This window comes from Mus caroli, unplaced genomic scaffold, assembly GCF_978045245.1.
Source record: "Mus caroli unplaced genomic scaffold, Mus_caroli_1 scaffold_19, whole genome shotgun sequence".
Lineage (NCBI taxonomy): Eukaryota > Metazoa > Chordata > Mammalia > Rodentia > Muridae > Mus > Mus caroli.
In genome coordinates this window covers 40,994,697-41,123,315 of record NW_028227274.1, presented here as the reverse complement: position 1 = coordinate 41,123,315, position 128,619 = coordinate 40,994,697, and the positions used below count along the sequence as shown (strand labels likewise).

The window sequence follows — 128,619 nt, the reverse complement described above, 5'->3', positions numbered from 1 at the left end:
AGAACACCCGTGCCATGGTAGCATGGATCCCACGTTGGATCCCGGTTCTGGTGGAAACACCCTCCACCTTATCCCTGTTTCGACAAAAAAGAGATTTTGGAATTACTGCTGCCGTGATCATAGCAATTTCAGCCAGTGCAGCTGCTGCTACAGCTGCAGGGTATGCTATGGTTAGTACGGTTCAATCAGGCACAAAATTAAATCAGCTTTCAGCAGATCTGGCTGATGCCATCACCTTCCAAACTTCTGCTAGTACCAAGTTAAAGGGAGGGCTGATGATATTGAATCAGCGCCTTGACCTGGCAGAAGAACAGATAGGAGTTCTATACCAGATGGCCCAGTTGGGTTGTGAAAGAAAACTGGAAGCTCTGTGTATTACCAGTGTCCAATATGAAAATTTTACTTATGCAGCTAATCTGTCTAGACAGCTTTCCTTGTATCTTGCAGGAAATTGGTCTGAGGGATTCCATGAGACTCTTGAGGCCCTGAGGGTGGCAGTTTTAAAGATCAACTCAACGCGAGTGGACCTGTCATTGACAGAGGGCCTCTCCTCCTGGATTTCATCTGCATTTTCTTATTTTAAGGAATGGGTGGGGGTGGGTTTATTTGGCGTTGCCACCTGCTGTGGACTTGTGTTCATGCTCTGGTTGGTTTGCAAGCTCAGAACCCAACAAACACGTGACAAGGTTGTGATAGCTCAAGCACTTGCTGCCATTGAGCAAGGCGCCTCCCCCGAAATCTGGCTATCTATGCTCAAAAATTAGTTGACATTGGTGGCTGGCCTCTTTTGTAGAGTTCGCCCTAGGTCATTTAGTAGTTACTGTCACATAGCACTGCGGTATCCAGGGACGGGCAACTTTCCTCATGCACAGATCATCCTAAGACACGGGGCCCAGTGGCGATAGGGTTACCCTATGACAGGAAAAGGCTGTGACATTGGAGGAACGACCTAAGACAGAAGCCACAGCGGATGGGCATAATTACACAGACCTAGTCCAGCCTCAATTTAATAAAATAAAAAGGGGGAGATGTGGAAAGCCGTGCAGCGTGCAGCGTGCAGTGAGCAATCGCTGTGGAGAGCCGTGCGCGTGCCGCGAGCAATCACCATTATAAGATGGCGCTGGCCTCCGCTGTGACAAACTAGTAAACAAGCCTTGTGCGCAAGTGCGAGAGTGAACTCACTCCTAGTCACTGCCCATTCTCGGGGTGTAATAGTGGTGTGATGAGCGAGCAACGAATCAAGAGCTGTCACGCCACATCAGGTGCTGAAACGTCATGGCTGAGTGCTATATAAGGGACTCCATTTTCTGGGGTCGAGATCTTCCTGAGAAGTAAGCAATAAAGCTTTGCTGCAGAAGATTCCGGTTGTCCTGAGTGTGTTCTTGCCGGCGGGGACAAAAGCTCAGGATACCCCTCCTAACTGAGGACTGTTCCAAGAACATTTTTGAGATAGGGGCCTCCTGGTACTACCCCAAAATGTTCCAATAGATCGGGTACATTGCCAAAATATAGGACACGACCCCTTGGTGACGTAAAACTTGTACTTTTCCCCTGGCTTTTTCCTATAAAAGCCTGTAAAAATTTGGGCCGGGCGTCGATTCTCCTCTACACCATGCTGGGTGTATGAGTTTCGACCCCAGAGCTCTGGTTTATGTGCTTTTTATGTGCTTTCTTGCTGTTGCTTTATTAAATCTTACTCTCTACATCTTAAGTTCGGTCTCAGTGTCTTCTTGGGTGCGCGGCTGTCCCGAGGCTTGAGTGAGTGTCTGCCCTCCGGGGGTCTTTCATTTGGTGCATTGGCCGGGAATCAGCGCGACCACCCAGAAGTCCTGGACCCACTCAGAAGTAAGATTTTCTGTTTTGTTTTGGTCTGGTGTCTGTGTTCTGTTTCTGGAGGCCGGGAAGGTCTCGATCTGTGGGCCTTGGAGAGGCCATCTGAATCTGTATCTGGTGCAATTGCAGTTTTGGTTTTGCGTGACGCTCTGTGCTCAGTACGAGCACCTGAGACCGTGCTCCGGGAGAGAGCGCGGGGTGGATAGGGATAGACGTGTCCGGTGTCCACCGTCCGATCGCCCTGGGGGACGCCCCAGGAAGACAAGGGGACGATCAGGGACGCCTGGTGGTCCCCTCTGAAAGCCAAGAGACCATCACTTTGGTGGAAGGTCTAAATTGGCCGGCCTTGGAGAGGCCATCTGATTCTGTAAGTTGCCTGTGGGCGACGCGAAGTCGCCACTGTGTTTGGTTTCTTTTTGTCTCAGTCTCGTATCTGCTCTTGTTGTGTCTGCTATTATTCTAGAAATAGGACAAGCTGCCAGAGTGGGAGTAAATGTAAAATCTCACCCCTGTCAGGACAGTGTTCTTTCTGCCAGGGCGGGAGTGGATGTGGAGTCCCACCCCCGTCAGGAAAGGGAGTCAATGTGGAATCCGACCCCGTCAGAAAGTGGCGTTTGGCTGGTTGTGTTTTTGTCACGTGACAGACTGTGTGTGTGTGTTAATCCTTTGTCGACTGTAGACTTGGACTGACGTCAGGACAGAATTTGTCAGCAATGGTTTTAAAAGGGAAAAAACTCAGTGCTGGTGAGCTCCGGGCTGCTCAAAAGAGCTCTGAGATGCAGAGCTGGGCTAAAAACTTCCGGCTTTGGCGGCGCAGTTAGGGCTTTGATAGCAGCAGTGGCGCTGAGGTTCTAGGCACGGCCCCGCGAGCGAGTTGTGAGATGGTGGTGGCGAGTGCAGCGGCCTGCCGGCCCGCCTGGCACCCTGGAGTGGCCGTGAAGCCTGCCACAGCTGGGGAGGAGCCGACTGCGGCCGCCTTCCCTCCTTTGGCTTCCCCCCCAGAGTCTGCCCGCACTCCCTTGTGTCCGCCTGGCCCACCGCCGCCTCCAAGGGCTCAAGCCATGTGGCAAGACAGTGCAGAGAGCACCGGGTGTCTATTAAATGGTTAAATTGCTGCCTCTACCACCTTCCCCCCTCCCTGCCAGTGTTTGTTTGCCACTCCCAGGAGTTTACGCCACATTTCCCGCGCCGCGGCGCGCGGCGGTGATTCAGCGCTTGGCTCTTCCCTGTTCACTCGCCGTTACTGAGAAAATCCTGGTTAGTTTCTTTTCCTCCGCTGACTAATATGCTTAAATTCAGCGGGTCGCCACGTCTGATCTGAGGTCGCCACAAGGTTCCCTGGTTGCTTCTCATTCCCCTGTCCCCTGTATCCTGTCTCTTGTTAACAGAAAAAATTGCGTTCATTTTGAGATATCAGTGGTCTGGTGCAGCCCGATGTAAGAGCTGCACTCCCTTCTCTGCCCCATGTGTTTTCTCTTCTCAGGCACCGCCCTGAGCTGCTGGCAGTGAGTCTGTTCTAAGCTCCGGTGAGAGAGACATCCAAGGTAAGGAGCACCTGCGAGTCTAACTGCCAGGCTCTGATGAGGGTCTCGTCTCTGTGGGACTAAAAATTGCCCCAACAATCTGACCGAGGTAATAAAAAGTTATAGAAGTTAAGAGAAAGATAGAGGTCTGCAAAGAAGAGCTGAGAGCAAAGCTTCAGCAGACTCAGAAGAGATAGGTTAACAGTGAAAAGAGATAAAAATAGAGATGAAAAAAATTAGGTCTGAAATAAGAGAGATACTCTAAATAAAAAATATTTAAAAGAAGAACCAGTAAAATGAGGCTGACAAAGACAGAGACCAGAGTCAGAATCAGAGATGTGCTGTGAGACAGAAAGATAAACCAGGGTAGTCGAACTATGAAAAAAGATAAGTGACAGAATATAAATGTAATAATTAGATAACATTCAAAGTAAGCAAAGACAAGGAAGAGGAACAAAAAGATATATATATATATATAGAGAGAGAGAGAGGGACATTATATGAGATCTCTATTACAGTTAGGAAACAGGAGCAAAGAGAGATAAATGACAAAGACTAGAACCTAGCAAAAGTGACACTTGATAATAATGCTAGCACTTAAAAATGATCTGTAAAAAATAGGGAGCCAGAAAATTTTTTTAAAAAAAAGATAAGAAAAATAAAATGCTGGCCACAAAAGTCAGGGAAACTAGAAAACTTAGTACCTGGCAACAAAAGAAAGCTTTTGGCTAAAGATAAAAGTGTTTACTGTTAAAAAAAAAAAGAGCACTGGGGGAGAGACTGTCCTAACAAAAAGAAGAGGAGCCCCCATCATGACCAAACCCTTCAACTCTTCACCTGTTCGTGGCTAAAAGTAAAGAGATAGCAGAAGGGGTGCTAACACAGAAGATGAGTCCTTAAAAGAGACCGGTGGCCTACCTGTTGAAGCAGTTAAAAAGAGACTGTTTCATATTCCTCCACTGACCAATGCAAAGCAAGTTTAAAAGGTTCCTGGACACTGCGGGCCTTTGCAGACTGTGGATTCCAGTTTTTGCTGAATTAAAAAGATAAACAGCCCTTCGTATAAGAAATAAAGAACAACCTTGGATGGCCTTAGATGCTATTGAGACTGCCCTAATGTTGTCCCCAACTTTGGGACTCCTAGATGTGACTGAGAACAAAGGTATTGCCAAAGAGGTTCTTACTCAAAAATTGAGACCCTAGAAAAGACCGGTGGCATACTTGTAAAAATTAGACCTGGTGACTGTAAGATGGCCTGTTTGTCTGCACATAGTGGCTTCTGGTCAAGGACGCAGATAAATTGACTCTGAGACAAAACTTGGCACATGATCCAATTGTTCCCCTGACTGATAGACACATTATCAGAGCTTTTTGTTGACAGAACAAGTGACCTTCGCTTCCCCTGCTAACCCGCTGAGTCTTCACCTACTTATTACTGCTCTGACATTCTGGCAGAAGGAACTTCGGCTTAGAAGGCTGAACTCCTGGCGCTAACTCAAGCCCTGCGGTTGGCTGAAGGTAAGGCGATCAACATTTACAGCCGCTATGCTTTCGCTACAGCCCATATCCATGGGGCCATCTACCAACAGAGGGGGCTACTTACCTCGGCAGGAAGAGACATTAAAAACAAAGAAGAAATTCTGGCCCTCCTAGAGGCTATACATATGCCAAAGAAAGTGGCTATTATCCATTGTCCGGGCCACCAAAAAGAACAAGATCCTGTGGCCCGAGGGAACCAGATGGCTGATGCAGCAGCAAAGCAGGCAGCTCAGGAGGTAACAATCATGGTAAAAAAAGGCAGGCCCCTGCCAGAGCCCTCACCGGCAACCAGTCCTAATTAGCGGGCTGGAGTAGCCCGCAGGGTTTTGACTCAGACTCTGGGGCCCTAGAAGCGGCCAGTGGCCTACCTATCTAAAAAGCTTGACCCAGTCGCCAGCGGTTGGCCCTCCTGCCTGAAAGCCATTGCTACAGTAGCCCTGCTTGTTAAAGACGCTGACAAGCTTACCCTGGGTCAGCATGTGACTATAATCGCTCCCCATGCTCTGGAGAGTATTGTACGACAGCCCCCTGACCGGTAGATGACTAATGCCCGGATGACCCACGACCAGAGTTTGTTGCTAAATGATCGAGTAACTTTTGCTCCACCTGCCATCCTCAATCCTGCCACCTCCCCTTGGCGGATGACTCCACTCCTGTACATCAATGTGCTGATGTCCTGGCTGAAGAAACTGGAACGAGGAGGGATCTGACTGATCAGCCTTGGCCAGGTGTGCCTGCCTGGTACACAGATGGTAGCAGCTTTGTGGTGGAGGGAAGAAGGAAAGCAGGAGCGGCAGTGGCAGATGGAAAACAGGTAATTTGGGCGAGTGGTCTTCCAGAAGAGACTTCAGCCCAGAAAGCTAAACTTGTGGTCTACACTGACAGCAGGTATGCTTTTGCCACTGTATGGAACAATATACAGACAAAAGAAAGCTGTTGACATCTGCAGAAAAAGACCTAAGATGCTGTGAACAAAAAAAAAAATCAGATGGCAGATCTAACCGCCAAACAGGCATCCCAAAGAGCAATAATCAACTGAAAAATAGACTTTGCTGAGAAAAAAACGTTCTCAAAATAGATAAATGAGACTGCTCACATAGTCATCAAAAAGATTATTAAAAAAAATTTTTCCAAGGTTCAGAGTGCCAAAAGCAATAGTGTCAGATAATGGCCCTGCCTTTGTTGCCCAGGTAAGTCAGGGTGTGGCCAAGTATTTAGAGGTCAAATAAAAATTACATTGTGTGTCTAGACCTCAGAGCTCAGCACAGATAAAAAATTAGTTTAAAACTCTAAGACAGACCTTGACAAAATTAATCGTGGAGACTGGCACAGACTTGGTGTTCCTTCCCTATGCCCTATTCAAACGTACTAGAAATACTCCCTCTTGATTCAGTTTTACTCTTTTTAAGATCCTTTATGAGACTCCTATGCCCATCATAGTCTTAAATGATGTGTTTAAACCTATGTTGTTATAATAATAATCTGTATGCTAAGTTAAAAGGCTTGCAGGTGGTACAGAGAAAAGTCTGGTCACAACTGGCTACAGTGAACGAGATGGGTACCCCAAGGACATCTCACCAGTTCCAGCCAGAGATCTGATCTATGTGCACCTACATCATGCCCAGACCCTCAAGCCTCGCTAAAAGGGCCACTGCCTAGTTCTGTTTACTAATCCTTCTTATTCTGTTTTTGTTCCCATGTTAAAAAAAAAAAATAAATGCAACAATATCGAGTCCTCCAGGAGGCCGAAAACTCGCTCTAAGATTAGAGCTACTCACTAGAAGGAGTGGGGAATGAAAGACGAAAATTACTGGACACCTGAACTCTTCAACTCAGAGTCCTCCTACCCCTCCCATCTAGAGATTGTTCCAGGAACACACCTGAACTCTTCACCCCAGAGTCCGACCCTCTTCAACTCAGAGTCCTCCTACCCCTCCCATCTAGAGATTGTTCCCGGAACACACCTGAACTTCTCACCCCAGAGTACATTCCTGAACTCTTCACCCCAGAGTCTGACCCCCTCCCAATTGAAAACTGTTCCAAGAACATTTTTTAGATAAGGGTCTCCTGGAACAAACCTAGTCCTACCCCTCCTAACTGAGGACTGTTCCAAGAACATTTTTGAGATAGGGGCCTCCTGGTACTACCCCAAAATGTTCCAATAGATCGGGTACATTGCCAAAATATAGGACACGACCCCTTGGTGATGTAAAACTTGTACTTTTCCCCTGGCTTTTTCCTATAAAAGCCTGTAAAAATTTGGGCCGGGCATCGATTCTCCTCTACACCATGCTGGGTGTATGAGTTTCGACCCCAGAGCTCTGGTTTATGTGCTTTTTATGTGCTTTCTTGCTGTTGCTTTATTAAATCTTACTCTCTACATCTTAAGTTCGGTCTCAGTGTCTTCTTGGGTGCGCGGCTGTCCCGAGGCTTGAGTGAGTGTCTGCACTCCGGGGGTCTTTCAGCATGACAGCAGCTGGTTCAGGGAGACAGCCAGAGCAATGAAGATCAGTAACAGCGGCTTAAATTACTACTGAGAGTGTTAATCTAAGATCTAGTGTGGGCTATATATGGAAACTGTGAGTGAACCCTGGTCTCTGGTTTGCATAGGTAGGTGAAGGGACCAGTTATAGGCAGAGAGACCACTGGAAGATGCCCAAGAAATATAAAGAAATTGAGAATTATAATCTGGACACAGTGAGGTTTAGAAGGCAAAGAGTCATCCAAAGATTTTTAGGTTGAGTTAAGGAAGCCAGGCATTTGAGTTTGAGTGACCGCTATTGGATTTTCTGGATATCCTCCTAGGGTGCTTTCTTCTGTCTCACATTTTTAAGAAGGGATACCATCTCCTGTGACCAGGCAGAAGGGTAAGTTACAATTGCTGTCTCAAACATGTTCACAATTTCCTTGCTGTAAGTACTGGAGAGGATGTGATATGGTCTCTGAAGGGAAAAAAAAGGAAAGAGTCTTCATTTTTACAGGTCAAAGGGGGAAACATTGCAAGCATTTACAAGGTGAACTTTGAAACAACAACCCCTCAGCAAGAACCCCTTGGAGCTGATTGACAGGGAGACATATGGACTACTACAGAATTTAAAAGACATGTTTCTGACATTTTTCATCAAAATATCCTAAGTTTTAAGAACTTGTTACTGTACAGACCCAAACATTTCAGTGGATTAAGCCAGTTTCAGACACACTGGTTTCAAACTGTTTTGTATGTAACTTTTATGTGTGTCTATATAAAACATAAATAATAAATAGAACCTTGAATTATATAAAGTTGATTACAAGTTACACACTTACATATTTTACAAATTACAAAATCACGGATCTATAATTTTTCTGTGGTCTCCTCGTAATTTATCTGAAATAAAATGAATGCTAAGTGTTATGGCATGTGCTTGTAATGCCAGCACTCGGGAGGGGGAGGTAGGAAGATCTGGAGTTCAAGACTGGCTTCAGCTACATACCAAGTTCAAAGCCAGCCTGGGATACCAGAGAGTGATGCTCTAAAACAAAGAAACACACACACACACATGCACACACATGTACACACACACATACACACACACATACACACACACACACCAATACAAAACAGCACAAAACAAAACAAAAACACATAAAAGCTGAAAACATAATGAGAAATTTAAGGATAGAAAATTGCTCAGAAATCCCATCTCCAGTGTCTAAATACTCTGATCCAATAAAGAATGTAGTAGAGAATTTTAAATAACAACAATAAAACTGTTCTCGAACAATCAGGGTCAACTATGGCTGCCAAGGACCAACCTTGGCTTAGAGAGGGGTTCTTAGGGAAGGGGTGGCTGGGGAGCATCGAATAAAAAACTTAAAGTCAAATCATGTTTCCAAGAGGATGACCTGTTTTGCTCAAGACAGTGAGAAAATTGCTCTTTAAAAAAAAAAAAAAAAGTTTTGGTCTCTATTAAATGTTTAAATCTCTTTGGAGATTTCCAGACCGCTCTCTCTAGATACCTTCTTTTTCTTTTTTTTTTTTTAGTTTTGGTGTTTTAAAAAAAGATAAGATAACCTATCTCTTGCAAATCATAATCTGGTTCTGGTCTTTTATTTTGCATATCAGTTTAGTCATTAACTCCAGGTTTCCTTTTGATTATCCTATGAATCAGCATCCTTAAAACCCAGGCCCTTAATTCTTAGAGGACAGCAAGCACACACTTGTTTTAACATGACATTGAACTTAGAAATATGCCTGCCTATGTTCAGCACAGATACTAACTGAGCTGGTGGGACCCCATCCTGAAATTACCATTTCTACTACACCTGAGCCAAAATTTGCTCTGTCCCAGGCCAACCCAGAACTCAAAAATCTATCTGCCTTTGTAAGCGTTAACAGAAAACTTATCTGGGTTGGATCTCCTAGGATCACCACTCCCTAAATCTCTTCATCTCCTTGCTTAGTATGTTTTTGACAAGTAGGCTCACAGTACAGCTGCTTTTTGTTCCTTTAGATTCGTGAAGCCCTTCATATAATTTATAATACATCCTTGTTTTTTGAGAAATCAGATCTTTTTGGACCTATGCTTCTAGAGTTCTTTTCCACAGCCTTAAGGGCTGTCCTGAAGGTCCCAGCCAGTGTTGACCCTTTTGCTAAGACATTAGCTACCCTTGCCTCCCAGACTCATGCAGGATCTGATTATCTTGGAGTCATTAATGTTAACATTCCTTAAAGGGCATTCCTTGAAAGAAGAATGTAAAATATGTACATTATTATACAAACAAACCTTGAGTTCACAGCACATATTGACACTTGTAGAGGCCCATGACTGTTGGTCCTGTCCCAGGGGCAGAAACCATGTCATTCTGCTCCTACCAAGGCCATGTGGCATATAACTTTAGTTTGATTAGGAAAAAGGAAAAAGAAAAAGAATTAAAAGCCAAAATGAAATACATATGAAAATCTCAATTGGAAACTTGTTACTTTCTACCCTACTCCAAAAATTAAAAAAATAAAATGTGTGTCTGTGTGTGTGTCTCTGTGTGTGTGTGTGTGGTGTTGGGGTTGGTGGTGGTGATGGTGATATTGGTCGTGGTGGTAGTTTTGTTTGTTTGTTTGTTTGTTTGTTTTTATAAAAACCAAGCTAGTGATGTTGTTTTATCTGTCCACTGAAGGGCAGCCATTATAAACAGCAATTTCTCTATGTGGCTTTCCTGTGCTCTAGAGAAACTGTAAGTCACTTACAGCCAGAGTGGATACTATATGCACAAGGACAGAACTTCCACAATACATTAATCAGAGGACAGTTAATGTGTGTGTACACATTTATCATATGACTGCCCTTTTCTAGATGTTTAAGTAATGGATGATGGATGAACTAAATTGGAGGAAGGAGTAGTGTTTGTTATTCCCAGTAGTCAATTAAAAGGTTTTATAATGTAACCCTGTGCTACAGGTCTGATGTCAGAAGGATTTGGATGCTAAACTGGCTCATTCATTCTCTAACCTTCACTTCCTTCATGTGCAAGATGAAGCTAGTTCATTGGCACAATGAAGTACTGCCAAAGCTTGCTGGCAAAACCAGTGGAGATAATCCAGGGAGAGTTCATATGCCTAACAATTTGGGAACAAAGGTTTCTAAATTCAGTTTTATGAGACCAAAATTTTATTATTATATAAGAATGGCATATTCTTAAGAAAGTCTAAGATTACCTGTGGGAGGTCACTGTGCCAGGTTGTATGTTGAAGACTTTGTAGTAATACTTCATTTTAAAGAAGTTTATGGGTTGGGTGCCTATATCAATGCAGAGGGATGCTTGAATAAGGGAAAGCTGTTGTCTCAAAAACTCTTACAAACCTGGTGAAAAGGTGGGTGTCTTTGCCTTATAGAATCAGGTGAGCTTCCTTCCAGTTGTACACACTTGGCTGGCATAGTTGTACCACTTTGCCTTTTCCTGGAAATCATGGATGTACATGAGGTTTGATAGATCTGAAACAATCGTGGGAAATGCAAGCAATTAGAACTCTTGAATTCTTGGTGGAGAGTAAGGGTAATTTTGTCTTGAAAAGCTCAGGGTAAGAGTTTGAATACATGCTTTGGCTTTGACCAGGCTCTTGAGAGCTGTTGGAGCACTTATTGAAAAGAATTCTGGTACCATGTCTAAGATCAATGGAAAATTACACCATTAGATCTGGATGACTGAGAGAATGCTTCTAAGATATTGGTCTGGTTTGTATGTAATTCCTGACAAATTTTTTATAGAGACAAAGCCTCCTAAAATGTCTTTTGGACTACATTCCTCTTTGTTTTAAGCCAGTTTTAGTCCTGGCTTTAGAAACTGCCTTTTATGTCAAGCTGCTAAAGGAGCCTATGATGCTGTTCATGTGTGTTTTAGCTCTATGAGATCTTCACCTGCCTGGGAGCTGGGGGCCATTGCTCAAGTTCATGCCGAGAATGGAGATATCATTGCCCAGGTAACTGCATGGAGTGAGCATTCTGTGTGAGCATGGGTCTACATACCATCCATATCCTCTCTTTGGCATGACTTGAATACCCCCATGTGTTCATGACTCTGTTAACATAAACACATTGCTAAAGACATAATCCATACTCAAAAAAGCTTACAGCTCTGGGCTCAGAATTTAATTCCAACATTGTGGCTGCAGAGACAGGGGGATCATCAAATGTTCAAGGTAATTAGATGTGATAGCATGCTTTTTATTCTTTGCTCAAAGCACTATGCCTCAGTTCTTGAAGAATTGATCTTCAGCCAGGCAGTGGTGACAAATGCCTTTAATCACAATCCCAGCCCTCTGGGGGCAGATGCAGTAGGTTCTCTGAGTTTGAGGCTAGTCTGGCCTAAAAATCCAGTTTAAGAACATCCAGGACTACACAGAAAAGGACTGTCTCAAAATCAAAACAAAACACAAAAACAAGTCTTAATTTTCAATGTCAGGTAGTAGTGTATACCTTTAATCCCATCACTAAGGAGGCAGAAGAAAGGTAGGTACTGTGAATTCCAAGACAACTAAAGCTATATAGTAAGACCCTGTTTCAGAAAACTAAAACACATCCAAACAAAGAAAAGGAATCTTCAGATTAATGTCATCATAAATCCTGTTACTACATGTATAGCTTATGTTTATAGTTTATCTGCGGTATTTTGCACTTGTTTTTAATTTTGAGGCAGCAACTTCAACTTAGATATTTATTTAGTTATGAAGTGAAGACAGGAATGTCTAAAAGTGACCTGTTAAGTAAGTCTTCTGTCCCTAAAAGAGTTTACATCTAGAAACGTTTGAATGGAGTAGAAAGAAGAGAGTGGCTATGGTCTTGGTTGTCCTTTTAATAGCATCTGAAATCAACAAAAACAAATTCCTGAGCAAATCCATGCACAGCCCCACCCCCTCCCTCTCTGTTTTGGAACCTCCCTCCTCCCAATCCCTTTGCCTCCTCCCTTACCTCTTAATCTTCTCCTCACTGCATACCCATCCCCCTTCTGAGACAGCATCTTACTAACTAGCTCTGGCTGGTCTGGAACTTTCTATATACACTATGCTGGTCCCCATGGAACTCAAAAGAGATCCTCTTGCCCCATACCTTCGGAATGCAGGGATTAAAGGTGTGTGCTACTTTTCTGCACTCACCACCTGACATGAGACCCTCCCTAAATGTGGGCGGAGCCTTTAGGCACAACCCAGATAAAAGGCTGCTCTAGAAGGGGAATTTCGCTTTTTGGCCACTTGCCCTCAGTCTTGCTGGCAAGTTACCTTGTCTTGCTGGTCGGAGCTCCTACACAGGAAAGTAAGACCAAGATCTTTGCGAGTTCCACATAGTTGGAAGACTGCACAACATAGCACAACTGGATTCCTTTCAGCCTTCGGCGACAGATTGAACCTGTCCAGATTTGTGCACTGAACAACTCTGGGATTGCCAGCCTCTTCGGAGTAAGACAGACACTGACTGTTGGACTAAGCTAACCACCTCCTTATTCGTGAGCTCAAGCCTACTTCTACAGAGTTCAAGGAATGGAACACACAAGCCATAACTATAAGTCAAATTTCTACAACATGGAGGACCCTGTGATTGAGGTAGAAATTGAAGATGATCAAGAGGTAAGAGATGCAGAAGAGAACAGGGTTTTCGATGAATGTGCTGGAGACTTTGTGGACAACCCGAGTATCAGGGCATCCGGAACCAACCATGTGATATTTACCTCATGGACAGCTTGGAAGACCCTGTGATTCAGGTGGAAATTGAACATTATCAAGAGGTAAGTGATGCAGAAAAGAACTGCAAATTCCAGGAATGTGCTCTAGACTTCATGGACAACTCCGAGTATCAGGGCATACTGAACCAAACAGGTGATATTAACCTCATGGACAGCTTGGAAGACCCTGGGATTCAGGTGGAAACTGAAGATGATAAAGAGATAAGAGATGCAGAAGAGAACAGCTTTTTCCAGGAATGTGCTCAAGACGTCATGGACAAACCGGACTATCAGGGCATCCTGAACAACCAGGTGATATTTACCTCATGGACAGCTTGGAGATCCCTGGGATTCAGGTGGAAATTGAGGATGAGCAACCAGTAAGAGATTCAGAGGAGGACAGCGTTTTCCAGGAATGTGCTCTAGACTTCATGGACAACCATGAGTATCAGGGCATCCCTAACCATGCAGGTGATATGTACCTCATGCACAGCTTGGAGGACCCTGGGATTCAGGTGGAAATTGAGGATGAGCAAGAAGTAAGAGATGTAGAAGAGAACAGCGTTTTCCATGAATATGCTCGAGAGTTCATGGACAACCCCGAGTACCAAGGCATCTTGAACCAACCAGGTGATATGAACATCATGGTCAACTTGGAGGACCCTGGGATTCAGGTGGAAATTGAGGATGAGCAACCAGTAAGAGATTCAGTAGAGAACAGCTTTTTCCAGGAATGTGCTCAAGACTTCATGGACAAACCAGAGTATCAGGGCATCCTGAACCAACCAGGTGATATTTACCTCATGGACAGCTTGGAGGACCCTGTGATTCAGTTGAAAATTGAGGATGAGCAAGAAGTAAGAGGTGTAGAAGAGAACAGTGTTTTCCATGAATATGCTGGAGAGTTCATGGACAACCCCGAGTACCAAGGCATCCTGAACCAACCAGGTGATATGAACCTTACGGTCAGCTTGGAGGACCCTGGGATTCAGGTGGAAATTGAGGATGAGCAACCAGTAAGAGATTCAGTAGAGAACAGCGTTTTCCATGACTGTGCTTTAGACTTTGTGGACAACCCCGAGTATCAGGGCATCCTGAACCAACCAGGTGATATTTACCTCATGGACAGCTTAGAGGACCCTGGGATTCAGGTGGAAATTGAGGATGAGCAACCAGTAAGAGATTCAGAGGAGGACAGCGTTTTCCAGGAATGTGCTCTAGACTTCATGGACAAACCCGAGTATCAGGGAATCCGGAACCAAACAGGTGATATTTACCTCATGCATAGCTTGGAGGACCCTATGATTCAGGTGGAAATTGAGGATGAGCAACCAGTAAGAGATTCAGAGGAGAACAGCGTTTTCCAGGAATGTGCTCTAGACTTCATGGACAAACCCGAGTATCAGGGAATCCGGAACCAAACAGGTGATATTTACCTCATGCATAGCTTGGAGGACCCTATGATTCAGGTGGAAATTGAGGATGAGCAAGAAGTAAGAGATGTAGAAGAGAACAGCGTTTTCCATGAATATGCTCGAGAGTTCATGGACAACCCCTAGTACCAAGGCATCCTGAACCAACCAGGTGATATGAACATCATGGTCAACTTGGAGGACCCTGGGATTCAGGTGGAAATTGAGGATGAGCAACCAGTAAGAGATTCAGTAGAGAACAGCTTTTTCCAGGAATGTGCTCAAGACTTCATGGACAAACCAGAGTATCAGGGCATCCTGAACCAACCAGGTGATATTTACCTCATGGACAGCTTGGAGGACCCTGGGATTCAGGTGGAAATTGAGGATGAGCAACCAGTAAGAGATTCAGAGGAGGACAGCGTTTTCCAGGAATGTGCTCTAGACTTCATGGACAACCATGAGTATCAGGGCATCCCTAACCATGCAGGTGATATGTACCTCATGCACAGCTTGGAGGACCCTGGGATTCAGGTGGAAATTGAGGATGAGCAAGAAGTAAGAGATGTAGAAGAGAACAGCGTTTTCCATGAATATGCTCGAGAGTTCATGGACAACCCCGAGTACCAAGGCATCCTGAACCAACCAGGTGATATGAACATCATGGTCAACTTGGAGGACCCTGGGATTCAGGTGGAAATTGAGGATGAGCAACCAGTAAGAGATTCAGTAGAGAACAGCTTTTTCCAGGAATGTGCTCAAGACTTCATGGACAAACCAGAGTATCAGGGCATCCTGAACCAACCAGGTGATATTTACCTCATGGACAGCTTGGAGGACTCTGGGATTCAGGTGGAAATTGAGGATGAGCAACCAGTAAGAGATTCAGAGGAGAACAGCGTTTTCCAGGAATGTGCTCTAGACTTCATGGACAAACCCGAGTATCAGGGAATCCGGAACCAAACAGGTGATATTTACCTCATGCATAGCTTGGAGGACCCTATGATTCAGGTGGAAATTGAGGATGAGCAACCAGTAAGAGATTCAGAGGCGAACAGCGTTTTCCAGGAATGTGCTCTAGACTTCATGGACAAACCCGAGTATCAGGGAATCCGGAACCAAACAGGTGATATTTACCTCATGCATAGCTTGGAGGACCCTATGATTCAGGTGGAAATTGAGGATGAGCAAGAAGTAAGAGATGTAGAAGAGAACAGCGTTTTCCATGAATATGCTCGAGAGTTCATGGACAACCCCGAGTACCAAGGCATCCTGAACCAACCAGGTGATATGAACATCATGGTCAACTTGGAGGACCCTGGGATTCAGGTGGAAATTGAGGATGAGCAACCAGTAAGAGATTCAGTAGAGAACAGCTTTTTCCAGGAATGTGCTCAAGACTTCATGGACAAACCAGAGTATCAGGGCATCCTGAACCAACCAGGTGATATTTACCTCATGGACAGCTTGGAGGACCCTGGGATTCAGGTGGAAATTGAGGATGAGCAACCAGTAAGAGATTCAGAGGAGGACAGCGTTTTCCAGGAATGTGCTCTAGACTTCATGGACAACCATGAGTATCAGGGCATCCCTAACCATGCAGGTGATATGTACCTCATGCACAGCTTGGAGGACCCTGGGATTCAGGTGGAAATTGAGGATGAGCAAGAAGTAAGAGATGTAGAAGAGAACAGCGTTTTCCATGAATATGCTCGAGAGTTCATGGACAACCCCGAGTACCAAGGCATCCTGAACCAACCAGGTGATATAAACATCATGGTCAACTTGGAGGACCCTGGGATTCAGGTGGAAATTGAGGATGAGCAACCAGTAAGAGATTCAGTAGAGAACAGCTTTTTCCAGGAATGTGCTCAAGACTTCATGGACAAACCAGAGTATCAGGGCATCCTGAACCAACCAGGTGATATTTACCTCATGGACAGCTTGGAGGACTCTGGGATTCAGGTGGAAATTGAGGATGAGCAACCAGTAAGAGATTCAGAGGAGAACAGCGTTTTCCAGGAATGTGCTCTAGACTTCATGGACAAACCCGAGTATCAGGGAATCCGGAACCAAACAGGTGATATTTACCTCATGCATAGCTTGGAGGACCCTATGATTCAGGTGGAAATTGAGGATGAGCAAGAAGTAAGAGATGTAGAAGAGAACAGGTTTTCCATGAATATGCTCAAGAGTTCGTGGACAACCCCAAGTACCAGGGCATCCTGAACCAACCAGGTGATATGAACCTTACGGTCAGCTTGGAGGACCCTGGGATTCAGGTGGAAATTGAGGATGAGCAACCAGTAAGAGATTCAGTAGAGAACAGAGTTTTCCATGAATGTGCTCTAGACTTTGTGGACAACCCTGAGTATCAGGGCATCCTGAACCAACCAGGTGATATTTACCTCATGGACAGCTTGGAAGACCCTGGGATTCAGGTGGAAATTGAGGATGAGCAACCAGTAAGAGATTCAGAGGAGGACAGCGTTTTCCAGGAATGTGCTTTAGACTTCATGGACAACCAAGAGTATCAGGGCATCAGTAAACATGCAGGTGATATTTACCTCATGCACAGCTTGGAGGACCCTGGGATTCAGGTGGAAATTGAGGATGAGCAAGAAGTAAGAGATGTAGAAGAGAACAGCATTTTCCATGAATATGCTCAAGAGTTCATGGACAACCCCGAGTACCAAGGCATCCTGAACCAACCAGGTGATATGAACATCATGGTCAGCTTGGAGGACCCTGGGATTCAGGTGGAAATTGAGGATAAACAAGAGGTAAAAGATGCAGAAGAGAACAGCATTTTCCAGACATGTGCTCTAGACTTCATGGACAACCATGAGTATCAGGGCATCCCGAACCATGCAGGTGATATTTACTTCATGCACAGCTTGGAGTACCCTGCCATTCAGGTGGAAATTGAAGATGAGCAAGCAGTAAGAGATTCAGAAGAGAACAGCATTTTCCATGAATATGCTGGAGACTTCATGGACAACCCCGAATACCAGGGCATCCTGAACCAACCAGGTGATATGAACCTCATGGTCAGCTTGGAGAACCCTGGGATTCAGGTGGAAATTGAGGATAAACAAGAGGTAAATGATGCAGAAGGGAACAGCATTTTCCATGAAAGTGCTCTAGACTTCGTGGACAACCCCGAGAATCAGGATATCCTGAACGAACAAGGTTATATGAACCTCATGGACAGCTTGGAGGTCCCTGTGATTCAGGTGGAACTTGAGGATGAAAAAGAGGTAAGAGATGCAGAAGAGAACAGCGTTTTACATGAATGTGCTCAAGACATCCTGGACAACCCCAAGTATCAGGGCATCCTGGACCAACCAGGTGATATGAACCTCATAGACAGCTTGAATTTCTACCTTGTGGGTGATGTTGACTTCTCAAGCCAAGGGAGCTGTCAAAGTCTGAGTCAGCTACAATTGGAGGGATGGGAGACCTTAGGTGCCAGAGTTCTCCAGCCACAGCCACAGCCACAGCCACAGCCTCAGCCACAGCCACAGCCACAGCCTCAGCCTCAGCCTAGGCGCACTCGACCACGGATCCGCAGAGGTCTCACCCCCTGGCAGCTGAGCAAATTGGAGAGTGTTTTTCAAGTAATTCAGTACCCTGATGTGAAGGGCCTTGCAAGGCAACTGTATCTGGGAGAATCTGAAGTGCGCCGTTGGTTTAAGACTAGAAGATCCAAGTATAGGAGAAATCAGAGACTACAAATTCTCAAATGTACCCTTGTGAGTGCCCAAAACACCTTTGCCTAACATTTCTGGGGAAGCCCTGGAGTGCCATCCTAGTCCAGGAGTAGCCTACCCCTTTCAACAATGAATTTCTTAGTATTATGAAAGAAAAACAAGTTGTTAGTTCCAGGCCAGACATAGCTGCATAGGGACACCCTGACTTAGAAAAAAAAAAAAAAGCCGTGGAATAAACACTTGAACCTCCCCAGTCTGTGTGAAAAAGAACAACAAACACCAGAAACAACAACTGCAAAAAAAAAGCCTCCCCAGTCTGTGTGAAAAAGAACAACAAACACCAGAAACAACAACTGCAGAAAAAGGTAGAGCAAATCATGAAAACAAAAGCAAACAAGGAGAGGAATGGACAGTCTAAGGAACCAGGCTATATTAGAAAAAACAGTTTGACCTCTTCCATTTTTCACTACCTAGTTTAGACTGCCCTTGAACTCACAGAGATAGATCTGCCTGCTGATGTCTCCCATGTGCTAGGATTAAATGTGTATGCCACTCTACCTGGCTAACCTCCAAACTTTTAAAATGTCATCATCATGCCCATTTAAATTAAATAAAGAAATAAAAGCAATGTACAGCAAACCAATAGCCAACAGCAAAGTAAATGGTGAGAAGCTGGAAGCAATCCCACTAAAATCAGGGACTAGACAAGGCTATCCAATTTCTCCCTAAATATTCAACATTGTACTTGAAGTCCTAACCAGAGCAATTCAGCTACAAGAGGAGATCAGGGGATACAAATTGGAAAGGAGGAAGTCAAAACATCATTTTTTGCAGATGATATGATAGTATATATAAGTGACCCTAAAAATTCCACCAGAGAACTCTTAAGCCTGATAAACAGCTTCAGTGAAGTAGCTGGATATAAAATTAACTCAAACTAGTCAATGGCCTTGCTGTACACAAAGAATAAAGAGGCTGAGGAAGAAATTAGGGAAACAACACCCTTCTCAATAGTCACAAATAAAATAAAATACCTTGGCATGACTCTAACTAAGGAAGTGAAAGATCCGTATGATAAGAACTTCAAGTCTCTGAAGAAAGAAATTAAAGAAGATCTCAGAAGATGGAAATAACTCCCATACTCATGGATTGGCAGGATCAATATAGTAAAAATGGCTATTTTGCCAAAAGCAATCTACAGATTCAATGCAATCCCCAACAAAACTCCAATTCAATTCTTAAATGAATTAGAAAGGGCAATCAGCATATTGGTCTGGAATAACAAAAAACCTAGGATAGCAAAAACTCTTCTCAAGGATAAAAGAACCTCTGGTGGAATCACCATGCCTGACCTAAAGCTGTACTATAGAGCAATTGTGATAAAAACTGCATGGTACTGTTATAGTGACAGACAAGTAGACCAATGGAATAGAATTGAAGACCCAGAAATGAACCCACACACCTATGGTCACTTGATCTTTGACAAGGGAGCAAAAACCATCCAGTGGAAAAAAGACAGCATCTTCAACAAATGGTGCTGGCACAACTGGCCCTTATCATGTAGAAGAATGCAAATTGATCCATTCCTATCTTCTTTTACTAAGGACAAATCTAAGTGGATTAAGGAACTCCACATAAAACCAGAAACACTGAAACTTATTGAGGAGAACATAGGGAAAACCCTCAAAGATATGGGTTCAGTGGAAAAATTCCTGAGTAGAACAGCAAAGGCTTGTGCTGTAAGATCCAGAATCTACAAATGGGACCTCACAAAATTGCAAAGCTTCTGCAAGGCAAAAGACACCGTCAATAAGACAAAAAGATCACCAACAGATTGGGAAAGGATCTTTACCTATCCTAAATCAGATAAGGGACTAATATCCAATATATATAAAGAACTCAAGAAGGTTGACTCCAGAAAATCAAATAACCCCAATAAAAATGGTGCTCAGAGATAAACAAAGAATTCTCACCTGAGGAATACCGAATGGCTGAGAAGCACCTGAAAAATGTTCAACATCCTTAATCATCAGGGAAATGCACATCAAAACAACCCTGAGATTCTACCTCACACCAGTCAGAATGGTTAAGATGAAAACTCGGCAGTATCTTGAGAGTGGAGGAGTTGAGCTAAGTATGCAAATCCCTCTGCCTTATGACCAAGAAAGCCAATTAGTGCAGTGATATGCTTTCATTCCATGTCTCTCCCACCCCCAAATTTAATCAAATCTTTTCACATCGAGGTAAATCACCCTGTTTGCCTGATGAACCCATGGGTGATAGAACTATAAACCCTCCCCTCTTTCCATGTGTTCAGCCCTGCAGCCAGTGACCCCAGCTCTTCCTCTGTTGCCATGGGATCCAACCTCCTCCTTGTGTTTCAGGCCTGTAGATACTATAGGGCCTGGAGTGTCATTGCTTGGTTGGAGAATTGTCCCCTCTGTGGCTCCTCAGTGCAGATGCTCCATGGCTTCCACTTCATTCCACTTCTTTCTGATTTTGGAAAGATCTGTTCTCCATAAGGAAGAAGAATTGGGGCATTTTCCCATTTGGATGTGTTTCTAGTGTGTATTTATTAGATTAATCTTGAGCTGAAGATTATATCATGTCATCTAAATGAAGGCAGCTGCTCCGCTCAGAGTTTTCCCGCTCTGCTTCTGCAAAAAAAACAAAATGAAATATCCTTTGGGTACAAACAAGGGCAATTTTCAAGTTGCCAAGCTAGGCTGACCTTTCTTAAATGACACACTGAGAAATGTCCTTAAACCCACTGAGAAATGTATCTCCCACTCCTCATTATAGAAGTTTCCCTTTGCAGTGGACAGAGACAATCATGGAAAATTAAACTGGGTCAAACACAGAGAGGTTCTGCCTCAGTGGATACACCTACAACAGAGCTCCTCTAACCCTCAAGGACCATTAGAGGAATCAGAAAGCTTGTAAGAACCACAGGACTAGGAAGTCAGCTGTGAGCCTGTGTCTCCCAGAAACAACTGGGAAACTTCACCCATGTTAACACCACCTTATAGCTATCAAAGCAGAACCCAGGCAAGAACCCTAATTAATATGATAATCTAGAAGAACAAAATCTCATGGGGCCTCACCCCTAGGCAAAGAATTACAGGCCACAAATCACTATTGAAAACAAATGAGAATTAGCCTTTCCCAGGATGAGTCAGTGACTAGTTATCTAATACAAATTAGTTATCACTGAAATTATGTGCATACAAGCCCCTCCAAAAAGACTCCACAGGTTGCTTATATGTTTTTGCTGTTACATATATGTAACAATTATAATTTTAAAAAACCAGGCTAACAGGTCATGCTTTTGAGAGGGATTGAGGGATGGGTATATGGGAGGGGTTGGAAGGAAGAAGTAATGTAATCATATTTGAATTAAAATAAACAAAATTTAAAAACATATTTACTCTGTATTTACTATGTTCCAAGCAAAAACAAAGCAAGGGTCATTTCCTCATTGGAATATGCCACAGCTGTGTTGTGACCAGAAGAGTGACATCATTATTGTTATGATGGACTCATGGGAGCAGTGTGTTAAGAGTGACCTTGACCTTGATAAACTGGCTTCATCTGGGTAACACATGTGACCAGAAGATGGTTTATACAGGGCAGAAGATGTTTAATTATAAACTTTAACTTTTATGTGCCTTGTAAGGGAGGACTCTCACTGGAGCCTGGCAGAAAATATGTCCCGAATTCATTCAATGAGAATGGTTCATTTGTTTGGTTGGTTTGTTTTTCTGAGACAGGGTTTCTCTGTGTGGCTCTAGCTGTCCTGGAACTAGATCTACATACCAGAACAGCCTTAAACTCAGATATCTGCCTGCCTCTGCCTCAAAAGTGCTGAGCCCATGGCTTTCTGTTGATTGATTTATTTGTCTGGAACAATTTGGCCCAGCCTCAGTTAATCCCTAGACACACCCAGAAGTATGCCTCACCAATCTAGTCTCCTAGGTGATCACAAATTCAATCAATTGTGGGTAGACTGTTAGGGAAGAGGTAACTGTTACCTGTCTAGCTTGCCATTTTGTGCTATCATTAATGCCATAAGGAAACTTTCTCACATGTTGTTACTGCCATCACTAGGATGTTCTGTGCTTTGGTGTTCTTGGAAGCCAATCACATCAGAAGTCAGTTAGAACCGCTTTGTAGTGTTAGCCACAATAAGCTTGGACCTGAACCAACCACAAAGCCACACATCCTGCACCTGTGAATGAACTTTTATGGTATTTGCCTTTACAAGCTGCCCCTGGGATGGACCGCAACATAAGAGAGACACCTAAACCTATTTAGAATAAGACTTTTGAGTGGGGGTCAAATATAGTTTAAATTCTGAAGATGTCTCTGGGAACTGATACGTCATTTGACAGAAAGAGACATGTATGTGGGTAACAGACATCCTGGTTGGCATGTTGAGACATGAAGTTTAGACAAGGTCCATCCTGTTATGACATGAATGCTAGACAAGTCAAGTCCCCAGCTTCAGATGAATACCCCAAGCAAGCAGGATAAATGTAAAATAAAGGCTTGTTCCTCAGGAAATTCCCTATCTCTAAATCCTGATTGGTGGAATAATTTGACACAGATCTTTTTAGATTTCAGGCTTAAAGTGTCCAATAGGATATTGACTCAAGGTCACAGTTGCCCAGTCTGACCTGAGGCCCTGACCAATCAGTTTTGGGGCAATGTTCAATAAACTAATCCTATCTGACCAAGATCAGTGTTCTGTGATTTGTGAGGTGATACCTGGATCTCAACAGACTGACCATCAAGGTTAAACACCACATATAGGAACTTCCCTCACCATCCCCCTGAATTTGAATTACTAACAACACAAAAAAAGAGGCTTAAGAATCCTTTTAATACTAATTCTATGCTTTGTAGTTACCAGCTGAGACAGGCTTGTTTCATCTGTCAACTCTCTTGCTTTTCCAGGCTCTCCCAGGGCACAAGGCTGAGATAGGAGATAGCCTTAATAATTTCAGGGTATAACTGCAGACAACAGCAGCCGAGGGCTTCTGCCACCCCTATCTATGTTCAGCAGCCATCTCCTTCTCCATAAACCTTGTTCATTGGGATAAAAATAGTAGGAATCAGCCATGAGAAGAAGAAGTTTTTTCTGTCATACCTATACTGTAAATAGGATTTTAGCAACACAGTAACTCAGGTAATAGTATCCAGAGGTATGATTTTTAATTGTGCTTGAATTCTGAATCATTCATCTTATTCATGTATTTTAAATAGACTAACCCACAGGCAAGTCTGATATTAAAATCTGAGTTGTCAATTTTGAAGCTGTAGCGTCTGGTTAGACCAGAATAGGGTTGGAAGTCTGCACCTGGACTAACAGAGCCCAGATGAGTTTGATAGAGAAGGCAGGTGACCAGAGGCTGGGGGATCTGGCCCTAAACCTTAAGCTCCATGGCCTTAATTCAAGTACTTAAATCAGAGCACAGCATGGAGCAGATGCTCAAAACCTTTCATTGAATAGAAATAAAGGAAAGATTGAACCAGCCAGCAAGTCAGGCAAGGCAATCTACCCAGGGAGCAGTGTCTGAAATAGGTGAAGAAGAAGTGACATTTTACTGGTAATGTAGATGAAACATGGACACTCTTATCAAATGATTTGCCTTTTAATAATAATAGTAAAAAGAAACCAGTGAAAAATTTAAAGATTCGACTGTATTGCTCCAATTGGGGAGATAAATATTTGCCCAACATATAAATTTTATTCTTTTCCCCCTTGAATGCATTTTAGCCCAGAGCATACAGATATTATTTTCCCAAATGTTCGCAGCAGTCATCTAAGAAATTTCTCCACTTTGTTTCTCTTATTTTAGGAGCAGGCACGGATGCTGGAAATGGGGATGACTGGCCCAGAAGGCCACTTTTTGAGCAGACTGGAAGAGGTGAGTTTTGTTGGGTGTTGGAGGGAAGGGCATGCAGCAAAAAATCAAGATGACAGTGAGTGTTGTTTTCAACAGTGTTTTCTGGGAGACTTGTTGTTACAGTCCTAGGGTGTCACTCACTTTACAGTTGGAATATTTCTGTTTGGCCCTGCCTGAGCCATATCCACACATAGTTTAGGCACAAGTGAGGCTGGAAGAATGTGATAGAATCTATGATTCAATCTATCATTGTTGGGAGACTTCTCACAGAGACCTCTTCTGGCTAGAAGGTAGAACAAAGATGTCCATCTCTGACTTTCGGTTGCTTTACACTCAGGCTGCAGTAGGTGTTCTGTGTGTCTCAGTCTTTGCTAATCACGCCGAATTCTAGAGAAATTCTATGCACTTTTTTTCATATTGCAATGAGTCTTTTAAAACACTGACAATGTGGGAAGGAGGACTTTTCAGTCTCAATATGCCTATTGATTCTTGTCTCTTATGTCAGCAACTGCTGCTGGCACAGGGCTCAGAGCTTGGAATTAATTGCCCACCTATCTGAAAGCAGCTTTGTTCTGAACTGCCACCTTACATGATTTCAACCCCCCACCCCTACCTGCCCCCTTTGTCAATTAAGCTAATCCTGTATGGCAAATTCCACTAAAGAAGGAGAACCTAAACTTTTAGTTCTTCCCTTATCTCTTCTACAGCTTTCAAGAATTTAAATGTAACACAGGTATAGGGAAAGTTTCCTATTGCAATGGAGCTATACATTTTTGTAAGCCAAATGATACACTTGTATCAGGTGCATACAGATGGAGAAGTAGAATGTGGCCAGCTTACTAGATGCTGCCAGTTGATACTATCTGTAAATTAATGACGAACATTCCAGTTACACACCACATTCCTGAAAAAAAAAATGTTCCCTAATGATTCCAGGGTCTTTGTAAGAGATATGTATTCCTGACAGTGCTAACTCCAGGTGTTATCTCAGATATTATTCATGGTCCTCCCACTCAAGGTACTGGCATTGCATGGGTAAAGAATCTAAAAGTTAGAGGTCACTCATGGGCTGATCATGTTTGAAGGACTGAAAAATCGCTTATGTAGTGTTAGCTGGCAACAGTGGTCAACACTGTTTGTGAAACTGGAAATGCTGGTCTCTGGAGGGATAGGCTGGCTAAACAGATTCCTTTAGACACAGCCAGGGGATTTCACAGCAAAGCCTATTTTTGTTCCTTGGATTGGTTTTCAACCTTGTTCCACCCCCACCACCTCAACCTTTCCCAGTCCCTTCTCCCTTTTAGTAAGAAGGCCACTTAGCTGTAAATCTCTCCAGCTCCAGAAGCTCTTTTGAGTAAATTTGAAATGTGATGTAACCTTCTAAAGATAGTCATGTTGTTGAAGTGCATAAAACCCTTTGGTGCTGGAAGGAGCATGATCAAAGGGGCCAGGGCTAAGGTCATGGGGCTGTTGAAGTGGTCAGCAAAGGTATGAAGGGGGAGTGAGTATCAGAAAAGCCTATGCTTTTTCAGTTCAAAGCCCCCAAGCCCAGATGATATCTCAAGTGATGCTGCTCAGAAAGCATAGCAACAGGCGCTGAGCATATTCTCCAGTGTGCAGTATCTGGGTGCCTAAAGGGCTTTACCTGTACCCCAAAGCCCTCTGGAGCATACCAGTTCCTCAAGTCAACTGAACCACAGTCACCATGGTGTGACTGGTTTGCATTATGCTGCCACTAGACATCTGTAAGCCATTTGAGGCATATTTGTTTTTCAAGTATTGGTCTATGCAAGCTAACCCAGAAAGTCATATTCATATGAAAAGGAATGTCAGCTGATTCAATGAGTAATAGCCATTGAGTGTCTCTCTCTCTTCTTCAGGCTGAGCTGGTCTGGCTCAGAATTTGAGCAAGAGTAGACTTCTCATTGCTCAGAAACTGTGACCAATAGTCACGCCAACAGCCAGTGTTCCAGGCACTAATGTCTCAAAGGGATTGGTCATTTCATCCTTACAATGGCTCCAGATGTCAGGACTCTTTGGTTCTCCCTCTTTGGCAGGAAAGCAGCAGCACTGAAAGGCTGTGAGGTCTACCTGAGGTTACCTGGCTTGTATGTAAGAGAACGAGGATTCACTCTCAGTCACCCAAGGGAGCCTGGGCTCTCCCACATCTCACTTGTTTAATCAGCTAATCCGTATTCCTCGTGGTTTAAGTGCTGCTGGCTTAGCTGGCATATTTGAAAGCATGAACTCTAAAGTTGGAGTAGGCTAAATGAGATCAGTAATAAAAACAGTGGCTGTGCTCCTGTAAAGCTTGGGAATTACCATAATAAGGAATCCTACATAGAACTAACCCTTTGCTGACCCCATAGCTGCAGGAAATGTCTTGATATCCTTGCCTTTCTGATGGCCTTCAGCTGGGGTTGACAGGATTGTGCTTTCCCAGAGACTCTGCCCTGAGATTGGGAAGTAGAGTCTTTTGAGGGTGGGGGTGGGTCAGCCTTTATGCTAACTATAGGAGAGGAGAAAGGTACAATGACAGATACTGCCCTAGACACAGCACTAGGCTATTCTCCTCCTTTGATAAGGGACAGAGACACAGGGAAGTCCAGGAATGGAACAGGGTAGATGAATTCCAGAAGCAGATTCAGTCTGTGTAATTTCAGATCTTCCTGGCTTGTTCCTAGCCTCACCAAAGTACCTTATCACCACCTGTTGTAGAGGCAGGATCTGGAAAGGGTGAGGGGCTCTGCTTTACTGACTGCTGGGACTTGTTTTTGTAGCTGGAAGCTGAGGCTGTGTTCTGTGCCATCACTTTTGCCAGCCAGACCTACTGCCCCTTTTATGTCAACAATGTCATGAGCAAGAGTGTGGCTGATCTCATCTCACAAGTCAGGAAGAAAGGTGATTTGTGCTCCCAGGATGATGAATCTCCCACTGCACAATGTGGGTCCTCCCTTCCTCTCCAGGCTGCCCAATGTAGTAGAAACCGCATCTCTTCTGTTTCTTGCCATGCTCTCTAGGAAGCTCTGTCTACAACTGGAGTTCCAAGGTTTTTTCCATCTGCTAAATTGTAAAGTGAAGCTCAGGATGGTTAAGTAACTTGCCTGAAATAAAAATAACAGCACAAATTAATTTCTCCAAGATTTAATACTTCTACTCACTTTCCATCTGTTCTCTGTCAGTTCACATTATCTGAGATTCATAAATAGACACCCCAGTCAATATTATGCTAAATATGAAGTCAAAGATCCACGTCAAAACTGGCTTAAACAAGCCATCAACAATAAAGTATTGGTTGTAATTAAGGTATGGTTAGCTTGATGAGTTTTGGCAATGACATTAGCACTCTAACATTTTCATCCACTGTTAGCTTAGTTTTTTTTTATCTCCCTGGTGGTTCCTCATTCAGTATTAACCATGACTGAAATAGATGATACCAGAGGGCATCTATTGTCCTCAATTCCCATTGAAGGGAACAATTAGAAATGGCTCAAGCAAGCATCTAAGAATTTGTGATCATCTTGACTGGGAACTGTGTGCATCTCTGAACCAAAGGCTGTCCAGAGACATCATCTGGCCAGACAGCATCATCTGGCCAGTCCTGAGAGCCCATCACAGGGGTGTGGTCACTCCACCTGATCATTTAGGTCAGAACAAGTTATTTTAGAAAGGAGTGGAATGGCTTTTACACTGTGGTCTTCATGATCCAGGGCTCTATCCTCATTGCCTTTCTGCCTTCTGCTGTGCTGTCCACTGTTTTTAATTTAACCAGGGCTTGCAATATCTTGAACTCCTTGTTCAAGGATTTTTATTGTTATTTGTTTTTTATTTATTTATTTTGTTCCTTGTCCTTAATGATAGGCTCTTGGGCTTAGAGTGTTAGAGAAACTAGAGATGTGGGCTGTGCTTGATTGTGAAAGGAGATTCCCTAGGCAATCATACCTTGTTACTGACCTGTGCTGAACAATCTGGGAGCAGAGAGACCTAAGATGAGTGATTCATCAGCTAAGTGATCCCGAGGAACATCTATGTCAGAGTGACTATGGTGCTGAGGGGCAGACCATGTATTTCATGTATTTGGCCATGGTATTTCTGGCCATGTATTTCAGCACTCCGGCTTTCTGGACCCTTTTTCAATGGGAGAGGAATCTTTCTAGGTGTCCAAATGTCTTCCTAGTGGTGAGGTTCTGGAGTATGTTTATGGACAACCTGCTCTTTTATGTCTCAGCAGTTAATGATCCTACTCCCTGGCTAACAGGCAATTGGGAGAACCAGGAAAGCAGTCGGATTCTCCTTGCTAGAACTGAGGTCTGGATAGGAAGTGGGAAAAGGAGGGAGAAAGGAAGAACAGGAAAGACCACTACACTCACCCTATCCACCTGGTACCTTAATCTCACATGCCCTCTGCTGGTGTATCCCATGTGAGCTCTGTGCTCAGAATCACCTGATGATGGAGTGTTTTCAGGTGTGAAATACTTCATATTCATGACAGAAACTTCTGCCCATTAGCCTTCTGACTTGAGATTGTCTAGTAAGGAGGACTCACACAGCTGTTCTTCCAGGGATAAGGGGATGTGCAATTCTGGGACAAAATAAGGGGCTGCAGATACTGAAGCTATGAACATCTTTTGGGCAACTATTCTCAGGGAGAATTGAGAGTACTACCAACAGGGAGATGGAATGTGGCTTCCTTGTGGATTTGTTCTGGTTCAATTTCCAAAGGATCTCATCAGCTCTCACCCATGCTGCTTAAGACCTCTGGTTCTCATAATTAGTATTAAAAAATGTTATAAGTTAAGGCTGGCAGGGATGTGTGTGTGTGGGGGGTTTCCCTCTCTATAAAAGCACTTGTGTCAAAGAACAAGGACCTGGGCCAGTCTCTTCTACACACACACACACACACACACACACACTGTGTAATACAGTGAAGCACTGACATGAATATTATAAATACTGACTTCTCAAACAATTCTAAAAAGTGATGGGCATTATTATCATGCTATTTTGAATGAAGAAATTCATGCAATCAGCTGGGTGGATCAGTATCCAAATTCCCATATAATTGAGAATGTTACTTCTCCAACTTCTATTCTAAATGTTGTCCTAAGGAACAGTTGGTCCTCTCAAGGTTGCATTTCTCATAATTGTCAAGTGTTTTCCTTGAATCTTACTTCTTCATTTCTCTGTCAATCTTTTTATCACCACCCCATAAGACAGCTATGTATATGTCAATTATTGCTAGTCTCATATTTTTTTCTGTAGTAGATACCACTAACCAGTCATGGATATCTTCTAGTGAAACTAGACACATTATTAGAATTTCCTCTAGCTACTATTCCAGTGAACTGTTAACAATTGATTGAAGTTGAAACAAGGCAAAATCTCTTTATAATGCTGGCTACAAAATGTCATAGAAAGTGGTTGTGCAAACTCTGGAGACAGAATGTAGAAAAAGATGAAAGTCAAAACGTGCGTAAGGCTTGTCACCACATGTTTCTCCCAAGATGCTGATGTATAGAAATGATGGGCCAACCAAATTTAAGGAAAATCATTTCCTTCTGAATCACTATCTCTTTCTTAAAGTTTAACATAAGCCTCATACAGCACCCAAGGGCCAGTTCCATCTTAATGCATTGAATATTACTGGGTCTCCAGTTCCCAGACACTGTTTGTCAAATTGAAAAATGCATAGTCAAGGAAAACCACCATTAAAATATAAAACAGCAGTAACAAAACTATGTAAGAGGCCTGTATTCTACAGAATGGGTTTTACCCTGTAGGGTCATACCTTATCCTTGGACCAGGAGGAGCTGGCAGTCCCCAGCAAAGTGAAACACACTTGGAACTTTGGGTCTCTACAGTGGAAAAGGGTAGACAGGAAAGGAATTAGTATAGGAAAGAAGACTCAATCAGTTAAGCATCTGCCATGCAAGCATGCGAAAGCTGGGCATGGTGGCCTACTCTGATAGTCATAGCTCAAGGGATGGAGACAAGAGAACCCCTGGACCCTACTAGCAAGCTTACCTTGTCTAGTCAGTGAGCTGCCAGTTCAGTGAGAGACTGCCCCAAATAGTAAAATGGAGGACAGAGAAGGCATCCAATGTTGGCCTCTGGCCTCTAGACCCATGCACACACATGTATAAATACATTCCCAAATTATTTGTACACACACACACACACACACAATTAGTATTTATTGAGTATCTACCACGGGCCAGACCTTTCATGTATGCTAAGTCCTTTCAGAAGTTTGGGAGTGCAAACAATGTCTTCAGTTCTAGGTCATAATGCTTTGACATGTTAATGTGTCCTGTAATCACATAATCAGTAAATAGTTTTATTTTCTTCCTGTCAAACATAAAATTGCCTCAAAGTGTGAGGCTTACAGTCAGAGCTTATAACTAGTGACTTCTTATTGTGAACATTGATTCATCCAGTCATTCAAAACATTGTTCACATTTAATAGAGAAACAGACCTAAAATAAAACTGGGAATAGAAATTGAACCTCTAAGTTGCCTCACTCCAGAGACACAGTCTTGAGCAAAGTTATAGTTCTGATTAGATATGCTGGAACAGAGCACTACACATCTCTTACAAACCTGATATCCACTTCTTCCAGGAAATGTGGTCTTTGGCAAGCCCATCACTGCCAGCCTGGGAATAGATGGAACTCAATATTGGAGTAATAACTGGGCCAAAGCTGCTGCATTTGTGACATCCCCACCTCTGATACCTGACCCTACCACACCTGTCTACATCAACTCCTGGCCAGGTTGGTGTCAGAATGCCATGTATTCTGTGGGATCATCTTGGGGCCACCTCGGATGTGGGCTGTAGTAGTATTAGTCTAAGTGGAAGATGAGTGTCTACAGCATCAAATTCTCCAGCAGTTGTGAGTACAGAAAACTGTCTCTTCTACCTCACAGTTCAACTGATGACACAATTCCAGTGTGAATGATGGTTCTAGCAATTGATGCCTAACTTGGCCAAGCTTGGGCTCTCCCTTGCCCCTCATAACAATTTTATGAGTGAGGCATCATTTTATAGATTCATCGACTGATGGTCAGGGCATTTAAAAGCTCTTTTTCAGGACTCAAAGCATTGTCATGATGACACTTAGTCAGCGATTATAGGGAGATTAAAAAATCAGGCCACTGGTCATTTGAGTCCTTGCATGTTTAGTTTCTATTTGTATGTGTGTTTATATGTGTGCACACATAGGAGTGCATGCTTGCCTGAGTATCTTTATGTGTGTACCTCATGTGCAGGTGACATCAGAGGCCAGAAGAAGGTATAAGATAGCATGGAGCTGGGGTGAGGGCCAGTTGTGAGCCAGATGATATGACTGCTGAGGACCAAACCTGGATCCTCTGTAGCAAGAGCGAATGATAATAACCACTGAGCCAGTTCTCCAGCCTTCATCTGAGTCTTTGTAATTGGCCACAGAAGACATGATCTGATTCTACTTCCTCACTTTACGGATGGGTAACAGCCCAAGGAGGAGAGGAAAGTTAGCCAAGATCACACAGCTTAGTAGGAGATAGAGATATTACAAATGAAGTCATGAAGACATGATTTTTGGTTACCCAGTATTTTTCAGCCATCTCTCCTAAACATGTGCAACTTTATCTTTTTTCAGCGGGGATCTGCAGCTCTCTGGAAGTGCCCACTGACCTTTAGCACTGCTCAGAAAGCCATTGGGAAGGACAACTTCACAGCCATCCCTGAAGGCACCAATGGTGTAGAGGAGCATATGTCTGTCATCTGGGACAAGGCTGTGGTAAGGGAATGAGGGAGGGTGGCCCAGGTAGAACTATCCATGAACCAAATAAAAGGCTCAGGCACTAATCAAACTAAAACCTGTCCCTCAGGGAATCCTTGAAGAGTATGTTCGGGGTGTAGGTGAGGTCTACAACCTCAGGAGATGTCCATGGATGTTGCAGGAGGTTTGACCACACTGTGTACACCAAGACTGAGTTATTGACTGGGAAAACCTGTTTTTCCTTGTGTGTCTCAGCCCTAGCATACAACTTTAATCCAAGAGCTTTCTGTTTATTGAAAACATGGTTAAAGTCAACCATTGGTCAAAAGGCAGAACAAGCAACCAGAAAGGGAATGAACATAGAAAAAAAAAAAAACAGAGAGTAAGAGGATGAATACAGAGAGACACAGAAAGTAGAGAGGAGGGCTATTTGGTTTGCGGGTTATTGAAAAGTCATGGAGGAGAACTTAGTTTTGGGACATCAGCTGTGGATGAAGGTCATCAAAGGGTCATCTGGATGTTTTATCTGACTTCCTGAGGTAGCAGGCTCTTACCCCAGTATTTGGCTCCTGACTCTTTTTTAGCAAAATCAAATGCTTGAAATTTTGTTAAAAACAACACAGAGAGCCAGATGGCTTGTGTAACATTGGAATTCACCTACTAGGAATGACTTCTAGGGTCTAGAAACTCTAAGACAGCTTCCATACACAGCTTACTGTCATCCAATCTCATGATCTGTATTTAAAGGATAGTGAGTCCATTCCTTGTGTTAGAATAGCTTTATAATTTCTTTTCAAAATTTTGGATATGAAACTTAAAATGGCAAGCAATTCATCTGTCCCTGAAGCCACCATGTCATAACAGGAGCATCCCACATTGAAGGCTTGTGAACACCCCAGCCTATAAAAGGGATCGACTCTCAGTGTCCCTTGGTCAAGTAGCAATTTTTTCCCCCTGGTTTAATCATAAAGATTGATGAAAGAAATAGCCATATCAATAAAGACACTCCTGAAGATTTTAGTAAAAATCATATTAACTTCACTATTCAGTCTGCTCCCTATGTGCAGTGCCAGTACAGTGTCTCTAAAATAACTAATGCCTCCTTCATCTATGTGGGCAATCCAGTAAGCCCCTTGTTTGTGGAAATTTAAAGGCAGGGTTTGAAAGTTAATTCTTTCCATACTCAGGCTATTTGTTTTAAGAAAAGAGAAATTATAATCTTTTTGTCTCTTCTCTCATGTGGTTGGCTTTTTTCTATTTTTGTGAGCATTCTGTCTTTATGGATTCTTTATCTTACAGATACTATCTCAATGTATTAAAAATTAATATAAAACATACATGCTGCATACGATGCTTCTTTCAATATGAAGCCTGTAACTAGTTCCCTAAGATTAAGTCACTGGTGATAATCATAGTTGATTTACTATATAAGAGGATTCTGTTATGGCCATAGGACAACAAAATCACCACCATATACTTCTGAAAACACATCCTTATCATTTTTTTTTTTGTAAAGTAGAAATCATTCTATTTTTTTTTATTTTTTTTTTGTATATATTTTTATTATGTATTTTCCTCAATTACATTTCCAATGCTACCTGAAAAGTCCCCCATACCCTCCCCCCAACTCTCCTACCCACCCATTCCCACTTTTTGGCCCTGGCCTTCCCCTCTACTGGGGCATAAAAAGTTTGGGTGGCCAATGGGCCTCTTTCCAGTGATGGCCGTCTAGGCCATCTTTTGATTCATATGCAGCTAGAGTCAAGAGCTCTGGGGTACTGGTTAGTTTATAATGTTGTTGCACCTACAGGGTTGCAGATCTCTTTAGGTCCTTGGATACTTTCTCTAGCTCCTCCATTGGGTGTCCTGTGATCCATCCAATAGCTGACTGTGAGTATCCACTTATGTGTTAGCTAGGCCCCGGCATAGTCTCACAAGAGACAGCTATATCAGGGTCCTTTCAGCAAATGCTTGCTAGTGTATGCAATGGTGTCATCGTTTGCAGGCTAATTATGGGATGGATCCCTGGATATGGCAGTCTCAAGATGGTCCATCATTTTGGCTCAGCTCCAAACTTTGTCTCTGTAACTCCTTCCATGGGTGATTGTTTCCAATTCTAAGAAGGGGCAAAGTGTCCACACTTTGGTCTTCGTTCTTCAGTTTCATGTGTTTTACAAATTGTCTCTTATATCTTGCTATACTAAGTTTCTGGGCTAATAGCCACTTATCAGAGTACATATCATTTGAGTTCTTTTGTGATTGTGTTACCTCACTCAGGATGATGCCCTACAGGTCCAAACATTTGCCTAGGAATTTCATAAATTCATTCTTTTTAATGGCTGAGTATTACTCCATTGTGTAAATGTACCATATTTTTTGTATCCATTCCTCTGTTGAGGGGCATCTGGGTTCTTTCCAGCTTCTGGCTATTATAAATAAGGCTGCTATGAACATAGTGGAGCATGTGTCCTTCTTACCGGTTGGGACATCTTCTGGATATAGGCCCAGGAGAGGTATTGTTGGATCCTCCAGTAGTACTATGTCCAATTTTCTGAGGAACGGCCAGACTGATTTCCAGAGTTGTTGTACAAACTTGTAATCCCACCAACAATGGAGAAGTGTTGCTCTTTCTCCTCATCTTTGCCAGCATCTGCTGTCACCTGAATTTTTGATCTTAGCCATTCTGATTGGTGTGAGATGGAATCTCAGGGTTGTTTTGATTTGCATTTCCCTGATGTCTAAGGATGTTGAGCAGTTTTTCAGGTGCTTCTCAGCCATTCGGTATTCCTCAGGTGAGAAGTCTTTGTTTAGCTCTGAGCCCCATTTTTAATGGGGTTATTTGATTTTCTGAAGTCCACCTTCTTGATTTCTTTATATATATTGGATATTAGACCCCTATCTGATTTAGGATAGGTAAAGATCCTTTCCAAATCTGTTGGTGGCTTTTTTGTCTTATTGACGTTGTCTTTTGCCTTGCAGAAGCTATGCAGTTTCATGAGGTCCCATTTGTCAATCCTTGATCTTACAGAACAAGCCATTGCTGTTCTACTCAGGAATTTTTCCCCTGTGCCCATATCTTTAAGGCTTTTCCCCACTTTCTCCTCTATAAGTTTCCATGTCTCTGGTTTTATGTGGATATCCTTGATCCACTTAGATTTGATTTTAGTACAAGGAGATAGGAATGGATTGATTTGCATTCTTCTAAGTGATAATCACCAGTTGTGCCAGCACCATTTGTTGAAAATGCTGTCTTTCTTCCCCTGGACGGTTTTAGCTCCCTTGTCGAAGATCAAGTGACCATAGGTCTGTGTGTTCATTTCAGGGTCTTCAATTCTATTCCATTGGTGTACTTGTCTGTTGTTATACCAGTACCTTGCAGTTTTTATCACAATTGCTCTGTAGTACAGCTTTAGGTCAGGCATGGTGATTCCACCAGAGGTTCTTTTATCCTTGAGAAGAGTTTTTGCTATCTGAGGTTCTTTGTTATTCCAGATGTATTTTCAGATTGCTCTTTCTAATTCATTGAAGAATTGAGTTGGAATTTTGATGGGGATTGCAATGAAACTGTAGATTGCTTTTGGCATGATAGCCATTTTTACAATGTTGATCCTGCCAATCCATGAGCATGGGATATCTTTTCATCTTCTGAGATCTTCTTTAATTTCATCCTTCAGAGACTTGAGGTTCTTATCATACAGATCTTTCACTTCCTTAGTTAGAGTCAAGCCAAGATATTTTATATTATTTGTGACTATTGAGAAGGGTGTTGTTTCCCTAATTTCTTTCTGAGCCTGTTTATTCTTTGTGTAGAGAAAGGCCATTGACTTGTTTGAGTTAATTTTATATCCAGCTACTTCACTGAAGCTGTTTATCAGGCTTAGGAGTTCTCTGGTGGAATTTTTAGGGTCACTTATATATACTATCATATCATCTGCAAAAAGTGATATTTTGACTTCATCTTTTCCAATTTGTATCCCCTTGATCTTCTTTTGTTGTGGACTTGCTCTGGCTAGGACTTCAAGTACAATGTTGAAGAGGTAGGGAGAAAGTAGGCAGCCTTGTCTAGTCCCTGATTTTAGTGAGATTGCTTCAAGCTTCCCACTATTTATTTGATGTTGGCTACTGGTTTGCTATAGATTGCTTTTATCATGTTTAGGTATGGGCCTTGAATTCCTGATCTTTCCAAGACTTTTATCAGGAATGGGTGTTGGATCTTGTCGAATGTTTTTCCCCTTGTAACAAGATATTCATGTGGATTTTGTCTTTGAGTTTGTTTATATAATGGATTATGTTGATGGATTTCCATATATTAAACCATCCCTGCATCGCTGGAATAAAACCTATTTGGTCAGGGTGGATGATTGCTTTAATGTGTTCTTGGATTCTGTTAGTGAGAATTTTATTGAGTATTTTTGCATCTATATTCATAAGGGAAATTGGTCTGAAGTTCTCTATCTTTGTTTGATCTTTCTGTGGTTTAGGTATCAGAGTAATTGTGGTTTCATAGAATGAGTTGGGTAGAGTTCCTTCTACTTCTATTTTGTGGAATAGTTTGTGCAGAACTGGAATTAGATCTTCTTTGAAGGTCTGATAGACCTCTGCACTAAACCCATCTGGTCCTGGGCTTTTTTTTTTTTTTTTTTGGCTCGGAGACTATTAATGACTGCTTCTATTTCTTCAGGGGAATATGGGAATGTTTAGATCATTAACTTGATCCTGATTTAACTTTGGTACCTGGTATCTGTCTAGAAATTTGTCCTTTTCGTCCTGGTTTTCCAGTTTGTTGAGTATAGCCTTTTGTAGAAGGATCTTATGGTGTTTTGAATTTCTTCAGGATCTGTTGTTTTGTCTCCCTTTTCATTTCAATTTTGTTAATTAGGATGCTGTTCCTGTGCCCTCTAGTGAGTCTAGCTAAGGGTTTATGTATCTTGTTGATTTTCTCAAAGAACCAACTCCTAGTTTGGTTAATTCTTTGAATAGTTCTTCTTTTTTCCACTTGGTTTATTTCACCCCTGAGTTTGATAATTTCCTGCCGTCTACTCCTCTTGGGTGAATTTGATTCCTTTTTTTCAAGAGCATTTGGAGGTGTTGTCAAGATGCTAGTGTGTGCTCTCTCTAGTTTCTTTTTGGAGGCACTCAGAGCTATGAGTTTCCCTCTTAGAAATGCTTTCATTGTGTCCCATAGGTTTGGGTATGTTGTGGCTTCATTTTCATTAAACTCTAAAAAGTCTTTCATTTCTTTCTTTATTCCTTCCTTGACCAAGGTATCATTGAGGAGATTTTGTTCAGTTTCCATGTCAATGCTGGCTTTCCATTATTTATGTTGTTATTGAAGATCAGCCTTATGCCATGGTGGTCTGATAGGATGTATGGGACAATTTCAATAATTTTGTATCTGTTGAGGCCTGTTTTGTGACCAATTATTGGTCAGTTTTGGAGAAGGTGTCATGAGGTGCTGAGAAGAAGGTATATCCCTTTGTTTTAGGATAAAATGTTCTGTAGATATCTGTTAAGTCCATTTGTTTCATAACTTCTGTTAGTGTCACTGTGTCCTGATTTAGTTTCTGTTTCCACGATCTGTCCATTGATTAAAGTGGTGTGTTGAAGTCTCCCACTATTATTGTGTGAGGTACAATGTGTGCTTTGAGCTTTACTAAAGTGTCTTTAATGAATGTGGCTGCCCTTGCATTTGGAGCATAGATATTCAGAATTGAGAGTTTTTCTTGGAGGATTTTACCTTTGCTGTGTATGAAGGGTCCCTTCTTGTCTTTTTTGATAACTTTGGGTTGGAAGTTGATTTAATTTGATATTAGGATGGCAACTCTAGCTTGTTTCTTCAGACCATTTGCTTGGAAAATTGTTTTCCAGCCTTTCACTCTGAGGTAGTGTCTGACTTTTTCCCTGAGATGGGTTTCCTGTAAGCAGCAGAATGTTGGGTCCTGTTTGTGTAGCCAGTCTGTTAGTCTATGTCTTTTTATTGGGGAATTGAATCTATTGATATTAAGAGATATTAAGGAAAACTAATTGTTGCTTCCTTTTATTTTTGTTGTTAGATCCGGCATTCTGTGCTTGTGGCTGTCTTCTTTTTGGTTTGTTGAGAGATTATGTTCTTGCTTTTTCTAGGGCGTGATTTCCATCCTTGTATTGTTTTTTTTTCTGTATTATTCTTTGAAGGGCTGGATTCTTGGAAAGATAATGTGTGAATTTGGTTTTGTCGTGTAATACTTTGGTTTCTCCACCTATGGTAATTGAGAGTTTGGCCAGGTATAGTAACCTGGGCTGGCATTTGTATTTTCATAGTGTCTGTAAAACATCTGTCTAGGCTCTTCTGGCTTTCATAGTCTCTGGTGAAAAGTCTGGTGTAATTCTGATAGGCCTGCCTTTAAATGTTACTTGACCTTTCTCCCTTACTGCTTTTAATATTCTATCTTTATTTCATGCATTTGTTGTTCTGATTATTATGTGTCATGAGGAATTTCTTTTCTAGTCCAGTCTATTTGGAGTTCTGTAGGCTTCTTGTGTGTTCATGGGCATGCCATTCTTTAGCTTTGGGAAGTTTTCTTCTGTAATTTTTTTGAAGATATTTGCAGGCCCTTTAAGTTGAAAATGTTCATTCTCATCAACTCATATTATCCCTAGGTTTGGTCTTCTCATTGTGTCCTGGATTTCCTGGATGTTTTGAGTTAGGATCTTTTTGCGTTTTTTATTTTCTTTGATTGTTGTGCTGATGTTCTCTATGGAATCTTCTGCACCTGAGATTCTCTCTTCCATCTCTTGTTTTCTGTTGCTGATGCTCACATCTATGGTTCCAGATTTCTTTCCTAGGGTTTCTTTCTCCAGCGTTGCCTCACTTTGGGTTTTCTTTATTGTGTCTACTTCCCTTTTTATGTCTTGGATGATTTTATTCAATTTCATCACCTGTTTGGTCGTGTTTTCCTGCGTTCTTTAAGGGATTTTTGTGTTTCCTATTTAAGGTCTTCTGCTGTTTATCTGTGTTCTCCTGTATTCCTTTAAGAGAGTTATTAAGTCCTTCTTGATGTCCTATACCATCAGCATGAGATATGCTTTTAAATCGGGGTCTGAATTTTATGTGTGTTGGGTGCCCAGGACGAGGTGGGGTGGGAGTGCTGCGTTCTGATGATGGTGAGTGGTCTTGATTTCTGTTTGTAGGATTATTACATTTGCCTTTTGACATCTGGTAATCTCTGAAGCTAGTTGTTATAGTTGAATCTGGTTAGAGCTTGTTCCTCAGGTGACTATGTTAACCTCTATCATCAGACCTGGTAGACTAGCTCTCTCCTTAGTTTCAGTGGTCAGAGTATTCTCTGCAGGCAAGCTCTCCTCTTGCAGGGAAGGTGCCCAGATATCTGGTGTTCAAACCTGCCTCCTGGCAGAAGTTGTTTTCCACTCACCAGAGGTCTTAGGATCCTGTGGGGGATCCTGTGTGGGTCCTTGTGGGTGTCCTGAGACTCTGTGGGCAAGGCACCCCAGTGCTGGAGTGGACTAGAAGGAACTTGTGCCCCTGATCAGGCCGGGTTAATGCAGTCTCAGGTCCCTCATGATTGGATTGGAGCAGACTTTGTGTTCCCCTCACCACATGTGGGTCCTTTCTGGTGTCCGGAGACACTGCAGGCAAGGCACCCCAGTGCTGGAGTGGACTGGAAGGCTATCCTTATCATTTAGCAATAATACCTTGAATCTTTTAATTGATAACATGATACATTCTCAATAAAGGAACCTCAGACAAGTACATACATTTAAAAAAAAACCCTCATAATTCTATAATACAGGGATGTCCACTATCACCATCTAAGCAAGGTTTTGTATATGTATTCTTTCAGCCTACAAAAATACACATATACTGGAAGGAGGTGCTCACACTCACATGGTTTTTACTGTAAACTCTCTTTAATCCTTTTTGGAATTAGTACAAGTAAATGCTTAAGTAAACACGAAGATAGCTAGAAAAAGTGCATTCTTTAGGAAAAGTCTTAAGCCACACATTTCCACATTTTCCCTGTGAAGTTCATACTGCCCAGCTGGACACTGACCAGTGTCATGACCAGTTGACACTGTTTGGGGGGGTACTGTTATCTTCTTTTTGTAGTTTTGCCTAACTTCTAGAAGTGCAGAGAAAGTATAGGATTGAGTACTGGCAGTGGTACTCAAACCTAGCACCAACCAGTATCCCTTAACGTGCAATGTTGTCTTCCTGCTGAACAAGAGAAGAAGGAAGTGAGAAACCCTAATCTAGGTAGTAATGGCCATTCCTTCTAAATCAAAGGGTGTTATGGAATTGTGTACCAGCAGGGCCTGAAGGTCATGTTTCACTGAATTCACCACTAAGCCACTAAGTACAGGCACACTGTGCAATGTTGCTGGGGGTGTAGTGGCTGAGTTTGTGATAATATGACCAGCAGTGGAAGTAGAATTCCAATTAGAGAATCTTAAAAAAAGCAAGGCATTTTGCTTTGCTCGAGCCATCCCTCTCCAGGATATGTCAGTCTCCTGCTTTTTTGTTTGTTTGTTTGTTTTGTTTTGTTTTGTTTTATCAAGTTAGGCAGGTGTGTCCTGAGCTTGGATTGGCTTTACTTTGTGACTCAGTTCCTGGTAGCACCAAAGGAGGGTCTGAAACATAGATGATAACCCCATTCTTCTTTCTTCTCTTCCTACACCCATGGCATGGCTTTTTCCCCATCCCTGAACCTAGGTTACTGAATACAACATCTTTGAAGGGATGGAGCTGCGTGGGGCACCTCTGGTGCTTATCTCCAGGGCAAGATCATGCTGGAAGATGGCAATCTGCATGTGCCTCAGGGGGCTGGCCGCTTCATTCCCTGCAGCCCATTCTCTGACTATGTCTATAAGCGCATTAAAGCAAGGAGGAAGGTGTGTACCAATGAGTTATGGGGGTTAAAAAGGGAGTCTCATGCAGCCCCTGGGGTTCTGAGGACCAGGTAGACACATTGACACCCAGTCATCTCTCTTCTAGCCCACCCAAAGTTGCTCCATTGGGGAAAATGCCAACAGCTTTTAAGTACTGTGGTTCATATAAAATATCTCTCATTTCTTCCTTCCTTTCCTCCTTCCTTTCCTCCTTTCTTTCTTTCTTTCTTTCTTTCTTTCTTCCTTTCTTTCTTCCTTGCTTCCTTCCTCCTTCCTTCCTTCCTTCCTTCCTTCCTTCCTTCCTTCCTTCCTTCCAGTCTGTCTCTCTCCCTCCTCCCTCCCCCCTCCCTCACTCTCTGTCTCTCTATCTCTCTGTCTTTCTGTCTCTCTCTGTCTGTGTCTCTCTCTTTCTCTCTCTCTCTCTCTCTCTCACTCTCTCTTTCACACATACACACACACACACACACACACACACACACACACACTCAACTGAAGTAGTTGGGGGTGATTTAAAGATGGGGACTGGGGACGAGGTATTTCACTGAGTTCCTCTTCTCCCCTCTCCATCTTCCAGATGTTCTTGAAACTCTCCACAACTAAGTTATCCCAGACCCTGAGACTGGGATAGTGGTTGTGATGGTTTGTATATCCTTGGACCAGGGAGTGGCACCATCTGAAGGTGTGGCCTTGTTGGATTAGGTGTGGCCTGGTTGGAATGGGTGTGTCACTCTGGGTGTGGGTATAAGACCCTACCCTAGTTGCCTGCAAGTCAGTCTTCCACTAGCAGCCTTTGAGTGAAGACATAGAACTCTCAGCTCCTCCTGCACCATGCCTGCCTGGATACTGCCATGCATCCACCTTGATGATAATGGACTGAACCTCTGAACCTGTAAGCCAGCCCCAATTAAATGTTGTTTTTTATAAGACTTGCCTTGGTCATGGTGTCTGTTCACAGCAGTAAAACCCTAACTAAGACAGTGGTCTACTCCCTATTTCAGTTTTTGGCTTTCTAGAAAAGAAAAGAAAAGCCACACTTCCCCAGTGTAGGCATTGATTTATTGTGGTTTAGATTCTGGAACCAAAGCAATGCCATGGCTATAGTGTTGCTAGATGAGGAGTACTGATTCCTGTCACAGCCCTCATCCCATGAAGACAAGGGCACTGTGCTTGGTGGCTGCACAGAAGGCAGGGGTAGTGCTGCTCAGAAGTATCACCCTGGCTCATCCATCCCTTTCTGGTCCATAGGGATGCACACTCTCACTGCCTCACTTGTGGCCCTTGATATGCCAAGGGTTGCTTGTGGGACTGCTACTGCCTGGGTGGTCTCATCATGCTTGTCACACAGGACATAAGTGCCATGTGGGCACAGCATATTTACAAGGCTTTAAACCCCAGCCCTTGGCATAATTCCAAACCAAAACACAAAGTTGATTGATATTGCTATCTCTCTGTCTCTCTGTCTCTGTCTCTCTGTCTCTCTCTGTCTCTCTCTGTCTCTCTCTGTCTCTCTCTCTCTCTGTCTCTCTCTCTCTCTCTCTCTCTCTCACACACACACACACACACACACACACACACACACACAAACACACAAACACTCAATACCCAGTCCCTAGGCAAGTTCACAGCTAAAGGTCAATGGCTCTGGCCACAGAAACTCAGTTTCGGGCTTTGAAGCCCTAACTTGAATGAAGCTCTGAAAAGCCTTGGGTGGATCTCCTGTGGGATCTTATTGTGGCAGTGTTGTGACCTCATCTTAGACCCCTGTCCTTCCTACTGGTTACACTCCAACTATCCTAATAGTTCCGCCATGTCCCTACTTTGAGCTAGCTGTGCTTGCTGATCCCTCTGCTGCCTCTGTTGACATCCATATCAACGATTAGCATCCACTCAGCCATTTGCCTCTCCTGAGGCCAACATGGTCATTTGATGCTCAAGACCAGTTGTTCTCAACCTGTGGGTCTCAAATGCTTTGTGTGTATGTGTGTGTGTGTGTGTGTGTGTGTGTGTGTGTGTGTGTGTGTAGGAGTCTTAAATGACCCTTTCACAGGTGTCACATAAGACCATTAGGAAACACAGACATTTACATTATGATCTATAACAGGAGCAAAATTACAGTTACAAGATAGCAAAAAAATACTTTTATATTTGGAGTTCACCACAGCATGAGGAACTGTATGAAAGGGTCACAGCATTAGGAAGGTTGAGAACCACTGCTCTAGATGGAATCTCATGTCTACAGAGGCCTTCCTGGATGGCCTCTACCCTCAGTTTCTTGTGGCACTGTGTCTTCTGTCACATCCATGTCTTCTGTTTCCTCCTGGATTCCTCCCACACACACTTTTCATCAACAGGATTACACCTCCCAGATTACACATTCTACTCTGTTGGGTCCTTTGAATGGAAGAATCAATGGTGACCTGTTTCTCTGGCTGCAGATGGCAGACCTGCATGCAGTCCCAAGAGGCATGTATGATGGACCAGTGTTTGACTTGACCACCACCCCAAGGGGGGCACCCCAGGTGGCTCTAGTCAGGGCTCTCCCACTTGGCCAAACCCGCCAATGAGGAACCTCCATCAGTCAGGATTTAGCCTGTCAGGTGAGTGGAATGAGCTGGGGAAGGGAGGGAAGAGGGAGAGAGGAGGGAAACCCGCAACCCTAGGCTACAACCTAACCTTGCAAAATCAAGGTAAATGCCTTTAATAAGCCAGTGCTTGTGTCCCCTTCAAGGAGATGATGAGAACTGAGGACATAAAGTTTTCCTAATCAGCAAGTGGCCCTGGTAAAGAAATTAAACAAGGCATCTGCAAGTTAGAGTTCAGGTTCAAATGATAGCAAATTCTACTTAGAGATCAAACCTAACTGGGGGCAGGCCAATGGGACTGACTTCCTTTATGAATGGATAATGTTCTTCTACACCAGCGTGTAAGAAGTACGGTGTGTATGTGCTCAGGTTTCAGTGCACATAAAGCTGAGACAGTTTTCATGTTCCTGGAGCCGAGTTTCCCCTTCACAGTATGAATGATACAGAGCCAGCCTCTGCCGACTGGATGTTTTCCCCGTGTTTGCCATGTTTACAGACCTCACCTATTTCCAAAGGTTCTTTAATATAGAAAATGATTGCTTAATTGCTCCATACTTGTCTTAAAGTGTGTGAGTGTGGATAATTACAGGTGATCTTTCCTACAGTGGAAAATATACATGTGAGGGAGGCAAGGTAACAAGATAGGAAAGACATTTGAAGGTGAGACTATAGCATATAGTGAAAGCATGTGGGGTGGGGGGGAGGGGGTAGTAGAATGAGCAGAGACCATGGAGTAAAGGCTGTGGGAGACCTAGAGAGAAATGGAGGGAGAGAAGCTCAATGTTTCCAGGTAACTTTGCCAAGCATTTGAGATGATTCCCATTCCCAAGCAAATAGGGGTGTGTTCACCTTTGTCTGTGGTTTTTTTGCATTCACAGCTCCTTTATCAATGGAACCAAGTACTCCATAGCTCTTCTACCTGTGTAAACAGGGGACCATGGCCCCTCTAACTTACTGGCCTTGGGCAGGCGACCTCTACAGAATCTCTCTGTCATGGAACAATGAATTTTTTTCTCCCAAACCACAGTAGTTAGACTTTAAAACATACAACAGTCTGTATAAACATCTCTGTGTTCTCACTAATAGTATTGATAAATTTAGCACCAGACTGACTCAAGGGAGGAATATGGCTTTTCCTATCAAGAAAGTGTTTTTCCAGGACTCGGGTGGGGGTGAGTCATGGTTATGCATGGTTTGGTGTTAAGTTTCCTGTGCACCAGGAAAGCACTTACTATTGTTCACTCTTGAGATGACTCATGTTCTCTCTCCCCTATACTTCTCTTTCTTCTTCTTTCTCTTTGGGAAGTTGTCTCCACCTGCAGGCACCCAAGTGGATGAGGGTGTCTGCTCAGCTAGCAAACGCATTGTGGCGCCCCCTGGAGGCCGTTCTAACATCACATCCCTGAGTTAAGCCCTCCCAAAGAGGGAGGCAAGAAGCAAGAAGGAAAAAAAAAAATGAAGCCAAAATGGTACACCGATATTTAAGAAGGAACGTGAATCCATACAGTTGAGATCTAAAGAATCACTAAGCCTCAAGCCATATGTTTCCCAATGTTATGCTCGCTTGCCTAGCTTTATGAATTGCTTTGGTTTCTGTTTTTGCATCCTCTGGATTTCATTGAACCCTACCCCTACCCCCTTCCCCACCCCCACTTACATGCATGTGATCAGACAGGCCACTAAGGTAGATTCTGCATATTATAGTGTTGAGAGCATATGTAGCGCTGCATCTTATGACAAGGGCACAGACAAAGCTGGGATGTCGAGAAAAATGAATGAAGGCACGAAGGGCCTTTGGATGATTGGGTGGTGGGAGCCGAGGGCAAGATGGAGGGCACAAAGTGGATGGGATGGGATGTGTAATAGGGAGGTGCGTGGGAGGGGTGAGCAGAAGGCATTGTGTGTTGTATTATGATGTGTGTTAATTTCCATGGAGGATGGTCACATATGGCAGTGGGTGCTCCAACACAGTCCCCTGGGATCTGCAGAGAAGGCAGGAGGTCTTTGGGTTCTGGTCTTTGTCCTGTCCTTTCCTAGTAGATCTTGTTTCCTTACCATGTATTGAATGACAGAATTCAGCCAATTTTTCCACCTGTTGAATAATGCCAGTTGCTTGCTCAGGCCTCTTTCTCCTATGGCTTCCTAGTCTTGTATTCCCATCTGTGAAGACCACAGATGAACAAATGGACAGGTCTCTTCCTCTTTAGTTTCCTTGGGGCGCTTCCAAGGCTGCCATGGAGAATGCAGTCCCAGCTCTATTTAGGGAGGACAGGTAAGCTTAGACAGCCTTCCTTTCAGCCCGGGGGAGATGCTCCCCACCCTCCTCTCTAGTGTCTGTAAACTGAGTAAGGACCATGGCAGAGCTAGAGCCAAAGGCTTCCTTTGCTCATGGTGAATGGCTACTCTCCTCATCCCAGACCTGAGTACATTCCCAATGTTATTTCTTGAGGAGAGCAGATTTACTCCATTGTTCCTAAACTTTACTCCCAACAGTTTTTACTCTGCTTCTGTGGGAGGGTACACCAGAGATATAGGGAACCCAGCTCTGAGTAGCAGGACTGCACTGTATACCCACATTTTCAATGCTAACCAAGTGTTTCTTCGTCTGCTAGCAGATCCCAGGGGCTGGGTTATCACTCTTTAATTGGTACTAAATCTCTAGGATGATGTGTATAAAGCGACATGATGCAGCTTTCTTGGTGTGCAACACGTAAGGTCAGTGGGCAGCAGTGGTAGCCTCCCTCTTTGTCTATCAGAGTTGGAAGCCCATGTTCCTATCACATCATTTCCAAAATCAACTGTGAGCCAGATTCTGTGAGCAAGTCAGGGGGCTGTAGAAGCCAAGATACTCTTCCCATAGGAAACGTGGTAGTGATCTTGGCTCAGACTTCTGTGCTCTAGGGACCCACTCAATGAGAAATATCACACTGTGCATTAAGTACTCTGAAGAACAGAGCAGGCCTCTTATACCTTCGAAATACTTAAGAGAAACCTCCATCTCTGCCTGCAGGTGTTGTTTGGTTTTGCTGGGTTTTTTTTGTTTGTTTGTTTTGTTTTGTTTTTTGTTGTTGTTGTTTTGAGACGGGGAATTTTTGTTTATTTCGTTTTGTAAAGCTGCACAATTGAGTCCAGGCCCTCTCAAATGCTAGTCAAAACTCTGTCATGGTACTTCATCTTTGCCCCCTTCCAGCCCTGGCTATAGGCTGTCATAAAACTGAGAACTAGAGAAACATGAACAGTTTGGATACATAAGAATTTGGAAATTGCAGAGGAAGGGATTTTCCCGGAGAAAGTTATTCTGTTCTAATCTTGAAAAAGGCTTTCACCTCTGAAGAGGAAACTTGCTTCTTTAAAGCTCTCATGGTGCTTTCATTTTAAAGGAGACATTAGCAGAAAAAGAAGGGAATGAAGTTTTGAGTTACAATTCAAATTTGGGGATCAATCCAGGAACACAGAAGAACTTTTATATGCAAAGGGAGTTTGCCAGATCTGAAGCTTGTGTACTAAATACCTCAAAAGCCTGGCTAGGCAGCAGCACAGGTTGTGGTACCACCTGTGGCCACCAGATGGGGGACGAGACATGTAAATGAACTGTAATTCTGCGCCTCTGCAACTGTGTGGTTCCCCATGCCTGAGCCCTTCCAGGGTTTCTCTGATCATGAAAAATGAACTCCTTTGGGTCATTTGCACTGCACTTGGCATTTTCAAAGTGTGCCACTGTGCCATAACCTTATGTTCCACTCAAGCACTGGTTTCCTGTGCAAGGAACAGCTTCTTGAAGTCCTCAGGGTGGGCAGGCACCGTCTCAGAATGTGTCCCTTTCTTCATTTACTATGAGTAGTGCCCGAGCATAGTAAATCCTGAGAATCCCTTGGCAGCTCCCCAACTGTTTTCTTAACATGAGAATTTTTCTAAGATACATGTTACTGGAGTTACAAATTGAAATGCAAATTGGTTCTGCTACACAGGCAGACAGTAGCATGCCAGGGTGGGAGAGCATTTTGGTACCATCTTCTCTCAAGTAGCTCTGTCTTCAGGGCTTTCCACCAAGTCCCCTCTAAGAATACTCTGCAATCTCCAAACGCCAAGTTATTGCTGAGCCCCCAATGGCAATCTATTGACATTCTTTCTGAAAGGGCCACAGGCTTGAGTGGTTGAAAAGGTCTCTCCGGATCAATTAAATCAGCTTCCCCAGTGGAGAAATTTGTTACTTCTAAGTTTTTTGGGTTTTGTTTTGTTTTTAATCTAATAGGATTATAGTCATCCTCTAAAATGGCCTTTCTCTAACTTCAAAGTCCACTGGTTCTTTGGGTCATTTCTTTATCATGATATGCAGAGGTCTATCTCCTAAGGACTGAATCCTAACTCTGGACTCCATTCTGCTCATTCTGCTAAGTCCCTTCCAAGAGGTGAGTGCTTGCCAATGTTGCTTCTTGCCACAAGCCTCCCAGATCTTCTCCCTTAGACTGTGCCAGCTTGAGTCCTAATGCAGTCATGCATTCCTCGTAATTCCCCTTTGAGACATGGTGTGTGGGTGTTCAGTTCCGTGTCTGGTGGCTATGGACAGACAGTGAGTCTCCCTGTGACCTGTGCTAGCTGTGAGGCAGCTCGGTTATTGAAGAGCTGTTTGGTTTGAACCGTTTGAAGAAACCTGTGTATTGAGTTAGCTGAGATTAAAGAAACAAATGAACAAACAAACAAAAAGCTCATCACGTGAATGTTAATGTAAACCTGGTTATTAAAATAATTATAAAATTACCGTCACTAGTATCCAGTCTTTTGTGCGTGGAAAACTATCTCACCTAATATACTGAAACTCTGGGAGACTAGGAAATGGTTCAGTGGGTAAAAGAGCTTGCTGTGTAAGAAAGAAGACCTGAGTTCCAATCTCAGTTACCAGTTAAAATATGTATGCCAGAACCCTGGTACTGGGGATGGGGAATTGACAGGAGGATAACTGGGTTTGGTGGCTTCAAGTTCAGGGAGAGACTTTGGTTCAATGCTAAAAAGTGTTAAAGCAGAGCATCTGATGTCCTTGCCTGGTCCCCAGGATCATGCACATGAATGCACAGCCACATGTAAATGTACATGTATAAAACACACACACACACACACACACACACACACACACACACACACACCATGTAATAGAAAAGAAGAAACTTCCATTATTTGGATAGTAGGTAAATAAGCATCAGATCAGAAAACAGCAGAGGTTAATTGTAGACAGTTGTGGCCTGAGATTCAACTGTGGGCCACTCACCCAACAACGGAGTTTGAAACCATGGAGATCATTTAAGATTTTCCTAATAAATAATCACATTTATTTTTAATGTAATAAACATCTATTGGGGATGAGTCTAGTTGATTCTGAGACAGAACTTTAAAAAGGATTTGTTGTTGTTGTGCTTTTGTGTGGTTGTATGTGTGTTTGTCTTCCACTATCTCTTATGCCTTTCTGTAAACACCAGCTACTTATTTCCAAAAGTCTGGGGATGAGGGGAAGCCCCCATGTAAATCACACCAAACGTTTCCTTCAGCAACCTGATCTCAAAGAGTACAGTGAATGTCTGACAAAAACTGTTCTCTGTGCATAATAGAAACTTGGAAGTTCAGATTTGTGTAATGATTTTTATATGTTGTCTAGCCTTGGGGTGCAGCTTGTAGGTAGAGCATTTATTTACCTAGCAGGCAGAAGGCCCCAGGTCAGCTCCCCAACACTACAAAAACAGAGACATAAAACTACCTACAAACAAGTCAGGACTCTTGGATCATTTTGTCTATGAACTGCCATCATGTCTCTCCCTGTGTTGGGAAACATTTTTGAATCGAGTTCTCATTTGCATAGGGCAGACAATGGCAAGGTTTATGCTGGTACACAGGTGAGTCTGGAAGTGGGGTTATAAGATGTCTGAAAAGCTCAGGAGAAATAGGGCAAACTTGAGCTTGCTGAATGTAAGTGATGAACCCAGGCAGTTTCCATCTCAGTCCAGCCTTCCCAACAAAGCACATTCCTCGTCAAGGCAAAACTGGTCTTTGACATCTCTAGGTTTTCATTTTATCTGCCCAGGGAACCCAGAAGGAGAGAGTTTCCCTCAATATTATCAGCCAAAGTGATTGTTTGGCCACCCTCAGTACTGGTAATGTATGTCTCTCTGCTCATGACCAAGAAACAGCTAGGTAAGCCTGTTAAAGATTTGAGTGGCTTTAAAAGGGGCCAATGGCACTTATGATGGAGAATACAGGAAAGCTTAAACAGCTACTTAAAATATTGATGGCAGATGCATTGGCTAACTTTCATACCTATGGAGCCTTGAGTATTTGATGGTCACACTTGCCCAGCTTGGGAATGAGAAAGCGGAACAGTGTTAAAAATAACAAAAGCATTTTGCTTCCAAAGAGCCTTTGAGAATGTGCTTTTCTTATACCAACCCATCACAGAGGAAACACACATCTGAGAAGAAGGTAGCAGAGAAAGGGATCACCTGTGCAGCCTGCAAACTGAGAGTGTACACCTAAGGCTGGTGCTCTTCAGAACCTAAGGTGCTGAGCCCTGACCTTTGCACAGCTAGCTAGTGGCAACAGCATACAGGAAACTTAGTGTGGCAGGGGCTACAGGACAATTGGTGAGCAGAACTTCAGAGCCCACTAACTCCAGGACAGGCCAAGGAACTTCCAGCTGGGAGATTGTGGAGCTGTTGTGAGTCTATGAGTTACCCCAAAGTGCCCAAAGCCTTTGTTGTCCTCTTAGCTCAGATGATGGGCCTTGGACTATCCCCAAAGGCTATGGTAACGAAACGGGACCCAGAGAGGCGGGGGAAAACTCAAAGGGGTCATATAAGGATTATTTATAAACCTGAGGTCACAGTGAAAGGCAGAAGCCAGGATGATGGGTGCAATCCTTCAGTGAGTCCACTAAAATGGGTGGCTACAACTCTCCAACACCATCCATGCTAAAGGGACATTCTTCTAAATGGAAGTAAGAACAGGTGACCTGGGATGACCTCACACATACTTGACAAAGGATGTCTGAGTGCATATTTTTACAGAAGACATTTTAATGCATACAAGCACATTTATATCACATACACTATGGCTTAACACAAGCATATATATATATATATTTTTTTTCATTCTGGGGGCTTTTAAATCAGCCACCAGTTCAGAAAAGCACATAGAATGAAATGTGGAGTCTCAGGGTTTCACATTGAGCAGGCACACTAAACACCCTGTGAATAGCACTCACAGGCAGACCGAAGTAGAAGACAGATATTGTGTTGACAGAACACAGGAACATGGAGGACCTGAGCAATGCACTTGCCATGCCTAATCTTTGAATGTATGAAAGGCAGCATCCCTGTCAACCTCCAACAGCAATGTGGGTGTCCATAGATGGCCTCGGTTTCCCCAAGAGTTGAAAATATGCTTTGTAAAGCCACCTACGTCATGATTCTACCTAGCATCATCAGTGAGGCACTCGAAGAAGTTCTTCAAAGATCTTGTATGCATGAGCACAGGGCAGTTACAACACATGCACAGTTAGGTGACTGACACTCTGCACAGGAGTGAAATACACAGACAAGAAAGAGTCAGACCTCAACAATATCTTAAGCAGCAGGGCAATTCTGCCAGCCATCTCACAGTGATTACATAATGTGGGGGCATCTGTCTCCCTGAATTTGACCTCTGGGATCTATAAGCCATCCTGCTGCTTTAAGTGTAACTCTTGAGTAGGTATGTGTAAATTGTTCCATATTTTAGTTAACCAATACAAAAATTAAAGAGCCAAGCAAAACAAAGACGTGATATAATTCTTGACAGAAAAGCAACTGCCTTTTTTCCCCCTTCACTTTGGAGAGTTAGGAGTTTCAAGGTCAAGTTTTCTGGCTTCCAAAACTGTTGCAAATCTCTGCTGTGAGGTGTGACTTCACTGAATAGTTCTAAGTAACTCTGCCTGTAATTCAAGAGTACTCTCTGATCCTCTGGAGAAGCAGGTCTCTGCTAACCTTGAGGAAAATCAGCCCTCAAGGGTCAAATATACCAGAGTCTGATATTTTACAACTGCCATGTTGGAAAAAAAAATGTGTCCCAACTTGCAGCATTTGCTAAACTTCTGCATATGACTCCTCTCATCAGAATCAAGTTTAACTGATCAAGGACACCTCACACAAGATAGCGTGAGAGGCCATGCACATATAAGGCACTTGCAAACAGATTCCATACCCATCCAGTTCCCCACTTCAAGATCTCATGAGTCTTTGCTACTTCTAATCTTACCTATGTATTTATTCCCGATGGAACATCTTTATTCCTACCTAATCAAGCTTTGGAATTCTGGCCCCTATGTGATATTCTCTAGCCCTAAAGAGGCCCACTGTGTACAGTGTCCATGTTTAACAGTGTCATCAGAAAGAATAAAAAATAAATCTACATTCAAATATTCATTTAAAAATAAGAATAAAGGCTGTTTAGATCAATCTTAGCCAGAGCAAAGACTAGCTCTTCTGAAACATTCCTCTACCTTCCAAGCAATGAACTAAAACAGAGGAAGCAGTTAAAATATTCTCATAAGGTCACAGAGTCAATGAGTGTTGAAGCTGGAACTGAAGAGCTGAGAACCAGGGATTCTCTTCCTCTCCTGTCCCTGCAGAGTGCTGCCACCAACTTCGAAGACTATTCATTCACATTCCCTAAGTGATGAGGTGTGGGAGTGGCAGGGACTGCTGTCAGCTCTTCTGTGTGTGATAATCAGGAGTTTCTGGCCAGGTGCCAAGCACTGTCCCCTGAAGCACTGTCCCCCAAAGACTTGGAAGCACTTTATAGGTTGTTATTCTGGCCGTCCTCCTCCTCTTCTGTGTTGTTTTTGGTTTGTTCCAAGGTTAGATTTGCTTGTCTCTGATTAAAGTCACTTTTTACTCTTAATGGAGGGAAGGATGGACAGAGGGAGGGAGAGAGGGAGGGGGTAAAGGAAGGAGGGATTGAGAGAGTGTCATTTATTAAAGAAAAAATGAATTTAAACTTTTAAAATGATAACATGTAGTCTAATATTTTTCGTTCTTTTAAAACTTAAAATTAAATTAAAATACGATTTCACCATTTCTCCCTCCCTCTTCTCCCTTAGGCCCGTCTCGGGTCTGACCCAGCCCCTCCCAAATCAACTGCCTTCTCCTCTTTAAACATTGTTGATACAAAAACAAATGAATAAATATATGGATATAAGCTGCTGAGTTCATTTAGTGTTGCCTCAATTTATACATTTAAAAAGAAGTCTGAGCTAAGGAAACTTTTATAAGTCATAGGGTTGGGCTCAGTGGTTTCCGGAATCTTTGACCAATAAGCCTAATACCCTGGGTTTAATGCCAAGGACCCACAAATGGAACTGGCTCCTACAGCTTGTCCAAAGTCTACCTCTCATAAATGTCCCCCAAAAATGTTAAGACAGAAGCTTTTTAAATAGTCATCGTGTTTACATTCCAATTCACAAAAATATGGCACCAGATACTGGGGTAATTTATCAGTTAAAAAGCTCAGACCACTGATATTTTCCTTCTGAGTAAGACATTGTTTCCACTTCCTAGGCGAAGTCGGGCAGACACTTCTTCTGACAGATCAGGCTCCATTTGGTGTCCTCTTGCACCTTCCTTTTCAAATCGGAGTCCCACCACCTTCTCTGTATCAGCTTTTCCTTTTGAATACCTCTTTTCACTTCTCATTGAACAGAGAGGTCCTCTTCTTTCAACAACTCCAAACTGTTTTGGAACAAAATGGGTTGTTCTGACACCATGATTCTGGTCCTCCACCAAGCCTTTGGTTTTTAATGTGTCCATCTGAATTCTCTGAGAACTGTGGTGTGAAACTGTGGGGTGAACGTGCTTCCATGAGCACCGTCTTTAAGATGCTCCAATAACTTTTGATACTTCTCCCTTTCATCATTTTGGACACCCTCCTCGACGGTGCAGTGGGGACACCTTATACCCTTGCCACCCTCTTCAGAAATCATCTCTGTCATACCTTGATCCTGAGGCTTCCATGTTAAGGAACTCTCTGGATTGCTTTTGCTATGGCGAAGACCACTTGGCCTTCTATTATAGCCTTCTGATTTCAGCTTAAAACCAAAGGAGGGCAGGACTCTCCTTGGCTGATAGTGGGTCACTGTCACTCTGATCTTTGGATAGTCACTTATTCCGTTAGGAGATTTATTACCCAGTTTCAGCATGCTGCTGCAGGATCCAGAACTCATCAGCTCACAAGATGAAGAGTTGGAAAAGACCTCTCCAGAAGGGCCCCCATTCCGTGTTCCATTACAAGCAGAAGACACATTGGGTTTTGTGGTCAGCTGGAACGGGAATCCAAATAAACTCGCAGCATTGTAGAGACTGTTCTTCACTTGGTGAATAAAGCAATCTAATCTTGGTCTTTTGGCTGGGATCTCATCAGTGTCCACTGCAGTAGAAAACAGAGTGCTGCTGGAGCGCCGCCTCTTGAGTAGTGCGTGGGCCCTGGGCTCGGACCGCTCACACAAGGGAAGAATGGTGCCAAGAATCTTAGCCAGCCATCTGTACATTCCAGGCCTGAGCAGCAGAGGCGGCCAACACACCCCAAGACGCGAACCCCAGAGCTGTCCTTGCTGCAGCCACCACCACCACCTCTGCCACCACTGCCACTGCCACTGCTGCACCCTTCACTGCTTTGGCCTTAGCCAGGATCAGGCGCGGGAAATATCAGGGCTTGAGATAAAGGAAAAGAACTTCCCAAGCAAAGAGAAGGACAAAAGAACGGAAGATCTCTTTGCACTTACAGAGGACATGGAAAAGGAAATCAGTAATGCCCTGGGCCACGGCCCACCAGATGAGATTTTGAGCAGTGCATTTAAGTTGCAAATCACCCGCGGAGACATCCAGACATTAAAGAACTATCATTGGCTCAATGATGAGGTCATCAATTTTTATATGAATCTTTAAGTGGGAAGGAGTAAAAAGCAAGGCTATCCAGCACTTCAAGCATTCAGTACATTCTTCTATCCTAAGCTAAAGTCTGGAGGTTACCAAGCAGTGAAAAGATGGACCAAAGGGGTAAATCTCTTCGAACAAGAACTTGTTCTGGTACCTAATTCATCGGAAGGTACATTGGAGCCTGGTGGTGATGGACCTATGAAAAAGTGTCTTAAATATCTGGATTCTATGGGACAAAAAGGCCACAGGATCTGTGAGATTCTTCTTCAGTATTTACAGGATCAAAGCAAGACCAAAATAAATAGAGATCTCAACCTCTTAGAGTGGACCCACTACAGCATGAAGCCACATGCCATTCCTCAACAGTTGAATGGGAGTGATTTTGGGATGTTTACTTGTAAATATGGAGATTATATTTCTAGGAACAAACCTATCACATTCACTCAGCACCAGATGCCTATCTTGCGGAAGGAGATGGTGTGGGAAATCCTTCACCAGCAGTTGCTGTGACAATGCCCTGCCTGGTCTTCTAGCTGCTGGTGGTTCTTTCCTGGATGTTTCCATATACCTCATGCATTGTGGGTTAAAAAGTCCCCGATCATTTCTCTTCTCTCACAGGTACTGAGCTCTCAAGATGCATGAGGGCCTCTCCACAGTGGCCCTGACTAGAGGTGTGGAGGGGCTGCTGGCAACCCTGCTCAGAGCCCTGGACTCTTCACCCCACACAAGAACAAATGCTAATTAATGTGTTTTGTTTTAAAGCGTTATTTCCATAAGAATGTGGGAAATGCAGGATCTGTGATATGAATTGTTCTGTGTGTTCACAAGAACTCACTCACTCATTGGGCAGTGCCCTTTTCTCACTGCTCTTTTATACTTAGCTATAAATAATTTGGACTATTTTTTTCTGAAAAGAATGTTAATCAAACTGCCAGTTCCTGCTGCAGAGAGATATCAGCAGGGGGAGGAAGGAGGTGTTCGCTAGGTTGTCTAATGCTGGAGTGGGAACTGCTGACATACAGTTAAGGTTCTCTCTTTTAAGGCTTGAAAATGCCAGAAGATATGAAGATGCTCTGTTGTAGGATCTGGCTGCCTTTTAGATAGTCTGATGCTATGACATGGGCACAGTTCCTGGAAATGTGACCAAGGAACTCGATCTGTGCATCCTCCAAACTGGGTGTGGGCATCTTAGAGACTTTCTTTTCTAGAACCGAAGTAGCTTGGCTTCCTCTTGAAACTGGATTCAAAGTAACTGTGAGCATACATGTTAAGTCGTAGGTCTGGTGAGTGAGTGTGTGAGCCTCACCAGGGAAGGGCTGGCCTGAGCTGTCTGCTTCCAAAGATGCTCCTCAATGAAAGCCTATTTTTCCTCAGAGGTTTTTTTTTTAATATATATATATATATATATATATATATATATATATATATATATAGCAGAAATTAAGTTCTTGGCTCATCAGCATGCCCTACTCCAGCCCCATTGAGCCTTTGGAGACAGATTTAGTACTTGGCTCTGAAGTTGCCAGGTTTACAGTCATCTATTTTGCATATGAAAGTTTGTATTTAACTTTTTTGTTCATTAAAAATTCTACAGATGTGAAAAAAAATAACTCAGACCAAAGAAGAAGAGGAAGAAGAAGAAGAAGAGGAAGAAGAAGAAGAAGAAGAAGAAGAAGAAGAAGAAGAAGAAGAAGAAGAAGAAGAAGAAGAAGAAGAAGAAGAAGAAGAAGAAGAAAAGGCATCTGCAATTTCAAAATCTTTCTCTGGGATTCATGTCCTTTTTATCAGAAAAATAAAATCTTAAAAATATATGACGTCTCTGCAAATATATCAATTTAAGCTGCTGGTCTCCACCAAGGAGTCACTTACTTTTCTCTGTTGAAAATTATAAATTCTTTCTGAACAGCATCAAGATGTTCTTGAAGAAGGCACATGTTCAAGGGGAACATAACAAAGAAACAGAAGCATTCTTAGCTGACACATGCGAACCTCAAGTGGCCAATAACCCACAGAGTATTCAGTGAGCAACCTGGATTGATTGAGGAAGTCCTGTTTCCAGAAGCACACAGATTCTGAGAAGATGACAGGATAGGAATCCCCCTCCTATATATATATTCATCTTGCAATGGAAAATGCAGGTTAATTACAATTTCACTGCTAACATATTAGAGGTTGCCCCACCTCTCTTATCTCTTGCAGAAGACCAGATGGGAAATTATGACAATATCTTTTAAATTCTGGATACCTGTCTTCTGCTTGCTGCTGTATCAGAAGGGTGAAGCCAAAGACCTTAATGGCCACTGTAGCCTTGCCTCTCTTATTACTAGAAGCCCCCAGCATCAGGCAGGGGTAGGCTTCTGACATGACCTCCCCAAGCAGCTCTTGAATGAATTGCACTTCCCTGAGTTTGGTGGGGAGCCTACCTACCTGAAAAGAGTCACTTTTCTTCATTTCCTTCTCCCTTTTAGCCAGTCGTTTCTTTTTCTTGTGAAGAGGTTTGGACTCCAAAATCATTTCTTCCAGGTCAAAATTGGGGTCACAATTGAGCCTGCCTTTCTTTAAGGAGGAAAGCAAGGCTCAGTCCTCATATCCCCGTATCATTCCTAAGACATAGAAGCCTACCACCGAGAGTAATGAATAGTCCTGATGGGATAGCCTAAGAATAATAACTTGGGCTCCCTCCAAGGATGTATAGCATTTAATGACAGCATTATCTTTTATATTCTTTGATTGCTTAATTTAGTTATTCTCATAAACGTTTAACTATCCTTCAGTGATTAATGAAGTAGACCATATTAAAATACCATTTCTAAGGTTCAGAATCCTGGATTTATCAGTAGGTCAGAATCATGACCATTGCTTGGTCACCTTCCAAGGTCACTGTCCTAGTTAGGGTTTTACTGCTGTGAACAGACACCATGACCAAGGCAAGTCTTATAAAAACAACATTTAATTGGGGCTGGCTTACAGGTTCAGAGGTTCAGTCCATTATCATCAAGGCATCAAGGTGGGAGCATGGCAGTATCCAGGCAGGCATGGCACAGGAGGAGCTGAGAGTTCTGTCTTCATCCAAAGGCTACTAGTGGAAGACTGACTTCCAGACAACTAGGGTGAGGATCTTATACCCACACCCACAGTGACACACCCATTCCAAACAGGTCACACCTATTCCAACAAGGCCACACCTTCAGATGGTGCCACTCCCTGATCCAAGGATATACAAACCATCACATTCCACTCCCTGGTCCCCATAGACTTGTTCAAAAACATGAGTCTATGGGGGCCATACTTAAACATAGCATAATGCAAAATGCATTTAGTGCAACTTTCAAAGTCCTCATAGTCTATAGCAGTTGCAACAATGTTAAAAGTCCAAAGTTCAAGGTCTCTTCTGAGATTCATTCAACTTAATTAACTGTAATCCCCAAAGCAAGGCAGGAAATCAGCTGGGCAAACTCCAAACTCTGCATCTCCATGGCTGATGTCAAAGTGGTCTTCAGATCTCCACTCCTTTTTCATCTTTTTTGACTGCAACAAACTGCTTCCTCCTGGGCTGGTTCCACTCCCTGTTAGCAGCTTTCCTCAGCATGTATCCCATGGCTCTGGCATTTTTAACATCTTTGAGTCTCCAAGGCAATTTCAATGTTACATCTTCTTCTTTCAGTGTCGGGGATTCCACTTGATGCCTAAGGGTTGGCATCACTTCTCCATCTCTGTCCTCTGTAGCACTCTATGCTCAGGTTGATCCACTCTATTACGGCTGCTGTTCTTGGTGATCATCCCATGTTACTGACATCTTCAATACACTGGGGTGTTCCACTCCAACTAGGCTTCACCAATAGCCTCTCATAGGCTCTCTTCAGGGTGCCAAGCCTCAAATCCTTTGCATGACCCCTTCAATCCTGAGCCATCAACTACAGCTGAGGCTTCACCTTCTCCAATGGTTCCTCCAAGAGGCTTCCCTTGCCTCTCACAGTGCTAAGCCTCAGCTTCTCTCCATGATCCCTGCATTCCTTCACAAGCAGTACCACCTGAGTGACTCTTACACATTACCAAGTCCAGCCGCAGCATGAGGTACAACCTTGGGTATCTCTGGAACACAGCTTCTTTGTGATCCCAGAAAACAATTTCCAGAAGATTTCACCTCAACGATGCTGGTCTCTTCTTAATCACCGCTAATTCCTTAGCTCCAGCTAACCAGCATCAATTTTCCCAGTAGATCCTTCCATTCTTAACTCTAGAGCCAGAGGCACATGGCTGAAGCTGCCGAGTTCTGCTGCTTACAGGAACTAGAACATGATCCCCTTGTATTATTACATTATCACTAGCTTTATGTTTTCTAAATCCTTCACTGCCTAAGCTTGGCTATCCTGGTTCTTGCTCTGTAGATTGACCTTGAATGTAGAGATCAGCATGCTTGTCTCATGGGATTAAAGGTGTGTACCACCATGCCTGGATCTAATTTAGCTGGGTAGGATCTTGCCCCAAGGTCCCACTCCCTTAATCTTTATCTCCTAGAACACAAGATTTTGCTCTATTTCACTTCCTGGTACTCCTTTAATACTCAAACCGTATATTTTATATTTTTCCTTTCTAAGCTTGCTATGCTTGTTCAAACTTTTCTTCATAAGACTTAACCAGAGAACAAAGTCTCTGCCGGGCTTTTTTGAAACTTCTTTTGTCAATGCAATTAATCCAAGTCTCTTTACCTTAGCCTCAGGCAAACTTTTCAGACAAGGGCAAAAAGTAGCCACATTCTTCAACAAAATACCACAAAACCAGTCTTTATGCCACATTCTGAAATTCTTCTCCTTTGAAATCTCTTGGGCCAGGTCAACACAGTTCAAATCAATCCCAGCAACAAAGTCTTCCATATTCCTACTAGGATGACCCATTAAGCCCCATTTAAAGCATTCCACTGCTTTCCAAATCCAAAGTCCCAAAATCCACATTCTTTCAAATAAAAGCATGGTCAGGCCTATCACAGCAATACCCCACTTCTGGTACCAACTTGTCCTAGTTAGGGTTTTACTGCTGTGAACAGACACCATGACCAAGGCAAGTCTTATAAAAACAACATTTAATTGGGGCTGGCTTACAGGTTCAGAGGTTCAGTCCATTATCATCAAGGCATCAAGGTGGGAGCATGGCAGTATCCAGGCAGGCATGGCACAGGAGGAGCTGAGAGTTCTGTCTTCATCCAAAGGCTACTAGTGGAAGACTGACTTCCAGACAACTAGGGTGAGGATCTTATACCCACACCCACAGTGACACACCCATTCCAACCAGGTCACACCTATTCCAACAAGGCCACACCTTCAGATGGTGCCACTCCCTGGTCCAAGGATATACAAACCATCACAGTCACCAACCAGATTTCAATATCAGGATTTCTGAGAGTGATGTCAAGAAATTACTGCTTGATAAATCCTCCAAATGAGTCAGATCTACAGAAAGGACCAATATCTGCAAGGTGAAGATTCTCAGAGGGATTCAGGAGAACCTAAAAGAAGGAAGGTGGTGTCTGAGGCAGGTGGTACCCAGGGTCCCCCATTGTCATGCATCAGCCAGGCATCCAATCAGAAACCTCAGATCACTTTCCTGTTACTAAAGTAGACACTGGCACAGTTGAATGACACCACACTCTTCTTCCTTCTACTGAGATTCCACCTGGCATCCCAACTGGGTACCTTATCTACCTGTTCCCTGAAACAGCCATGTCCTCATGTGGCCAGAACAAGTGCCTCACTTGGACTTGAACAGAAATCTCAGATTTCTTTCTACCAACCTCTGCAGGAGCACATCCCTCTTGCCAATGTTCCCACATCCTGTAGTATAATTGGAATATCAGGCAAATCAAAGGAGAGAGGAGCTTCAGTGGGGCTGCAGCCTAAGGTTTATCCAGTAGTATGCCATGGGATACAATATCCCTTGTTTGGGTACTCAAACAATGGAAACTATGTCTAAAACTATAGATGAGTACAATAAAGCTAACAAAACAAGAGAAATGCTCATGGAATTTTCCCACTAACCAACTCATAGATCTCAACGGATATGAAACCTCTTTGCACGAAGAAAAACAATCCTTTTTAATGAGCATATTTCTGAGAATGACGATTAGGAAGACTAGAACAATTTACAGGACAATGCGTGGGTAAAGCTTAGAAGTCCAGATGTTGACAGCCTGCTTAGCTCCTTGTCAATCATGTGACTTTCGGTGTTCAACTTACCCCACATGTGTCTCCATTTTCTCATCTGTAAAGCTAGTGTCAGGGTGCTTTTATGTTACTGGTGTGATCCTCAAGTGAGCCCCTGGGTGGACATGTACACAGAGCAATGTGAACAGACTGTGGGAATGATGTGGGCTTGGGATGCTTGACTCACAGTTGGAATGAAGCCTTGAGTGAGCCTCTTCTGCAGGACTGCGTCCTAGTTCATATCACTCATGTAAGGGAAATTCTGAATGTCAGTCAATTGAGAAAAGCGTTGGTCTGGATTAGGTTCAAGCAGCTGCCAATTAAATACAAGCAATGTTATTACTAGGAAGGCCAGACAGGTGGACCAAATAAATAAATAAATAAATCCTGACTATTCTAAAGTCACTATCTGATGGGAGTCCCTTGTACAGAAATTGAGCCCATGCTTTGCCAAGACAGTGATCCCTTCTCCTACCTGCACGCAAATCAGGTGGAGAATGTATGATATGCAATAACACTAGAAGTCGAGTTTGTAGTATGATGAGCACAAATGGCTTGTACCAGGAATTAAAAAGAACTTCCCTCCTGACTCCCCGACTGGGAGAGCCTGTTTACTAAACCTCCACTTACCAAGTTCAGATCAAGAAGAAACACTTTGGAATGAACATTGCTTTGCAGAGCTAAGACCTGAAGCTGTGCTTTTCAATGACATAAAATGGCCACCGAATCTTATTTCTTACTATAATTTGTCCATTTATGGCCCATCCAAGCCAATCTGTGGTCTGACTGTACTTGGTCACATGCAGCTCCAGACCATGTCCAACACATGACTTCAGCTTAACAGCACTCAAGCAAGCACATTCCCTACTCAAGGAGACACATCCATTTGACTATGTGACAATGTAGTTTTGACATCAGTGTCAAACTCCCACTTGTTTCCAAGTGCTTTGCTGAGTATCTATACTTACAATGGATAAAATTGTACAAAGTACTGTGTGGGCCACAGTCATTGAATACACTAAGTTGTACTGATATCTGGGAAGGTGCTGGAAGAATGCAAGGCAGGAAGTAGGGATTCAGGAGGAGTGAGTAGCATGGATGAACCTGTGTGGCTATGTGATGGTGAGGAATGGGAGGAGAAGGCAAAAACAGAGCCAAAGGAGGGAAAGGTTGACTAAAATTCAAAAGGCTCAAAGGGCAGTTTATAACCACTGTATCTCAATTAGCTTGATCTTTATTTGAAGAGCAATGAGAAGATGCTGACATAAAGGAATGAGACTAGTAGGGAGAGGAGTGGTAGACACATGCAACAAACCAGAAAAGGCAGGACAGCAGCTGGTTCAGGGAGACAGCCAGAGCAATGAAGATCAGTAACAGCGGCTTAAATTGCTACTGAGAGTGTTAATCTAAGATCTAGTGTGGGCTAGATATGGAAACTGTGAGTGAACCCTGGTCTCTGGTTTGCATAGGTAGGTGAAGGGACCAGTTATAGGCAGAGAGACCACTGGAAGATGCCCAAGAAATATAAAGAAATTGAGAATTATAATCTGGACACAGTGAGGTTTAGAAGGCAAAGAGTCATCCAAAGATTTTTAGGTTGAGTTAAGGAAGCCAGGCATTTGAGTTTGAGTGACCGCTATTGGATTTTCTGGATATCCTCCTAGGGTGCTTTCTTCTGTCTCACATTTTTAAGAAGGGATACCATCTCCTGTGACCAGGCAGAAGGGTAAGTTACAATTGCTGTCTCAAACATGTTCACAATTTCCTTGCTGGAAGTACTGGAGAGGATGTGATATGGTCTCTGAAGGGAAAAAAAAGGAAAGAGTCTTCATTTTTACAGGTCAAAGGGGGAAACATTGCAAGCATTTACAAGGTGAACTTTGAAACAACAAACCCTCAGCAATAACCCCTTGGAGCTGATTGAAAGGGAGACATATGGACTACTACAGAATTTAAAAGACATGTTTCTGACATTTTTCATCAAAATATCCTAAGTTTTAAGAACTTGTTACTGTACAGACCCAAACATTTCAGTGGATTAAGCCAGTTTCAGACACACTGGTTTCAAACTGTTTTGTATGTAACTTTTAGGTGTGTCTATATAAAACATAAATAATAAATAGAACCTTGAATTATATAAAGTTGATTACAAGTTACACACTTACATATTTTACAAATTACAAAATCACGGATCTATAATTTTTCTGTGGTCTCCTCGTAATTTATCTGAAATAAAATGAATGCTAAGTGTTATGGCATGTGCTTGTAATGCCAGCACTCGGGAGGGGGAGGTAGGAAGATCTGGAGTTCAAGACTGGCTTCAGCTACATACCAAGTTCAAAGCCAGCCTGGGATACCAGAGAGTGATGCTCTAAAACAAAGAAACACACACACACACATGCACACACATGTACACACACACATACACACACACATATACACACACACACACCAATACAAAACAGCACAAAACAAAACAAAAACACATAAAAGCTGAAAACATAATGAGAAATTTAAGGATAGAAAATTGCTCAGAAATCCCATCTCCAGTGTCTAAATACTCTGATCCAATAAAGAATGTAGTAGAGAATTTTAAATAACAACAATAAAACTGTTCTCAAACAATCAGGGTCAACTATGGCTGCCAAGGACCAACCTTGGCTTAGAGAGGGGTTCTTAGGGAAGGGGTGGCTGGGGAGCATCGAATAAAAAAACTTAAAGTCAAATCATGTTTCCAAGCAGATGACCTGTTTTGCTCAAGACAGTGAGAAAATTGCTCTTAAAAAAAAAAAAAAAAAGTTTTGGTCTCTATTTAAATGTTTAAATCTCTTTGGAGATTTCCAGACAGCTCTCTCTAGATAGCTTCTTTTTCTTTTTTTTTTTTTTTTTTTTTTTTTTAGTTTTGGTGTTTTAAAAAAAGATAAGATAACCTATCTCTTGCAAATCATAATCTGGTTCTGGTCTTTTATTTTGCATATCAGTTTAGTCATTAACTCCAGGTTTCCTTTTGATTATCCTATGAATCAGCATCCTTAAAACCCAGGCCCTTAATTCTTAGAGGACAGCAAGCACACACTTGTTTTAACATGACATTGAACTTAGAAATATGCCTGCCTATGTTCAGCACAGATACTAACTGAGCTGGTGGGACCCCATCCTGAAATTACCATTTCTACTACACCTGAGCCAAAATTTGCTCTGTCCCAGGCCAACCCAGAACTCAAAAATCTATCTGCCTTTGTAAGCGTTAACAGAAAACTTATCTGGGTTGGATCTCCTAGGATCACCACTCCCTAAATCTCTTCATCTCCTTGCTTAGTATGTTTTTGACAAGTAGGCTCACAGTACAGCTGCTTTTTGTTCCTTTAGATTCGTGAAGCCCTTCATATAATTTATAATACATCCTTGTTTTTTGAGAAATCAGATCTTTTTGGACCTATGCTTCTAGAGTTCTTTTCCACAGCCTTAAGGGCTGTCCTGAAGGTCCCAGCCAGTGTTGACCCTTTTGCTAAGACATTAGCTACCCTTGCCTCCCAGACTCATGCAGGATCTGATTATCTTGGAGTCATTAATGTTAACATTCCTTAAAGGGCATTCCTTGAAAGAAGAATGTAAAATATGTACATTATTATACAAACAAACCTTGAGTTCACAGCACATATTGACACTTGTAGAGGCCCATGACTGTTGGTCCTGTCCCAGGGGCAGAAACCATGTCATTCTGCTCCTACCAAGGCCATGTGGCATATAACTTTAGTTTGATTAGGAAAAAGGAAAAAGAAAAAGAATTAAAAGCCAAAATGAAATACATATGAAAATCTCAATTGGAAACTTGTTACTTTCTACCCTACTCCAAAAATTAAAAAAATAAAATGTGTGTCTGTGTGTGTGTCTCTGTGTGTGTGTGTGTGGTGTTGGGGTTGGTGGTGGTGATGGTGATATTGGTCGTGGTGGTAGTTTTGTTTGTTTGTTTGTTTGTTTGTTTTTATAAAAACCAAGCTAGTGATGTTGTTTTATCTGTCCACTGAAGGGCAGCCATTATAAACAGCAATTTCTCTATGTGGCTTTCCTGTGCTCTAGAGAAACTGTAAGTCACTTACAGCCAGAGTGGATACTATATGCACAAGGACAGAACTTCCACAATACATTAATCAGAGGACAGTTAATGTGTGTGTACACATTTATCATATGACTGCCCTTTTCTAGATGTTTAAGTAATGGATGATGGATGAACTAAATTGGAGGAAGGAGTAGTGTTTGTTATTCCCAGTAGTCAATTAAAAGGTTTTATAATGTAACCCTGTGCTACAGGTCTGATGTCAGAAGGATTTGGATGCTAAACTGGCTCATTCATTCTCTAACCTTCACTTCCTTCATGTGCAAGATGAAGCTAGTTCATTGGCACAATGAAACACTGCCAAAGCTTGCTGGCAAAACCAGTGGAGATAATCCAGGGAGAGTTCATATGCCTAACAATTTGGGAACAAAGGTTTCTAAACTCAGTTTTATGAGACCAAAATTTTATTATTATATAAGAATGGCATATTCTTAAGAAAGTCTAAGACATGGCAGGACAAGGATAGATTGATTCTACAGTTAGTAATAAAAAAATGCAGTGTGTGTGTGTATTTGGCAGGGGTGCCTCTCATTGCATTGATGAGTTTGGTTCCATTATCATCTTAAATTCTTCTGGTCCCTTATGTTCTGATCATTAGACAAGGTACACCCACAGGAACACACATACTTATGGAAATGTGTGCCATGGGCTCAGCTTTCTAAGGTGATCAAGGATATCAGTGGTGGATAGGCAACAGCCTCTGCTGATGGTCCAGTGCAAAAGAAAGCAGTTGAAGGAAAGGCAGCAGATAGGATGCTTCAAAGCACAAGACCTGTCTGGCCATTGTGCAAAAACTTCAGGGAAACATCATGGGTCTGTGATGGAGGGGATAGGATGCTATCTCAGAGGATGCCTTTTCCTTTCTATCCCTGGCTTATCCCTGTAAGTCCTGACCAGTCCTTGAGAGCACAAACAAGCAATTAGCCCCACCCTCCTTCTCTGTTGCCCATATAACAGAGCATCATAACTGGTGTAGAATATTCAGTGGCTTTAAGGAAAACACAGAACTTGGGTCACTCCAAGGATGACTTGGAGACTTTTGGAAATGGGAATATTGTTGAAAACTGCCCTGAGCAGACTCAAGCTGAGTAGGGACATTCTTGAACTATAATCCACTTTTTGGCTGGAGAGATTGTGGGCTAAGCTGACCCTCATGGTTAAACCAAAATTATTTTCCTTTCCTCAAAATGATTTTCTGTTCCACCATCCCACCTACTTCTTAATTATGGTTGAAAATAAAATAGACCTTTTCCTATAATGCTGATGACTTAGGTATGAAAACACAAGGCACAGATTCAAGGCACAAATTGTGATCTGTCCATTCTGTCAACTCACTGAAGCCAGGTTTTATATCTATATTTTGTGTCTCCATTTGAAATTTAGATAGCACTGTGTGAAAGAGTAATTCTTCAAACTGAGTGTCTTAGTCAATATTCCTTTGCTGTGAACACACAATAAGCACAGCAACTCATAAAAATGAAACATTTCCTTGAGGCAAGCTTACAGTTTCAGAGGTCTGCTTCCTTTTCAGCATGCTGGAAAGTATGGCACCACACTGATAGACATGGGGCTGGACAGGTGGCTGATAGTTAGGTGATTGGATCAGTAGGTAGTAGGAAGAGAGAAAGACACTGCATCTTGTATTTGAAATTCCAAGCCTCACCCCCATTGACAAATTTCCTTCTAAAGGCCATACACACTAAATCCAACAAGGCTGAACCTGAATCCCAGTGAAGTATTTCCACTCCCTAGTGAGCATTCAAATAATCCAGCCTATGGGAGGCATTCCTCTCCAACCATCCTACACCCTTTTATTATAAAAGTCATGGTATTTTTGGATGAAACACTAGATTTTTTCTTTATGAGATAGGGTTTCTCTGGAGCTTTGACTGTCCTGGATCTTGCTCTGTAGACCACACTGACCTTGGACTCACAGATTATTGCCAGCCATTGCCTTCTGAGTGGTGGGATTAAAGTCATGTGCCACTACCACCTGGTTTATTCTTTAAACAAATTGTAGAGAATGAAGGGGAAATAGTATACCAGAAAAAAATGTGCATATGTCCTATGTATGTGTGAATGCATGTGTCCATGTGCTATGTATGTTTGTACTAAAAAGTATAGGTTCCAGGACAGAAAATAATGTATCATGTAAGTACATGCCATATATCACTTAGAAAAAGATTTTAAGGAGGATATAGGCCTTTCAGAGATTTGGCCTTTATTTTATTCTGATACAAAGCCTTACTGGGTGGCCAGATACTTTTTATGTAGCCCAGCTTACTGGCAAAACTTATGGGGTGTACCAAGGGATAGCAAGGAAAATGCATAGCAATCTGCCTACCGAATAATAGAATTAGAAGCTTGTCCCATCTCCAGACCTACCCCAGAAGTAGTTTTAAGGTTAATTTTATTGTCTTCTTGCTCCTCTTAGGCACAGCAGCCTGCAGCCTAGTATATAATAGTCAGTCACCAAATAGTGAAATACTCGCATCCCATGGAGAACATATGCTTGCCTCACAGGGACAAAAGCTTTTAAAGCATTAGCTCCTTTAATGGTGAATTACTTCTTTATGAGGGGGGAGTTATTTCCAAATTTACAAGCAAGGGAAACAGAAGCCCAGAAGGTAAGTACTCCCAGGTGATTGCAATGTGTTGGTACATTCATGTTCTAGGACCTCTGGTGTCTATGGGCAGCTGGTATGTTAGTGCAACTTCTTGGTATCTGCTAACTCAAACAATATCAATTATTGATCTTCTAAACTCTGCAAGCTGGGAGTTGGGGTTAGCAAAAGATGCTAATGGGAGACACCATTCTATCAAGACACCAATTACAAACTATGGATTTTACAGAATATGAAAGGGCATGATAAGATAAAAACATTCTAAATGTCTTCACTTCTTGTGGACAGGCACTTAGGTCATGTGCTCAGGGCACAAGTGTGTGTGTGTGTGTGTGTGTGTGTGTGTGTGTGATAAACATGAGAAGGTGGTAGTTATAATTAATATTGTCTTCTTCCTGACATTTTTGTGTTCTTGTCTGGCAGACATTAACTCCTTCATGGTTTACATGGCCTACAAGGATTTATATCAAGTGTCCAACACAGATGTAACAACCCATTTGGCTGTGTGGTTTGGATGGTCTGAGTGGATTTCCTATTGTTGCTAATGACCCTGGCCATTGGGACATGAGTCTCTGTAGTTACCTGTGGGAGGTCACTGTGCCAGGTTGTATGTTGAAGACTTTGTAGTAATACTTCATTTTAAAAAAGTTTATGGGTTGGGTGCCTATATCAATGCAGAGGGATGCTTGAATAAGGGAAAGCTGTTGTCTCAAAAACTCTTACAAACCTGGTGAAAAGGTGGGTGTCTTTGCCTTATAGAATCAGGTGAGCTTCCTTCCAGTTGTACCCACTTGGCTGTCATAGTTGTACCACTTTGCCTTTCCTGGAAAATCATGGATGTACATGAGTTTTGATAGATCTGAAACAATCGTGGGAAATGCAAGCAATTAGAACTCTTGAATTCTTGGTGGAGAGTAAGGGTAATTTTGTCTTGAAAGGCTCAGGGTAAGAGTTTGAATACATGCTTTGGCTTTGACCAGGCTCTTGAGAGCTGTTGGAGCACTTATTGAAAAGAATTCTGGTACCATGTCTAAGATCAATGGAAAATTACACCATTAGATCTGGATGACTGAGAGAATGCTTCTAAGATATTGGTCTGGTCTGTATGTAATTCCTGACAAATTTTTTATAGAGACAAAGCCTCCTAAAATGTCTTTTGGACTACATTCCTCTCTGTTTTAAGCCAGTTTTAGTCCTGGCTTTAGAAACTGCCTTTTATGTCAAGCTGCTAAAGGAGCCTATGATGCTGTTCATGTGTGTTTTAGCTCTATGAGATCTTCACCTGCCTGGGAGCTGGGGGCCATTGCTCAAGTTCATGCCGAGAATGGAGATATCATTGCCCAGGTAACTGCATGGAGTGAGCATTCTGTGTGAGCATGGGTCTACATACCATCCATATCCTCTCTTTGGCATGACTTGAATACCCCCATGTGTTCATGACTCTGTTAACATAAACACATTGCGAAAGACATAATCCATACTCAAAAAAGCTTACAGCTCTGGGCTCAGAATTTAATTCCAACATTGTGGCTGCAGAGACAGGGGGATCATCAAATGTTCAAGGTAATTAGATGTGATAGCAAGCTTTTTATTCTTTGCTCAAAGCACTATGCCTCAATTCTTGAAGAATTGATCTTCAGCCAGGCAGTGGTGACAAATGCCTTTAATCACAATCCCAGCCCTCTGGGGGCAGATGCAGTAGGTTCTCTGAGTTTGAGGCTAGTCTGGCCTAAAAATCCAGTTTAAGAACATCCAGGACTACACAGAAAAGGACTGTCTCAAAATCAAAACAAAACACAAAAACAAGTCTTAATTTTCAATGTCAGGTAGTAGTGTATACCTTTAATCCCATCACTAAGGAGGCAGAAGAAAGGTAGGTACTGTGAATTCCAAGACAACTAAAGCTATATAGTAAGACCCTGTTTCAGAAAACTAAAACACATCCAAACAAAGAAAAGGAATCTTCAGATTAATGTCATCATAAATCCTGTTACTACATGTATAGCTTATGTTTATAGTTTATCTACGGTATTTTGCACTTGTTTTTAATTTTGAGGCAGCAACTTCAACTTAGATATTTATTTAGTTATGAAGTGAAGACAGGAATGTCTAAAAGTGACCTGTTAAGTAAGTCTTCTGTCCCTAAAAGAGTTTACATCTAGAAACGTTTGATTGGATTAGAAAGAAGAGAGTGGCTGTGGTCTTGGTTGTCCTTTTAATTGCATCTGAAATCAACAAAAACAAATTCCTGAGCAAATCCATGCACAGCCCCACCCCCTCCCTCTCTGTTTTGGAACCTCCCTCCTCCCAATCCCTTTGCCTCCTCCCTTACCTCTTAATCTTCTCCTCACTGCATACCCATCCCCCTTCTGAGACAGCATCTTACTAACTAGCTCTGGCTGGTCTGGAACTTTCTATATACACTATGCTGGTCCCCATGGAACTCAAAAGAGATCCTCTTGCCACATACCTTCGGGAATGCAGGGATTAAAGGTGTGTGCTACTTTTCTGCACTCACCACCTGACATGAGACCCTCCCTAAATGTGGGCGGAGCCTTTAGGCACAACCCAGATAAAAGGCTGCTCTAGAAGGGGAATTTCGCTTTTTGGCCACTTGCCCTCAGTCTTGCTGGCAAATTACCTTGTCTTGCTGGTTGGAGCTCCTACACAGGAAAGTAAGACCAAGATCTTTGCGAGTTCCACAAAGTTGGAAGACTGCACAACATAGCACAACTGGATTCCTTTCAGCCTTCGGCGCCAGATTGAACCTGTCCAGATTTGTGCACTGAACAACTCTGGGATTGCCAGCGTCTTCGGAGTAAGACAGACACTGACTGTTGGACTAAGCTAACCACCTCCTTATTCGTGAGCTCAAGCCTATTTCTACAGAGTTCAAGGAATGGAACACACAAGCCATAACTATAAGTCAAATTTCTACAACATGGAGGACCCTGTGATTGAGGTAGAAATTGAAGATGATCAAGAGGTAAGAGATGCAGAAGAGAACAGCGTTTTCGATGAATGTGCTGGAGACTTTGTGTACAACCCGGAGTATCAGGGCATCCGGAACCAACCAGGTGATATTTACCTCATGGACAGCTTGGAAGAAACTGTGATTCAGGTGGAAATTGAACATTATCAAGAGGTAAGTGATGCAGAAAAGAACTGCATATTCCAGGAATGTGCTCTAGACTTCATGGACAACTCCGAGTATCAGGTCATACTGAACCAAACAGGTGATATTAACCTCATGGACAGCTTGGAGGACCCTGGGATTCAGGTGGAAATTGAGGATGAGCAAGAAGTAAGAGATGTAGAAGAGAACAGCGTTTTCCATGAATATGCTCAAGAGTTCATGGACAACCCCGAGTACCAAGGCTTCCTGAACCAACCAGGTGATATGAACATCATGGTCAACTTGGAGGACCCTGGGATTCAAGTGGAAATTGAGGATGAGCAACCAGTAAGAGATTCAGTAGAGAACAGCTTTTTCCAGGAATGTGCTCAAGACTTCATAGACAAACCAGAGTATCAGGGCATCCTGAACCAACCAGGTGATAATTACCTCATGGACAGCTTGGAGAACCCTGGGATTCAGGTGGAAATTGAGGATGAGCAACCAGTAAGAGATTCAGAGGAGAACAGCGTTTTCCAGGAATGTGCTCTAGACTTCATGGACAACCATGAGTATCAGGGCATCCCTAACCATGCAGGTGATATTTACCTCATGCACAGCTTGGAGGACCCTGGGATTCAGGTGGAAATTGAGGATGAGCAAGAAGTAAGAGATGTAGAAGAGAACAGCGTTATCCATGAATATGCTCAAGAGTTCATGGACAACCCCGAGTACCAAGGCATCCTGAACCAACCAGGTGATATGAACATCATGGTCAACTTGGAGGACCCTGGGATTCAGGTGGAAATTGAGGATGAGCAAGAAGTAAGAGATGGAGAAGAGAACAGCGTTTTCCATGAATATGCTCAAGAGTTCATGGACAACCCCGAGTACCAAGGCATCCTAAACCAACCAGGTGATATGAACATCATGGTCAACTTGGAGGACCCTGGGATTCAGGTGGAAATTGAGGATGAGCAACCAGTAAGAGATTCAAAGGAGAACAGCATTTTCCAGGAATGTGCTCTAGACTTCATGGACAACCCCGAGTATCAGGGCATTCCGAACCAAACAGGTGATATTTACCTCATGCATAGCTTGGAGGACCCTGGGATTCAGGTGAAAATTGAGGATGAGCAAGAAGTAAGAGATGGAGAAGAGAACAGTGTTTTCCATGAATATGCTCAAGAGTTCATGGACAACCCCGAGTACCAAGGCATCCTGAACCAACCAGGTGATATGAACATCATGGTCAACTTGGAGGACCCTGGGATTCAGGTGGAAATTGAGGATGAGCAACCAGTAAGAGATTCAGTAGAGAACAGCTTTTTCCAGGAATGTGCTCAAGACTTCATGGACAAACCAGAGTATCAGGGCATCCTGAAGCAACCAGGTGATATTTACCTCATGGACAGCTTGGAGGACCCTGGGATTCAGGTGGAAATTGAGGATGAGCAACCAGTAAGAGATTCAAAGGAGAACAGCGTTTTCCAGGAATGTGCTCTAGACTTCATGGACAACCAAGAGTATCAGGGCATCCCTAACCATGCAGGTGATATTTACCTCATGCACAGCTTGGAGGACACTGCCATTCAGGTGGAAATTGAAGATGAGCAAGCAGTAAGAGATTCAGAAGAGAACAGCATTTTCCATGAATATGCTGGAGACTTCATGGACAACCCCGAATACCAGGGCATCCTGAACCAACCAGGTGATATGAACCTCATGGTCAGCTTGGAGGACCCTGGGATTCAGGTGGAAATTGAGGATAAACAAGAGGTAAATGATTCAGAAGGGAACAGCGTTTTCCATGAAAGTGCTCTAGACTTCGTGGACAACCCCGAGAATCAGGATATCCTGAACGAACAAGGAGATATGAACCTCATGGACAGCTTGGAGGTCCCTGTGATTCAGGAGGAACTTGAGGATGATCAAGAGGTAAGAGATGCAGAAGAGAACAGCGTTTTACATGAATGTGCTCAAGACTTCCTGGACAACCCCAAGTATCAGGGCATCCTGGACCAACCAGGTGATATGAACCTCATAGACAGCTTGAATTTCTACCTTGTGGGTGATGTTGACTTCTCAAGCCAAGGGAGCTGTCAAAGTCTGAGTCAGCTACAATTGGAGGGATGGGAGACCTTAGGTGCTGGAGTTCTCCAGCCACAGCCACAGCCACAGCCACAGCCGCAGCCTCAGCCACAGCCACAGCCTCAGCCTCAGCCTCAGCCTAGGCGCACTCGACCACGGATCCGCAGAGGTCTCACCCCCTGGCAGCTGAGCAAATTGGAGAGTGTTTTTCAAGTAATTCAGTACCCTGATGTGAAGGGCCTTGCAAGGCAACTGTATCTGGGAGAATCTGAAGTGCACCGTTGGTTTAAGACTAGAAGATCCAAGTATAGGAGAAATCAGAGACTACAAATTCTCAAATGTACCCTTGTGAGTGCCCAAAACACCTTTGCCTAACATTTCTGGGGAAGCCCTGGAGTGCCATCCTAGTCCAGGAGTAGCCTACCCCTTTCAACAATGAATTTCTTAGTATTATGAAAGAAAAACAAGTTGTTAGTTCAAGGCCAGACATAGCTGCATAGGGACACCCTGACTTAGAAAAAAAAAAAAAGCCGTAGAATAAACACTTGAACCTCCCCAGTCTGTGTGAAAAAGAACAACAAACACCAGAAACAACAACTGCAAAAAAAGCCTCCCCAGTCTGTGTGAAAAAGAACAACAAACACCAGAAACAACAACTGCAGAAAAAGGTAGAGCAAATCATGAAAACAAAAGCAAACAAGGAGAGGAATGGACAGTCTAAGGAACCAGGATATATTAGAAAAACACAGTTTGACCTCTTCCATTTTTCACTACCTAGTTTAGACTGCCCTTGAACTCACAGAGATAGATCTGCCTGCTGATGTCTCCCATGTGCTAGGATTAAATGTGTATGCCACTCTACCTGGCTAACCTCCAAACTTTTAAAATGTCATCATCATGCCCATTTAAATTAAATAAAGAAATAAAAGCAATGTACAGCAAACCAATAGCCAACATCAAAGTAAATGGTGAGAAGCTGGAAGCAATCCCACTAAACTACCTATTCAACATTGTACTTGAAGTCCTAACCAGAGCAATTCGGCTACAAGAGGAGATCAAGGGGATACAAATTGGAAAGGAGGAAGTCAAAACATCACTTTTTGCAGATGATATGATAGTAATATAAGTGACCCTAAAAATTCCACCAGAGAACTCTTAAGCCTGATAAACAGCTTCAGTGAAGTAGCTGGATATAAATTTAACTCAAACTAGTCAATGGCCTTGCTGTACACAAAGAATAAAGAGGCTGAGGAAGAAATTAGGGAAACAACACCCTTCTCAATAGTCACAAATAAAATAAAATACCTTGGCATGACTCTAACTAAGGAAGTGAAAGATCTGTATGATAAGAACTTCAAGTCTCTGAAGAAAGAAATTAAAGAAGATCTCAGAAGATGGAAAGAACTCCCATACTCATGGATTGGCAGGATCAATATAGTAAAAATGGCTATCTTGCCAAAAGCAATCTACAGATTCAATGCAATCCCCAACAAAACTCCAATTCAATTCTTAAATGAATTAGAAAGGGCAATCAGCATATTGGTCTGGAATAACAAAAATCCTAGGATAGCAAAAACTCTTCTCAAGGATAAAAGAACCTCTGGTGGAATCACCATGCCTGACCTAAAGCTGTACTATAGAGCAATTGTGATAAAAACTGCATGGTACTGGTATAGTGACAGACAAGTAGACCAATGGAATAGAATTGAAGACCCAGAAATGAACCCACACACCTATGGTCACTTGATCTTTGACAAGGGAGCAAAAACCATCCAGTGGAAAAAAGACAGCATCTTCAACAAATGGTGCTGGCACAACTGGCCCTTATCATGTAGAAGAATGCAAATTGATCCATTCCTATCTTCTTTTACTAAGGACAAATCTAATTGGTTAAGGAACTCCACATAAAACCAGAAACACTGAAACTTATTGAGGAGAACATAGGGAAAACCCTCAAAGATATGGGTTCAGTGGAAAAATTCCTGAGTAGAACAGCAAAGGCTTGTGCTGTAAGATCCAGAATCTACAAATGGGACCTCACAAAATTGCAAAGCTTCTGCAAGGCAAAAGACACCGTCAATAAGACAAAAAGATCACCAACAGATTGGGAAAGGATCTTTACCTATCCTAAATCAGATAAGGGACTAATATCCAATATATATAAAGAACTCAAGAAGGTTGACTCCAGAAAATCAAATAACCCCAATAAAAATGGTGCTCAGAGCTAAACAAAGAATTCTCACCTGAGGAATACCGAATGGCTGAGAAGCACCTGAAAAATGTTCAACATCCTTAATCATCAGAACAACCCTGAGATTCCACCTCACACCAGTCAGAATGGTTAAGATGAAAACTCAGCAGTATCTTGAGAGTGGAGGAGTTGAGCTAAGTATGCAAATCCCTCTGTCTTATGACCAAGAAAGCCAATTAGTGCAGTGATATGCTTTCATTCCATGTCTCTCCCACCCCCAAATTTAATCAAATCTTTTCACATCGAGGTAAATCACCCTGTTTGCCTGATGAACCCATGGGTGATAGAACTGTAAACCCACCCCTCTTTCCATGTGTTCAGCCCTGCGGCCAGTGGCCCCAGCTCTTCCTCTGTTGCATTGGAATCCAACCTCCTCCTTGTATTTCAGGCCTGTAGATACTATAGGGCCTGTAGTGTCATTGCTTGGTTGGAGAATTGTCCCCTCTGTGGCTCCTCAGTGCAGATGCTCCATGGCTTCCACTTCATTCCACCTCTTTCTGATTTTGGAAAGATCTGTTCTCCATAAGGAAGAAGAATTGGGGCATTTTCCCATTTGGATGTGTTTCTAGTGTGTATTTATTAGATTAATCTTGAGCTGAAGATTATATCATGTCATCTAAATGAAGGCAGCTGCTCCGCTCAGAGTTTTCCTGCTCTGCTTCTGCAAAAAAAGCAAAATGAAATATCCTTTGGGTACAAACAAGGACAATTTTCAAGTTGCCAAGCTAGGCTGACCTTTCTTAAATGACACACTGAGAAATGTCCTTAAACCCACTGAGAAATGTATCTCCCACTCCTCATTATAGAAGCTTCCCTTTGCAGTGGACAGAGACAATCATGGAAAATTAAACTGGGTCAAACACAGAGAGGTTCTGCCTCAGTGGATACACCTACAACAGAGCTCCTCTAACCCTCAAGGACCATTAGAGGAATCAGAAAGCTTGTAAGAACCACAGGACTAGGAAGTCAGCTGTGAGCCTGTGTCTCCCAGAAACAACTGGGAAACTTCACCCATGTTAACACCACCTTATAGCTATCAAAGCAGAACCCAGGCAAGAACCCTAATTAATATGATAATCTAGAAGAACAAAATCTCATGGGGCCTCACCCCTAGGCAAAGAATTACAGGCCACAAATCACTATTGAAAACAAATGAGAATTAGCCTTTCCCAGGATGAGTCAGTGACTAGTTATCTAATACAAATTAGTTATCACTGAAATTATGTGCATACAAGCCCCTCCAAAAAGACTCCACAGGTTGCTTATATGTTTTTGCTGTTACATATAAGTAACAGTTATAATTTTAAAAATCAGGCTAACAGGTCTGAGAGAGAGTGAGAGATGGGTATATGGGAGGGTTTGGAAGGAAGAAGTAATGTAATCATATTTGAATTAAAATAAACAAAATTTAAAAACATATTTACTCTGTATTTACTATGTTCCAAGCAAAAACAAAGCAAGGGTCATTTCCTCATTGGAATAAGCCACAGCTGTGCTGTGACCAGAAGAGTGACATCATTATTTTTATGATGTACTCATGGGAGCAGTGTGTTAAGAGTGACCTTGACCTTGATTAACTGGCTTCATCTGGGTAACACATGTGACCAGAAGATGGTTTATACAAGGCAGAAGATGTTTAATTATAAACTTTAACTTTTATGTGCCTTGTAAGGGAGGACTCTCACTGGAGCCTGGCAGAAAATATGTCTCGAATTCATTCAATGAGAATGGTTCATTTGTTTGGTTGGTTTGTTTTTCTAAGACAGGGTTTCTCTGTGTGGCTCTAGCTGTCCTGGAACTAGATCTACATACCAGAACAGCCTTGAACTCAGATATCTGCCTGCCTCTGCCTCCCAAGTGCTGAGCCCTTGGCTTTCTGTTGATTGATTTATTTGTCTGGAACAATTTGGCCCAGCCTCAGTTAATCCCTAGACACACCCAGAAGTATGCCTCAACCAATCTAGTCTCCTAGGTGATCACAAATTCAATCAATTGTGGGTAGACTGTTAGGGCAGAGGTAACTGTTACCTGTCTAGCTTGCCATTTTGTGCTATCATTAATGCCATAAGGAAACTTTCTCACATGTTGTTATTGCCATCACTAGGATGTTCTGTGCTTTGGTGTTCTTGGAAGCCAATCACATCAGAAGTCAGTTAGAATCGCTTTGTAGTGTTAGCCACAATAAGCTTGGACCTGAACCAACCACAAAGCCACACATCCTGCACCTGTGAATGAACTTTTATGGTATTTGCCTTTACAAGCTGCCCCTGGGATGGACCACAACATAAGAGAGACACCTAAACCTATTTAGAATAAGACTTTTGAGTAGGGGTCAAATATAGTTTAAATTCTGAAGATGTCTCTGGGAACTGATACGTCATTTGACAGAAAGAGACATGTATGTGGGTAACAGACATCCTGGTTGGCATGTTGAGACATGAAGTTTAGACAAGGTCCATCCTGTTATGACATGAATGCTAGACAAGTCAAGTCCCCAGCTTCAGATGAATACCCCAAGCAAGCAGGATAAATGTAAAATAAAGGCTTGTTCCTCAGGAAATTCCCTATCTCTAAATCCTGATTGGTGGAATAATTTGACACAGATCTTTTTAGATTTCAGGCTTAAAGAGTCCTATAGGATATTGACTCAAGGTCACAGTTGCCCAGTCTGACCTGAGGCCCTGACCAATCAGTTTTGGGGCAATGTTCAATAAACTAATCCTATCTGACCAAGATCAGTGTTCTGTGATTTGTGAGGTGATACCTGGATCTCAACAGACTGACCATCAAGGTTAATCACCACATATAGGAACTTCCCTCAGCATCCCCCTGAATTTGAATTACTAACAACACAAAAAAAGAGGCTTAAGAATCCTTTTAATACTAATTCTATGCTTTGTAGTTACCAGCTGAGACAGGCTTGTTTCATCTGTCAACTCTCTTGCTTTTCCAGGCTCTCCCAGGGCACAAGGCTGAGATAGGAGATAGCCTTAATAATTTCAGGGTATAACTGCAGACAACAGCAGCCGAGGGCTTCTGCCACCCCTATCTATGTTCAGCAGCCATCTCCTTCTCTATAAACCTTGTTCATTGGGATAAAAATAGTAGGAATCAGCCATGAGAAGAAGAAGTTTTTTCTGTCATACCTATACTGTAAATAGGATTTTAGCAACAAAGTAACTCAGGTAATAGTATCTGGAGGCATGATTTTTATTTGTGCTTGAATTCTGAATCATTCATCTTATTCATGTATTTAAAATAGACAAACCCAGAGGCAAGGCTGATAATAAAATCTGAGTTGTCAATTTTGAACCTGTAGCATCTGGTTAGACCAGAATAGGGTTGGAAGTCTGCACCTGAACTAACAGAGCCCAGATGAGTTTGATAGAGAAGGCAGGTGACCAGAGGCTGGGGGATCTGGCCCTAAACCTTAAGCTCCATGGCCTTAATTCAAGTACTTAAATCAGAGCACAGTATGGAGCAGATGCACAAAACCTTTCATTGAATAGAAATAAAGGAAAGATTGAACCTGCCAGCAAGTCAGGCAAGGCGATCTACCCAGGGAGCAGTGTCTGAAATAGGTGAAGAAGAAGTGACATTTTACTGGTAATGTAGATGAAACATGGACACTCTTATCAAATGATCTGCCTTTTAATAATAATAGTAAAAAGAAACCAGTGAAAAATTTAAAGATTCGACTGTATTGCTCCAATTGGGGAGATAAATATTTGCCCAACATATAAATTTTATTCTTTTCCCCCTTGAATGCATTTTAGCCCAGAGCATACAGATATTATTTTCCTAAATGTTCGCCGCAGTCATCTAAGAAATTTCTCCACTTTGTTTCTCTTATTTTAGGAGCAGGCACGGATGCTGGAAATGGGGATAACTGGCCCAGAAGGCCACTTTTTGAGCAGACTGGAAGAGGTGAGTTTTGTTGGGTGTTGGAGGGAAGGGCATGCAGCAAAAAATCAAGATGGCAGTGAGTGTTGTTTTCAACAGTGTTTTCTGGGAGACTTGTTGTCACAGTCCTAGGGTGTCACTCACTTTACAGTTGGAATGTTTCTGTTTGGCCCTGCCTGAGCTATATCCACACATAGTTTAGGCACAAGTGAGGCTGGAAGAATGTGATAGAATCTATGATTCAATCTATCATTGTTGGGAGACTTCTCACAGATACCTCTTCTGGCTAGAAGGTAGAACAAAGATATTCATCTCTGACATTCGGTTGCTTTACACTCAGGCTGCAGTAGGTGTTCTGTGTGTCTCAGTCTTTGCTAATCATGCCAAATTCTAGAGAAATTCTATGCACTTTTTTTCATATTGCAATGAGTCTTTTAAAACACTGACAATGTGGGAAGGAGGACTTTTCAGTCTCAATATGCCTATTGATTCTTGTCTCTTATGTCAGCAACTGTTGCTGGCACAGGGCTCAGAGCTTGGAATTAATTGCCCACCTATCTGAAAGCAGCTTTGTTCTGAACTGCCACCTTGCATGATCTCAACCCCCCACCCCTAACTGCCCCCTTTGTCAATTAAGCTAATCCTGTATGGCAAATTCCACTAAAGAAGGAGAACATAAACTTTTAGTTCTTCCCTTATCTCTTCTACAGCTTTCAAGAATTAAAATGTAACATGGGTATAGGGAAAGTTTCCTATTACAATGGAGCTATACATTTTTGTAAGCCAAATGATACACTTGTATCAGGTGCATACAGATGGAGAAGTAGAATGTGGCCAGCTTAGTAGATGCTTCCAGTTGATACTATCTGTAAATTAATGTTGAACATTCCAGTTACACACCACATTCCTGGAAAAAAAATGTTCCCTAATGATTCCAGGGACTTTGTAAGAGAGATGTATTCCTGACAGTGCTAACTCCAGGTGTTATCTCAGATATTATTCATGGTCCTCCCACTCAAGGTACTGGCATTGCATGGGTAAAGAATCTAAAAGTTAGAGGTCACTCATGGGCTGATCATGTTTGAAGGACTGAAAAATCACTTATGTAGTGTTAGCTGGCCACAGTGGTCAACACTGTTTGTGAAACTGGAAATGCTGGTCTCTGGAGGGATAGGCTGGCTAAACAGATTCCTTTAGACACAGCCAGGGGATTTCACAGCAAAGCCTATTTTTGTTCCTTGGATTGTTTTTCAACCTTGTTCCACCCCCACCACCTCAACCTTTCCCAGTCCCTTCTCCCTTTTAGTAAGAAGGCCACTTACCTGTAAATCTCTCCAGCTCCAGAAGCTCTTTTGAGTAAAATTGAAATGTGATGTAACCTTCTAAAGATAGTCATGTTGTTGAAGTGCAGAAAACCCTTTGGTGCTGGAAGGAGCAGGATCAAAGGGGCCAGGTCTAAGGTCATGGGGCTGCTGAAGTGGTCAGCAAAGGTATGAAGGGGGAGTGAGTATCAGAAAAGCCTATGCTTTTTCAGTTCAAAGCCCCCAAGTCCAGATGATATCTCAAATGATGCTGCTCAGAAAGCATAGCAACAGGTGCTGAACATATTCTCCAGTGTGCAGTATCTGGGTGCCTAAAGGGCTTTACCTGTACCCCAAAGTCCTCTGGAGCATACCAGTTCCTCAAGTCAACTGAACCACAGTCACCATGGTGTGACTGGTTTGCATTATGCTGCCACTAGACATCTGTAAACCATTTGAGGCATATTTGTTTTTCAAGTATTCTTCTATGCAAGCTAACCCAGAAAGTCTTATTCATATGAAAAGGAATGTCAGCTGATTCAATGAGGAATTGCCATTGAGTGTCTCTCTCTCTTCTTCAGGCTGAGCTGGTCTGGCTCAGGATTTGAGCAAGAGTAGACTTCTCATTGCTCAGAAACTGTGACCAATAGTCACTCCAACAGCCAGTGTTCCAGGCACTAATGTCTCAAAGGGATTGGTTGTTTTAACCTTACAATGGCTCCAGATGTCAGGACTCTGGTTCTCCCATTTAGGCAGGAAAGCAGCAGCACTGAAAGGCTGTGAGGTCTACCTGAGGTTACCTGGCTTGTATGTAAGAGAACGAGGATTCACTCTCAGTCACCCAAGGGAGCCTGGGCTCTCCCACATCTCACTTGTTTAATCAGCTAATCCGTATTCCTCGTGGTTTAAGTGCTGCTGGCTTAGCTGGCATATTTGAAAGCATGAACTCTAAAGTTGGAGTAGGCTAAATGAGATCAGTAATAAAAACAGTGGCTGTGCTGCTGTGAAGCTTGGGAATTACCATAATAAGAAATCCTACATAGAAATTACCCTTTGCTGACCCCATAGCTGCAGGAAATGTCTTGATATCCTTGCCTTTCAGATGGCCTTCAGCTGGGGTTGACAGGATTGTGCTTTCCCAGAGACTCTGCCCTGAGATTGGGAAGTAGAGTCTTTTGAGGGTTGGGGTGGATCAGCCTTTATGCTAACTATAGGAGAGGAGAAAGGTACAATGACAGATACTGCCCTAGACACAGCACTAGGCTATTCTCCTTCTTTGATGAGGGACAGACACACAGGGAAGTCCAGGAATGGAACAGGGTAGATGAATTCCAGAAGCAGATTCAGGCTGTGTAATTTCAGATCTTCCTGGCTTGTTCCTAGCCTCACCAAAGTACCTTATCACCACCTGTTGTAGAGGCAGGATCTAGAAAGGGTGAGGGGCTCTGCTTTACTGACTGCTGGGACTTGTTTTTGTAGCTGGAAGCTGAGGCTGTGTTCCGTGCCATCACTTTCGCCAGCCAGACCTACTGCCCCTTTTATGTCAACAATGTCATGAGCAAGAGTGTGGCTGATCTCATCTCACAAGCCAGGAAGAAAGGTGATTTGTGCTCCCAGGATGATGAATCTCCCACTGCACAATGTGGGTCCTCCCTTCCTCTCCAGGCTGCCCAATGTAGTAGAAACTGCATCTCTTCTGTTTCTTGCCATGTTCTCTAGGAAGCTCTGTCTACAACTGGAGTTCCAAGGTTTTTTCCATCTGCTAAATTATAAGTGAAGCTCAGGATGGTTAAGTAACTTGCCTGAAATAAAAATAACAGCACAAATTAATTTCTCCAAGATTTAATACTTCTACTCACTTTCCATCTTTTCTCTGTCAGTTCACATTATCTGAGATTCATAAATAGACACCCCAGTCAATATTATGCTAAATATAAAGTCAAAGATCCAGGTCAAAACTGGCTTAAAGAAGCCATCAACAATAAAGTATTGGTTGTATTTAAGGTATGGTTAGCTTGATGAGTTTTGGCAATGACATTATCACTCTAACATTCTCATACACTGTTACCTTAGTTTTTTTTTTATCTCCCTGGTGGTTCCTCATTCAGTATTAACCATGACTGAAATAGATGATACCAGAGGGCATCTATTGTCCTCAATTCCCATTGAAGGGAACAATTAGAAGTGGCTCAAGCAAGCATCTAAGAATTTGTGATCATCTTGACTGGGAACTGTGTGCATCTCTGAACCAAAGGCTGTCCAGAGACATCATCTGGCCAGACAGCATCATCTGGCCAGTCCTGAGAGCCCATCACAGGGGTGTGGTCACTCCACCTGATCATTCATGTCAGAACAAGTTATTTTAGAAAGGAGTGGAATGGCTTTTTCACTGTGGTCTTCATGATCCAGGACTCTGTCCTCTTTGCCTTTCTGCCTTCTGCTGTGCTGTCCACTGTTTTTAATTTAACCAGGGCTTGCAATATCTTGAACTCCTTGTTCAAAGATTTTTATTGTTATTTGTTTTTTATTTATTTATTTTGTTCCTTGTCCTTAGTGATAGGCTCCTGGGCTTAGAGTCTTAGAGAAACTACAGATGTGGGCTGTGCTTGATTGTGAAAGGAGATTCCCTAGGCAATCATACCTTGTTACTGACCTGTGCTGAACAATCTGGAAGCAGAGAGACCTAAGATGAGTGATTCATCAGCTAAGTGATCCCGAGGAACATCTATGTCAGAGTGACTATGGTGCTGAGGGGCAGACCATTTATTTCATGTATTTGGCCATGGTATTTCTGGCCATGTATTTCAGCACTCCGGCTTTCTGGACCCTTTTTCAATGGGAGAGGAATCTTTCTAGGTGTCCAAATGTCTTCCTAGTGGTGAGGTTCTGGAGTATTTCTCACTTTTCCATGTTTATGGACAACCTGCTCTTTTATATCTCAGCAGTTAATGATCCTACTCCCTGGCTAACAGGCATTTGGGAGAACCAGGAAAGCAGTCGGATTCTCCTTGCTAGAACTGAGGTCTGGATAGGAAGTGGGAAAAGGAGGGAGAAAGGAAGAACAGGAGAGACCACTACACTCACCCTATCCACCTGGTACCTTAATCTCACATGCCCTATGCTGGTGTATCCCATGTGAGCTCTGTGCTCAGAATCACCTGATGATGGAGTGTTTTCAGGTGTGAAATACTTCATATTCAGGATAGAAACTTCTGCCCATTAGCCTTCTGACTTGAGATTGTCTAGTAAGGAGGACTCACACAGCTGTTCTTCCAGGGATAAGGGGATGTGCAATTCTGGGACAAAATAAGGGGCTGCAGATACTGAAGCTATGAACATCCTTTGGGTAACTATTCTCAGGGAGAATTGAGAGTACTACCAACAGGGAGATGGAATGTGGCTTCCTTGTGGATTTGTTCTGGTTCAATTTCCAAAGGATCTCATCAGCTCTCACCCATGCTGCTTAAGACCTCTGGTTCTCATAATTAGTATAAAAAATGTTATAAGTTAAGGCTGGCAGGGATGTGGGGGTGTGTCCCTCTCTATAAAAGCACTTGTGTCAAAGAACAAGGACCTGGGCCAGTCTCTTCTACACACACACACACACACACACACACACACACACACACACACTGTGTAATACAGTGAAGCACTGACATGAATATTATAAATACTGACTTCTCAAACAATTCTAAAAAGTGATGGGCATTATTATCATGCTCTTTTGAATGAAGAAATTCATGCAATCAGCTGGGTGGATCAGTATCCAAATTCCCATATAATTGAGAATGTTACTTCTCCAACTTCTATTCTAAATGTGGTCCTAAGGAACAGTTGGTCCTCTCAAGGTTGCATTTCTCATAATTGTCAAGTGTTTTCCTTGAATCTTACTTCTTCATTTCTCTGTAAATCTTTTTATCACCACCCCATAAGACAGCGATGTATATGTCAATTATTGCTAGTCTCATATTTTTTTTTTTTTGTAGATACCACTAACCAGTCATGGATATCTTCTAGTGAAACTAGACACATTATTAGAATTTCCCCTAGCTACTATTCCAGTGAACTGTTAACAATTGATTGAAGTTGAAACAAGGTAAAATCTCTTTATAATGCTGGCTACAAAATGTCATTGAAAGTGGTTGTGCAAACTCTGGAGACAGAATGTAGAAAAAGATGAAAGTCAAAACATGCATAAGGCTTGTCTCCATATGGTTCTCCCAAGTTGCTGATGTATAGAAATAATGGGCCAACCAATTTTAAGGAAAATCATTTCCTTCTGAATCACTATCTCTTTCTTAAAAGTTTAACATAAGCTTCATACAGCACCCAAGGGCCAGTTCCATCTTAATGCATTGCATATTACTGGGTCTCCAGTTCTGAGACACTGTTTGTCAAATTGAAAAATGCATAGTCAAGGAAAACCATGATTAAGATATAAAACAGCAGTAACAAAACTATGTAAGAGGCCTGTATTCTACAGAATGGGTTTTACCCTGTAGGGTCATACCTTATCCTTGGACCAGGAGGAGCTGGCAGTCCCCAGCAACGTGAAACACACTTGGGACTTTGGGCCTCTACAGTGGAAAAGGGTAGACAGGAAAGGAATTAGTATAGGAAAGAAGACTCAATCAGTTAAGCATCTGCCATGCAAGCATGCGAAAGCTGGGCATGGTGGCCTACTCTGATAGTCATAGCTCAAGGGATGGAGACAAGAGAACCCCTGGACCCTACTAGCAAGCTTACCTTGTCTAGTCAGTGAGCTGCCAGTTCAGTGAGAGACTGCCCCAAATAGTAAAATGGAGGACAGAGAAGGCATCCAATGTTGGCCTCTGGCCTCTAGACCCATGCACACACATGTATAAGTACATTCCCAAATGATTTGTACACACACACACACACAATTAGTATTTATTGAGTATCTACCACGGGCCAGACCTTTCATGTATGCTAAGTCCTTTCAGAAGTTTGGGAGTGCAAACAATGTCTTCAGTTCTAGGTCATAATGCTTTGACATGTTAATGTGTCCTGTAATCACATAATCAGTAAATAGTTTTATTTTCTTCCTGTCAAACATAAAATTGCCTCAAAGTGTGAGGCTTACAGTCAGAGCTTATAACTAGTGACTTCTTATTGTGAACATTGATTCACCCAGTCATTCAAAACATTGTTCACATTTAATAGAGAAACAGACCTAAAATAAAACTGGGAATAGAAATTGAACCTCTAAGTTGCCTCACTCCAGAGACACAGTCTTGAGCAAAGTTATAGTTCTGATCAGATATGCTGGAACAGAGCACTACACATCTCTTACAAACCTGATATCCACTTCTTCCAGCAAATGTGGTCTTTGGCGAGCCCATCACTGCCAGCCTGGGAATAGATGGAACTCATTATTGGAGTAATAACTGGGCCAAAGCTGCTGCATTTGTGACATCCCCACCTCTGATACCTGACCCTACCACACCTGTCTACATCAACTCCTGGCCAGGTTGGTGTCAGAATGCCATGTATTCAGTGGGATCATCTTGGAGCCACCTCGGATGTGGGCTGTAGTAGTATTAGTCTAAGTGGAAGATGAGTGTCTACAGCATCAAATTCTCCAGCAGTTGTGAGTACAGAAAACTGTCTCTTCTACCTCACAGTTCAACTGATGACACAATTCCAGTGTGAATGATGGTTCTAGCAATTGATGCCTAACTTGGCCAAGCTTGGGCTCTCCCTTGCCCCTCATAACAATTTTATGAGTGAGGCATCATTTTATAGATTCATCGACTGATGGTCAGGGCATTTAAAAGCTCTTTTTCAGGACTCAAAGCATTGTCATGATGACACTTAGTCAGTGATTATAGGGAGATTAAAAAATCAGGCCACTGGTCATTTGAGTCCTTGCATGTTTAGTTTCTATTTGTATGTGTGTTTATATGTGTGCACACATAGGAGTGCATGCTTGCCTGCATATCTTTATGTGTGTACCTCATGTGCAGGTGACATCAGAGGCCAGAAGAAGGTATAAGATAGCATGGAGCGGGGGTGAGGGCCAGTTTTGAGCCAGATGATATGACTGCTGAGGACCAAACCTGGATCCTCTGTAGCAAGAGCGAATGATAATAACCACTGAGCCAGTTCTCCAGCCTTCATCTGAGTCTTTGTAATTGGCCACAGAAGACATGATCTGATTCTACTTCCTCACTTTAAAGATGGGTAACAGCCCAAGGAGGAGAGGAAAGTTAGCCAAGATCACACAGCTAAGTAGGAGACAGAGATATTACAAATTAAGTCATGAAGACATGATTTTTGGTTACCCAGTATTTTTCAGCCATCTCTCCTAAACATGTGCAACTTTATCTTTTTTCAGCGGGGATCTGCAGCTCTCTGGAAGTGCCCACTGACCTTTAGCACTGCTCAGAAAGCCATTGGGAAGGACAACTTCACAGCCATCCCTGAAGGCACCAATGGTGTAGAGGAGCATATGTCTGTCATCTGGGACAAGGCTGTTGTAAGGGAATGAGGGAGGGTGGCCCAGGTAGAACTATCCATGAACCAAATCAAAGGCTCAGGCACTAATCAAACTAAAACCTGTCCCTCAGGGAATCCTTGAAGAGTATGTTCGGGGTGTAGGTGAGGTCTACAACCTCATGAGATGTCCATGGATGTTGCAGGATGTTTGACCACACTGTGTACACCAAGACTGAGTTATTTACTGGGAAAACCTGTTTTTCCTTGTGTGTCTCAGCCCTAGCATACAACTTTAATCCAAGAGCTTTCTGTTTATTGAAAACATGGTTAAAGTCAACCATTGGTCAAAAGGCAGAACAAGCAACCAGAAAGGGAATGAACATAGAAAAAAAAAAAAAAACAGAGAGTAAGAGGATGAATACAGAGAGACACAGAAAGTAGAGAGGAGGGCTATTTGGTTTGAGGGTTATTGAAAAGTCATGGAGGAGAACTTAGTTATGGGACATCAGCTGTGGATGAAGGTCATCAAAGTGTCATCTGGATGTTTTATCTGCCTTCCTGAGATAGCAGGCTCTTACCCCAGTATTTGGCTCCTGACTCTTTTTTAGCAAAATCAAATGTTTGAAATTTTGTTAAAAACAACACAGAGAGCCAGGTGGCTTGTGTAACTTGGGAATTCACCTACTAGGAATGACTTCTAGGGTCTAGAAACTCTAAGACAGCTTCCATACACAGCTTACTGTCATCCAATCTCATGATCTGTATTTAAAGGATAGTGAGTCCATTCCTTGTGTTAGAATAGCTTTATAATTTCTTTTCAAAATTTTGTATATGAAACTTAAAATGGCAAGCAATTCATCTGTCCCTGAAGCCACCATGTCATAACAGGAGCATCCCACATTGAAGGCTTGTGAACACCCCAGCCTATAAAAGGGATCGACTCTCAGTGTCCCTTGGTCAAGTAGCAATTTTTCCCCCTGGTTTAATCATAAAGATTGATGAAAGAAATAGCCATATCAATAAAGACACTCCTGAAGATTTTAGTAAAAATCATATTAACTTCACTATTCAGTCTGCTCCCTATGTGCAGTGCCAGTACAGTGTCTCTAAAATAACTAATGCCTCCTTCATCTATGTGGGCAATCCAGTAAGCCCCTTGTTTGTGGAAATTTAAAGGCAGGGTTTGAAAGTTAATTCTTTCCATACTCAGGCTATTTGTTTTAAGAAAAGAGAAATTATAATCTTTTTGTCTCTTCTCTCATGTGGTTGGCTTTTTTCTATTTTTGTGAGCATTCTGTCTTTATGGATTCTTTATCTTACAGATACTATCTCAATGTATTAAAAATTAATATAAAACATACATGCTGCATACGATGCTTCTTTCAATATGAAGCCTGTAACTAGTTCCCTAAGATTAAGTCACTGGTGAAAATCATAGTTGATTTGCTATATAAGAGGATTCTGTTATGGCCATAGGACAACAAAATCACCACCATACACTTCTGAAAACACATCTTTATCATTTTTTTTTGTAAAGTAGAAATCATTCTAATTTATTTTTTTTATTTTTTGTATATATTTTTATTATGTATTTTCCTCAATTACATTTCCAATGCTACCTGAAAAGTCCCCCATACCCTCCCCCCAACTCTCCTACCCACCCATTCCCACTTTTTGGCCCTGGCCTTCCCCTCTACTGGGGCATATAAAGTTTGGGTGGCCAATGGGCCTCTTTCCAGTGATGGCCGTCTAGGCCATCTTTTGATTCATATGCAGCTAGAGTCAAGAGCTCTGGGGTACTGGTTAGTTTATAATGTTGTTGCACCTACAGGGTTGCAGACCTCTTTAGCTCCTTGGATACTTTCTCTAGCTCCTCCATTGGGTGTCCTGTGATCCATCCAATAGCTGACTGTGAGTATCCACTTATGTGTTAGCTAGGCCCGGGCATAGTCTCACAAGAGACAGCTATATCAGGGTCCTTTCAGCAAATGCTTGCTGGTGTATGCAATGGTGTCATCGTTTGCAGGCTAATTATGGGATGGATCCCTGGATATGGCAGTCTCAAGATGGTCCATCATTTTGGCTCAGCTCCAAACTTTATCTCTGTAACTCCTTCCATGGGTGATTGTTTCCAATTCTAAGAAGGGGCAAAGTGTCCACACTTTGGTCTTCGTTCTTCAGTTTCATGTGTTTTACAAATTGTCTCTTATATCTTGCTATACTAAGTTTCTGGGCTAATAGCCACTTATCAGAGTACATATCATTTGAGTTCTTTTGTGATTGTGTTACCTCACTCAGGATGATGCCCTACAGGTCCAACCATTTGCCTAGGAATTTCATAAATTCATTCTTTTTAATAGCTGAGTAGTACTCCACTGTGTAAATGTACCATATTTTTTGTATCCATTCCTCTGTTGAGGGGCATCTGGGTTCTTTCCAGCTTCTGGCTATTATAAATAAGGCTGCTATGAACATAGTGGAGCATGTGTCCTCCTTACCGGTTGGGACATCTTCTGGATATAGGCCCAGGAGAGGTATTGTTGGATCCTCCAGTAGTACTATGTCCAATATTCTGAGGAACGGCCAGACTGATTTCCAGAGTTGTTGTACAAACTTGTAATCCCACCAACAATGGAGGAGTGTTGTTGCTCTTTCTCCTCATCTTTGCCAGCATCTGCTGTCACCTGAATTTTTGATCTTAGCCATTCTGATTGGTGTGAGATGGAATCTCAGGGTTGTTTTGATTTGCATTTCCCTGATGTCTAAGGATGTTGAGCAGTTTTTCAGGTGCTTCTCAGCCATTCGGTATTCCTCAGGTGAGAAATCTTTGTTTAGCTCTGAGCCCCATTTTTAATGGGGTTATTTTATTTTCTGAAGTCCACCTTCTTGATTTCTTTATATATATTGGATATTAGACCCCTATCTGATTTAGGATAGGTAAAGATCCTTTCCAAATCTGTTGGTGGCCTTTTTGTCTTATTGACGTTGTCTTTTGCCTTGCAGAAGCTATGCAGTTTCATGAGGTCCCATTTGTCAATCCTTGATCTTACAGAACAAGCCATTGCTGTTCTACTCAGGAATTTTTCCCCTGTGCCCATATCTTTAAGGCTTTTCCCCACTTTCTCCTCTATAAGTTTCCATGTCTCTGGTTTTATGTGGATATCCTTGATCCACTTAGATTTGATTTTAGTACAAGGAGATAGGAATGGATTAATTTGCATTCTTCTAAGTGATAATCACCAGTTGTGCCAGCACCATTTGTTGAAAATGCTGTCTTTCTTCCCCTGGACGGTTTTAGCTCCCTTGTCGAAGATCAAGTGACCATAGGTCTGTGTGTTCATTTCAGGGTCTTCAATTCTATTCCATTGGTGTACTTGTCTGTTGTTATACCAGTACCTTGCAGTTTTTATCACAATTGCTCTGTAGTACAGCTTTAGGTCAGGCATGGTGATTCCACCAGAGGTTCTTTTATCCTTGAGAAGAGTTTTTGCTATCCAAGGTTCTTTGTTATTCCAGATGTATTTTCAGATTGCTCTTTCTAATTCATTGAAGAATTGAGTTGGAATTTTGATGGGGATTGCATTGAATCTGTAGATTGCTTTTGGCAAGATAGCCATTTTTACAATGTTGATCCTGCCAATCCATGAGCATGGGAGATCTTTTCATCTTCTGAGATGTTCTTTAATTTCTTTCTTCAGAGACTTGAGGTTCTTATCATACAGATCTTTCACTTCCTTAGTTAGAGTCAAGCCAAGATATTTTATATTATTTGTGACTATTGAGAAGGGTGTTGTTTCCCTAATTTCATTCTCAGCCTGTTTATTCTTTGTGTAGAGAAAGGCCATTGACTTGTTTGAGTTAATTTTATATCCAGCTACTTCACCGAAGCTGTTTATCAGGTTTAGGAGTTCTCTGGTGGAAATTTTAGGGTCACTTATATATACTATCATATCATCTGCAAAAAGTGATATTTTGACTTCATCTTTTCCAATTTGTATCCCCTTGATCTTCTTTTGTTGTGGACTTGCTCTGGCTAGGACTTCAAGTACTATGTTGAAGAGGTAGGGAGAAAGTAGGCAGCCTTGTCTAGTCCCTGATTTTACTGGGATTGCTTCAAGCTTCCCACTATTTATTTGATGTTGGCTACTGGTTTGCTATAGATTGCTTTTATCATGTTTAGGTATGGGCCTTGAATTCCTGATCTTTCCAAGACTTTTATCATGAATGGGTGTTGGATCTTGTCGAATGTTTTTCCCCATGTAACAAGATATTCATGTGGATTTTGTCTTTGAGTTTTTTTATATAATGGATTACGTTGATGGATTTCCATATATTAAACCATCCCTGCATCGCTGGAATAAAACCTATTTGGTCAGGATGGATGATTGCTTTAATGTGTTCTTGGATTCTGTTAGTGAGAATTTTATTGAGTATTTTTGCATCTATATTCATAAGGGAAATTGGTCTGAAGTTCTCTATCTTTGAGAACTGGAATTAGATCTTCTTTGAAGGTCTGATAGACCTCTGCACTAAACCCATCTGTTCCTGGGCTTTTTTTTTTTTTTTTTTTTTTTGGCTGGGAGACTATTAATGACTGCTTCTATTTCTTCAGGGGAATATGGGAATGTTTAGATCATTAACTTGATCCTGATTTAACTTTGGTACCTGGTATCTGTCTATAAATTTGTCCTTTTCGTCCTGGTTTTCCAGTTTGTTGAGTATAGCCTTTTGTAGAAGGATCTTATGTTGTTTTGGATTTCTTCAGGATCTGTTGTTATGTCTCCCTTTCATTTCTGATTTTGTTAATTACGATGCTGTTCCTGTGCCCTCTAGTGAGTCTAGCTAAGGGTTTATCTATCTTGTTGATTTTCTCAAAGAACCAACTCCTAGTTTGATTAATTCTTTCAATAGTTCTTCTTGTTTCCACTTGGTTTATTTCACCCCTGAGTTTGATTATTTGCTGACTTCTACTCCTCTTGGGTGAATTTGATTCCTTTTTTTCAAGAGCATTTGGAGGTGTTGTCAAGATGCTAGTGTGTGCTCTCTCTAGTTTCTTTTTGGAGGCACTCAGAGCTATGAGTTTCCCTCTTAGAAATGCTTTCATTGTGTCCCATAGGTTTGTGTATGTTGTGGCTTCATCTTCATTAAACTCTAAAAAGTCTTTAATTTCTTTCTTTATTCCTTCCTTGACCAAGGTATCATTGAGGAGATTTTGTTCAGTTTCCACGTCAATGTTGGCTTTCCATTATTTATGTTGTTTTTGAAGATCAGCATTATGCCATGGTGGTCTGATAGGATGTATGGGACAATTTCAATAATTTTGTATCTGTTGAGGCCTGTTTTGTGACCATTTATTCGTCAGTTTTGGAGAAGGTGCCATGAGGTGCTGAGAAGAAGGTATATCCCTTTGTTTTAGGATAAAATGCTCTGTAGATATCTGTTAAGTCCATTTGTTTCATAACTTCTGTTAGTTTCACTGTGTCCTGATTTAGTTTCTGTTTCCACGAACTGTCCATTGATTAAAGTGGTGTGTTGAAGTCTCCCACTATTATTATGTGAGGTACAATGTGTGCTTTGAGCTTTACTAAAGTGTCTTTAATGAATGTGGCTGCCCTTGCATTTGGAGCATAGATATTCAGAATTGAGAGTTTTTCTTGGAGGATTTTACCTTTGCTGTGTATGAAGGGTCTCTTCTTGTCTTTTTTGATAACTTTGGGTTGGAAGTTGATTTAATTCGATATTAGGATGGCAACTCTAGCTTGTTTCTTCAGACCATTTGCTTGGAAAATTGTTTTCCAGCCTTTCACTCTGAGGTAGTGTCTGACTTTTTCCCTGAGATGGGTTTCCTGTAAGCAGCAGAATGTTGGGTCCTGTTTGTGTAGCCAGTCTGTTAGTCTATGTCTTTTTATTGGGGAATTGATATTAAAAGATATTAAGGAAAACTAATTGTTGCTTCCTTTTATTTTTGTTGTTAGATCTGGCATTCTGTGCTTGTGGCTGTCTTCTTTTTGGTTTGTTGAGAGATTATGTTCTTGCTTTTTCTAGGGCGTGATTTCCATCCTTGTATTGTTTTTTTTCTGTATTATTCTTTGAAGGGCTGGATTCTTGGAAAGATAATGTGTGAATTTGGTTTTGTCGTGTAATACTTTGGTTTCTCCACCTATGGTAATTGAGAGTTTGGCCAGGTATAGTAACCTGGGCTGGCATTTGTATTTTCATAGTGTCTGTAAAACATCTGTCTAGGCTCTTCTGGCTTTCATAGTCTCTGGTGAAAAGTCTGGTGTAATTCTGATAGGCCTGCCTTTAAATGTTACTTGACCTTTCTCCCTTACTGCTTTTAATATTCTATCTTTATTTCATGCATTTGTTGTTCTGATTATTATGTGTCGGGAGGAATTTCTTTTCTTTTTTTTTTTTTTATAGCGGAGTGGATTTTATTGAGAATATACTCTGTGTAGGAACAAGTGAAAAAAATATCTCTGCAAAGTTCTATGTGCCGAATCTTCTCATTAAAAATACAAAATTTTACTTAAAACGTTTAATTTTAGGAAGAGAAGAAATCTAATCTTTGGAGATAGAGGAGAAAATGAAAGCATTATAGCAAACAGTCAGGTCAGATTCATTAAAGGTACCACTCCTCCCCAACGGCACCCAAATCCCTGCTCAGTTGGCTTAAGAGCAAAAAAGTTCATTTCTTTTGTAATTTGGTTTGTTTATAAGACAGTCCTATCTTTTTTTTTTCACTGTTTTTTTTTATTACATATTTTCCTCAATTACATTTCCAATGCTATCCCAAAAGTCCCCCATACCGCCCCCCACTTCCCTACCCTCCCATTCCCATTCTTTTGGCCCTGGCATTCCCCTATATTGGGGCATATAAAGTTTGCAAGTCCAATGGGCCTCTCTTTCCAGTGATGGCCGACTAGGCCATCTTTCGATACATATGCAGCTAGAGAGAAGAGCTCCGGGGTACTGGTTAGTTCATCATGTTGTTCCAACTATAGGGTTGCAGATCCCTTTAGCTCCTTGGGTACTTTCTCTAGCTTCTCCATTGGGAGCCCTGTGATCCATCCAATAGCTGACTGTGAGCATCCACTCCTGTGTTTGCTAGGCCCCTGCATAGTCTCACAAGAGACAGCTATCTTTGGGTCCTTTCAGCAAAATCTTGCTAGTGTATGCAATGGTGTCAGCGTTTAGAAGCTGATTATGGGATGGATCCCTGGATACGGCAGTCTCTAGATGGTCCATCCTTTCATCACAGCTCCGAACTTTGTCTCTGTAACTCCTTCCCTGGGTGTTTTGTTCCCAATTCTAAGAAGGGGCACAGTGTCCACATTTTGGTCTTCATTCTTCTTGAGTTTCATGCGTTTAGCAAATTGTATCTTCTATCTTGGGTATCCTAAGTTTTGGGCTAATATCCACTTATCAGTGAATACATATTATGTGAGTTCCTTTGTGATTGTGTTACCTCACTCAAGATGATGCCCTCCAGGTCCATCCATTTGGCTAGGAATTTCATAAATTCATTCTTTTTAATAGCTGAGTAGTACTCCATTGTGTAAATGTACCATAATTTCTGTATCCATTCCTCTGTTGAGGGACATCTGGGTTCTTTCCAGCTTCTGTCTATTATAAATAGGGCTGCTATGAACATAGTGGAGCATGTGTCCTTCTTACCGGTTGGGACATCTTCTGGATATATGCCCAGAAGAGGTATTGCTGGATCCTCCGGTAGTACTATGTCCAATTTTCTGAGGAACCGCCAGACTGATTTCCAGAGTGGTTGTACAAGCTTGCAATCCCACCAACAATGGAGGAGTGTTCCTCTTTCTCCACATCCTAGCCAGCATCTGCTGTCACCTGAATTTTTGATCTTAGCCATTCTGACTGGTGTGAGGTGGAATCTCAGGGTTGTTTTGATTTGCATTTCCCTGATGATTAAGGATGTTGAACATTTTTTCAGGTGCTTCTCTGCCATTTGGTATTCTTCAGGTGAGAATTCTTTGTTCAATTCTGAGCCCCATTTTTTAATGGGGTTATTTGACTTTCTGGAGTCCACCTTCTTGAGTTCCTTATATATATTGGATATTAGACCCTTATCTGATTTAGGATAGGTAAAGATCCTTTCCCAATCTGTTGGTGGTTTTTTTGTCTTATTGATGGTGTCTTTTGCCTTGCAGAAGCTTTGCAGTTTCATGAGGTCCCACTTGTCAATTCTCGATCTTACAGCACAAGCCATTGCTGTTCTATTCAAGAATTTTTCCCCTGTGCCCATATCTTCAAGGCTTTTCCCCACTTTCTCCTCTATCAGTTTCAGTGTCTCTGGTTTTATGTGAAGTTCCTTGATCCACTTAGACTTGACCTTAGTACAAGGAGATAGGAATGTATCGATTCGCATTCTTCTACATGTTAACAACCAGTTGTGCCAGCACCATTTGTTGAAAATGCTATCACTTTTTGCAGATGATATGATAGTATATATAAGTGACCCTAAAAATTCCACCAGAGAACTCCTAAACCTGATAAACAGCTTCGGTGAAGTAGCTGGATATAAAATTAACTCAAACAAATCAATGGCCTTTCTCTACACAAAGAATAAACAGGCTGAGAAAGAAATTAGGGAAACAACACCCTTCTCAATAGTCACAAATAATATAAAATATCTTGGCGTGACTCTAACTAAGGAAGTGAATGATCTGTATAATAAGAACTTCAAGTCTCTGAAGAAAGAAATTCTAGAAGATCTCAGAAGGAATTTCTTTTCTAGTCCAGTCTATTTGGAGTTCTGTAGGCTTCTTGTGTGTTCATTGGCATGCCATTCTTTAGCTTTGGGAAGTTTTCTTCTGTAATTTTTTTGAAGATATTTGCAGGCCCTTTAAGTTGAAAATGTTCATTCTCATCAACTCATATTATCCCTAGGTTTGGTCTTCTCATTGTGTCCTGGATTTCCTGGATGTTTTGAGTTAGGATCTTTTTGCGTTTTTTATTTTCTTTGATTGTTGTGCTGATGTTCTCTATGGAATCTTCTGCACCTGAGATTCTCTCTTCCATCTCTTGTTTTCTGTTGCTGATGCTCACATCTATGGTTCCAGATTTCTTTCCTAGGGTTTCTTTCTCCAGCGTTGCCTCACTTTGGGTTTTCTTTATTGTGTCTACTTCCCTTTTTATGTCTTGGATGATTTTATTCAATTTCATCACCTGTTTGGTCGTGTTTTCCTGCAATTCTTTAAGGGATTTTTGTGTTTCCTATTTAAGGTCTTCTGCTGTTTATCTGTGTTCTCCTGTATTCCTTTAAGAGAGTTATTAAGTCCTTCTTGATGTCCTATACCATCAGCATGAGATATGCTTTTAAATCCGGGTCTGAATTTTATGTGTGTTGGGTGCCCAGGACGAGGTGGGGTGGGAGTGCTGCGTTCTGATGATGGTGAGTGGTCTTGATTTCTGTTTGTAGGATTATTACATTTGCCTTTTGACATCTCGTAATCTCTGAAGCTAGTTGTTATAGTTGAATCTGGTTAGAGCTTGTTCCTCAGGTGACTATATTAGCCTCTATCATCAGACCTGGTAGACTAGCTCTCTCCTTAGGTTCAGTGGTCAGAGTATTCTCTGCAGGCAAGCTCTCCTCTTGCAGGGAAGGTGCCCAGATATCTGGTGTTCAAACCTGCCTCCTGGCAGAAGTTGTTTTCCACTCACCAGAGGTCTTAGGATCCCGTGGGGGATCATGTGTGGGTCCTTGTGGGTGTCCTCAGTATCTGTGGGCAAGGCACCTCAGTGCTGGAGTGGACTAGAAGGAACTTGTGCCCCTGATCAGGCCGGGTTAATGCAGTCTCAGGTCCCTCATGATTGGATTGGAGCAGACTTTGTGTTTCCCTCACCACATGTGGGTCCTTTCTGGTGTCCGGAGACACTGCAGGCAAGGCACCCCAGTGCTGGAGTGGACTGGAAGGCTATCCTTATCATTTAGCAATAATACCTTGAATCTTTTAATTGATAACATGATACATTCTCAATAAAGGAACCTCAGACAAGTACATACATTTAAAAAAAACCCTCATAATTCTATAATACAGGGATGTCCACTATCACCATCTAAGCAAGGTTTTGTATATGTATTCTTTGAGCCTACAAAAATACACATATACTGGAAGGAGGTGCTCACACTCACATGGTTTTTACTGTAAACTCTCTTTGATCCTTTTTGGAATTAGTACAAGTAAATGCTTAAGTAAACACGAAGATAGCTAGAAAAAGTGCATTCTTTAGGAAAAGTCTTAAGCCACACATTTCCACATTTTCCCTGTGAAGTTCATACTGCCCAGCTGGACACTGACCAGTGTCATGACCAGTTGACACTGTTTGGGGGGGGTACTGTTATCTTCTTTTTGTAGTTTTGCCTAACTTCTAGAAGTGCAGAGAAAGTATAGGATTGAGTACTGGCAGTGGTACTCAAACCTAGCACCAACCAGTATCCCTTAACGTGCAATGTTGTCTTCCTGCTGAACAAGAGAGGAAGGAAGTGAGAAACCCTAATCTAGGTAGTAATGGCCATTCCTTCTAAATCAAAGGGTGTTATGGAATTGTGTACCAGCAGGGCCTGAAGGTCATGTTTCACTGAATTCACCACTAAGCCACTAAGTACAGGCACACTGTGCAATGTTGCTGGGGGTGTAGTGGCTGAGTTTGTGATAATATGACCAGCAGTGGAAGTAGAATTCCAATTAGAGAATCTTAAAAAAAAGCAAGGCATTTTGCTTTGCTCGAGCCATCCCTCTCCAGGATATGTCAGTCTCCTGCTTTTTTGTTTGTTTGTTTGTTTTGTTTTGTTTTGTTTTATCAAGGCAGGCAGGTGTGTCCTGAGCTTGGATTGGCTTTACTTTGTGACTCAGTTCCTGGTAGCACCAAAGGAGGGTCTGAATCATAGATGATAACCCCATTCTTCTTTCTTCTCTTCCTACACCCATGGCATGGCTTTTTCCCCATCCCTGAACCTAGGTTGCCGAATACAACATCTTTGAAGGGATGGAGCTGCGTGGGGCACCTCTGGTGCTTATCTGCCAGGGCAAGATCATGCTGGAAGATGGCAACCTGCATGTGCCTCAGGTGGGCTGGCCGCTTCATTCCCTGCAGCCCATTCTCTGACTATGTCTATAAGCGCATTAAAGCAAGGAGGAAGGTGAGTACCAATGAGGTATGGGGGTTAGAAAGGGAGTCTCATGCAGCCCCTGGGGTTCTGAGGACCAGGCAGACACATTGACACCCAGTCATCTCTCTTCTAGCCCACCCAAAGTTGCTCCATTGGGGAAAATGCCAACAGCTTTTAAGTACTGTGGTTCATATAAAATATCTCTCCTTTCTTCCTTCCTTTCTTCCTTCCTTTCTTTCTTTCTTTCTTTCTTTCTTTCTTTCTTTCTTTCTTTCTTTCTTCCTTGCTTCCTTCCTCCTTCCTTCCTTCCTTCCTTCCTTCCTTCCTTCCAGTCTGTCTCTCTCCCTCCTCCCTCCCCCCTCCCTCACTCTCTGTCTCTCTATCTCTCTGTCTTTCTGTCTCTCTCTGTCTGTGTCTCTCTCTTTCTCTCTCTCTCTCACTCTCTCTCTCTCTCTCTCTTTCACACACACACACACACACACACACACACACACACACTCAACTGAAGTAGTTGGGGGTGATTTAAAGATGGGGACTGGGGACGAGGTATTTCACTGAGTTCCTCTTCTCCCCTCTCCATCTTCCAGATGTTCTTGGAACTCTCCACAACTAAGTTATCCCAGACCCTGAGACTGGGATAGTGGTTGTGATGGTTTGTATATCCTTGGACCAGGGAGTGGCACCATCTGAAGGTGTGGCCTTGTTGGATTAGGTGTGGCCTGGTTGGAATGGGTGTGTCACTCTGGGTGTGGGTATAAGACCCTACCCTAGTTGCCTGCAAGTCAGTCTTCCACTATCAGCCTTTGAGTGAAGACATAGAACTCTCAGCTCCTCCTGCACCATGCCTGCCTGGATACTGCCATGCATCCACCTTGATGATAATGGACTGAACCTCTGAACCTGTAAGCCAGCCCCAATTAAATGTTGTTTTTTATAAGACTTGCCTTGGTCATGGTGTCTGTTCACAGCAGTAAAACCCTAACTAAGACAGTGGTCTACTCCCTATTTCAGTTTTTGGCTTTCTAGAAAAGAAAAGAAAAGCCACACTTCCCCAGTGTAGGCATTGATTTATTGTGGTTTAGATTCTGGAACCAAAGCAATGCCATGGCTATAGTGTTGCTAGATGAGGAGTACTGATTCCTGTCGCAGCCCTCATCCCATGAAGACAAGGGCACTGTGCTTGGTGGCTGCACAGAAGTCAGGGGTAGTGCTGCTCAGAAGTATCACCCTGGCTCATCCATCCCTTTCAGGTCCATAGGGATGCACACTCTCACTGCCTCACTTGTGGCCCTTGATGTGCCAAGGGTTGCTTGTGGGACTGCTACTGCCTGGGTGGTCTCATCATGCTTGTCACACAGGACATAAGTGCCATGTGGGCACAGCATATTTACAAGGCTTTAAACCCCAGCCCTTGGCATAATTCCAAACCAAAACACAAAGTTGATTGATATTGCTATCTCTCTGTCTCTCTGTCTCTGTCTCTGTCTCTGTCTCTGTCTCTGTCTCTGTCTCTGTCTCTGTCTCTCTCTCTCTCTCTCTCTCGCTCTCTCTCTCTCTCTCTCTCTCTCTCTCTCTCACACACACACACACACACACACACACACACACACACAAACACACAAACACTCAATACCCAGTCCCTAGGCAAGTTCACAGCTAAAGGTCAATGGCTCTGGCCACAGAAACTCAGTTTCGGGCTTTGAAGCCCTAACTTGAATGAAGCTCTGAAAAGCCTTGGGTGGATCTCCTGTGGGATCTTATTGTGGCAGTGTTGTGACCTCATCTTAGACCCCTGTCCTTCCTACTGGTTACACTCCAACTATCCTAATAGTTCCGCCATGTCCCTACTTCGAGCTAGCTGTGCTTGCTGATCCCTCTGCTGCCTCTGTTGACATCCATATCAACGATTAGCATCCACTCAGCCATTTGCCTCTCCTGAGGCCAACATGGTCATTTGATGCTCAAGACCAGTTGTTCTCAACCTGTGGGTCTCAAATGCTTTGTGTGTATGTGTGTGTGTGTGTGTGTGTGTGTAGGAGTCTTAAATGACCCTTTCACAGGTGTCACATAAGACCATTGGGAAACACAGACATTTACATTATGATCTATAACAGGAGCAAAATTACAGTTACAAGATAGCAACAAAATACTTTTATATTTAGAGTTCACCACAGCATGAGGAACTGTATGAAAGGGTCACAGCATTAGGAAGGTTGAGAACCACTGCTCTAGATGGAATCTCATGTCTACAGAGGCCTTCCTGGATGGCCTCTACCCTCAGTTTCTTTTGGCACTGTGTCTTCTGTCACATCCATGTCTTCTGTTTCCTCCTGGATTCCTCCCACACACACTTTTCATCAACAGGATTACACCTCCCAGATTACACATTCTACTCTGTTGGGTCCTTTGAATGGAAGAATCAATGGTGACCTGTTTCTCTGGCTGCAGATGGCAGACCTGCATGCAGTCCCAAGAGGCATGTATGATGGACCAGTGTTTGACTTGACCACCACCCCAAGGGGGGCACCCCAGGTGGCTCTAGTCAGGGCTCTCCCACTTGGCCAAACCCGCCAATGAGGAACCTCCATCAGTCAGGATTTAGCCTGTCAGGTGAGTGGAATGAGCTGGGGAAGGGAGGGAAGAGGGAGAGAGGAGGGAAACCCGCAACCCTAGGCTACAACCTAACCCTGCAAAATCAAGATAAATGCCTTTAATAAGCCAGTGCTTGTGTCCCCTTCAAGGAGATGATGAGAACTGAGGACATAAAGTTTTCCTAATCAGCAAGTGGCCCTGGTAAAGAAATTAAACAAGGCATCTGCAAGTTAGAGTTCAGGTTCAAATGATAGCAAATTCTACTTAGAGATCAAACCTAACTGGGGGCAGGCCAATGGGACTGACTTCCTTTATGAATGGATAATGTTCTTCTACACCAGCGTGTAAGAAGTACGGTGTGTATGTGCTCAGGTTTCAGTGCACATAAAGCTGAGACAGTTTTCATGTTCCTGGAGCCGAGTTTCCCCTTCACAGTATGAATGATACAGAGCCAGCCTCTGCCGACTGGATGTTTTCCCCGTGTTTGCCATGTTTACAGACCTCACCTATTTCCAAAGGTTCTTTAATATAGAAAATGATTGCTTAATTGCTCCATACTTGTCTTAAAGTGTGTGAGTGTGGATAATTACAGGTGATCTTTCCTACAGTGGAAAATATACATGTGAGGGAGGCAAGGTAACAAGATAGGAAAGACATTTGAAGGTGAGACTATAGCATATAGTGAAAGCATGTGGGGTGGGGGGGAGGGGGTAGTAGAATGAGCAGAGACCATGGAGTAAAGGCTGTGGGAGACCTAGAGAGAAATGGAGGGAGAGAAGCTCAATGTTTCCAGGTAACTTTGCCAAGCATTTGAGATGATTCCCATTCCCAAGCAATTAGGGGTGTGTTCACCTTTGTCTGTGGTTTTTTTGCATTCACAGCTCCTTTATCAATGGAACCAAGTACTCCATAGCTCTTCTACCTGTGTAAACAGGGGACCATGGCCCCTCTAACTTCCTGGCCTTGGGCAGGTGACCTCTACAGAATCTCTCTGTCATGGAACAATGAATTTTTTTCTCCCAAACCACAGTAGTTAGACTTTAAAACATACAACAGTCTGTATAAACATCTCTGTGTTCTCACTAATAGTATTGATTAATTTTGCACCAGACTGACTCAAGGGAGGAATATGGCTTTTCCTATCAAGAAAGTGTTTTTCCAGGACTCGGGTGGGGGTGAGTCATGGTTATGCATGGTTTGGTGTTAAGTTTCCTGTGCACCAGGAAAGCACTTACTATTGTTCACTCTTGAGATGACTCATTTTCTCTCTCCCCCATACTTCTCTTTCCCCTTCTTTCTCTTTGGGAAGTTGTCTCCACCTGCAGGCACCCAAGTGGATGAGGGTGTCTGCTCAGCTAGCAAACGCATTGTGGCGCCCCCTGGAGGCCGTTCTAACATCACATCCCTGAGTTAAGCCCTCCCAAAGAGGGAGGCAAGAAGCAAGAAGAAAAAAAAATTGAAGCCAAAATGGTACACCGATATTTAAGAAGGAACGTGAATCCATACAGTTGTGATCTAAAGAATCACTAAGCCTCAAGCCGTATGTTTCCCAATGTTATGCTCGCTTGCCTAGCTTTATGAATTGCTTTGGTTTCTGTTTTTGCATACTCTGGATTTCTTTGAACGCCACCCCTACCACCCTCCCCACCCCCACTTACATGCATGCGATCAGACAGGCCACTAAGGTAGATTCTGCATATTATAGTGTTGAGAGCATATGTAGCGCTGCATCTTATGACAAGGGGACAGACAAAGCTGGGATGTCTAGAAAAATGAATGAAGGCACGAAGGGCCTTTGGATGATTGGGTGGTAGGAGCCCAGGGAAAGATGGAGGGCACAAAGGGGCTGGGATGGGACGTGTACTAGGGAGGTGGGTGGGTGGGGTGAGCAGAAGGCATTGTGTGTTGTATTATCATGTGTGTTAATTTCCATGGAGGATGGTCATATATGGCAGTGGGTGCTCCAACACAGTCCCCTGGGATCTGCAGAGAAGGCAGGAGGTCTTTGGGTTCTGGACTTTGTCGTGTCCTTTCCTAGTAGATCTTGTTTCCTTACCATGTATTGAATGACAGAATTCAGCCAATTTTTCCACCTGTTGAATAATGCCAGTTGCTTGCTCAGGCCTCTTTCTCCTATGGCTTCCTAGTCTTGTATTCCCATTTGTGAAGACCACAGATGAACAAATGGACAGGTTTCTTCCTCTTTAGTTTCCTTGGGGCGCTTCCAAGGCTGCCATGGAGAATGCAGTCCCAGCTCTATTTAGGGGAGGACAGGTAAGCTTAGACAGCCTTCTTTTCGGCCCTGGGGAGGTGCTCCCCACCCTCCTCTCTAGTGTCTGAAAACTGAGTAAGGACCATGGCAGAGCTAGAGCCAAAGGCTTCCTTTGCTCATGGCGAATGGCTACTCTCCTCATCCCAGACCTGAGTACATTCCCGATGTTATTTCTTCAGGAGAGCTGATTTACTCCATTGTTCCTAAACTTTACTCCCAACAGTTTTTACTCTGCTTCTGTGGGAGGGTACACCAGAGATATAGGGAACCCAGCTCTGAGTAGCAGGACTGCACTGTATACCCACATTTTCAATGCTAACCAAGTGTTTCTTCCTCTGCTAGCAGATCCCAGGGGCTGGGATATCACTCTTTAATTGGATATCACTCTTTAATCACTCTAAATCTCTAGGATGATGTGTATAAAGCGACATGATGCAGCTTTCTTGGTGTGCAACACGTAAGGTCAGTGGGCAGCAGTGGTAGCCTCCCTCTTTGTCTATCAGAGTTGGAAGCCCATGTTCCTATCACATCATTTCCAAAATCAACTGTGAGCCAGATTCTGTGAGCAAGTCAGGGGGCTGTAGAAGCCAAGATACTCTTCCCATAGGAAACGTGGTAGTGACCTTGGCTCAGACTTCTGTGCTCTAGGGACCCACTCGATGAGAAATATCACACTGTGCATTAAGTACTCTGAAGAACAGAGCAGGCCTCCTACACCTTCGAAGTACTTAAGAGAAACCTCCATCTCTGCCTGCAGGTGTTGTTTGGTGTTGCTGGGATTTTTTTGTTTGTTTGTTTGTTTTGTTTTTTGTTGTTGTTGTTTTGAGGTGGGGAATTTTTGTTTATTTCGTTTTGTAAAGCTGCACAATTGAGTCCAGGCCCTCTCAAATGCTAGGCAAAACTCTGTCACGGTACTTCATCATTGCCCCCTTCCAGCCCTGGCTATAGGCTGTCATAAAACTGAGAACTAGAGAAACATGAACAGTTTGGATACATAAGAATTTGGAAATTGCAGAGGAAGGGATTTTCCTGGAGAAAGCTATTCTGTTCTAATCTTGAAAAAGGCTTTCACCTCAGAAGAGGAAACTTGCTTCTTTAAAGCTCTCATGGTGCTTTCATTTTAAAGGAGACATTAGCAGAAAAAGAAGGGAATGAAGTTTTGAGTTACAATTCAAATTTGGGGATCAATCCAGGAACACAGAAGAACTTTTATATGCAAAGGGAGTTTGCCAGATCTTGTGCACTAAATACCTCAAAAGCCAGGCTAGGCAGCAGCACAGGTTGTAGTACCATCTGTGGCCACCAGATGGGGGACGAGACATGTAAATGAACTGTAATTCTGCGCATCTGCAATTGTTCCCCATGCCTGAGCCCTTCCAGGGTTTCTCTGATCATGAAAAATGAACTCCTTTGGGTCATTTGCACTGCACTTGGCATTTCCAAAGTGTGCCACTGTGCCAAAACCTTATGTTCCACTCAAGCACTGGTTTCCTGTGCAAGGAACAGCTTCTTGAAGTCCTCAAGGTGGGCAGGCACCGTCTCAGAATGTGTCCCTTTCTTCATTTACTATGAGTAGTGCCCGAGCATAGTAAATCCTGAGAATCCCTTGGCAGCTCCCCAACTGTTTTCTTAACATGAGAATTTTTCTAAGATACATGTTACTGGAGTTACAAATTGAAATACAAATTGAAATGCTTCACAGGCAGACAGTAGCATGCCAGGGTGGGAGAGCATTCTGGTACCATCTTCTCTCAAGTAGCTCTGTCTTCAGAGCTTTCCACCAAGTCCCCTCTAAGAATACTCTGCAATCTCCAAACGCCAAGTTATTGCTGAGCCCCCAATGGCAATCTATTGACATTCTTTCTGAAAGGGCCACAGGCTTGAGTGGTTGAAAAGGTCTCTCTGGCACAATTAAATCAGCCTCACCAGTGGAGAAATTTGTTTCTTCTAAGTTTTTGGGTTTTGTTTTGTTTTTAATCTAATAGGATTATAGTCATCCTCTAAAATGGCCTTTCTCTAACTTCAAAGTCCACTGGTTCTTTGGGTCATTTCTTTATCATGATATGCAGAGGTCTATCTCCTAAGGACTGAATCCTAACTCTGGACTCCATTCTGCTCATTCTGCTAAGTCCCTTCCAAGAGGTGAGTGCTTGCCAATGTTGCTTCTTGCCACAAGCCTCCCAGATCTTCTCCCTTAGACTGTCCCATCTTGAGTCCTGATGCAGTCATGCATTCCTCATAATTCCCCTTTGAGACATGGTGTGTGGGTGGTGTTCAGTTCTGTGTCTGGTGGCTATGGACAGACAGTGAGTCTCCCTGTGACCTGTGCTAGCTGTGAGGCAGCTCGGTTATTGAAGAGCTGTTTGGTTTGAACCTTTTGAAGAAACCTGTGTATTGAGTTAGCTGAGATTAAAGAAACAAATGAACAAACAAATAAAAAGCTCATCACGTGACTGTTAATGTAAACCTGGTTATCAAAATAATTATAAAATTACCGTCACTAGTATCCAGTCCTTTGTGCATGGAAAACTATCTCAGCTAATATACTGAAACTCTGGGAGACTAGGAAATGGTTCAGTGGGTAAAAGAGCTTGCTGTGTAAGAAAGAAGACCTGAGTTGCAATTTCAGTTACCAGTTAAAATATGTATGCCAGAACCCTGGTACTGGGGATGGGGAATTGACAGGAGGATAACTGGGTTTGGTGGCTTCAAGTTCAGGGAGAGACTTTGGTTCAATGCTAAAAAGTGTTAAAGCAGAGCATCTGATGTCCTTGTCTGGTTCCCAGGATCATGCACATGAATGCACAGCCACATGTAAATGTACATGTGTAAAACACACACACACACACACACACACACACAAACACACACACACACACACACCATGTAATACAAAAGAAGAAACTTCCATTATTTGGATAGTAGGTAAATAAGCATCAGATCTGAAAACAGCAGAGGTTAATTGTAGACAGTTGTGGCCTGAGATTCAACTGTGGGCCACTCACCCAACAACGGAGTTTGAAACCATGGAGATCATTTAAGATTTTCCTAATAAATAATCACATTTATTTTTAATGTAATAAACATCTATTGGGGATGAGTCTAGTTGATTCTGAGACAGAACTTTAAAAAGGATTTGTTGTTGTTGTGCTTTTGTGTGGTTGTGTGTGTGTTTTTCTTCCACTATCTCTTATGCCTTTCTGTAAACACCAGCTACTTATTTCCAAAAGTCTGGGGGTGAGGGGAAGCCCCCATGTAAATCACACCAAAGGTTTCCTTCAGCAACCTGATCTCAAAGAGTTCAGTGAATGTCTGACAAAAACTGTTCTCTGTGCATAATAGAAACTTGGAAGTTCTGATTTGTGTAATGATTTTTATATGTTGTCTAGACTTGTGGTGCAGCTTGTAGGTATAGCATTTATTTACCTAGCAGGCAGAAGGCCCCAGGTAGGCTCCCCAACACTACAAAAACAGAGACATAAAACTACCTACAAACAAGTCAGAACTCTGGGATCATTTTGTCTATGAACTGCCATCATCTCTCCCTGTGTTGGGAAACATTCTAAAATCGAGTTCTCATTTGCATAGGGCAGACAATGGCAAGGTTTATGCTGGTACACAGGTGAGTCTGGAAGTGGGGTTATAAGATGTCTGAAAAGCTCAGGAGAAATAGGGCAAACTTGAGCTTGCTGAATGTAAGTGATGAACCCAGGCAGTTTCCATCTCAGTCCAGCCTTCCCAACAAAGCACATTCCTCCTCAAGGCAAAACTGGTCTTTGACATCTCTAGGTTTTCATTTTATCTGCCCAGGGAACCCAGAAGGAGAGAGATTCCCTCAATATTATCAGCCAAAGAGATTGTTTGGCCACCCTCAGTACTGGTAATGTATGTCTCTCTGCTCATGACCAAGAAACAGCTAGGTAAGCCTGTTAAAGATTTGAGTGGCTTTAAAAGGGGCCAATGGCACTTATGATGGAGAATACAGGAAAGCTTAAACAGCTACTTAAAATATTGATGGCACATGCATTGGCTAACTTTCATAGCTATGGAGCCTTGAGTATTTGATGGTCATTCTTGCCCAGCTTGGGAATGAGAACACGGAATAGTGTTAAAAATAACAAAAGTATTTTGCTTCCAAAGAGCCTTTGAGAGTTTGCTTTTCTTATACCAACCCATCACAGAGGAAACACACATCTGAGAAGAAGGTAGCAGAGAAAGGGATCACCTGTGCAGCCTGCAAACTGAGAGTGCACACCTAAGGCTGGTGCTCTTCAGAACCTAAGGTGCTCAGCCCTGACCTTTGTACAGCTGGCTAGTGGCAACAGCATACAGGAAACTTAGTGTGGCAGGGGCTAGAGGACAATTGGTGAGCAGCACTTCAGAGCCCACTAACTCCAGGACAGGCCAAGGAAATTCCAGCTGGGAGATTGTGGAGCTGTTGTGAGTCTATGAGTTACCCCAAAATGCCCAAAGCCTTTGTTGTCCTCTTAGCCCAGATGATGGGCCTTGGACTATCCCCAAAGGCTATGGTAAAGAAACCGGACCCAGAGAGGCGGGGCAAAACTCAAAGGGGTCATATAAGGATTATTTATAAACCTGAGGTCACAGTGAAAGGCAGAAGCCAGGATGCTGGGTGCAATCCTTCAGTGAGTCCACTAAAATGGGTGGCTATGACTCTCCAACACCATCCATGCTAAAGGGACATTCTTCTTAATGGAAGTAAGAACAGGTGACCTGGGATGAACTCACACATACTTGACAAAGGATGTCTGAGTGCATATTTTTACAGAAGACATTTTAATCCATACAAGCACATTTATATCACATACACTATGGTTTAACACAAGCATATATATATATATATATATATATATATATAAATTTTTTTCATTCTGGGGACTTTTAAATCAGCCACCAGTTCAGAAAAGCACATAGAATGAAATGTGGAGTCTCAGGGTTTCACATTGAGCAGGCACACTAAACACCCTGTGAATAGCACTCACAGGCAGACCGAAGTAGAAGACAGATATTGCGTTGACAGAACACAGGAACATGGAGGAGCTGAGCAATGCACTTGCCATGCCTAATCTTTGAACGTATGAAAGGCAGCATCCCTGTCAACCTCCAACAGCAATGTGGGTGTCCATAGCTACAGAAACACTCTTTCTTCCAAGTTACTTATTCACCAATTACCCAGAAAGCCAAAAAGATAGGAAATCCAGTCATTTCTGGACTTCCACTAATTAATTAGATCAGTGGGATTGAACTAGAAATGCTCTATGCTGCCTGAGATTCATGCGTGTACTAAAGATGACCTCAGCCTATACCAGGGCTGCAGTAGTGTCATTGGCTCTTGGCAGGACATATTCTTCCGCAGAGTGAGGATCTTACCAGGGTTGCCCCATAGGTAGCTGCCTCATTCTTCCACTCTGAGTCACTGGGAATGCCTTGGAGATTTTCAACTGCAGTGCAGAGTGGCTGTTACTTCAGGGGCACTCTGGTATTCAAACCCTGCTCAGGCCTTTCTGATGCTCTGTAGAGTAAGGGAGGAAGGAAGCTGCTTGGAGAGATTCCAGGAGTAGCACAAGAAAGGATAAAGTAGTCCCACTGTTTTGTGAAGTTCTCGGCCCTAATCCTTCTCAGAAATGTGGTTATTCATCTGTTGGATGCTAACTTTGAGCTGAAGTTAAGGAATAAGCCCAAGAAGCATTTACTACGAGCTCTTGGAAAAGTTTTCTGTTGTTTGTTTTGTTATTGATGCTTTTCCTCTTCTTTAAAATGTACAGCAGTAGGTGGTGCTCAGAACCAGCTATTCTGCACAGCCCGGTTCAGTGATTCTGTCTCTGGGGGTGCTGGGGAATCTACCCAGTCTTCCTGTATTCTAAGCACAGATTCTACTACTGAACCACAGCCCAAGCACAATGGATTTCTTTTGTGTGTTTGTTTGTTTTTCTTTTTAACTGACCACACACAGTGCGCTGGTCATTTACCCACCTCCCACCCTGCACTTTCACCAGCATATCCCCAGTTCTGAAAGCAACCATACTCAGAAAGATGCCCACTGGGAAGAAAATCTAGAAATTTGAACTTGAGACCTGCCGGCCTTTAAAATATGGTTTTTAAAGCTGCTGTTTTGGAGGATGCAAGCAAGGTCCAGGAGGAGGTGGGGCCAGATGAGGGCAGGTAAATCCATAACACATCTAACACGTTGGATCTTCAATACAGAAGAACAAATGGTAGAAATTGGAGCATGCATGGGGTCCCTGACACTTGTGAGGTATCAGCCGGGATCAGAATCCAGTCAGCTCTGGGTTGCTATGTTTGACCCATTCATCCCTCTGAAGGTCGGGTCAGATGTCTTGAGATAAACAGTGATGGAATATAACCAAATTGTCACAAATAAAACGTCAGAACCTCAGAGACAGGAGCTCAAAAAAAGCGGTGATTTTTGATTCTTAAAAATGTGCCTGTGCGTGTATGTGCATGCGTGTATGCGTGCTTGTGCGTGTGCATGTGTGTGTACATGCCTGCGAGTGCTTGCATGTGTGCATGCATGTATGTGTGTGTGTGACTGTGTGTATGTGCTTGAGTGCGTGCTTGCGTGCATGTGCGTGTGCGCATGTGTGTGTGCGTGTGTGTTTGCTCTTAGTAGAGAGGCACAATGTCCCAGCCATGCCAGAATCTGGAGAACTGTAAATGCCAGTCTTACCTTCAGCTCTTGTTTTCAACACAAACTTTCTTGCCCCAGTAGCTACACTCTACTTCCACCTGTCTGTCTTTCCCACATGATATCAATCAATCAATCAAGCTGGTCACTTGGACCAGCTTGCTGCCACCATGGCTATGCTTGTACTCTCCATAAGGAACACCATTAGATGGCCTCGGTTTCCCCAAGAGTTGAAAATATGCTTTGTAAAGCCACCTACGTCATGATTCTACCTAGCATCATCAGTGAGGCACTCGAAGAAGTTCTTCAAAGATCTTGTATGCATGAGCACAGGGCAGTTACAACACATGCACAGTTAGGTGACTGACACTCTGCACAGGAGTGAAATACACAGACAAGAAAGAGTCAGACCTCAACAATATCTTAAGCAGCAGGGCAATTCTGCCAGCCATCTCACAGTGATAACATAATGTGGGGGCTTCTGTCTCCCTGAATTTGACCGCTGGGATCTATAAGCCATCCTGCTGCTTTAAGTGTAACTCTTGAGTAGGTATGTGTAAATTGTCCCATATTTTAGTTAACCAATACAAAAATTAAAGAGCCAAGCAAAACAAAGGCGTGATATATTTCTTGACAGAAAAGCAACTGCCTTTTTTCCCCCTTCACTTTGGAGAGTTAGGAGTTTCAAGGTCAAGTTTGCTGCCTTCCAAAACTGTTGCAAATCTCTGCTGTGAGGTGTGACTTCACTGAATAGTTCTAAGTAACTCTGCCTGTAGTTCAGGAGTACTCTCTGATCCTCTGGAGAAGCAGGTCTCTGCTAACCTTGAGGAAAATCAGCCCTCAAGGGTCAAACATACCAGAGTCTGATATTTTACAACTGCCATGTTGGAAAAAAAAATGTGTCCCAACTTGCAGCATTTGTTAAACTTCTGCATATGACTCCTCTCATCAGAATCAAGTTTAACTGATCAAGGACACCTCACACAAGATAGCGTGAGAGGCCATGCACATATAAGGCACTTGCAAACAGATTCCATACCCATCCAGTTCCCCACTTCAAGATCTCATGAGTCTTTGCTACTTCTAATCTTACCTATGTATTTATTCCCGATGGAACATCTTTATTCCTACCTAATCAAGCTTTGGAATTCTGGCCCCTATGTGATATTCTCTAGCCCTAAAGAGGCCCACTGTGTACAGTGTCCATGTTTAACAGTGTCATCAGAAAGAATAAAATATAAATCTACATTCAAATATTCATTTAAATATAAGAATAAAGGCTGTTTAGATCAATCTTAGCCAGAGCAAAGACTAGCTCTTCTGAAACATTCCTCTACCTTCCAAGCAATGAACTAAAAGAGAGGAAGCAGCTAAAATATTCTATTAAGGTCACAGAGTCAATGAATGTTGAAGCTGGAACTGAAGAGCTGAGAACCAGGGTTTCTCTTCCTCTCCTGTCCCTGCAGAGTGCTGCCACCAACTTTGAAGAATATTCATTCACATTCCCTAAGTCATGAGGTGTGGGAGTGGCAGGGACTGCTGTCAGCTCTTCTGTGTGTGATAATCAGGAGTTTCTGGCCAGGTGCCGAGCACTGTCCCCTGAAGCACTGTCCCCCGAAGACTTGGAAGCACTTTATAGGTTGTTATTCTAGCCGTCCTCCTCCTCTTCTGTGTTGTTTTTGGTTTGTTCCAAGGTTAGATTTGCTTGTCTCTGATTAAAGTCATTTTGTACTCTTAATGGAGGGAAGGATGGACAGAGGGAGGGAGAGAGGGAGGGGGTAAAGAAAAGAGAGATTGAGAGAGTGTCATTTATTAAAGAAAAAATGAATTTAAACTTTTGAAATGATAACATGTAGTCCAATATTTTTCGTTCTTTTAAAACTTAAAATTAAATTAAAATATGATTTCACCATTTCTCCCTCCCTCTTCTCCCTTAGGCCCGTCTCAGGTCTGACCCAGCCCCTCCTAAATCAACTGCCTTCTCCTCTTTAAACATTGTTCATACAAAAACAAATGAATAAATATATGGATACAAGATGCTGAGTTCATTTAGTGTTGCCTCAATTTATACATTTATAAAGAAGTCTGAGCTAAGAAAACTTTTATAAGTCATAGGGTTGGGCTCAGTGGGTTTCCGGAAACTTTGACCAATAAGCCTAATACCCTGGGTTTAATGCCAAGGACCCACAAATGGAACTGGCTCCTACAGCTTGTCCAAAGTCTACCTCTCATAAATGTCCCCCAAAAATGTTAAGACAGAAGCTTTTTAAATAGTCATCGTGTTTACATTCCAATTCACAAAAATATGGCACCAGATACTGGGGTAATTTATCAGTTAAAAAGCTCAGACCACTGATATTTTCCTTGTGAGTAAGCCATTGTTTCCACTTCCTAGGCGAACTCGGGCAGACACTTCTTCTGACAGATCAGGCTCCATTTGGTGTCCTCTTGTACCTTCCTTTTCAAATCGGAGTCCCACCACCTTCTCTGTATCAGCTTTTCCTTTTGAATACCTCTTTTCACTTCTCATTGAACAGAGAGGTCCTCTTGTTTCAACAACTCTATACTGTTTTGGAACAAAATGGGTTGTTCTGACGCCATGATTCTGCTCCTCCACCAAGCCTTTGGTCTTTAATGTGTCCATCTTAATCCTCTGAGAACTGTGGTGTGAAACTGTGGAGGGGAACGTGCTTCCATGAGCACCTTCTTTAAGATGCTCCAATAACTTTTGATACTTCTCCCTTTCATCCTTTTGGACACCCTCCTCCACGGTGCAGTGGGGACGCCTTACACCCTTGCCACCCTCTTCAGAAATCATCTCTGTCATACCTTGCTCCTGAGGCTTCCATGTTAAGGAACGCTCTGGATTGCTTTTGCTATGGCGAAGACCACTTGGCCTTCTATTATAGCCTTCTGATTTCAGCGTAAAACCAAAGGAGGGCAGGACTCTCCTTGGCTGATAGTGGGTCACTGTCACTCTGATCTTTGGATAGTCACTTATTCCATTAGGAGATTTATTACCCAGTTTCAGCATGCTGCTGCAGGATCCAGAACTAATCAGCTCACAAGATGAAGAGTTGGAAAAGACCTCTCCAGAAGGGCCCCCATTCCGTGTTCCATTACAAGCAGAATACACATTGGGTTTTGTGGTCAGCTGGAACCGGAATCCAAATAAACTCGCAGCATTGTAGAGACTGTTCTTCACTTGGTGAATAAAGCAATCTAATCTTGGTCTTTTGGCTGGGATCTCATCAGTGTCCACTGCAGTAGAAAACAGAGTGCTGCTGGAGCGCTGCCACTTGAGTAGTGCAATGGGCCCTGGGCTCGGGCCGCTCACACAAGGGAAGAATAGTGCCAAGATTCTTAGCCAGACATCTGTACATTCCAGGCCTGAGCAGCAGAGGTGGCCAACACACCCCAAGACGCGAACCCCAGAGCTGTCCTTGCTGCAGCCACCACCACCACCTCTGCCACCACTGCCACTGCCACTGCTGCACCCTTCACTGCTTTGGCCTTAGCCAGGATCAGGCGCAGGAAATAACAGTGCTTGAGATAAAGGAAAAGAACTTCCCAAGCAAAGAGAAGGACAGAAGAATGGAAGATCTCTTTGCACTTACAGAGGACATGGAAAAGGAAATCAGTAATGCCCTGGGCCACGGCCCACCAGATGAGATTTTGAGCAGTGCATTTAAGTTGCAAATCACCCGCGGAGACATCCAGACATTAAAGAACTATCATTGGCTCAATGATGAGGTCATCAATTTTTATATGAATCTTTTAGTGGGAAGGAGTAAAAAGCAAGGCTATCCAGCACTTCAAGCATTCAGTACATTCTTCTATCCTAAGCTAAAGTCTGGAGGTTACCAAGCAGTGAAAAGATGGACCAAAGGGGTGAATCTCTTCGACCAAGAACTTGTTCTGGTACCTAATTCATCGGAAGGTACATTGGAGCCTGGTGGTGATGGACCTACGAAAAAAGTGTCTTAAATATCTGGATTCTATGGGACAAAAAGGCCACAGGATCTGTGAGATTCTTCTTCAGTATTTACAGGATCAAAGCAAGACCAAAAGAAATAGAGATCTCAACCTCTTAGAGTGGACCCACTACAGCATGAAGCCACATGCAATTCCTCAACAGTTGAATGGGAGTGATTGTGGGATGTTTACTTGTAAATATGCAGATTATATTTCTAGGGACAAACCTATCACATTCACTCAGCACCAGATGCCTCTCTTGCAGAAGGAGATGGTGTGGGAAATCCTTCACCAGCAGTTGCTGTGACAATGCCCCGCCTGGTCTTCTAGCTGCTGGTGCTTCTTTCATGGATGTTTCCATATACCTCATGCATTGTGGGTTAAAAAGTCCCTGATCATTTCTCTTCTCTCACAGGTACTGAGCTCTCAAGATTCATGAAGGTCTCTCCACAGTGGCCCTGACTAGAGGTGTGGAGGGGCTGCTGGCAACCCTGCTCAGAGCCCTGGACTCTTCACCCCACACAAGAACAAATGCTAATTAATGTGATTTGTTTTAAAGTGTAATTTCCATAAGAATGTGGGAAATGCAGGATCTGTTATATGAATTGTTCTGTGTATTCACAGGAATTCACTCACTCATTGGGCAGTGCCCTTTTCCCACTGCTCTTTTATAATTTGCTATAAATAATTTGGACTATTTTTTTCTGAAAGAATGTTAATCAAACTGCCAGTTCCTGCTGCAGAGAGATATCAGCAGGGGGAGGAAGGAGGTGTTCGCTAGGTTGTCTAATGCTGGAGTGGGAACTGCTGACATTCAGTTAAGGTTCTCTCTTTTAAGGCTTGAAAATGCCGGAAGATATGAAGATGCTCTGTTGTAGGATCTGGCTGCCTTTTAGAGAGTCTGATGCTATGACATGGGCACAGTTCCTGGAAATGTGACCAAGGAACTCGATCTGTGCATCCTCCAAACTGGGTGTGCGCATCTTAGAGACTTTCTTTTCTAGAACCGAAGTAGCTTGGCTTCCTCTTGAAACTGGATTCAAAGTAACTGTGAGCATACATGTTAAGTCGTAGGTCTGGTGAGTGAGTGTGTGAGCCTCACCAGGGAAGGGCTGGCCTGAGCTGTCTGCTTCCAAAGATGCTCCTCAATGGAAGCCTATTTTTCCTCAGAGGTTTATATATATATATATATATATATATATATATAGCTGAAATTAAGTTCTTGGCTCATCAGCATGCCCTATTCCAGCCCCATTGAACCTTTGGAGACAGATTTAGTACTTGGCTCTGAAGTTGCCAGGTTTACAGTCATCTATTTTGCATATGAAAGTTTGTATTTAACTTTTTTGTTCATTAAAAATTCTACAGATGTGAAAAAAAAATAACTCAGACCAAAGAAGAAGAAGAGGAAGAAGAGGAAGAAGAAGAAGAAGAAGAAGAAGAAGAAGAAGAAGAAGAAGAAGAAGAAGAAGAAGAAGAAGAAGAAGAAGAAGAAGAAGAAGAAAAGGCTTCTGCAATTTCAAAATCTTTCTCTGGGATTCATGTCCTTTTTATCAGAAAAATAAAATCTTAAAAATATATGACGTCTCTCAAATATATAAATTTAAGCTGCTGGTCTCCACCAAGGAGTCACTTACTTTTCTCTGTTGAAAATTATAAATTCTTTCTGAACAGCATCAAGATGTTCTTGAAGAAGGCACATGTTCAAGGGGAACATAACAAAGAAACAGAAGCATTCTTAGCTGACACATGCGAACCTCAAGTGGCCAATAACCCACAGAGTATTCAGTGAGCAAAATGGATTGATTGAGGAAGTCCTGTTTCCAGAAGCACACAGATTCTGAGAAGATGACAGGATAGGAATCCCCCTCCTATATATATATATTCATCTTGCAATGGAAAATGCAGGTTAATTACAATTTCACTGCTAACATATTAGAGGTTGCCCCACCTCTCTTATCTCTTGCAGAAGACCAGATGGGAAATTATGACAATATCTTTTAAATTCTGGATACCTGTCTTCTGCTTGCTGCTTGCTGCTGTATCAGAAGGGTGAAGCCAAAGACCTTAATGGCCACTGTAGCCTTGCCACTCTTATTACTAGAAGCCCCCAGCATCAGGCAGGGGTAGGCTTCTGACATGACCTCCCCAAGAGGCTCTTGAATGAATTGCACTTCCCTGAGTTTGGTGGGGAGCCTACCTACCTGAGTGGAGTCACTTTTCTTCATTTCCTTCTCCCTTTTAGCCAGTCCTTTCTTTTTCTTGTGAAGAGGTTTGGACTCCAAAATCATTTCTTCCAGGTCAAAATTGGGGTCACAATTGAGCCTGCCTTTCTTTAAGGAGGAAAGCAAGGCTCAGTCCTCATATCCCCATATCATTCCTAAAACATAGAAGCCTATTGCCGAGAGTAATGAATAGTCCTGATGGGATAGCCTAAGAATAATAACTTGGGCTCCCTCCAAGGATGTATAGCATTTAATGACAGCATTATCTTTTATATTCTTTGATTGCCTAATTTAGTTATTCTCATAAACGTTTAACTATCCTACAGTGATTAATGAAGTAGACCATATTAAAATACCATTTCTAAGGTTCAGAATCCTGGATTTATCAGTAGGTCAGAATCATGACCATTGCTTGGTCACCTTCCAAGGTCACTGTCCTAGTTAGGGTTTTACTGCTGTGAACAGACACCATGACCAAGGCAAGTCTTATAAAAACAACATTTAATTGGGGCTGGCTTACAGGTTCAGAGGTTCAGTCCATTATCATCAAGGCATCAAGTTGGGAGCATGGCAGTATCCAGGCAGGCATGGCACAGGAGGAGCTGAGAGTTCTGTCTTCATCCAAAGGCTACTAGTGGAAGACTGACTTCCAGACAACTAGGGTGAGGATCTTATACCCACACCCACAGTGACACACCCATTCCAACCAGGTCACACCTATTCCAACAAGGCCACACCTTCAGATGGTGCCACTCCCTTATCCAAGGATATACAAACCATCACATTCCACTCCCTGGTCCCCATAGACTTGTTCAAAAACATGAGTCTATGGGGGCCATACTTAAACATAGCATAATGCAAAATGCATTTAGTCCAACTTTCAAAGTCCTCATAGTCTATAGCAGTTGCAACAATGTTAAAAGTCCAAAGTTCAAGGTCTCTTCTGAGATTCATTCAACTTAATTAACTGTAATCCCCAAAGCAAGGCAGCAAACCAGCTGGGCAAACTCCAAACTCTGCATCTCCATGGCTGATGTCAAAGTGGTCTTCAGATCTCCACTCCTTTTTCATCTTTTTTGACTGCAACAAACTGCTTCCTCCTGGGCTGGTTCCACTCCCTGTTAGCAGCTTTCCTCAGCATGTATCCCATGGCTCTGGCATTTTTAACATCTTTGAGTCTCCAAGGCAATTTCAATGTTACATCTTCTTCTTTCAGTGTCGGGGATTCCACTTGATGCCTAAGGGTTGGCATCACTTCTCCATCTCTGTCCTCTGTAGCACTCTATGCTCAGGTTGATCCACTCTATTACGGCTGCTGTTCTTGGTGATCATCCCATGGTACTGACATCTTCAATACACTGGGGTGTTCCACTCCAACTAGGCTTCACCAATAGCCTCTCATAGGCTCTCTTCAGGGTGCCAAGCCTCAAATCCTTTGCATGACCCCTTCAATCCTGAGCCATCAACTACAGCTGAGGCTTCACCTTCTCCAATGGGCTTCCCTTGCCTCTCACAGTGCTAAGCCTCAGCTTCTCTCCATGATCCCTGCATTCCTTCACAAGCAGTACCACCTGAGTGACTCTTACACATTACCACGTCCAGCCGCAGCATGAGGTACAACCTTGGGTATCTGTGGAACACAGCTTCTTTGTGATCCCAGAAAACAATTTCCAGAAGATTTCACCTCAACGATGCTGGTCTCTTCTTAATCACCGCTAATTCCTTAGCTCCAGCTAACCAGCATCAATTTTCCCAGTAGATCCTTCCATTCTTAACTCTAGAGCCAGAGGCACATGGCTGAAGCTGCCGAGTTCTGCTGCTTACAGGAACTAGAACATGATCCCCTTGTATTATTACATTATCACTAGCTTTATGTTTTCTAAATCCTTCACTGCCTAAGCTTGGCTATCCTGGTTCTTGCTCTGTAGATTGACCTTGAATGTAGAGATCAGCATGCTTGTCTCATGGGATTAAAGGTGTGTACCACCATGCCTGGATCTAATTTAGCTGGGTAGGATCTTGCCCCAAGGTCCCACTCCCTTAATCTTTATCTCCTAGAACACAAGATTTTGCTCTATTTCACTTCCTGGTACTCCTTTAATACTCAAACCGTATATTTTATATTTTTCCTTTCTAAGCTTGCTATGCTTGTTCAAACTTTTCTTCATAAGACTTAACCAGAGAACAAAGTCTCTGCCGGGCTTTTTTGAAACTTCTTTTGTCAATGCAATTAATCCAAGTCTCTTTACCTTAGCCTCAGGCAAACTTTTCAGACAAGTGCAAAAAGTAGCCACATTCTTCACCAAAATACCACAAAACCAGTCTTTATGCCACATTCTGAAATTCTTCTCCTTTGAAATCCCTTGGGCCAGGTCAACACAGTTCAAATCAATCCCAGCAACAAAGTCTTCCATATTCCTACTAGGATGACCCATTAAGCCCCATTTAAAGCATTCCACTGCTTTCCAAATCCAAAGTCCCAAAATCCACATTCTTTCAAATAAAAGCATGGTCAGGCCTATCACAGCAATACCCCACTTCTGGTACCAACTTGTCCTAGTTGGGGTTTTACTGCTGTGAACAGACACCATGACCAAGGCAACTCTTATAACAACAACATTTAATTGGGGCTGGCTTACAGGTTCAGAGGTTCAGTCCATTATCATCAAGGCATCAAGGTGGGAGCATGGCAGTATCCAGGCAGGCATGGCACAGGAGGAGCTGAGAGTTCTGTCTTCATCCAAAGGCTACTAGTGGAAGACTGACTTCCAGACAACTAGGGTGAGGATCTTATACCCACACCCACAGTGACACACCCATTCCAACCAGGTCACACCTATTCCAACAAGGCCACACCTTCAGATGGTGCCACTCCCTGGTCCAAGGATATACAAACCATCACAGTCACCAACCAGATTTCAATATCAGGATTTCTGAGAGTGATGTCAAGAAATTACTGCTTGATAAATCCTCCAAATGAGTCAGATCTACAGAAAGAACCAACATCTGCAAGGTGGAGATTCTCAGAGGGATTCAGGAGAACCTAAAAGAAGGAAGGTGGTGTCTGAGGCAGGTGGTACCCAGGGTCCCCCATTGTCATGCATCAGCCAGGCATCCAATCACAAACCTCAGATCACTTTTCTGTTACTAAAGTAGACACTGGCACAGTTGAATGACACCACACTGTTCTTCCTTCTACTGAGATTCCACCTGGCATCCTAACTGGGTAGCTTATCTAGCTGTTCCCTGAAACAGCCATGTCCTCATGTGGCCAGAACAAGTGCCTCACTTGGACTTGAACAGAAATCTCAGATTTCTTTCTAACAACCTCTGCAGGAGCACATCCCTCTTGCCAATGTTCCCACATCCTGTAGTATAATTGGAATTCCAGGCAAATCAAAGGAGAGAGGAGCTTCAGTTGGGCTGCAGCCTAAGGTTTATCCAGTAGTATGCCATGGGATACCATATCCCTTGTTTGGGTACTCAAACAATGGAAACTATGTCTAAAACTATAGATGAGTACAATAAAGCTAACAAAACAAGAGAAATGCTCATGGAATTTTCCCACTAACCAACTCATAGATCTCAACGGATATGAAACCTCTTTGCACGAAGAAAAACAATCCTTTTCAATGAGCATATTTCTGAGAATGACGATTAGGAAGACTAGAACAATTTACAGGACAATGCGTGGGTAAAGCCTAGAAGTCCAGATGTTGACAGCCTGCTTAGCTCCTTGTCAATCATGTGACTTTCGGTGTTCAACTTACCCCACATGTGCCTCCATTTTCTCATCTGTAAAGCTAGTGTCAGGGTGCTTTTATGTTACTGGTGTGATCCTCAAGTGAGCCCCTGGGTGGACATGTACACAGAGCAATGTGAACAGACTGTGGGAATGATGTGGGCTTGGGATGCTTGACTCACAGTTGGAATGAAGCCTTGAGTGAGCCTCTTCTGCAGGACTGCGTCCTAGTTCATATCACTCATGTAAGGGAAATTCTGAATGTCAGTCAATTGAGAAAAGCTTTGGTCTGGATTAGGTTCAAGCAGCTGCCAATTAAATACAAGTAATGTTATTACTAGGAAGACCAGACAGGTGGACCAAATAAATAAATAAATAAATAAATCCTGACTAAGTATTCTAAAGTCACTATCTGATGGGAGTCCCTTGTACAGAAATTGAGCCCATGCTTTGCCAAGACAGTGATCCCTTCTCCTACCTGAGTGCAAATCAGGTGGAGAATGTATGATTTGCAATAACACTAGAAGTCGAGTTTGTAGTATGATGAGCACAAATGGCTTGTACCAGGAATTAAAAAGAACTTCCCTCCTGACTCCCCGACTGGGAGAGCCTGTTTACTAAACCTCCACTTACCAAGTTCAGATCAAGAAGAAACACTTTGGAATGAACATTGCTTTGCAGAGCTAAGAACTGAAGCTGTGCTTTTCAATGACATAAAATGGCCACCGAATCTTATTTCTTACTATAATTTGTCCATTTATGGCCCATCCAAGCCAATCTGTGGTCTGACTGTACTTGGTCACATGCAGCTCCAGACCATGTCCAACACACGACTTCAGCTTAACAGCACTCAAGCAAGCACATTCCCTACTCAAGGAGACACATCCATTTGACTATGTGACAATGTAGTTTTGACATCAGTGTCAAACTCCCACTTGTTTCCAAGTGCTTTTCTGAGTATCTATACTTACAATGGATAAAATTGTACAAAGTACTGTGTGGGCCACAGTCATTGAATACACTAAGTTGTACTGATATCTGGGAAGGTGCTGGAAGAATGCAAGTCAGGAAGTAGGGATTCAGGAGGAGTGAGTAACATGGATGAACCTGTGTGGCTATGTGATAGTGAGGAATGGGAGGAGAAGGCAAAAACAGAGCCAAAGGAGGGAAAGGTTGACTAAAATTCAAAAGGCTCAAAGGGCAGTTTATAACCACTGTATCTCAATTAGCTTGATCTTTATTTGAAGAGCAATGAGAAGATGCTGACATAAAGGAATGAGACTAGTAGGGAGAGGAGTGGTAGACACATGCAACAAACCAGAAAAGGCATTGAAAGAGGAAAATTACTGGACACCTGAACTCTTCAACTCAGAGTCCTCCTACCCCTCCCATCTAGAGATTGTTCCCGGAACACACCTGAACTTCTCACCCCAGAGTACATTCCTGAACTCTTCACCCCAGAGTCCGACCCCCTCCCAATTGAAAACTGTTCCAAGAACATTTTTTAGATAAGGGTCTCCTGGAACAAACCTAGTCCTACCCCTCCTAACTGAGGACTGTTCCAAGAACATTTTTGAGATAGGGGCCTCCTGGTACTACCCCGAAATGTTCCAATAGATCGGGTACATTGCCAAAATATAGGACACGACCCCTTGGTGACGTAAAACTTGTACTTTTCCCCTGGCTTTTTCCTATAAAAGCCTGTAAAAATTTGGGCCGGGCATCGATTCTCCTCTACACCATGCTGGGTGTATGAGTTTCGACCCCAGAGCTCTGGTTTATGTGCTTTTTATGTGCTTTCTTGCTGTTGCTTTATTAAATCTTACTCTCTACATCTTAAGTTCGGTCTCAGTGTCTTCTTGGGTGCGTGGCTGTCCCGAGGCTTGAGTGAGTGTCTGCCCTCCGGGGGTCTTTCATTTGGTGCATTGGCCGGGAATCAGCGCGACCACCCAGAAGTCCTGGACCCACTCAGAAGTAAGATTTTCTGTTTTGTTTTGGTCTGGTGTCTGTGTTCTGTTTCTGGAGGCCGGGAAGGTCTCGATCTGTGGGCCTTGGAGAGGCCATCTGAATCTGTATCTGGTGCGATTGCAGTTTTGGTTTTGCGTGACGCTCTGTGCTCAGTACGAGCACCTGAGACCGTGCTCCGGGAGAGAGCGCGGGGTGGATAGGGATAGACGTGTCCGGTGTCCACCGTCCGATCGCCCTGGGGGACGCCTCAGGAAGACAAGGGGACGATCAGGGACGCCTGGTGGTCCCCTCTGAAAGCCAAGAGACCATCACTTTGGTGGAAGGTCTAAATTGGCCGGCCTTGGAGAGGCCATCTGATTCTGTAAGTTGCCTGTGGGCGACGTGAAGTCGCCACTGTTTTTGGTTTCTTTTTGTCTCAGTCTCGTATCTGCTCTTGTTGTGTCTGCTATTATTCTAGAAATAGGACAAGCTGCCAGAGCGGGAGTAAATGTAAAATCTCACCCCCGTCAGGACAGTGTTCTTTCTGCCAGGGCGGGAGTGGATGTGGAGTCCCACCCCCGTCAGGAAAGGGAGTCAATGTGGAATCCGACCCCGTCAGAAAGTGGCGTTTGGCTGGTTGTGTTTTTGTCACGTGACAGACTGTGTGTGTGTGTGTTAACCCTTTGTCGACTGTAGACTTGGACTGACGTCAGGACAGAATTTGTCAGCAATGGTTTGAAAAGGGAAAAAACTCAGTGCTGGTGAGCTCCGGGCTGCTCAAAAGAGCTCTGAGATGCAGAGCTGGGCTAAAAACTTCCGGCTTTGGCGGCGCAGTTAGGGCTTTGATAGCAGCAGTGGCGCTGAGGTTCTAGGCACGGCCCCGCGAGTGAGTTGTGAGATGGTGGTGGCGAGTGCAGCGGCCTGCCGGCCCGCCTGGCACCCTGGAGTGGCCGTGAAGCCTGCCACAGCTGGGGAGGGGCCGACTGCGGCCGCCGTCCCTCCTTTGGCTTCCCCCCCAGAGTCTGCCCGCACTCCCTTGTGTCCGCCTGGCCCACCGCCGCCTCCAAGGGCTCAAGCCATGCGGGAAGACAGTGCAGAGAGCACCGGGTGTCTATTAAATGGTTAAATTGCTGCCTCTACCACCTTCCCCCCTCCCTGCCAGTGTTTGTTTGCCACTCCCAGGAGTTTACGCCACATTTCCTGCGCCGCGGCGCGCGGCGGTGATTCAGCGCTTGGCTCTTCCCTGTTCACTCGCCGTTACTGAGAAAATCCTGGTTAGTTTCTTTTCCTCCGCTGACTAATATGCTTAAATTCAGCGGGTCGCCACGTCTGATCTGAGGTCGCCACAAGGTTCCCTGGTTGCTTCTCATTCCCCTGTCCCCTGTATCCTGTCTCTTGTTAACAGAAAAAATTGCGTTCATTTTGAGATATCAGTGGTCTGGTGCAGCCCGATGTAAGAGCTGCACTCCCTTCTCTGCCCCATGTGTTTTCTCTTCTCAGGCACCGCCCTGAGCTGCTGGCAGTGAGTCTGTTCTAAGCTCCGGTGAGAGAGACATCCAAGGTAAGGAGCACCTGCGAGTCTAACTGCCAGGCTCTGATGAGGGTCTCGTCTCTGTGGGACTAAAAAGTGCCCCAACAATCTGACCGAGGTAATAAAAAGTTATAGAAGTTAAGAGAAAGATAGAGGTCTGCAAAGAAGAGCTGAGAGCAAAGCTTCAGCAGACTCAGAAGAGATAGGTTAACAGTGAAAAGAGATAAAAATAGAGATGAAAAAAATTAGGTCTGAAATAAGAGAGATACTCTAAATAAAAAATATTTAAAAGAAGAACCAGTAAAATGAGGCTGACAAAGACAGAGACCAGAGTCAGAATCAGAGATGTGCTGTGAGACAGAAAGATAAACCAGGGTAGTCGAACTATGAAAAAAGATAAGTGACAGAATATAAATGTAATAATTAGATACCATTCAAAGTAAGCAAAGACAAGGAAGAGGAACAAAAAGATATATATATATATAGAGAGAGGGACATTATATGAGATCTCTATTACAGTTAGGAAACAGGAGCAAAGAGAGATAAATGACAAAGACTAGAACCTAGCAAAAGTGACACTTGATAATAATGCTAGCACTTAAAAATGATCTGTAAAAAATAGGGAGCCAGAAAATTTTTTTAAAAAAAAGATAAGAAAAATAAAATGCTGGCCACAAAAGTCAGGGAAACTAGAAAACTTAGTACCTGGCAACAAAAGAAAGCTTTTGGCTAAAGATAAAAGTGTTTACTGTTAAAAAAAAAAGAGCACTGGGTGAGAGACTGTCCTAACAAAAAGAAGAGGAGCCCCCCTCATGACCAAACCCTTCAACTCTTCACCTGTTCGTGGCTAAAAGTAAAGAGATAGCAGAAGGGGTGCTAACACAGAAGCTGAGTCCTTAAAAGAGACCGGTGGCCTACCTGTTGAAGCAGTTAAAAAGAGACTGTGTTTCATATTCCTCCACTGACCAATGCAAAGCAAGTTTAAAAGGTTCCTGGACACTGCGGGCCTTTGCAGACTGTGGATTCCAGGTTTTGCTGAATTAAAAAGATAAACAGCCCTTCGTATAAGAAATAAAGAACAACCTTGGATGGCCTTAGATGCTATTGAGACTGCCCTAATGTTGTCCCCAACTTTGGGACTCCTAGATGTGACTGAGAACAAAGGTATTGCCAAAGAGGTTCTTACTCAAAAATTGAGACCCTAGAAAAGACCGGTGGCATACTTGTAAAAATTAGACCTGGTGACTGTAAGATGGCCTGTTTGTCTGCACATAGTGGCTTCTGGTCAAGGACGCAGATAAATTGACTCTGAGACAAAACTTGGCACATGATCCAATTGTTCCCCTGACTGATAGACACATTATCAGAGCTTTTTGTTGACAGAACAAGTGACCTTCGCTTCCCCTGCTAACCCGCTGAGTCTTCACCTACTTATCACTGCTCTGACATTCTGGCAGAAGGAACTTCGGCTTAGAAGGCTGAACTCCTGGCGCTAACTCAAGCCCTGCGGTTGGCTGAAGGTAAGGCGATCAACATTTACAGCCGCTATGCTTTCGCTACAGCCCATATCCATGGGGCCATCTACCAACAGAGGGGGCTACTTACCTCGGCAGGAAGAGACATTAAAAACAAAGAAGAAATTCTGGCCCTCCTAGAGGCTATACATATGCCAAAGAAAGTGGCTATTATCCATTGTCCGGGCCACCAAAAAGAACAAGATCCTGTGGCCCGAGGGAACCAGATGGCTGATGCAGCAGCAAAGCAGGCAGCTCAGGAGGTAACAATCATGGTAAAAAAAGGCAGGCCCCTGCCAGAGCCCTCACCGGCAACCAGTCCTAATTAGCGGGCTGGAGTAGCCCGCAGGGTTTTGACTCAGACTCTGGGGCCCTAGAAGCGGCCAGTGGCCTACCTATCTAAAAAGCTTGACCCAGTCGCCAGCGGTTGGCCCTCCTGCCTGAAAGCCATTGCTACAGTAGCCCTGCTTGTTAAAGACGCTGACAAGCTTACCCTGGGTCAGCATGTGACTATAATCGCTCCCCATGCTCTGGAGAGTATTGTACGACAGCCCCCTGACCGGTAGATGACTAATGCCCGGATGACCCACGACCAGAGTTTGTTGCTAAATGATCGAGTAACTTTTGCTCCACCTGCCATCCTCAATCCTGCCACCTCCCCTTGGCGGATGACTCCACTCCTGTACATCAATGTGCTGATGTCCTGGCTGAAGAAACTGGAACGAGGAGGGATCTGACTGATCAGCCTTGGCCAGGTGTGCCTGCCTGGTACACAGATGGTAGCAGCTTTGTGGTGGAGGGAAGAAGGAAAGCAGGAGCGGCAGTGGCAGATGGAAAACAGGTAATTTGGGCGAGTGGTCTTCCAGAAGAGACTTCAGCCCAGAAAGCTAAACTTGTGGTCTACACTGACAGCAGGTATGCTTTTGCCACTGTATGGAACAATATACAGACAAAAGAAAGCTGTTGACATCTGCAGAAAAAGACCTAAGATGCTGTGAACAAAAAAAAAAAAAAAATCAGATGGCAGATCTAACCGCCAAACAGGCATCCCAAAGAGCAATAATCAACTGAAAAATAGACTTTGCTGAGAAAAAAACGTTCTCAAAATAGATAAATGAGACTGCTCACATAGTCATCAAAAAGATTATTAAAAAAAATTTTTCCAAGGTTCAGAGTGCCAAAAGCAATAGTGTCAGATAATGGCCCTGCCTTTGTTGCCCAGGTAAGTCAGGGTGTGGCCAAGTATTTAGAGGTCAAATAAAAATTACATTGTGTGTCTAGACCTCAGAGCTCAGGACAGATAAAAAATTAGTTTAAAACTCTAAGACAGACCTTGACAAAATTAATCGTGGAGACTGGCACAGACTTGGTGTTCCTTCCCTATGCCCTATTCAAACGTACTAGAAATACTCCCTCTTGATTCAGTTTTACTCTTTTTAAGATCCTTTATGAGACTCCTATGCCCATCATAGTCTTAAATGATGTGTTTAAACCTATGTTGTTATAATAATAATCTGTATGCTAAGTTAAAAGGCTTGCAGGTGGTACAGAAAAAAGTCTGGTCACAACTGGCTACAGTGAACGAGATGGGTACCCCAAGGACATCTCACCAGTTCCAGCCAGAGATCTGATCTATGTGCACCTACATCATGCCCAGACCCTCAAGCCTCGCTAAAAGGGCCACTGCCTAGTTCTGTTTACTAATCCTTCTTATTCTGTTTTTGTTCCCATGTTAAAAAAAAAAAATAAATGCAACAATATCGAGTCCTCCAGGAGGCCGAAAACTCGCTCTAAGATTAGAGCTACTCACTAGAAGGAGTGGGGAATGAAAGAGGAAAATTACTGGACACCTGAACTCTTCAACTCAGAGTCCTCCTACCCCTCCCATCTAGAGATTGTTCCCGGAACACACCTGAACTCTTCACCCCAGAGTCCGACCCTCTTCAACTCAGAGTCCTCCTACCCCTCCCATCTAGAGATTGTTCCCGGAACACACCTGAACTTCTCACCCCAGAGTACATTCCTGAACTCTTCACCCCAGAGTCCGACCCCCTCCCAATTGAAAACTGTTCCAAGAACATTTTTTAGATAAGGGTCTCCTGGAACAAACCTAGTCCTACCCCTCCTAACTGAGGACTGTTCCAAGAACATTTTTGAGATAGGGGCCTCCTGGTACTACCCCAAAATGTTCCAATAGATCGGGTATATTGCCAAAATATAGGACACGACCCCTTGGTGACATAAAACTTGTACTTTTCCCCTGGCTTTTTCCTATAAAAGCCTGGAAAAATTTGGGCCGGGCGTCGATTCTCCTCTACACCATGCTGGGTGTATGAGTTTCGACCCCAGAGCTCTGGTTTATGTGCTTTTTATGTGCTTTCTTGCTGTTGCTTTATTAAATCTTACTCTCTACATCTTAAGTTCGGTCTCAGTGTCTTCTTGGGTGCGTGGCTGTCCCGAGGCTTGAGTGAGTGTCTGCCCTCCGGGGGTCTTTCAGCATGACAGCAGCTGGTTCAGGGAGACAGCCAGAGCAATGAAGATCAGTAACAGCGGCTTAAATTGCTACTGAGAGTGTTAATCTAAGATCTAGTGTGGGCTAGATATGGAAACTGTGAGTGAACCCTGGTCTCTGGTTTGCATAGGTAGGTGAAGGGACCAGTTATAGGCAGAGAGACCACTGGAAGATGCCCAAGAAATATAAAGAAATTGAGAATTATAATCTGGACACAGTGAGGTTTAGAAGACAAAGAGTCATCCAAAGATTTTTAGGTTGAGTTAAGGAAGCCAGGCATTTGAGTTTGAGTGACCGCTATTGGATTTTCTGGATATCCTCCTAGGGTGCTTTCTTCTGTCTCACATTTTTAAGAAGGGATACCATCTCCTGTGACCAGGCAGAAGGGTAAGTTACAATTGCTGTCTCAAACATGTTCACAATTTCCTTGCTGGAAGTACTGGAGAGGATGTGATATGGTCTCTGAAGGGAAAAAAAAGGAAAGAGTCTTCATTTTTACAGGTCAAAGGGGGAAACATTGCAAGCATTTACAAGGTGAACTTTGAAACAACAAACCCTCAGCAAGAACCCCTTGGAGCTGATTGACAGGGAGACATATGGACTACTACAGAATTTAAAAGACATGTTTCTGACATTTTTCATCAAAATATCCTAAGTTTTAAGAACTTGTTACTGTACAGACCCAAACATTTCAGTGGATTAAGCCAGTTTCAGACACACTGGTTTCAAACTGTTTTGTATGTAACTTTTAGGTGTGTCTATATAAAACATAAATAATAAATAGAACCTTGAATTATATAAAGTTGATTACAAGTTACACACTTACATATTTTACAAATTACAAAATCACGAATCTATAATTTTTCTGTGGTCTCCTCGTAATTTATCTGAAATAAAATGAATGCTAAGTGTTATGGCATGTGCTTGTAATGCCAGCACTCTGGAGGGGGAGGTATGAAGATCTGGAGTTCAAGACTGGCTTCAGCTACATACCAAGTTCAAAGCCAGCCTGGGATACCAGAGAGTGATGCTCTAAAACAAAGAAACACACACATGCACACACATGTACACACACACATACACACACACATACACACACACACACACACCAATACAAAACAGCACAAAACAAAACAAAAACACATAAAAGCTGAAAACATAATGAGAAATTTAAGGATAGAAAATTGCTCAAAAATCCCATCTCCAGTGTCTAAATACTCTGATCCAATAAAGAATGTACTAGAGAATTTTAAATAACAACAATAAAACTGTTCTCGAACAATCAGGGTCAACTATGGCTGCCAAGGACCAACCTTGGCTTAGAGAGGGGTTCTTAGGGAAGGGGTGGCTGGGGAGCATCGAATAAAAAAACTTAAAGTCAAATCATGTTTCCAAGCAGATGACCTGTTTTGCTCAAGACAGTGAGAAAATTGCTCTTTAAAAAAAAAAAAATGTTTTGGTCTCTATTAAATGTTTAAATCTCTTTGGAGATTTCCAGACAGCTCTCTCTAGATAGCTTCTTTTTCTTTTTTTTTTTAGTTTTGGTGTTTTAAAAAAGATAAGATAACCTATCTCTTGCAAATCATAATCTGGTTCTGGTCTTTTATTTTGCATATCAGTTTAGTCATTAACTCCAGGTTTCCTTTTGATTATCCTATGAATTAGCATCCTTAAAACCCAGGCCCTTAATTCTTAGAGGACAGCAAGCACACACTTGTTTTAACATGACATTGAACTTAGAAATATGCCTGCCTATGTTCAGCACAGATACTAACTGAGCTGGTGGGACCCCATCCTGAAATTACCATTTCTACTACACCTGAGCCAAAATTTGCTCTGTCCCAGGCCAACCCAGAACTCAAAAATCTATCTGCCTTTGTAAGCGTTAACAGAAAACTTATCTGGGTTGGATCTCCTAGGATCACCACTCCCTAAATCTCTTCATCTCCATGCTTAGTATGTTTTTGACAAGTAGGCTCACAGTACAGCTGCTTTTTGTTCCTTTAGATTCGTGAAGCCCCTCATATAATTTATAATACATCCTTGTTTTTTGAGAAATCAGATCTTTTTGGACCTATGCTTCTAGAGTTCTTTTCCATAGCCTTAAGGGCTGTCCTGAAGGTCCCAGCCAGTGTTGAC

The 128,619-nt window shown here is 42.8% G+C and overlaps 5 pseudogenes; 3 read left to right on the top strand and 2 right to left on the bottom strand.

Annotated features, from left to right (window-relative positions):
• The first annotated feature begins 11,274 nt into the window (after positions 1–11,274).
• LOC147000274 (dihydropyrimidinase-related protein 3-like) lies at positions 11,275–44,961 on the top strand (annotated as a pseudogene).
• Positions 44,962–52,877: 7,916 nt separating this feature from the next.
• Positions 52,878–53,914, bottom strand: LOC147000273 (sentrin-specific protease 2 pseudogene; annotated as a pseudogene).
• Positions 53,915–66,148: 12,234 nt separating this feature from the next.
• LOC147000272 (dihydropyrimidinase-related protein 3-like) lies at positions 66,149–101,543 on the top strand (annotated as a pseudogene).
• Positions 101,544–111,378: 9,835 nt separating this feature from the next.
• Positions 111,379–112,417, bottom strand: LOC147000271 (sentrin-specific protease 2 pseudogene; annotated as a pseudogene).
• Positions 112,418–112,644: 227 nt separating this feature from the next.
• Positions 112,645–113,401, top strand: LOC147000270 (sentrin-specific protease 2 pseudogene; annotated as a pseudogene).
• The last annotated feature ends 15,218 nt before the right edge of the window (positions 113,402–128,619 follow it).